Source organism: Symphalangus syndactylus, chromosome 13 (assembly GCF_028878055.3).
Source record: "Symphalangus syndactylus isolate Jambi chromosome 13, NHGRI_mSymSyn1-v2.1_pri, whole genome shotgun sequence".
NCBI lineage: Eukaryota > Metazoa > Chordata > Mammalia > Primates > Hylobatidae > Symphalangus > Symphalangus syndactylus.
The window spans coordinates 27,268,951-27,383,091 of record NC_072435.2 but is presented as its reverse complement, the minus strand read 5'-3'; the positions used below and the strand labels follow the sequence as shown (position 1 = coordinate 27,383,091).

The following is a 114,141-nucleotide window of genomic DNA, read 5'->3' as shown; positions in this document are numbered from 1 at the left end:
CTCCAGCCTGGGCAACAGAGCCAGACTCCTCTCTAATAGTAATAGTAATAATAATAATAAAAGATCTGCAAAGGAACCCAGATCCCGCACTACCTCCCTTACAACTCACCAAAGGAATCTTTTCTCTCTCTCTCTCTCTCTCTCTCTCTTCCTCTCATTTCTCCCTCTCTGTTTGCCCTTCTCTTTCCAGATCTCTCTCTGGGTCTCTTTCTCTTCATCTGTCCTCCTCCCTCCCTCCTTTCCTTCCTCAATCTCTCTTGCTCTCCCTATGTCCTTCTTCTATCACTTTCTCTACGATCAGTGTTTCAATCTCTCTCTGTTTCTCTCTCTCTCTTTGAATGTCGCCAAAGCTAGCTCTTCCTCTCTTTCTGAATATTTCTCTACCCTCCCCACCCCCAGTCTCTTTAAGCTTGAGTAAGGTGGTATGAGCCTACAGTCCCAGCTGCTCCAGAGGCTGGGGTGGGAGGATCTCTTGAGCCCAGGAGTTTGAGTCCAGCCTGGGCAACACAGCAAGATTCTGTCTCAAAAAAAAAAAATCTGAGTCTGTTTGTCTCTCTTTCCCCAAGTTGCTCTCTTTAAGTCTCTCTGAGTCCATCTGCCTTAAATCTATTCCAGTATATCTCTCTGTTCCTCTCTTTCTTCCTTTTCCTCCCTTCCTCTCTCCCTCCTTCCTCTCCCCTCCAAATCTGTGTCTCTCTCCATCTCTCTCTGAGTCTGTCTTTACATGTCTTTGAGTCTCTCTTCCTTTCCTTTTCTTTCTTTTTTCTTTTCTTTTTTTTTTGAGATGGAGTCTTTCTCTGTTACCTAGGCTGGAGTGCAATGGTGCAATCTCAGCCCACTGCAACCTCTGTCTCTCAGCTTCAAGTGATTCTCTGGCCTCAGCCTCCTGAGCAGCTGGGATTACAGGCATCCACCAACATGCTCGGCTAATTTTTGTATTTTTAGTAGAGACACGGTTTCACCATGTTGGCCAGGCCTGTCTTGAACTCCTGACCTCAAGTGATCAGTCCGCCTAGGCCTCCCAAAGTGCTAGGATTACAGGCGTGAGTCACCGCACCTGGCCGAGTCTTTCTTTCTTTAAAGTTCTCAGAGTCTCCCTCCTTGCCCCTTTCCTACCCCTTCACCTCACATCCTTATGGCTTTGGCCCTATGTACCTATGTTTGCTTTCGCTGGCACAATCTAGTGTTGTGGTTACCGGCACGGGCTCAGGGCTCCTATGCCCTTGACTCAAATTCCAGTTCTGCAAATTACCAGCTGCAGAAATTGAGCCAAATTCACCAAACCTCCCTGCTCGCCAGCCTCCTGGCTGGCTGAGGGCCTCCCTCCTGAGGTTTCTGTCGGGACCAGGAGAAATAAGCATGCAATGAATGCAGTGAGGTGTCTGGCACTGGACGAATGGTAGATGTGGTCATCATCATCATTACTATTACTAATAAAAGGTAACCCACAGCCAGCCTCTCTGTAGCCAACAATTAGATGCTTATCTGGTGTGTGGAATGCATGGGGGGAGGGCCCTCCCACCAATAAAATTGGGGCCACTCCCTGACCTCGGTTTCTCGCCAGGATCAACCACCCCAAACGCGAGGACCGGGTGGAGGATGTGCCAGCTTTCTGAGCCACACCCACTGACACTTTTCGCCCTCAGTCAAAGCCTATCTGAGATCCTCAGCCAATTCTGTGCATTTCATGTTTTTTTCTTTTTTAGAAAGTGATTTATCTATTTCCCTTTTTATTTTAGAGACAGGTGTTATTATGTTGCCCAGGTCGGTCTTGAACTCCTGGGCTCAAACGATCCTGCTGCCGTGGCTTCCCAAAATGCTGGGATTACAGGTGTGAGCCACAATTCTGTGCATTTCAGAGAGATATGTATTCAAGTGAGAATCAGCCACTGCTGGGTTACATTAAGTGTCTGGTTTAACAAGGCAGGGATAAAAAACAGCATCAGAAGGTGGCCACAGTGAGCAGGAACCACAATACACACACACACACACACACACACACACACACACACACACACACTCTAGTCTCACAGGGGGCTCGGCCCAGGTCAACATCCATGCAAGCTATGGCTTGACAATTTGACAAGCTACTTTTTACTCTGTTTATAGCTTAGGTGAAGAGGTTGAGTATTAAATGCATTATTATCATCACTGGTTCACACAGATTCCTTTCTCCATTTTCTTTTCTTTTTTTTTTTTTTTTTTTTTTTTTTTTGAGATAGAGTTTTGCTCTTGGTACCCAGGCTGGAGTGCGGTCTTGGCTTACCATGACCTCCACCTCATGGGTTCAAGCGATTCTCCTACCTCAGCCTCCCGAGTAGCTGAGATTACAGGCATGCGCCGCCACCGCGCCTGGCTAATTTTTTGTATTTTTAATAGAGGTGGGGTTTCTCCATATTGATCAGGCTGGTCTTGAACTTCTGACCTCAGGTGATCTGCCCACCTCAGCCTCCCAAAATGCTGGGATTACAGGCATGAGCCACCATGCCCGGCCCCTTTCTTCGTTTTCTCTCTCTCTTTCCCTGCCTTCTTTTCCTCCCTCCCACTCTCCCTCAGTCTTACAAAATGTGCAGTGTGGTTCTTATGTATGTGTGACTTTAATTTACGTAATTGGCATTGGATGATATTCTTACACTATCCTAAGCCACTTTGCAAATAGCACTGTGTTTTTAAGGCCCATCCGTGTTGTTACGTGTTCATACATGTGTTCGTTGCATCTGACTGTTACATAGGAACTTCATGGTGGGACGTCCACCACATTTACACAGTTCCCCTACTGATGGGCACTTGGTGGCTTCCAGTTTCTGGCTACTGCAAAGAACACTGCAAAGCACAAGCTTGTACGTGTCCCCTTGTGGGTGTGTAAGAATTTCTTTGGGATGTATAGCCAGGAGAGAAATCGCCGCGTCATTGGGTGTGTGTATACTTGTTTGATGAAATAGCATCAACTCCATCTTCATAATTGGAGACACCACACTCAACCCAGTTGTACTTGAACATTCGAATGTCTACACATCCCTGACAGCCCTTGACCTGGTCTGCCCTTCTCAAAATGAGAAGACTACTTGATGTAAAGTCACATCTCAAGTTTCAGTATCTAAAAAGTTTGAACATCTCTCTCTCTCTTCTTATTGAGACTGGGTCTCACTCTGCGATCACAGCTCACGGCAGCCTCTCAGGCTCAAGTGATCCTCCCACCTCAGCCTCGAGAGTAGCTGGGACCACAGGCTGATACCACCATGCCTGGCTAATATATTTTTTTTTTTTTTTTTTGAGACAAAGTCTCACTCTGTTGCCCAGGCTGGAGTGCAGTGGCGCGATCTCGGCTCACTGCAAGCTCCACCTCCTGGGTTCTCGCCATTCTCCTGCCTCAGCCTCCTGAGTAGCTGGGACTACAGGCGCCCGCCACCACGCCTGCATGCCTGGCTCATTTTTAATATTTTTTTGTAGAGGCCGTGTTTCGCCATGTTGCCCAGGGTGTTGTTGAACTCCTGAGCTCAAGTGATCCGCCTGCCTCGGCCTCCCTAAGTGCCAGGATTACAGGCATGAGCCACCGCGCCCAGCGTTGAACATCTCTATGTGCATGTTAGCTTTTGGAATTCTGCTTCTGCAAATCACCTCTTTGTAGCTTTTATCCATTTACCTATAACGATATCCATCTTTTTTCTCATTAATTCACAGGTGCTTCTTGCATATTATAGGTTCTAGTTCTTTGTCCATTTTAGATGTCACAAATAACTTCTCCCATTCTGATAAATGCCTACTAATGGTGCTTACCTTCTCTTAAACCAAAGTGTTTAATTTTTAAGTAATCAAACTACTCAATGTTTTGTCATATGATGTGTGTTTTTTTAGGTCTTAAGAAGTCATCCCCTATCACAGAGATTCAAAAATAGGCTGGGTGTGGTGGCTCATGCCTGTATTCCCAGCACTTTGGGATGCCAAGGTAGGCGGATCACTTAAGGTCAGTAGTTCGAGACCAGCCTGGCCAACATGGCAAAACCCCCATCTCTACCCAAAAATAGAAAAAGCAGCTGGACGTGCTGGCATGTGCCTGTAGTTACAGCTACTTGGGAGGCTGAGGCATGAGAATTGCTTGAGCCTGGGAGGCAGAGGTTGCAGTGAACCCAGATCGTGCCACTGCACTCCAGCTTGGACGACAGAGTGAGACTCTGTCTTCAAAAAAAAAAAAAAAAAAATAAATAAATAAATAAATAAATAAATAAAATAAATATATGTTCACCATGATTTTTTCTATTAATTTTATAATATTATCTTTCACACAGTGGTCTTTAATACGGCTGGAATCCAATTCATGTGTAGTATTAGAAATCTAGGTTTCTTTTTCTCTGCACAGCAGACCAGTTTTTCTAATGCCACTTACTAAATATACCATCATTCTCCCATTAATTTGTGTTGATATTTTATCTTACATTAACTCCCTAATATATGATATGATGATACATCAATTTCCTATGATTCTCTTTCTAGGACCTCTCTCCTGCCTCTCTGGTCTACTGGTCTGTTCTTGCACTGATCCCACCCTTTTTTAAAAACATTAATTTTGTTTTGTAGCATGTCTTAATATCTAGTAGGGCAAGGAGCTTATTTCTTGCACCACCACAGCCCTATTTTTCTCACCACTTACATCACCGTGCAGGAAATACACTGATCTCCTCCACCCTTAATGGGAACAATTGACGGACATCTGTCCCCTCCTGGTTCTGGATCCAGCCTCCATGTTAAAAAGACATCTTCATCCAGGAAAAGAAAGTCAAGGCTGCCCAGGAAAATCTGCACGATGTCTTAGCTCATCTTTCAGTTTCTAGAAGCATCATTTCCCATGCCATCCTCTCTATATCGGCATATAGAAAACCAATTGCGGTAGCCCAGACACCCAAGATTGTATTCTGCCTGTTCCAAGCCCAGATGTAGGACGTCCATGCATGGAGTTCTTAAGGAAATTATCAGATATGTGAGCTACTTTTTGTAGTCCCATCTTTATCCTGTGGCTGTTATTCTCATCGTGCAAGGTGGCTGGTCCGCCTCCAGGCACCCATATTCCAGGTGAGAAGAGGTGGAAGGTCCAAAGGTCCAAACATTACTTTCTCTCTCCTATTTATTTATTTATTTATTTATATTTTTTATTTTTTTAAGACGGAGTCTCGCTCTGTTGCCCAGGCTGGAGTGCAGTGGCGCGATCACGGCTCACTGCAACCTCCGCCTTCCGGGTTCAAGCAACTCTCCTGTCTCAGCCTCCCGAGTAGCTGGGATTACAGGTGCCTGCCACTGTGCCCAGCTAATTTTTGTATTTTTAGTAGAGATGGGGTTTCATCATGTTGGCCAGGCTGGTCTTGAACTCCTGACCTCGTGATCCACCCGCCTCGGCCTCCCAAAGTGCTGGGATTATAGGTGTGAGCCACCGCGCCCGGCCTACTCTCTCTCTCTTTTATCAGCAAAACAAAAACTTCCCCAGAAACTCCAGCTTTGTCTTCTTGCTTATAACCTGATGACATGGCCACCTGGATGTATCCAGGTCATGTGCCTATCTGAGCAATACTCGGGCTCGCCAGTAATGCAGTGGGAAGAATGATAAGTACATCTCAGTTGCACCCAGCTTGCCTTGTGCCAAGTCAGACAAGTCACAAAACACCAACCTCTGCCTCTTAGTCCACACACGTCTCCCCTCTGTTCGCCCGTTTGCCCTTGAGCCTGAACTTGATGGGAAAATGCATCCAGGCTCTGCCATTAGCAGCAATCAGCGTGGGGATAGCGCTTGCATCTTTGGTGGGCAGAGAACCAAGCACACTGCTTCTCCTAAACTCTTGGTTTATTTTTCTTGAGACAGGGTCTGGCTATGTTGCCCAGGCTGGTCTCAAACTCCTGGGCTCAAGCAATCCTCCTGCCTCAGCCTCTGAAGGAGTTGGGATTACAGGTGTGAGCCACCATGCCCGGCCTCTCTTCTTTTCATCACGGTTGTAGCAATTGTTCCACAAGCGTATTACCTTTACAACTGTTAAAGAAACTAGAAACTACCCAAATGTCTCCTCATAGTAAAAAAATGGATCAATAAATCGGAGTACATTTACACAATGGTATACTGCTCAACGATGAGAATAAAACATTTACAGCCATACAGAAAAACCTGGGTGAACCACACAATATATAATACTGAGAAAAAAAAAGCCCAACACAAAATAATATAAGTCACTCTTCTTTTTTTTTTTTTTGGACGAAGTCTCACTCTGTCGCCAGGCTGGAGAGCAGTGGCGTGATCTCAGCTCACTGCAACCTCTGCCTCCCAGGTTCAAGCGATTCTCCTGCCTCAGCCTCCCAAGTAGCTGGGATTACAGGTGCACACCACCACGCCTGGCTAATTTTTTTATTTTTAGTAGAGATGGGGTTTCACCATGCTGGCCAGGATGGTCTCAATCTCTTGACCTCGTGATCCACTCACCTCGGCTTCCCAAATGATTTTTTATTTATATAAACTTATTATACTTCTATATGTCTATGTAAATAAATTTATATTTATATGTTGTTCATAAATAGGCAAAATTGATTTATGGTGATAGAAGTCACAAAAGTTGCCACACTTGGGGAAAAGTCATGAAAGTCGCTACCCTTGCAGGCGAGGGAGTTAGGTAGTAGTGGAAGCGGCCACACTTGGCAGGGGAGGTAGTGACTGTAAGCAGGACCCCGCTGGTTTTTCTGAGGAGCTGCTTATGTTTCGTGGCTCCGTCTGAATGCTGGTTACAAGGGTGTGTTCTGTTTTGTGAAAATTCACTGGCATTTATGATACTTCTGTGCATGTTTCTTTCTTTTTTTTCTTTTCTTTTTTTTTTCTTGAGACAGTCTCATTCTGTCGTCCAGGCTGGAGTGCAATGGCACAATCTTGGCTCACTGCAACCTCCACCTCCTGGGTTCAAGTGATTCTCTTGCCTCAGCCTCCCGAGTAGCTGGGATTACAGGCGCGCACCACCGAACCCGGCTAATTTTTGTATTTTTAGTAGAGACAGGGTTTCGTCACATTGGCCATGCTGGTTTCGAACTCCTGACCTCAGGTAATCCGCCCGCCTCGGCCTCCCAAAGTGCTGGGATTACAGGCGTGAGCCACCATGCCCAGCCCTGTGCATGTTTCTTTATACTCATTATCTTTCAATAAAAGTTAATTTAAAATATTGCTGCAAGGGCACCCATGGGGCAGACATCATTGGTTGTTCCTCCTCTTCTTTGATGTCAGAATCTTGATTTCTCTCAAGGAGCAGCTCAAAGGAGTGCTTTAGGGGAGGGCCTCCACTCCACCGTGAAAGAGTAATCCTGTTTGGTTCAAATCAACCATGTTAACCTCTCCATCCCACTCCCCGCCCCACCCCACCAGTCTGTGACTGGTTTAGGAAAGGACATGTGACCCAATTCTGGCCAGTAAGAATAAGATAAAATTCTGCTGGGGTGGTTTCTGGAAAAGCATCATCCTTCTCAAAGACAGACCTACTACGGGTGTTGATCTTAAGGAGGATGACCCCCCCGCACCGAGGAGAACCAAGAGAAACAGAGAGAAACACAGCCTGACGCCCTGTGTCTGGAGCCGCCCTTACCTGGATTTCTTGATATGTGAAATTAAAACTCATTTACTATTGAAGACAGCATGAATCTTCTCTTACTTGTGCCTCAAAGCAGCTTAACCGGAAACATCATTTTGGAAAACGCGCTCAAGACTGCCCCTTAGCTAGGATTCTGCTCCTATCTAGATTTTGTTAAGATTAAAAAAAAAAATTGAGGCCAGGTGGCTCACGCCTGTAATCCCAGCACTTTGGGAGGCTGAGGTAGGCGGATCACCTGAGGTCAGGAGTTCGAGACCAGCGTGGCCAACATAGTGAAACCCTGTCTCTACTAAAAATACAAAAATTAGCCAGGCATGGTGGCTCACGCCTATAGTCCCAGCTACTCAGGAGGCTGAGGCATGGGAATTGCTTGAACTGGGGAGGTGGAAGTTGCAGTGAGCCAAGACTATGCCACTGCACTCCAGCCTGGGTGACAGAGTAAGACTCTGTCTAAAGAAAAAACAAAAACAAGCAAACATTGAATTTCAACTGTCACCCAGTACTATCTACCCCTATTTTCACACCACACCACACACCCTGGCACCCCAGCCTTTCTGGAATGTCCCCTAAAAAGTTGTGAGGAATTGTAAATGGCTAGGCACAAAGGGGAAGATAATGGTGACAATTATTGTATCATTTTGATGTATGTGTCCTTCTCTGACAACATTGACTGTTCATCAGGCAGACACTTCTTATCTCTTCTTCCTTGCTGGTAAGGGCTGCACCCGTGACAGAGAAATGTCAGAAACTCACTTTCTCAGCTTCTCTTAAAGCTAGAGTGTCAGCATTGGGACCTTCTCCAATGAGTGGTCATTGAGACCCAAGAACAGATCCAGGGGTGTGAGGGGACTCTGGAAAAGACTTTCTTTCCTAATGAAGACAGCTCTGCCAACAGAGTCTCTCCTTCCTGCCTTTTGTCTTGGTGCATGAGGATGTGATGTCTGGAGCTGTGGCAGCCATTTTACAGCCATGAGATTACAAGCCTAAAGGAGAAAGCTGACATATCTTCTTCTTCCTGCTAGAACCATAAGTTTAAGGAAGGCAGGAGTTTGGTGTCTGTTTTATTAATCAGTCTATCCCAAGTGTCTATAATATTACCTGGCTCTCATAGGTGCTCATGAGTTGAATAAATGGATGAATGCAGAGGGCAGTAGAGAAGAAAGATGGGTCCCTAATGACATAATGTAGGAATCACCAAACCACAGTACTTCCCTATTTTGGGGCTTCTTATTTTGTAAAATAATACACATCCTTATTGCTTAATCCACTTTGAGTTGGGCATTTTGTTACTGATAAAATTTTCTAGTGTAATTCCTTTTCTAGAGTGTTCAATTTCCAAAGTATTTCCTGGAGTGACTTTCTATAACCACCCAAGTATCTTGAGGAATCTTAGAGCTGGATTGGCATGTGGAGATCATTACGTTTCAATCCTCCCATTTTACAGGTAGAGAAACTGAGGTTCAGAAAAAGTACAAATGACCTTTACACAGGTCACTCAGAAAGTGCTGAAGACTAAAATGTCCATCCGTTGATGTGTTGTCCATTTCAGTGACCACCATGCCCCCAACCTTCTTAGGGACCCTGCCCTGCCCACTGCTATGGATGAAGGGGTGGCTGGGGGATCCATGTTGCACTCTGTGGGCCCACCTTTCAGACTGGAGACAGAGTCTGCATCTGACCCTAGGACAGCTAACCAGATTTTTCCTCTAGGGTCTATGAACTAAGAAAACCCAATAACTGGAGCCAGTTATGGGGGAGACAGGAGACGCTTCGATAGGCAACAGGCAGTCAATGTAATGAGAAAACAGAGGTGGGATGAGAAGAAAGAGACTGTGAAAGACACATAACTAGGGGAGAAGGGCTAGAGATCCCACAGGCAGCTGCTTCTGCCCTGACATTTTCCAATTTAAATTAATGGATATTCTTTTGATAACTGATATGGCCTGGCCCTGTGTCCCCACCCAAATCTCATCTTGGATTTTAATTTGAATCATAATCCCCACGTGTTGGGGGCGGGATCTCATGGGAGGTGATCAGATCATGGGGGCAGTCCCCCCATGCTCTTCTCGTGATAGTAGTGAGTTCTCACAAGATCCGCTGGTTTTATAATTTTCCCCCCTCAGTTTGCCCCTCTCCTTTCTGCCCCCCTGTGAAGAACATGTTTGCTTCCCCTTCTACCATGATCGTAAGTTTTCTGAGGCCTCCCCAGCCATGCTGAACTATGAGTCAATCAAACCTCTTTCCTTTATAAATTACCCAGTCTTGGGTAGTATCTTTGCAGCAACTTGAGAATGGACTAATACAATAACCCACCTCCCGTTTCTACCCTGGCCAACAAGCAGCTCCAGTTTGTTCTCCACAAAGAGCCAGAATGATCTCCTTTGTGCATGGACCAGATCTGGCTGAAAAACCTCCAAGGACTTCCCAAATTCTCAGAGAAAACAAACAAGTGTCCAGCTCTATGGGTCTTCTTTCAGCTCCTGGAGAACGTCCAGCATGCTCCCATCTCAGCACTTGGCACTTGACCCCCTCTCTGTCTGGAACATCAGTGCCCCAGATGTTCATGGGGCTGGCCACATTTTTTTTTTTTTTTTGGAGATGGAGTCTCCTTCCATCACCCAGGCTGGAGTGCAGTGGCACGATCTCGGCTCACTGCAACTTCCACCTCCCAGGTTCCAGTGATTCTCCTGCCTCAGCCTCCCGAGTAGTTGGGATTACAGGTGTGCAACTCCACGCCCAGCTAATTTTTGTATTTTTAGTAGAGATAGGGTTTCACCATGTTGGCCAGGCTGGTCTCAAACTCCTGACCTCAAGTAACCACCTACCTCAGGCTCCCAAAGTGCTGGGGTTAGAGGCGTGAGCCACTGCGCCCTGCTCAGGGCTGGTCACTCTTTATCCTCTCAGTCTCAAATGGTACCTCCTCGGCGAGGCCCTGCGTGTTTGTTACAGTGGCTCCTGTAACAAATCACTGAGAGTCTAGTTGCTTAAAACAACACAGATTTATTCTCTTGTAGTTTGGGAGGTCAGAAGTCCTAAAGATCTCACCGGGCAGAAATCAAGGTGGTCGGCAGGGCTGGTTCCCTCTGGAGGCTCTAGGGGAGGGTCCATTCCCATGTCCTCCCGGCTTCCAGAGGTTGCCCATATTCCTCGGCTCATGCCCCTTCCTTCATCTTCATTATTATTGTTATTATTGTTAGAGATGGGGTCTTGTGCTGTTGCCCAGGCTAGAGTGTAGTGGTGCAATCATGGCTCACTGCAGCCCTGAACTCCTGGGCTCTAGTGATCCTCCCACCTCAGTCTCCCGAGTAGCTGGGACTACAGGCACACACCACTACACCTGGCAAATTAAAAAAAAAATTATTTTTTTTTTTTTAAAGATGGGATCTCCCTATGTTGCCCAGGCTGGCCTTGAACTCCTGGCCTCAAGCCATGCCCCTGCCTTGGCATCCCAAAGTGCTGGGATTACAGGCGTGAGCCACCGCACTCATCTTCCTCTGTCTTCAAAGTCAGCAGCATAGCATCTTCCAGTCTCCCATTCTGATCTTTCTGCCTCCCTCTTATAAGGACCCTTCTGATCATATTGGGTCCACCCAGATAACCCAGGATCATCTCCCCATCTCAAGACCCTTTATCACATCAGCAAAGCCCTCTTGCTATAGAAGGTAACATATTCACAGGCTCCAGAAATTAAGATGGCATTTCGAGGTGGGAGGGAGGCATTATGCTGCCTCCCATGCCCTCCTTGATCATCCAATGTAGAGACCCCCCCACCCACGACATTTCTTCTCTTGCCTCGTGCCCTGCTCTCATTGTGTTCATGTCACTTACATAATTACTATGGCACATACATGTTTATCTCTCTCTCTCTCTCTTTTTTCTGAGCTGGCGTGTTACTGTGTCGCCAGGCTGGAGTGCAGTGGCATGATCTCCGCTCACTGTAATCTCCACCTCCCAGGTTCAAGCAATTCTCCTGCCTCAGTCTCCTGAGTAGCTGGGATTACAGGTGCACGCCACCATGTCCCGCTAATTTTTGTATTTTTAGTAGAGAGGGGGGTTTCACCATGTTGGCCAGGATGGCCTCGATCTCCTGAACTTGTGATTCGCCCACTTCGGCCTCCCAATTCTCTCTCTCTTTATTGTCTGTCTTCCACTCCTGGAATGTGAGCTTTACAAGGCAGGAACTTTTTGGTCTGTTTGGCCCAATGCCTTATCCCCAGCACCTGGAACCATTCCTGGTACAAAATAGCCATTTAGGGCCAGGTGTGGTGGCTCATGCCTGTAATCCCAGCACTTTGGGAGGCCGAGGCGGGCACATCACTTGAGGTCAGGAGTTTGAGACCAGCCTGGCCAACATGGTGAAACCCTGTTTCTACTAAAAATACGAAAACTAGCTGGGCGTGGTGGTGGACGCCTGTAATCCCAAATACTTGGGAGGCTGAGGCAGGAGAATCACTTGAACCTGGGAGGTGGAGGTTGCAGTGAGCTGAGATTGTGCCACTGCACTCCAGCGTGGTTAACAGAGTGAGACTCCATCGCAAATAATAATAATAATAACAATAAATAAATAAAAATAAAAAATAGCCACCTGGCCAATATTTATGAAGAAGGTGAAAAGTAGTCCGACTGGACCTCTGTTTCTAACAACCCAAGTGACTTCATAGACAAAACACATGAGCCTGGAGACGGAGATGCGACTTGTTCACAGCCACCCTGCATAGGGAGGAGACACAGGAAGATTCCACTTCTCAGTTTATTTCTGGGACTGAATTTGGGTCAGAGCTGCAGAGAAGGGATGGGCGCTGAGCTTGAGGATGAAAGTGCCCCAGGGAGATTGAGATGCAACCCCCGCCCTGGACAGTTTTGGAAATTGTTCCCAGGGTTCAACTAGAGAGATAGGGTCAGCCCATTGTGGGGGAAGTGGACCCTGAGTCCAGGAGACATGGGGTCAGGGGCTGGAGAGATGAACATTCTCAACATCTCTGGGAAGGAATGAGGGTCTGAAAGGAGTGTCAGGGCTGTCCTTGCAGCAGGTGGGGATGCCGGTGTGCTGAGTCCTGAGGTGACTCAGGAGTTGGCCTGGATGGTTTCCTGGATCCACTTGGTGAACTTGCAGAGGTTGGTGTACACACCCGGTCTGTTGGGCTGGGCACAAGGGTAATCTCCCCAGGACACAAGTCCCTGCAGGGAGCCATTGCAGACCACAGGCCCCCCAGAATCACCCTGCGGGAGAGAAAGGGAGGCACGAGAGAGGCAGAGACGCCCAGGATGGAGAAGGAGGTGGAGACAGACACACAGATGGAAATGACAGAGATGAAGAAATGCAGAAAAAGACAGAGATGGAGACGCAGGCAAAAAGAGAGAGAGGGAGAATGTTATTAATATTTCACTCCAAATCCAACTTTTTTTTTGAGATGGAGTCTTACTCTGTCTCCCAGGTTGGAGTGCAGTGGCCTGACCTCAGCTCACTGCAGCCTCCATCTCTCGGGTTCAAGCAATTCTCCTGACTCAGCCTCCCAAGTAGCTGCGACTACAGGTGTCCATCACCACACCCGGCTAATTTTTTGTATTTTACTTTGGTAGAGACGGGGTTTCACCATGTTGGCCAGGCTGGTCTCAAACTCCTGGCCTCAAGTGATTCGCCCACCTCAGCCTCCAAAGTGTTGGGATTACAGGCGTGAGCTACCACGCCCGGCCTCCAAGTTCAACTTTTAGACCCCATTTGCCACTCTCCACTCCATCTTCCTCTTCCAGATTCCTGTGCTCCACACAACATTTCAGGGGGTCTGTGACCCTTCCTCTCCACATCTCGAATCTTTGTCTCTACTTTCTGTTCCAGCCTGTCTCCCTCATCGTGTATTTCTCCGCCTCCCTTTCTCTCTCACTCTCCCCTCCAGCCTGTGCAGGCCTTATTTCTCTTACTGGACACACACCTTCCTTCCTCATTCTCCACCAACCCATCCTTATACCTCCCTTCTGCAAAAATACAGTTCTCAGCCCCTGGATGAGGGCTTCTTGATCTGGGCTTTGTGGGCATCTGAAGCTGGATAATGGTATGTTGTGGAGGCCTGCCCTATGCATCATAGCACGTTGAGCAGCACCCTTGGCCTCTACCCACTAGATGCCAGTAATGCCCCTTCACACAGTTGTGACAACCAAAAATGTCTCCTGGTATTGCCAATGTCTCCTAGGGGCAGAATCATTCCTAGTAGAAATCCATTTGCTTGGACTAATTTGTTTTTCCTGTCCTCAATTCCCCAAACCTCCCTATAATTACCCTCCTATAATAATACTCACTGCTCTTCAACAGTCTTTTTTTTCCCTCTTTTCCTTCCTTCCTTCCTTCCTTCTTCCTTCCTCTCTCTCTCTTTTCCTTTTTTCTTTCTTTCTTCTTTCTTTCTTTCTTCTTTCTCTTTCCTTTCTCTCTCCTTCCTTCCTTCCTTTCTTCCTTCCTTCCTTCCTTCCTTCTTCCCTTCCTCCCTTCCTCTCTTCCTCTCTTTCTTTCTTTTTCTTTCTGACACAAAGGTCTTGCTTTGTCACCCAGGCTGCTGTCTGGAGTGCAGTGGTGCAGTTACGGCTTACTGCAGCCTCAAACGTTTGGGCTCAAGCAATTCTCCCACCTCAGCCTCCCACGTAGCTGGAGCTACAGGTACAAGCCACCACACCCGGCTAATTTTTTTTTAAATTTACTACATATTTATCTATCTCTTTATTGCCTGTCTTCCACTTGGGGAACATGAGGTCCATGCGGCAGGAAGTTTTTGGTCTGTTTTGCCTGATGCCATAACCGCAGCACCTGGAACCATTCCTGGTAGATAGCCACTCAGCTAATATTTATGAAGAAAATGAAAAGTAGCTCGAGTGGACCTCTGTTTGAGGCAGAGAGAAATATCTATCTCCCAGCTGGGCACGGTGGCTCACACCTGTAATCCCAGCAATTTAGGAGGCCAAGGCAGGCAGATCACTTGAGGTCAGGAGTTCAAGACCAGCCTGGCCAACATGGTGAAACCCTGTCTCTCCAGAAAAAAAAAAAACAAAACAAAACAAAAACGGGCATGGTGGTGGGTGCCTGTTATCCCAGCTACTTGGGAGGCTGAGGTGGAAGAAATGCTTGAACCCAGGAGGCACACGCTGCAGTGAGCTGAGATGGTGCCACTGCACTCCAGCCTGGGTGACAGAGTGAGATGCCATCTCAAGAAAAAAAAAAAAAAAAGAAAAGAAAAGAAATAAATATGTATATATACTACAATAATGATGTAAGTGGTATGAATAAAATCTACTAAAATAAAAACAATTAGTATTTTTTTTTTGTTTTAGTTTTAGTTGCCCAGGCTGGTCTTGAACTCCTGAGCTCAAGTGATCTTCCCACTTCAGTCTCCCAGAGAGCTGGGATTACAGGCATGTGCCATTGCACCCGGCTTCATTTCTTACTTATATGCATGCAAAATATGAATTACAGAGTCCTGGTATCAATTATTAGGAAAGCCAAGACTTGCCTTTTTCCCAGTAGCAGACACTGTTTCAAGGCAAAGAAGCTTAGCTGCCTGGACCTCTAAATTTCAACTTTCTTGTGGTTTAATTTCTCTCATTATTTTTTAAATTTAACATCTCTGCAGAGTTTCTTTTGAGAGGCTGTTAGTTAACTGCTCTGAGCCTTGGCTCCTTGTCTGTAAAATATGGCCAATAATAACAGGTAAATGAGTTAATGAGTTGAGGCATGCAAATCACTTAAAACGGTGTCCAGCAATTAGCCAGATGCTATTATTTTTATACTATTAGTATTGTTGTAGTTGTTATTATTTCTTGCTTGTAGCTTTTAGTGGCCACACCCAGACCACACACCGGTATGAAAAAACAAACAAACAAAAAAACACCTTGAGGTCTGGAAAAACAAGATACTAACTTTGCCTACAGAAAGGCTAAATGGTTTTAAATGCCACCATTCGAATGAGATGTGCTTTCTTTTTTTTTTTCGAGACGGAGTCTCACTCTGTCGCCCAGGCTGGAGTGCAGTGGCGCGATCTCGGCTCACTGCAAGCTCCGCTTCCCGGGTTCACGCCATTCTCCTGCCTCAGCCTCTCCAGCAGCTGGGACTACAGGCGCCCGCCACCATGCCCGGCTAATTTTTTGTATTTTTAGTAGAGATGGGGTTTCGTCGTGTTAGCCAGGATGGTCTCGATCTCCTGACCTAGCGATCCACCCGCCTCGGCCTCCCAAAGTGCTGGGATTACAGGCGTGAGCCACCGCGCCCGGCATTTCTTACTTGTTTTAATGTGGCTACTAGAAAATTGGAAATGACATAAGCAGCTCAGCATCATTCCTACGAAACACCATTACTCTCGGGTACGAGCTCTGTGAGAACAGGGGTCCTGACAGTCTTGGCGAGTGCTGGATCCTCAGAAGTTGGCAATGCTCCATGTTATCGAGTTGGCACTCAGTGTGTATCTGCTGAATAAAGAGAGAGGTGTCCTCACCTGGCAGGAGTCTCTACCTGCTTTGTCACCGGCACAGAACATGGTGTCATCTATCTGTCTCGGGTAGGCATCCTCGCACCTTTTCTGACTTAGCACGCTGATATTCAAGCACTGGAGGACCTTAGGGAAGTGCACTGTCAAACAGGAACACAATGAGAGGTGGAGAAAGATGGAAGGCGGCAGAGACGGGTCGGTATCAAGAAGAACCTGGACACTCACCTTGGGGGCTCTTGGTTGTCCCCCAGCCAGATACCAAGCACTTTGTCCCAGCAGAGGGACAATGAGAGGAGACGTTGATGGGTCTGACATCTTTAGTGGAACGAATTCTTCTGTTCAGTTTGATGAGCATGAGGTCGTTAGAGTGGCCAGGGTGGGAGTAGCCGGGGTGGGGGATGGATTTGATTCCCTGGAACATCTGCTGCCCAGATTCATAAACTGGTGACAGGGAGTAGTGGCCGAGACGGACTCTGAAAACTCTGAGGAAGATGAGGCAGGTCACCACCAACCCTGATCTCTATCTCCACGTCCAACACCAATCCCAACCCCACACCCAGCCCCAGCCCCACCCCCATCCCCACCCCCAGTCCCCAAACCATCCTCAGCTCCGTCTTGGTCTCCAATCCCATGCCTGTCCCCATCCCAATCACAATTCCAAACCCATCCCATTCCCAACCCTAATTCTTTCCCTACCCAGAAGCCATCACCATATGCATTATCGAGCCCAAATCCAACCATCTCCAACCCCACCCGAAACTCCAATCCCCATCCTTAATTCTATATCTGTTCCCAATCCCGACCCTATCTCCATGCCATCTTCATTTCCACCCCAGCCCGATTTTCACCCACCCCCAATTCTAAAGCCAATCCCAATTCCACCTCCATCCCAAACCATTCAACAAATATACGCTCCTAACCCCAAATCCAACCCATCCTTAGCTCCTTCCCATTCCCTACCACAACACTCTCCCCTCTCCAATCTCATCCTCCCAACTCGCTCCCCCGCAAAACTCCATCCTTAGTCCTATCCCCAACTCGACCTCCTCCTGTTCCCACATCCCCAACCCGCCCCCGCCAGCCCTCACCTCCATGCCCCCCAACCCCACTTCCCCGTCCCCACCAGCCCTCACCTCCATGCCCCCCACCCCCACTTCCCCGTCCTCACCAACCCTCCTCTTGGAACTCTCACTCACTTCTTCCTGCAGTGGGCGGCCGTGAGCAGCCACTGTGGATGCACCAGCACCGCCCCGCAGTAGAGCTGGTTGGGTCTTAGCAACAGCGCAGCCTGCCACGGCTGGGTGTGCTTATCGCAGTCGGACCCATTGATGATGCGGCTGCTGCTGTCATCTGACCCGGCGTCTTCTCCGGCTCCGGCTCCCAGGTCCTGGTTGCTCCCAAAGGGAACGGTGTTAGAGGGGTGGTCACAGGAAGCATCACTGTTGGCGAGAACGTGCTCTGGGAACGGAAAATGGGTTGGGCGGGACTCAGAGGCGGGGCTTGGGCTGCGGGTGGGTCTCAGACTCTAGAGGCCAGACCAGCTAGAGGGTGGGTGTCTGACCTGCTGAGGGGGCGGGGCCTGGAGAATAAGAGTGGCACCGCTCAAGACCAGGCTTAAGCTCAAGGACAGAACCCAGGCTCATGTAGGGTTACTGGACTCTAACTGGACCTCACAGATTCCTGGAATTGGCTAGAACTAAATGGGAGGGTAAAATTGGGTACAGGATTCTTGGACAAGCTCAGGGGTACAGCCAAAGCTGTGGGGACTGGAGCCTGGGGATGGGAGGGAGACCAGGGCTTTAGGGATGGAACCGGTCTCAAGAAGTGGGGTCAGGCCTCAGTGAGTGGGGTCAGGGCTGGAGGCAGGAAGGGGTTTGGAACTGACTTGGTTAGGGCCAAGGCCAGGGTTACGTGTTAGAGTCTTCTATAAAGAGCTCTGACTTTGGGCTGGGCACAGTGGCTCATGCCTGTCAACCCCAGCACTCTGGGAGGCCGAGGTGGGCGGATCACCTGAGGTTGGGAGTCGAGACCAGCCTGGCCAACAAGGTGAAACCCCGTCTCTACTAAAAACACAAAAATTAGCCAGGCGTGATGGCGCGCGCCTGTAATCCCAGCTACTCAGGAGGTGGAGGCATGAGAATCACTTAAACCCAGGAGGCAGAGGTTGCAGTGAGCTGAGATCACGCCACTGCACTCCAGCCTGGGAGACAGAGCAAGACTGTCTCCAAAAAAAAAAAAAAAAAAAAAAACTCTGACTTTGAAGGGAGTTCTAGAAGGTACCCACAGAACAGGGGGGCGGAGCCTGGCCCAAAGGGGTGTGGCCTGAGGCGGGGTCGACTAGAGTCTGGCCTAGGGGCGTGGTTGAGGAAAGGAGGTGGGGTCAGAGCTCATGGGCGGAGCTAGGGTTCTGAAGGCAGGACCAGGAAAGAAGGGCTCAGCTTAGGGGGCCACGTGGAGGGGAAGAGCAGGCCTAGGTTTCTGAATTCTCAGATGAAAACATGCCTTCTCAATCCTGTCAATCCCCTCCTCTCACACACAGACCGACAGACTACATACATGCCCCACTCCATCATCAGTCCTTCCGTGTCCATTCACTGATTCTTACCCTTTTTTTTTTTTCTAGAGGAAGTTTCGCTCTTGTTGCCCAGGCTGGAGTGCAATGGCGTGATCTCGGCTCACCGCAACCTCCACCTCCCGGGTTCGAGAGATTTTCCTGCCCTGGTCTCCCGAGTAGCTGGGATTACACGCACATGCCACCACACCGGCTAATTTTTTGTATTTTTAATAGAGACAGGGTTTCTCCATGTTGGTCAGGCTGGCCTCGATCTACCGACCTCAGGTGACCCGCCCGCCTCGGCCTCCCAAAGGGCTGGGATTACAGGCGTGAGCCACTGCGCCCGGCCTGGTTCTTACCCTCGCTGATGGCCCTGGCACCACCATCATTCAAGAACTCACCCCAAGAACTACGCACACAACAGCAGTAACAGCCAAGCATGCACACAGTTCTGTAGACAGGCACGCATTGCCTCCACAGGTGCAGCCAACAGTACAGCTCTGTCTCCGGGTACACATGCTCACTAGGTACACACGCTCCTGGGCAGCCTTGCGGGATCGCACACCCTCATCCACGGTGTCTCAGTGCCATGCACAGATGCTGTGTGTGCACAGATGTTCAGACTGCCACATACTCTTCTGCACACAGGCACACACTGCAAGTCAGTCACCTAGCACCCATCTCCCAGAGACAGCCACCCCTGCACCTTCTATCCCTCCAGGCAGAGACAGAAACTCCAGACACACAGCTGCAGCATCACACATACAGTAGCATTTACACGGCCTCACACAGACACACACAGTCACATACAGTCACCCCTACATAGAGCTTCAGGTAGTCGCACGGTCACAAATATAGGCATCCATAATGTCACACTCAGCCACAATCACATAATCATCTGCAAGCACACAGTCACACCTTTCCACAGTGATGACCACTTTTACTGCACACAATCCCGGGATCTCAGGGACAGGAACTGCAGATACCTGCAGTCATATACAATGCCAAGTCACCACACACAGCCAAACACTCCCAGTGCTACATGCATTCACCCACATAGCTGTGGAGCCACACACAATCTTAAATGCACACACAATCACAAAACCACACATACAGCCTCAAAGGGTCAGTGCCACCTGCTGCACAGTCACTTGATATGGGAAAAGGCATCCCCCTCCCCGACACACACCGTGGCAGTCACAGGGCCACATACAATCTCACAACCACAAATACAGACATAGACTCACATTCACCCGGTCCGGGAGTCATGCCCAGGCTCACACAGTTCCCCAGGGGACAGGCACTCTAGTGCTGCAGAGACAGTCCTCCCAATCCCACACCCCTCCCACCCCGGAGTTCTGGTTACCTGTGACCCCCAGAAGCAAGGCTGTGATCAGAGCACAGAGCACCCACATCCAGGGGGGTCTTGCTGTAGCCATGGCTGCTGCACCTGGATGGGGGATGTCAGAGGGTTGGGAGGCCCAGGCGATCCGGGGAGCCCTTAACCCACTTCCCCTTCCTCCCCTACCTTATTTCCCCAGGTAGAGAGGAACCACAAGGACGGGCCACCATCAGCACTGCGCTGATACCCAGGCACTATGGAATTCAGAAGATAGGAGTCTAGCAGCCTCCAGACAGGGCAAGGAGGGGACAGAGAAAGATGTGGGTGCAGGACCCACAGACGCCTCTCCTTCCCTGCCTGCTGAGCCACCCTCCCCAGGTCTCACCTGCCCTGTCCCCCAGGTAGGGGGTGGGGGATTTGCTCCCAGCTCAGCCGCGGACTTCTCAGGCCTGTGTCTTCCTGGCCACCGCCTCCTCCTGGGCTCTGGGCACCGGGCCTGAGTTATAACCACCCACTGCTCCCTGGGGCGCATTCCCAGGCAATGAGGCGCCTATCGGGCCTTAGCAATAGCTCCTCCTGCTCCCCCCATCTCCACCCCCAGAGCACCCCCCACCCAGTCCCGAATGTCACTCCCTACCTCCCTGGCCTGGAGAATGGGGAGGGGTCTCCGGAAGCCAGGCCAGCCCCTTCCTTGCCTCCCCCAGCCTGAAGGATCTGGCTTCTCACCAACTCTGGGTCACTATTCTTGGTACCTGGATTGCTTGCTTTCTTCTCTGCATTTTGCTCATTCCACCACTGTCTGTTCCCCCTTGATACTCCTCTTTCCATCTTTGTCTCTGGTTTTTTTCAGAGTCTTCTTCCATCTCTCTGTGGTTCTCCTTCAGCTATCTTTCTGAGTCTCTCTCAATATCTCGTGTCTCTCTGTATCCACCCCTCTGTCTTTCTCTGCCTCCCTCTTGCCTCTCTGTCTCTCTCTGTGTCTTTTTCTCTCTGTGTCTTCTCTCTCTCTCTCTCTCTCTCTCTCTCTCTCTCTCTCCTCCTGTCTGTCTTAGGAGCCTTGTTTTTTTCTCCTTGGGCCACAAGTGTTTCTGTCTCCCTGTTCCTCTCTGTCTTTCTATGCCTCTGTGATTCTTTCTTTTTTAAAGGTTCTGAATGATTTGTCAAATATACCTTAAAGTTCTCAGCCCATTTATTTTCCTTTATTTCACTTCTGCTCTATTTGTTGACAGCATTTTTTTTAGGTATAACTAAGGTACAACAAACTGCTTGTTTGTTTGTTTATTTATTTATTTGAGACAGATTCTTGCTCTGTTGCCCAGGCTGGAGGGCAGTGATGTGATCTCGGCCCACTGCAACCTCCACCTCCAGGGTTCAAGTGACTGTCGTGCCTCAGCCTCCAGAGTAGCTAGGATTACAGGTGTGCCCCACAACGCCCGGCTGATTTTTTTTTTTTTTTTTTTTTGGAAGAGACAGGGTTTCACCATGTTGGCCAGGCTGGTCTCGAACTCCTGGCCTCAAGTGATTCACCTGCCTCTGCCTCCCAAGGTGCTGGAATTATAAGCATGAGCCTCCATGCCTGGCCCAAACTGCATATTTAAAGGGTAGAGTCTGATGACTTTAGGTACTTGTCACATCATCACCATAATCAAGAGGATGATCATAGACACCACCCTGAAAACTGTGCTTCTGCCCCTTTGCAGGTACTTGGGACTGTCTGTTAATCTCTCTTTCTTTACACCTCTGTGTCTCCCTTTGTGTCTTTCTCATCTTCTCTTTTCTCTCTGACTCTGTGTGTCCCTGTGTCCCAGGCTCTCTGTGTGTTCTCTCTGTGTTATTATTATTCTCTTTCTCTCTCTTCCCCACCCCTTCCTCCTTCCCTGTCTTTCTGCCTCCCTCTCCCTGCGTTTTGGGCAGGGGAGACTCAAGCCGCTTTGGAGGAGGAGACCTCAACTCCTTCTCTTCCCTTCACTCTGGGCCCAGGCCATGGAGCACAAAGAGGCAGGGACCCAGTCTGGGAATCCACAGGTGCCGTGGCCCGGCTGGTGTGGCCAGGCATGGGTGAGAGAGTCGGGCAGGGCTACTTGTTGACGGGAAAATAGATCAAGGGGCCGGGAAAGGGGCAGACGGCTTGGGAAATGGGCATTGGGTGGGGAACCCGAAAGGTGGCTTCTCCCTCCCCACTCCTGAGCAATCTGAGGCCACCTCTCCTGACCTCGTCTCTACGCCAGCTTTTCTTTCCATCTGCTGCCAGCTCCTTGCATCTGTCTTCGTGTCTCCTTGTCTCTGTCCTCACTAGGAAGTAAGAGCTAATGAAACATTCATCTGTGATGTGCCAGACACAGGTGTCCGTGAACAATCAGACTCAGGTGTCCATGAACAAAATGACAAAGACGCCTGAAGATGCTGCCTTCTTCGAACCCTTGTTCCTTGAGGGCAAAAAAACAACTGAGCTGTGTTGCTCACATCTATAATTCTTTTAAGGGGAAATTGTAGAGTGCTCAAGACTGGTTTTACTGCACAGGAAAAAAACCAAAAACCCAAAATAACAAAAACCTATTCTGAGGTTTATTTTGATTATGAGAATTAATATTTCATTCATTAAAGTGACAAAACCGTGGCCGGGCGCAGTGCCTCACCCCTGTAATCCCAGCACTTTGGGAGGCCAAGCTGGGCAGATCACCTGAGGTCAGAAGTTCGAGACCAGCCTGGCCAACATGGTGAAACCCTGTCTCTACTAAAAATACAAAAATTGGCCAGGCATGGTGGCGGATGCCTGTAATCCCAGCTACTCAGGAGGCTGAGGCAGGAGAATCACTTGAACTTGGGAGATGGAGGTTGGAGTGAGCTGAGATCACGCCACTGCACTCCAGCCTGGGTGACAAGAGCGAAACTCCATCTCAAAATAAATAAATAAATAAATAAATAAATAAATAAATAAATAAAGTGACAAAACCAGCGACCTACTTCTTCCTTAGTCTTTTAAGTTGTTTGCAACCCATTTTGGTCTAGATAAATCTTTTTTTTCTTTGTTTCTTTTTCACACCAGTTGCTTTTATTTTTATTTATTTTTATTTTTTTTGAGATGGAGTCTCACTCTGTCACCCAGGCTGGAGTGCAGTGGTGCAATCTCGGCTCACGGCAACCTCCGCCTCCTGGGTTCAAACGATTCTCCTGTCTCAGCCTCCCTCCCGCATAGCTGGGACTACAGGAAGCACACCGGCTAATTATATTTTCGTATTTTTAGTAGAGACAGGGTTTCACCGTGTTAGCCAGGATGGTCTCCATCTCCTGACCTGGTGATCCGCTTGCCTCAGCCTCCCAAAGCGCTAGGATTACAGGTGTGAGCCACCGCGCCCGGCCTATGGGGTCCTCATAATAATGCTTGGTCCTATTCACAAACTAAGTTAATTAAACACCTTCAGACATTTTAAACTACATTTCTAAAACCAACACATTCAATCTCTTCTGGAAGTCCCTTGATTTTTAGGCACCACTTCCAAAGCATTGAAGTGAGTTTGTACATCTGAGTGTATTACACTCATAAATATGACCCATGTTGCATTCTTTCAGATATCCCAATGCTGGATGTTAACTTGGCGTTAACTCCATCTTAAAAAATCACAGCTCAATTATTACACATTTAAAGCTGAAGTCACAAGGCCTTCCCTATAACAGGTGAAATTCTCTTAGACACACAAGCTCCTAAAATACCAAAAGTATAGAGATTCTGCTTCAAAAAAATAAAATTCATAAGAAGGGTTGGATGTCTAAACATTTTAATGCTCAATTCCAAAACATCTCAGAATTATAAGAAGACTTCAGTACAGAAGAGTGGTTAGGAGCCCAAACTGTGGCACCAGCCCCTAGCATTTAAATTCTGGGGCAGCCAATTACTAGCTGTGAGACTTTGATCACACCATGGACCCCCTCTGTGCCTTGGTTTCCGTGTCTGTAAAATGGGAACAATAATGGTATCCACCTCACAGGCTGGCCATGAGGATCAAATAAGTTAATATATGTAAGGCACTTAGAATAGTACCTGGCAAGTGCTAATAAGTATATTTTAAATTATTATTATTATTGTTGCCATGACTATCATTATTCTTATTATCCATTCAGAAAGTCAATTTCTTTCTGAATGGCTCACGCCTGCCATCCCAACATTTTGGGAGTCTGAGATACATGGATCACTTGAGGTCGGGAGTTTGAGACCAGCCTGGTCAACATGGTGAAACCCTGTCTCTACTAAAAAAAAAAAAAAAAAAAAAAATTAACTGCGTGTGCTGGTACACAGCTGTAATCCCAGCTACTCGGGAGGCTGAGGCAAGAGAATTGCTTGAGCCTGGGAGGCAGAGGTCGCAGTGAGCCAAGATCGTGCCATTGCACTCCACCCTGGGCGACAGAGTGAGACTCTGAGACTCCGTCTCAAAAAGAAAAAAAGAAAGCCAATTTTCTCTCGATTAACTGCAGCTGATTTTGGTCTGGACCGTCACTGGTTGGGTTCCTCTTGGTGACCCTGGTGAATTTCACGGCTTTTCTGGAGAAGGTTGCTCAACGGGTGCCCAGGTCATTCACATGACCTCATAATTCCATCAACTCACAAAGTCAGCCACTTCCTTCCATCACGTCCCCATGATAGAATGTTGCATTTCTTTGATTCTTAAGACAAAGATCATAGGGTCTTTCTAAAGCCCAGATCTGACCACATCCTTCCTTTTCTCCAGGCCCTCGGGATCAGGTACAAGTTCTGCCTGGCGTTCAGTGGCATCATCTTCCGCTGACCTACATTTCCAGCCACGTCATTCATTTCTCCCAGCTCAAACCCCAGCCTCCACCATCCAGGACGATTCACAGGTGTCCTCACACCCCCAGGATTTTCTACATGTTGTTCCTTCTGTGAGAATGCCACCCACCCGAACTTCTCCAAAGGGTGAACTCATATCCAGCCTTCCTTTCCAACCCTCCCAGGCCCAGCCCCACCTCAACCCTCATCTTGTCTCTCTGCACCATCACCTCAACCTCCTCCCCAGCCCCAGCCTCCAGTGTCTCCCCTCTGGTTCATCCTGCACATGGCCCTAGGGCTGCCCCAGCTCACAGACTTTCCATGGCTCCCCACTGCCCTCAGGAGAAGGTTCCAGCCTCTCACGCTGGCATCTGAGATCCTTGGGGATCTGATCCCTGCCCTCCTCTCCCATCACCGTTACCCATGCATGGTGGTCTTCCTACCCTCCCACCTTCCTGGTTTTGCTGTGACAAAAGTTTAGGCTGGGTGCGGTGGCTCACACCTGTAATCCCAGCACTTTGGGAGGCCTAGGTGGGTGGATCATGAGGTCAGGAGTTCGAGACCAGCCTGGCCAACATGGTGACACCCCGTCTCTACTAAAAATACAAAAATTAGCTGGGCGTGGTGGCACATGCCTGTAATCCCAGCTACTCAGGAGGCTGAGGGAGGAGGATCGCTTGAACCCGGGAGGTGGGGGTTGCAGTGAACTGAGATGATGCCACTGCACTCCAGCCTGGGTGACAGAGCAAGACTTCATCTTGGGGAGGGAAAAAAAAAATGTAGGGGCAAGAGCCATCTTTGAGGTCTAGCACAAGGTGGAGGCATCAAGAGTGCCTTCCTGGAGGGGAAGAAAAATCAAATTGGGCTGTGAAGGAGAACTGAGAATATCTAGATTTCAGAAAGGTGGAAGTCAAATCAAAGCAAAAAGCCCCACTCATAATAAAATTCATTCTTTATTGAGTGCATGGTGGGCCAGGCGCTATTCTGTGTATGTCATAGGCGTGAAACCCTAAATCTTTCCAACAGCCACTGCCTTATGGAGACTGTATCATCCTTATCTTCATTTTACAGGTGAGAAATCTACAGTGAAGAAAGGTACATCCCAAGGGGACACCGATAGTAAGCGGTGGAGCTGGGATTCCAGACACGCGGCTGGGCCTCTGCAGGAAGAAATCAAACGTGTGGAAGGGTCCGGGAGAGGAGAGGCCTAGAAGGGATTTTCCTGTATTCTCTTAGTGGTGGGGGTAAGACCAAGGACCCGAGTCCTCTCATCACATCCTCCCCAGTGATGCAAGGATGGAGCTGGGGTAAAACCAGGGAGAATCAGGTCTAGCACAAGGTGGAGGCATCAAGAGTGCCTTCCTGGAGGGGAAGAAAAATCAAATTGGGCTGTGAAGGAGAACTGAGAATATCTAGATTTCAGATATTCAGGGCCCTCACGTCGCTGCGTTTATTAAGCATCAGGGTCAGAGCTGGGCAGGAAGGGAGGGGAGGCAAGGTCTAGGTGAGAGACGTTCTGGAACCAGCCAGTGGGGTGGTAGGTCGGGAGGTGGATGTCACATGTCAGGGTCACTTGGCCTGAATGGTTTTTTGGATCCAGTTCGTGTATCTGCAGACGTTGGTATAGACTCCTGGCTTCTCCTTTGATCCACAGGGGATGTTACCCCATGACACGAGGCCTCGGAGGTGGTCTCCACATACCAGCGGACCCCCAGAATCACCCTGCAGGAAAGAGGGAGAAAGTCAGATACAGACATACCAGCGGACCCCCAGAATCACCCTGCAGGAAAGAGGGAGAAAGTCAGATACAGACATACCAGCGGACCCCCAGAATCACCCTGCAGGAAAGAAGGAGAAAGTCAGATACAGATAGAAACCCAGAGACTGTGTGTGTGTGTGTGTGTGTGTGTGTGAGAGAGAGAGGGGGGTAGAAAGGGACAGAGATACTTACTGAAAGATGGAGAGAAAGACTCAGGGACAGAGAGACAGAGAGAGACAGTAAGACACACAAAGGCACAGAGAGAGAATGTTAGAGAGAGAATAAAGAGACTCAAAGACACAGAGATAGGAATGCCCAGATGCAGAGGAACATAGAGAGCAAGAAAGAGAAACAATTTAAGAATGGAGACTGGAGGTGTGGAGAGAGGCAGAGGTGTAGAGACAGACGGAGAGAGAGAGAAAAGAAGAAGAAGATGAAGACGAAGACGAATGATGAGTAGGAGGAAGGGGACGAGAGGGAGGAGGGGAAGGAGAGGGAGGAGGGGAGGGAGAGGGGGTCAGGGAGAGGGAGGAGGAGGAAGAGGAGGAGGAAAAGAGGCAGCGGAAGATGAAGAGGAAGAGGAAGAGGAAGAAGGAGGAAGAGGAGGAAAAGAAGATGAATAAGAGGAGGAGAAGAAGAGGAGGAAGAGGAAGAGGAGGAGGAAGAGGAAGAGGAGGAGGAAAACGAGAAGGAGGAGGAGGAAGAGGAGAAGGAGGAAGAGGAGGAGGGGGAGGAGGAAGAGGGAGAGGACGAGGGGAGGAGGAGGAGGAGGGGAGGAGGAGGGGGAGGGGGGGGAGGAGGGGGAGGAGGAGGGGGAGGAGGAGAGGAGGAGGAGGAGGGAGGGGGAGGAGGAGGAGGGAGAGGGAGAGGGAGGGGGAGGGGGAGGGGGAGGGGGAGGAGACGATAAGACCCAGGTGGGAGAGGTAGGGAGGGCCCAGGGAGAGATATACCTGGCCCTATTCTGTCCAGGGACACCTCTCCACCTTGTGTCTTGAAGACAGTCTTGCCCGCCTGCCCTTTCTTTGCGTCCAACTTGCTATGTATCGCTTTCCCTGTCTCTGTCTCTGTGTCTGCCTCTATCTCCCTCTTGGTTGGTCTCTGCACATCCCTCAATGTATTAGTCATTCTGGCATAAAGAGGAGAGCCTGGATGGATGACAGTGGAGGAAACCCAAGTTAAAGTATTCGGGAGGGAGTCCCCTTTCCCCTCCTCCAGAGCCTGGTCGTTTCTGAGCAGGACTCGTGGGGGCTCTGTTTGAGGAAGGACAGTCCCCTCACACCATCTGCCTCCTTACTGCCTCTCTTTGGGTCTTTTTGTTTTTAGACAGAGGCTGGCTCTGTCCCCAGGCTGGAGTGCAGTGGCACGATCTCAGCTCACTGCAGCCTCTGCCTCCTGGGTTTAAGCAATTCTCCAGCCTCAGCCTCCCGAGTAGCTGGGACTACAGGTGTGTCCCACCACACTTGGATAATTTTTGTATTTTTTTTTTTTTTTTTTTTTTTTGAGATGGAGTCTTGCTCTGTTGCCAGGCTGGAGTGCAGTGGCACGATCTTGGCTCACTGCAACAACCTCTGCCTCCAGGCTCAAGTGATTCTCTTGCCACAGCCTCCTGAGTAGCTGGGATACAGGCGCCTGCCACTATACCCAGCTAATTTTTTTATTTTTAGTAGAAACGAGGTTTCACCATATTGGCCAGGATGGTCTCAATCTCTTGACCTGGTGATTCACCCACCTTGGCCTCCCAACGTACTGGGATTACAGGCATGAGCCACTATGCCCGGCCTAATTTTTGTATTTTTAGTAGAGACAGGGTTTCACCACGTTGGTCAGGCTGGTCTCAAACTCCTGATCCCAGGTGATCCCTCCCGCCTCGGCCTCCCAAAGTGCTGGGATTACAGGCGTGAGCCACCGCGCCTGGTCTTTCTGGTTCTTGATCCCGACGCCTCCATCCTTGTCTCTGTACTTCTTGTCTCTGCCAACTGTGTCTTTATATCTCTGCATGTCCCTGACTGTGTCTCTGTGTGTTGAACTAAGTCTCTCCTCCTTTTCAGGGCTTGGGTTCTCCCTCAGCCTGTCTCTATCTGTCTCTGTAAAGCTCTCTTTTGGCCTGTGTGTCTCTCTCTTCCTGTGTCTGGCCATGTTTTTGTGCCTTCGTCCTGTCTCTGGCTGTGTAACTGGCAGGTCCGGGTCGCCTCACCTGGCAGGAATCCTTCCCGTACTTCTCATCCCCGGCACACAACATGTTCTGGGTGATCTGGCCGGGGTAGGCATGCTCACAGTCCTCACGGGGCACCAGGTGGATGTATGCACACTGGATGGTGTCAGGGAAATCACCTGTTAGGGGAGAGATGGGCCAGACTCAGCCCGGGCCTTGCACTCCCGACATTCTCCCCAGCCATCCCCCAACCCCTATAAGTCCTCCATCCCCTATAGGTCCCTCTTTTCTATTGGTTCCCCTCTTCCTGTTTGTCCCTCATTCTTACAACCCTGCCTCCTAATTGGTCCCTCTTTCTATCATTCTTCCCTCCCATTGGCTGTCTTCCTCATTAATAGTCTCTTCTCCAGGAGTCCTTATTTCCTGTTGGTTTTCCTCTTCTCTTAGGTCCCTCCTCCACTTTTCTGTCTTCCACTGGTCCCACCTTCTTCAGTAGTTTCATCGGACCTGGAGGTCTCTTCCTCTATTAGGCCCTCCTCTACTGTACCCCTCCTGATCAGTAGTCCATTCTTCATTGGACACTTCTTGCCCATTGATTCATCTTGATTGGTCACTCTATGACCATTGGTCTTTTCCTAACTGGCCATGCCCTCTCCCACTGGTTCTTCCTTTCTATTGGTTCTTCATCCAATGGTCTATCTCCATCATTGGTCCTTTTCTAACTGTCCCCACCCTCCCTCATGGATCCTCCCTTTCTATTGGCCCTTCATTCAATGGTCTACCTTCCTCATTGGTCCTTTCCAGACTGGCCCTACTCTCCCTCATTGGCTCTCTCTTCCTATTGGTCTGCCTCCCTCGTTGGTCCTTTTCTAACTGGCCTCACCATCCCCTATTGGCTCTCCCTTCCTATAGCCCTTCATCCAATGGTCCACCTCCCTCACTGGTCCTTTTCTAACTTGCCCCATCCTCCCCCATTGGCTCTGCCTTCCCATTGGCCCTTCATCCAATGGTTCACCTTTCTTATTGGCCCTTCACACACAGGCCCACCTTCATGATTCCTGCTGATCTATTGGACCTGTTTTTTCCTCTAGTGACTCCTCTGGACCATTGATCCTTTCCCCTTAGTCCCTCTTCCATCAGCTCTACCCCCATTCACTGTCTTAATTCACATCCTTCAGTTGGCTTTTGTGCTTTATTGGTTTCTCTTCTTCCATCAGTTCCTTCTCCATTATTCCTTCCTGCTCTTCAATGAATCCTGAGCAGTCCCCTTTGACCTTTGACCTCCTTCCTGATTAGCATCTCCCCACTGACCTTCCCTCTTTATTGAACCTTCATCTTATGTTCCATCTCTCCCATGCTCTTCACCCATTGGTCTACATGTTCCATTGGCTGTTCACTCACTGGCCCAGCTCCCAAATTCACTCTCTCTCCCCCTTGACCTTTCTCCCATTGAAACCCTGTCCCATTGGTCCTCACCATTAGCCCATTTTCCCATGGCCCGTCACCAATTGTCCCACCTCCCATCCTTTGGCCCACTTCCCCCAGTAGCCAGTAGCCTGCTCCCCACCAGCCTCTCACTACTGACCATCTGCTGTCTTGCCCCAGCCCAGGATGTGGCAGCTGGTGGTGTTGGCTGAGCAGTCCCTCTCCAGGGGAAGGGGCTGGATGAGTTCAGAGAGTTTGGCTGGGCGTGCCAGGCGCAACAGCATGATGTCTTGGTCATGGGTGGCGGCATCATAGCCAGGGTGGATCACAGCCCGGACAACAGAACTCTGCTCCTGGGAACTCTCCCTTTGCCGAAGGTTATGCTTCCCCAGGAAGACCTGAAGATTCCTGGGAAGGAAGAGGGCTGGGTCTCACCTAGAGCCCTTGGGCTACAGTTGAGGCTTCAGAGAGAGCTGGGAAGTCATGAATCAGCTGGCCTGCTCCTCCCACAGTCTTCTGCAGCTGGGTAAATGGCAATTCCATCCTTTCAGAATAATCTTGGGGGCTATTCTTCACTCTCTTTATTTCATGCCCTACATCCAAGCTGTCCAGAAATCCTTTTGCCTCTCTGAAGCATATCCAGAATCTGGCCACATCTCACTTTTCCCACAGCTACCATCTTGGTTTGAGCTGCCTTTTCAGTTCCTACCTGAACTAGAGCAGTAGCCTCCTCACTGGGCTCCCTGCTCTGTCTCTGGTGCCCCCACAGTCCATCCTCCACAAAGCAACCAAAGATATTTTAACAATGTAAGTTGGTCCTGTGCCTCCTCTGCTCAGCCCCTCCTATGACTCCCATCTCACTCAGAATCAAAGCCAAAGTTCTCAACCTGGCACACCAGGTCTTGCAGGCACTGACCATCATCTCTCAGACATCTTCTCCTCCCACTTTCCCCTTCTGTCCCTCTGCTCCAGCCAAACACTGGCTTCCCTGTCTTGCCTTGAACACAATAGTGGTCTTCCCACCCCAGGGCCTTTGCACTGTTGTTCCCTCTGCCAGCAAGTCTGTCCTGCAAGTATCTGCATAGCTCACTCCCTCACTTCCTTTAAATGTTGGTGCCTCTCAGGGAAGCCTTCCCTAGTTGCCCAATTAAAATACAAATACCTGTTAGTAGGCAATTCCTGTCTCCCTCCGCTGCTTTCTGTTCCACCAGAGAACCTATCACAATCATCTGCCATGCTGTATATTTATTGTTAAATATTTACTCATTGTATTGTTTCTCCTCCTTGCAGAGCGATGCTGTCCACTAAATACTACGATGCTATGATCTCTATCTGCACTGTCCAGAGGTGGCTGGGGGCACCACAAGCTGCAGGTGGCTGCTGAGTACTTGAAATGTGGCTTGTGGATTTTCTATTTCATTAACTTCAATATAATTTGCTATATGTGGCTGATGGCTACCATATTAGACAGTGCAGCTCTAGGATGTCAAGATGGGGATTTTTGTTCTATTCAGATATAGTATCTCCAGTACCTTGATCAGCACCTGGCACATAATAGGTGTTTGATACACATTCTTGAAACAAACAGAGAGTCACTCCCTTGCTCAAACATCACCCATGGCTCCCCATTGTCCTAATAATAAAACCTGGGCTCCTCCACTTGGCACTGGAGCCCCTGTGCGATCTGGCTGTAGTCACTTTCCAACTTTATCTCCCAGCACCTTCTGCCCCGCAGCGAATGGGAAACTTTCTTTTCTGAGAATACTCAAGACGGTTCTCACCTCAGGGGTGTTATCACCGCCTTTCCTCTGTCCTGAACACTCTTTTCCCATCTTCATGCCTCCACTTGGATTTTATTTCATTAGAAAGTCCTCCCTGACCCTCCTCCATCTAAAGTAGGTACCCCTATTCTTTTCCTTCATAATTTGTAATTATATGGGGTTTTCAAGGGTTGGCTTCTTTTGTTTGTTTTTTTGAGACAGGGTCTCGCTCTGTCACCCAGGCTGGATCTGCAGTGGCGTTCTGTAGATCACAGCTCACTGCAGCTTTGAACTCCTGGGCTCGAGTGATCCACCCGCCTTGGCCTCCCAAAGTGCTGGGATTACAGGCATGAGCCACCACGGCCAGCCCAATTTGCTTCTTCTTTCTTTCCTTTTTTTTTTAGACAGAGTCTTGCTCTGTGGTTCAGGCTGGAGTGCAGTGGCGCGATCTCGGCTCACTGCAACCTCCGCCTCCCAGGTTCAAGCGATTCTCCTGCCTTAGCCTCCCAAGTGGCTGGAATTACAGGAGCCCACCACCACGCCTGGCTAATTTTTTGCATTTTCAGTAGAGACAGGGTTTTGCCATGTTGGCCATGTTGGCCAAGCTGGTCTCGAACTCCCACCTAGGCCTCCCAAAGTGCTGGGATTACAGGCGCGAGCCACCGCGCCTGGCCCCCACTTTGCTTCTTAGATAACTGCTTGTCTGCACCTTTCTGTCCTTGTGCTCCCGAGGGCAGGGATGACGTGTGTGTCTCATCCATTGCTGAATCTCCACTGCCCAACTCGAATGTGGCACTGAGCAGGTGCTCTTAGTCAATGTGCATCAAAGGAATGAATGATGGTGGTGAGAGTCATCCCAGGTCTCCTTGGGGTCAGGGGAACCACCCCAGGGATTGTCACTTGCTATTTCGCTGCACCTCAGTTTCCTCATTTGCAAAATGGTGCCAAGAGTCCCTTGTGGTGGGCATTCCGGGAAAGATGTATAAATGGTTTCACTCAGCACCTGATTGGTAGTTAGCATTAAACAAGTGGCAGCTGTTGTGAATCTAACTAGTAAGGATCAGCGCCCAGGGTTTTCGTCCTGGGCCCTCCAGCTCCTCCAACTATGCCAGCTTTTTGGATGATCTCATCTAGTCCCATGGCTTTAAATATACCTGTTTGCTGATGATGCCTTCATTTTAACCTCCAGCCCTGACCTCTCCTCTAAGCTCCAGAGGCCTCCCTGGCCTCCCTGCTGGGACACCTCCCAGGCATCTCAAACTCACTGTGGCTAAAGCAAAATGTCAGATGCTCCCCTGCCCACACCCAGCCTGTTTCTCTTTCCCTTTCCCACAACTCAGAGAAAGACGTGGCAAAACACCCAGTTGTTCAGGACAAATACCCGGAAGCCAGCCCTGCTTCTTCCCTCTCCCTCCTGTTCCTCGTTGCCAAATTCTGCTGGCTCAGTCTCAGAATTCCACATCCCAAGATATTCAACATCCCTCCATCCCCACTGCGACCTCCTGGGTTCAAGCCACCCTCCTATGTCGCCGGATGAAAGCAACAGCCCCCACATGGGCCTCCCTCCCTCTCCTCTTGCCCAGTCCACGTTCTACATGGTTGCCAGGGTGCTTGTAAAAATGTAAATCAGGCTGGGTGTGGTGGTGGCTCATGCCTGTAATCCCAGCTCTTTGGGAGGCCGAGGCGGGTGGATCACCTGAGGTCAGGAGTTCGAGACCAGCCTGGCCAACATGGTGAAACCCCATTTCTACCAAAAATACAAAAATTAGCCCGGCAAGGTGGTGCACACCTGTAATCTCAGCTACTTGGGGTGCTGAGGCAGGAGAATCACTGGAACCCAGGAGGTGGAGGTTGCAGTGAGCTGAGATCATGCCACTGCACTCTAGCCTGGGTGACAGAGTGAGACTCTGTCTCAAAAAACAAACGACAAAAACAAAACTGCCCAGTGGCTTCCTACTGCGCTGAGAATTAAATCCAAATGCCCATCACGCCCTGCAGGTCCCCAAATGATCCAATTCCCCCATTAGAAAGTAAGTTCAGGAAAACAGCAATTTTGCTTGTTTTTTTTTTCTTTTCCGCTGCTATGCCCGCAGGGCCTGGCACACATTAAGTATTCAATTAAGCAATGGCCGAATGCACCTGGCTATCAGATGGCCACATGCTGGGATGGGGGGATGCCTGTGTCACCTCCTGCCTGACATCTACAAGACACCCTCGGGGTTCAGTCGCATCTGCTGTTCATTTATGGTGTAGACTCACGGTTTTTTGCAGTGGGCAGCTGTGAGGACCCACAGTGGGTGGATAAGGACCCCGCCACAGAGCAAGTGGCCCGAGGTGTAGAGGGCAGCTTGGTAGGGGTGAGATGTCTTGTCGCAGGGTCCGCCATGCACCAACTTATTCTGCTCCTCTGCCCAGGCTGAGGAAGAGAGGATCTGAGTCAGAGAGGAGTTCTGGAGAAACCAAGCGTATCCCCCTCAACATGAACTCCAATCAAGATTGGTCAGGTGCAGTGGCTTATGCCTGTAATCCCAGCTGAGGCAGGAGGATCGCTTGAGCCCAGGAGTTTGAGACCAGCCTGGGTAACACAGTGAGACCTCGTCTCCACATACACACACACACACACACACACACACACACACACACACACACACACTAGGAGGGTATGGTGGCATACGCCTGTAGTCCCAGCTACTTGGGAGGCTGAGGTAGGACGGTCGCTTGAGACCCAAGAGTTCAAGTCTGCAGTGAATTGTGGATCATGACACTACATTCCAGCCTGGGAGACAGAGTGAGACCCTGTCTCAAAAAAAAAAAAGCTTCTCTGTATTTCCACTCCCAAACTTACCCCATTCCCATTACAAACCCAACTGTATCCTCTATCCCCGGGCTCTCTCCAGCTTTCCAACCTACCTGCTACCTCTTCTCCGTTTAGATCCCCATCCCTTAAGCCAACCCCACCCCAAACCCTCATATCTTCAAACCCACCTCCCACCACCCTCCCCATCTGTATTCCCCACCCTTAGCCTAATCCCCAACGTCTTCCTCATTTCAAAGCTCCTCCACCCCAACCCTGTGCGTATCCCCATCCCCAATACCAGCCTCTTCTCCATCAACAAGCCCAACCCTGTCTGCAAGCCTCCCGCATCCAAATACCCTTTCCCCACCTGCAGCAATCAGACTCAGCACCACCATCAGCTTCTTCATGGCCGCTCCTGAGAGGGGAAGCCACATGGTCCATTAGTCACTGCCTCGACCCTCCCCCCATCCCTCTGTCTGCTCCCTCTGCTTCCTCTCCTTCCTTCCTGGCCTGCTATGTTCTCCTGCCTTGACCTCCGTCCTTCCCATCTAGCCTCCTGATTTATTCTTCCCCAGCCCACGTCTTCCATCAGAGGAGCCCATGAAAACAGTGCCAAAGAGAATTCAGAACTACGTCCACTTGTCCAGTAACCCGTGGTGAGATTCTGATTAAATCTTTCTACTTTCTTGGGCACTGATTTGCTTTCCTGTCGACAGGAGAGTGTTACCCTAGGGGGCCCTAGCGTTCTTCCTCTGTATGGGAGTTTTCCTCTGAGCCTGGCTCTGTGCGCAATGGCCACCCACCCCGCCCACCCGGCAGGTTCTGTGATGCCTGTGATCTTACCTGCTGCAGGCCTCCGGGCCTCCGGGGATTCTTGAGTCAGGGGAAGGAACAGCTTCGAGACAAGGAGGCAGAAAGAGTTAGAAATGTGGGGAGCTGGGAGGAGAGAAGACACTCAGATGCAGCGGCAGAGCCAAGTGGAGGACGCAGGGGCCGCAGAGCCCAGAGCTGCAGGGACTGCCAGACACACACCCCCGGCTCCCAGGCCTCCCTGGAAGAGGCTGGTTCTGTCCCCAGATGCTTCTGGAACGTCCTTTTAACCCCTGTCTCTCAGGTCCCTGAGCCAGGAGACTGGCTACACCCTTTTCCTCCTTACCAAGGCCTCCCACACACATTCCTCCCGCCCCCACGCTCTGCTCCTGCTGACCCCTGACCAGGCCTCCAGGGAGGGGAGCACTGGTCCCTGAGTGCAGTGAGGGCCTGGACTCCTGGGTCTGAGGGAGGAGGGGCTGGGGGCCTGGACTCCTGAGTCTGAGGGAGGAGGTGGGAACTTGGACTCCTGGGTCTGAGGGAGGAGAGGCTGGGGGCCTGGACTCCTGAGTCTGAGGGAGGAGGGGCTGGGGGCCTGGACTCCTGAGTCTGAGGGAGGAGGTGGGAACTTGGACTCCTGGGTCTGAGGGAGGAGGGGCTGGGGGCCTGGACTCCTGGGCCTGAGGGGTTTGAGGGAGAAGGGGCTGGGGGCCTGGAATCCTGGGTTTAAGGGGCTGAGGCCTGGACTCCTGGGTCTGAGGGAGGAGGGGCTGGGGCCTGAATCTGAGGCAGAGGAAGTTCTAGTCGGCTCAGTCCTTAGACCTCCAGGTCTTGGAGAAAGAAAGTGTCTGAAGACAAATTCCGGCCTCTGGGGCAGGCAGATGGTGCCCCAGGCCTCCCTGCACCCCCAGCACTCTCTGTGCCACCCAGGGACCTGCAGGCCCTCACTCTGGGCTCCAGAGCCCTCGGGCACTGGGAACCAGCCTGCCCAGGTTCAGCGCGGTTGGGGTGACTCACACACCTGCCCGTAGGTCCCTCTGTGTGCTGCCTGCCGACCTCCGTGTCCCCAGGAGAGAGCGAGCCAGCCAGCTGGGGAGACAGCGTGTGTCACCACACTGGCCCCCGCCCCTGCCCCGGGCTGGGGAGCAGGCCCAGGCGCTATGGGGAAAGGGCCCAGGAACAATCGGGCTTTGTCCGCCCCCAGCACCCCAGTGCCATGCTCCCAGCAGCTCCGCGCCTCAACCTCTCTTCCGGCGGGCAGGCGGGAGGGCGGTCACATCAATGGCTTCCTTTTGTCCCTGTCTGACGGTCCTCCTTTGCAGTCTCTGACTGCCCACCCGGACCTGACTGGAGATTTCCACATCCTCCTGGTCCTTCTCCTCCAAGTCTGCCCACCCCTGAGGTCTCTTGCTCCATCTGTCTCCCTGGCCATGGAGGGGAGGGGACTTCCATCTCTCTCTCTGTCCCATCTCAGTCTCTGTATTTGTGTCTCTCTACCTTTTTCTCCACTTTATTTTGTCCCTGTCTCTCTCTCTTTTTTTCTCTCTCCCCCTTCCTCTCTCCTTCCTTCCTTCCTTTCGTCCTTCCTTCCTTCCTTCCTTCCATCCTTCTCTCTCTCTCTCTTTCTTTCTTTCTTTTTCTTTCTTTCTTTCTTTGATGGCGTCTTGCTCTGTCACCCGGGCTGGAGTGCAGTGGTGTGATCTCAGCTCACCGCAACCTCCGCCTCCTGAGTTCAAGCAGTTCTGCTTCAGCCTCCCAAGTAGCTGGGATTACAGGCACCCACCACCACGCCTGGCTAAATGTTTTTTCTATTTTTAGTACAGAAGAGGTTTCACCATGTTGGCCAGGCTGGTCTCAAACTCCTGACCTCAGGTGATCCACCCACCTTGGCCTCCCAAAGTGCCAGATTACAGGTGTGAGCCACTGTGCCCGGCCTCTCTCCCTTTCTTTCCCCTTGATTCTCTGACTCTCCGTGCTTATCTTCTCCTGGGTCTCTTCTTAGATTTCCCGGGGGGAAGCACTGTGCGTGCCCAGAAGGGAGTCAGGTTCCCCAGGAAGTAGCGGGGATGATTCCCAAGCGATGAGGAAGCTAGCAGGATGCAAGAGGATTTGAGGACTTATTGATGAGATGCGGATGCACAGCGAGAGGCATGGAGTTAAGCAGAAATCGGAGAGCGCTTGGGAACGCCGTGGAGCTGTGATGAGATGGTGGTGCCAGGCAGTAGCAGAGGGATCCGGGAAGACTTAGGGAGGTGCCTTTGAACTTGGGTCTAGAAAGCTGAGCCAGGCGTAGGTCAGGAGGAAAGGCTATGAAAATGCCTGGCCTGGGTGCACATGGGAAACCGCAGGCAGTGGTTGGGGTGGTTGGTATGGGCTGGAGGGTGAGGGTGTGTGTGTGGCAGAGTGGAGGGAAACGAGGAGGGGGAAGTCACTGTGTAATAAGGACAATGATAGGAATGAAGTCTGGCTCAGCATCTGTTTGGGCTGGGCACTGCAGGTAACTTAAAAACAATTCTTTTTTCTTTTGAGACAAGGTCTTGTTCTGTCGCCCAGGCTGGAGTGCAGTGGCACGATCCTGGCTCGTAGTAGCCTCAACCCTCCTGGGCTCAAGCGACCCTCCCGCCTCAGTCTTCCCAGGAGCTGGGACCACAGGCACGAGCCATTGTTCCCAGCCAACCCTTTTCTTTCTCTAGCATTGAATCTAATTGTCATCTTGCATTGTCCATCCCCCATCACTCCAGGGATGAAGACTACTTTGGTGTTCAGTGTACTCTCTGGGTGCTCCCTCTCACACTTGATCCCCACTGACCTCAGCATCTTCTTCTCAGGACGTGCCATCCTCACAGACAGCAAGTCTGATGTTGCACAGCCCAGTGACCAGGCCCTATCCCTCTGCCTCCTCTCTCTGGTAGGTCCCTTCCTCTCTGTCCCCACACCCCCAACCCCAACGCAGAGCTGCACCTTTCCCACTTGGACCAGGATCCCTGTGTTCTCTGTATCCCTTGCCCCAGAGAGACCTTCCTGTGCCTGGTGCTGACCTTGCCCCTCCTCTCACAGACCTGCCCTGGGTCCCCATCTCCCTTGGGACCAAGTCCCAGCCCCCCCAGCCTGGCATTTGAGGACCTTTAGCATCCAGAGAAGTCCTGGCCAATGAAATGTGATGCCAAGCATGCATGCACATTTACGTTTTCCAATCACCACAATTTTTTTTTTTAAGTCAGAAGACTTTTTAAGTGTCCTTACCACAAATAAGGGTGTAAAATAATGCATATGTTAAATAGCTTGGTTTAGCCATTCCACAATGTATACATACATATATCAAACATGATGTTATACACTAGAAATATATACAATTTTTACTTGTCACTTAAAAAATAAATTTAAGGCCAGGCATAGTGGCTCATGTCTGTAATCCCAGCACTTTGAGAGGCCAAGGTGGGTAGAGAGCTTGAATCCGGGAGTTCATGACCAGCCTGGGCAACATAGTGAGAAACTATCTCTGCAAAAAGTGAAAAAATTAGCCAGACGTGGTGGTGCACACTTGTAGTCCCAGCTACTCAGGAGGCTGAGGCGGGAGAATTGCCGAGCCTGGGAGGTCGAGCCTGCAGTGAGCTGTGACTGTGCCACTGCGCCCCAGCCTGACATGGCTGGACAAGGTGGCTCATGCCTATAATCCAAGCACTTTGGGAGGCAGAGTTGGGAAGATCACTTGAGCCTAGGAGTTCAAGACCAGCCTGGGCAATATAGTGAGACCCTATCTCTAAAAAAAAAAAAAAAAAAAGAAAGAAAAAAATTACCTAGGTGTGGTGGCACACATCTGTGGTCCCAGCTATGCAGGAGGCTAAGGTGGGATAGTTGCTTGAGCCTGGAGGCCCAGGTTGCAGTAAGCCATAATCATTCCACTGGACTCCAGTGTGACAGCACCAGACCCTGTCAAAAATTTTTTTAAAAAGAGTCCTGAGTGGTGAGTGGCCCTCACACTGCATGACACAGCTATGCCTACGTCTCCGTGTGGCTCCAGCTTTCTAGAACACATCAAGCTTCCCTGACCCATGCCATGCCCTCTGGCCTCTGGCCCTTCACTGAATGCTATTCCCTCTTCTTGAGACGGAGTCTCACTCTGTGGCCCAGGCTGGAGTGAAGTGGCGCGATCTCTACTCACTGCAACCTTCGCCTCCTGGGTTCAAGCAATTCTCCAGCCTCAGCCTCCCCAGTAGCTGGGATTACAGGCACACACCACCATGCCTATATTTTTAGTAGAGATGGGGTTTCACCATGTTGGCCAGGCCGGTCATGAACTCCTGACCTCAGGTGATCTGCCCGCCTCGGCCTCCCAAAGTGCTGGGATTACAGGCGTGAGCTACCGTGCCCGGCCAATTCTCTCTTCTTAGCATGTTTTCTCCACCTTTTCCTGGCAATAACCTGTCCTTCAAGTCTTTGCTTGGACATTACATCCTCCAGGAAACCTTCCCTGAACACCACCCAGCCTCCACCTGCTGTAGTTGGATTACTCATTCTGTCACGTAGGTTCCCACAGCAGGTGTCTCCCTCAACCCACCCTGGACGGGGGCCACCTGGATTGACATTCGTCGTCTCTTCCACTGGACCGTGAGCTCCTTGAGGGGAGGTACGGGACTGACTCATCCCTGTGTCCTGAACAACCACACAGGACCTGGCCCAGAAGAAGCCTTAAGCAAGACTGACCAAATGACTAAATGACTTTATCACACCCACTCCCATTTTACAGATTAGAAAACTGAGGCTCAGAATGGGAAGTTCATTGCTCAACATCAAACATCCAGGAAATGGTGGAGCCTGAATGGGAACTCAGCTTCCAACACGGCAGTGGATGTGGCCCATCCCTTGGTGGCCTGGCTGGGTCTATCTTATGACAGTACAAGGTGAGTGAACTTGGAGGAAATGTTGAGAGCTGGGTGGGGAAAGAAGGGAGGTGTTAGGCTGCGGGGAGTGGAGGGACTTTGAAGAGAAAGAAATTTCTAACCCTACCTCTTCTCTGGTGACCTTCATGGTTTGCCATCTCTGCATACTTTGAATGCTTATTTACTGGATATTTTGCTCCAGATTGACTTGCTCTGCAAAGCTCTTCAATAAATAAATTCTTCTGTCTGGGTGCAGCAGTTCACACCTGTAATCCCAGCACTTTGGAGGTCTGAGGTGGGAGGATTACTTGAGCTCAGGAATTAGAGACCAGCCTGGACAACATAGTGAGACCCCGTCTCTACTAAAAAAAAAAAAAAAAAAAAAAATCAGCATTCATGGTCCCAGCTACTCGAAAGGCTGAGGCAAAAGGATTGTTTGAGCCCAGGAGATTGAGGCTGCAGTGAGCTATGATCATGCCACCACGCTGTAGCCTGGATGATAGAGCAAGACCCTATGTCAAAAAAAGAAAAAAAATTTATAAGGAAACTTCATGAGACTGTAAGCAGAAAAAAGTGCCAGAAGTCATAAACGATAAAAACCAATGCCTGGGCCAGGCACGGTGGCTCATGCCTGTAATCCCAACACTTTGGGAGGTCAAGGCGGGCGGATTGCCTGAGGTCAGGAGTTTGAGGCCAGCCTGGCCAACGTGGTGAAACTTGGTCTCTACTGAAAATACAAAAATTAGCCGGGCATGGTGGCAGGCACCTGTAATCCCGGCTACTCGGGAGGCTGAGGCAGGAGAATCACTTGAACATGGGAGGCAGAGGTTGCAGTGAGCTAAGATCGCGCCATTGCACTCCAGCCTGGGTGACAAGAGCAAGACTTTGTCTCAAAAAAAAGAAAAAAGAAAAAAAGAAAAAACTAAATTAAAACCAATGCCCGCTGAAGGAAGGCTTACCCTGTGCCACAAAATGTTTGAGCACTTTCTGCATATTAACTTATTGAATCTCTGTAATAACCCTAGAAAGTAGGTGCTTTTTCTCCCATTTCAAGGATGAAGGAACAGGGACGGGGGAAGTAATCAGCTTAAAGGAAAATAGCTGTAGGAACTAGAACTGGGATTTGAACCCAAGAAGCCAAGATCCAGAGCTAGTCCCTTAACTACCACACTATACTGCTTACCCAAAGAAAGATGAATTACTTAAAAAAAAAAAAAATCAACATTAGTACCATCTCAATCATTGCAAACCAATCTACCTGTAGCTTGCATGTAGGAGAGCAGAGGGCCAGGGCCAGGGATCTCCAGGCTGACTTAGTGCAAATGCAATGTTCCGTTACTTTTTAGAATTCTAGATTGAATGTTGGAGTGGCTTGCAGAAGAGAAGGAAAATGTTGCTAAAACATCAGGGGAATGACTGGTCGGAAATGTTTGACATTCTTTAAACTTGACAGGCCCAGAAACAGAAGGGGCTGGGGACCTGGACTCCTGGGTCTGAGGGAGGAGGGGTTGGGGGGAGTCTGGACTCCTGGGTCTGAGGGAGGAGGGGTTGGGGGGAGTCTGGACTCCTGGGTCTGAGGGAGGAGGGGTTGGGGGGAGTCTGGACTCCTGGGTCTGAGGGAGGATGGGTTGGGGGGAGTCTGGACTCCTGGGTCTGAGGGAGGATGGGTTGGGGGGAGTCTGGACTCCTGGGTCTGAGGGAGGAGGAGCTGGACGGAGTCTGGACTCCTGGGTCTGAGGGAGGAGGGGCTGGGGGTGGGCTGGTCTCCTGGGTCTGAGGGAGGAGGGGCTGGGGGGAGTCTGGACTCCTGGGTCTGAGGGAGGAGGGGCTGGGGAGAGTCTGAACTCCTGGGTCTGAGGGAGGAGGGGCTTGGGGGTCTGGACTCCTGGGTCTGAAGGGTGGAGTCTGAACTCCTGGGTCTGAAGGAGGAGGGGCTCTGTGGGGGGGCCTGTACTACTGGGTCTGAGGGAGGAGGGGCTGGGAGGGGTCTGGACTCCTGGGTCTGAGGGAGGAGAGGCTGGGGGGAATCTGGACTCCTGGGTCTGAGGGAGGAGGGGCTGGGGACTTGGACTCCTGGGTCTGAGGGAGGAGGGGCTGGGGACCTGGACTCCTGGGTCTGAGGGAGGAGGAGCTGGGGGGAGTCTGAACTCCTGGGTCTGAGGGAGGAGGGGCTGGGGGGGATCTGGACTCCTGGGTCTGAGGGAGGAGGGGCTGGGGACCTGGACTCCTGGGTCTGAGGGAGGAGGGGCTGGGGACCTGGACTCCTGGGTCTGAGGGAGGAGGAGCTGGGGAGAGTCTGGACTCCTGGGTCTGAGGGAGGAGGGGCTGGGGGGAGTCTGGACTCCTGGGTCTGAGGGAGGAGGGGCTGAGGGGTGGAGTCTGAACTCCTGGGTCTGAGGGAGGAGGGGCTGAGGGGTGGAGTCTGGACTCCTGGGTCTGAGGGAGGAGGAGCTGGACAGAGTCTGGACTCCTGGGTCTGAGGGAGGAGGGGCTGGGGAGAGTCTGAACTCCTGGGTCTGAGGGAGGAGGGGCTGGGGGGTCTGGACTCCTGAGTCTGAGGGAGGAGGGGCTGAGGGGTGGAGTCTGAACTCCTGGGTCTGAGGGAGGAGGGGCTGAGGGGTGGAGTCTGAACTCCTGGGTCTGAGGGAGGAGGGGCTCTGTGGGGGGGCCTGTACTCCTGGGTCTGAGGGAGGAGGGGCTCTGTGGGGGGGCCTGTACTCCTGGGTCTGAGGGAGGAGGGGCTGGGGCCTGGACTCCTGGGTCTGAGGGAGGAGGGGCTGGGGAGAGTCTGAACTCCTGGATCTGAGGGAGGAGGGGCTGGGGGGTCTGGACTCCTGGGTCTGAGGGAGGAGGGGCTGAGGGGTGGAGTCTGAACTCCTGGGTCTGAGGGAGGAGGGGCTGGGGGGTCTGGACTCCTGGGTCTGAGGGAGGAGGGGCTGGGGGCCTGGGCTCCTGTGTTTTCTGTGTTAGCCTCCTATATGGGAGAATCAGAATTAGCGGCTGCAGAATTTCTGCAATATGACAGGGCTGGGGCACCTGGGTTAGGAGAGACTCAGAGGGAGATGAGATAAGGAGGGGAAGGATCTGGAGGATGTGGTGGGGAGGGAATTCTGGGAGAAAAACAGGAAGAACAGGCAGGAGGGCGTGTCCTGGGCTGGAGTGGCTCCTCGGTCAGCAGCGTCTGAGGTGTGACCACACAGAGGATCTTTGATGTTAGATGGCTGGGGGTGTGGCCAGGCTCTGAGTCACAGAGGACTCCTCCCTCATCCTACCCCCTTCCCGAGGTTCCTTTCCCTCCCTTCTTGGGGAGCAGGTGCCACCATCTTCCTCCAGCACTGTTTGCTCACTTCTGGCAGACCCCTGTGGGACCCCTGTGTCCTGTCTACCGTCATCCCAATCCCTCTGAAAACCGCCAGCCTCCCTCCTCACTTGTCACTCGTGAGATGCTCAGAAACACTTTCACACCCCTTCCCACGCTGATGAAGTCCTGTTCTCTCCTCCCTCCTCCCCTAATCTCTCTCCTTCTTCCTAATCTTAGGAAGAACCTAAGATTACAGTTACTAGGTCAAAGGCGGTGAATAAGGGTCTCGGTGTACGTTGACCAATGGTCTTCCATAAAGATTGTACGAACGTCCAGTTCCAGTGTTTCAGAGTGCTGGTCTCACTGACTCTTCTCCAGCACTGAGGGTTTTGTGTTTCTTTATTTGTTTTGGTTTTAGGTCTTTACCAATTTGCTTGGTTTATAAACAGGGCATGAGGTTTAAATATATCTTTGAGGAAAGGTAAAGTCAAATATGACTTTATAGGGCATCAGTGTCCTTACTCCTATGCATTTTCTGTTTGAAGTACACAGTTAATTAACTCTTGGTGCGGTGTTAGCGATGCTTTTTCATGGTGTCATTTATCCACTTGGTGAACTTGCAGACTTGAGTGTAGACTCCTGGGTCATTGGGTTGGCCGCAAGGGAAAGTTCCCCAGGACACTAGACCTTGCAGCGTACCTCTGCACACCAACGGTCCCCCTGAGTCACCCTAGAGGGAATAGAGCCGGAGATTAACTTTGGCTTCAGATCAAAGTCCAACTCATTCTCACACATTCCTCGGTTATCGGTCTTTGTCTTGCAGATTATGGACTTCCACCACAGCCAATGAGAAGAGACTCATTGTCTCTGAGGACCAATGGGAGAGCTAGTGCTAGGGACACACTAGGTCCTTTGAAGACACTGGTTTGACCCTTGGCCAATAAGACCAATTGCAGAGAAGGGGTGGGGCTTCCAGGATCAGACCACTCTTTATTTTCCAATGTCAAGGACCCTGCTCCAAGCTAGTGGGAGAAGGAACATCACCTCCAAGGGGTGGATGCATGCCCTGTGGCACAGGAAATGGGGACACGATGGTCTTGGAGACCAGGGTCAAGACCAGTTACATAATTTACAGGGCTTGGTGCAAAACGAAAATGCAGGGCTCTTTGTTCAAAAATTATTAAGAATTTCAAGACAACAACAGGAATGCATTAGACTAAGTTTGAGACCCTTCTGAGCGTGGGGCTCTGTGTCAGTGCAGAGCTTGCACATTCACGAAACTGGCCCTCACCAGGGAAGAAGGGGAACATCCTATTCTCTAGGACAGTCATCTCTCTCCCATCTCCTCTATCCCTAACACTCACCATCCCACATCCCCTGAGAGCTGAAGGTGCAGATGTGAGCAAGGAGGATGGGTGTGGAGAGACAGAGAGAGTTGGAGGTGGAGAAGAAAGAGGGAAAGGAGAGAGAGACAAAGAGAGATAAGGAAGAGGGAAAGGGTATGGGGAGAGAAAGAGACAGAGATATGGAGGTGGAAAAGAAGGAGGGGGAAGAGAGAGAGACAAAGAGATGAGGGAGAGGGGGAGGGTGTGGAAAGAGAAGAGACAGAGAGATGGGGGTGGAGAAGAAAGAGGCAGAAGAGAGAGACAAAGAGAAAGGGAGAGGGGGAAGGTGTGGGGAGAGAGATGGGGCGGGGGTGGGGAGAGGAGAGAGAGACTGGAAAAGAGGAGGAGAATAAAGAGACAGAAAAAAAGACAGAGATGGGGGAGCAGGTGGGAAGAGGAGAGAGACAGAAGAAAGAGAAAGAGAGAGAGACAGAGTAGAAAGGAGGGGGCAAGGAGAGAAGAGGGAGAGAGATGAAGAGAGACAGAGAAGTGGGGGAGAGAAAGAGGAGAGGGCCAGAGAGGAGACAGAGAGAGGAAAAAAGAGACAGCAGCGGGCAGGGAGAGGAGAGAAAGGGAGGGGAGGAGAGAGAGAGAAGCAAGAGAAAGAGGGAGAAGACAGAGAGCAGAGAGGAGGGCGTGGAGAGAGAGCAAGGGAGAGAGAACAAGCTAGCTCAACACAGAGAAAAAACAAAGAGGAAAAGAATGAAATGAAATTGTGCCACAAAGAGAGATGTGGGAAGACTGTTCAGAAACGGAGGGGATGACAAAAGGCCAGGAAGAGGGAACAGAGAGGAGGTGGAGGGAAAGAGTGTTTTCCCCGGGACCAGAGCCAGGGTCAGGTGAGTGAGTCATCAGCTTCAGGCACAAAATCTCAGTAACTGCAATACATAATACTTCAATGCAGTACTTAGCGAAATCAAATGTAATGCATAAAACTGCGTGATGGGCATGGTATCCACATTTTAAATGAAGACAGTGCCAGTACAGCGCTGTGCTGAGCCACGCTGGTGCCTACAGCAAGGGAAAATTCGGTAAGATCCACCTGCTCTTTATTTAAAATGGCGACATTTTGTCCATTGTGGACTTCTGCATGAATTTTTATTTTTAAATATTGCATTATGATTTATCTCAATCATGAGGTTTTCGGTGCCCCCTTAAGGTTTGGGCCTGGGGCCAACACCTCAGTCTCCTTCCCTGGTCCCACCCCCACTTTCTCACCCCTGTTAAACTCTCTGTCCTATCCCCAGGGCCACATCGGCCCCTAAGTAAACTCCCGCCCCTGATCTAGGTAGAAAATGAGGTGAAAAAAGCTGAGGAGGCCAGGCCTGGGGGGAGGGCAAGGCCGGGCTTGGTGCCCAGTCACTGGGGTCAAGCTCTGTCCCTGGGGCATGCAGACAGGGTACCCAGGACTGGGGAGGAATTGGGGGGGAGGGTCTCACATTGCAGGCGTTTTTCTTGGAGTTGGGGATGCCAGCGCACAGCATGGAATTTTCCAGTAAGTCCTTATAAACCTTCGTGCAGTCCTGGGGGGAGATGAGCTTGACATCCACGCACATGAGGTCAGAGGGAAAGGTCACTGCAGGGAGGAGCAGGGAGAGCTGTTAGTCAGAGAGGATGAGGGCGAGGACCAGAAGGGCTGTTGTTCAGTCTCCTGGGTCTGAAGGAGGCGGGGCTGGGGGCCTGGACTCCTGGGTCTGAGGGAGGAGGGCTGGGGGCCTGGACTCCTGGGTCACTGAGGCCACCTACCATCTGGGCTCGTGGTAGTGCCCCAGCCGGAGACAGTACAGGTGGTTCCAGGGGGTTCGCAGCGGGAGGGCAGCCTGACTTTCTTCACCGTGGATGACAGCCTGGCCCGGCTATTGAGCTTCACGAGCATGAGGTCATTAACGTGAGTCTGTGTGGAGTAGCCAGGGTGGCGGAATGACTTCGAGGCCTTGATCCTCTGAGCTTTCCTGTCGCCCAGCGTATCACTGCCCAGGTGCACGGTGTACTCACTGGGAGGAAAGAGTGACATTCACAGATTCAGAAGAGACACTGTGACAGAGAGGGTGTGCAAAGACCTGGGGAACGGGGTGGGGACAGAGACCCAGAGGGAGGGGACAGAGACCCAGAGAGACGAGGGGGGACAGAGACCCAGAGAGAGGAGGGGGGACAGAGACCCAGAGAGAGGGGAACAGAGACCCAGAGAGAGAAGGGGACAGAGATCCAGAGAGAGGGGGACAGAGATCCAGAGAGAGAGGGACAGAGACCCAGAGAGAGGGAGACAGAGAGCCAGGGAGAGAAGGGGACAGAGCCCCAGGGAGAGGGGGACAGAGACCCAGAGAGAGAGGGACAGAGACACAGAGAGGGGAACAAAGATCCAGAGAGAAAGGGGGACAGAGACCCAGACAGAAGGAGACAGAGAGCCAGGGAGAGAGGGGGACAGAGCCCCAGAGAGAGGAGGATAGAGCCGTAGGCACAGAAAGACTGCCCCTCCACCCCCATAGTGAGTTGGAGACGCTGGCACACCTCCAGCAGAGCCTTGGGCAGCACCTACTTCATCTTGCAGTGGGCGGCAGTGAGCACCCAGCGCTCACTGACCAGGACGCCTCCGCAGTGGAGCTGATTGCCACTGAGCAGGGCCACCTGCCATGGGTGGGAGCCTCTTGCACATGGGGCGCCATCAATAATCTTGTCACCCTGGGCTGGATGGAGACATGGAGGAGCATGTGGATAGCTAGCATCAGGGGAAGGCTGAGGCTGCACCTCAGGGATTCCCGGAGTCAGAGATGGAGAGAGACAGACGAAAATGCATGGAGAAATACGGAGAAAGCAAGAGACAGGGATAGAGACAGAGGGAGCCCACTCAGAAACCCAGGAGGCGCATCTCATCGGGGGAACCACAGAGAGACACTGAGCACAGGAGGCAGGGCCTGGAGGGGACAGAGACCCCCCGAGTCAGCAGAAGCAGGAAGAGTGGGGGCTTCAGCCGACAGTCTGGTCCTCCCAGGATGGAAGCTGTTTGAGGAGGGAGGGGTTCTGACTCAGGGACTCCTTGGAGAGGGTCAGTGGGGGCCCCGAAGTGAGGTCAGGCTTCCCAGTCCAGCTTTCACCTTCTTCTCCAGCAGTTTCCAGGGCTAAGGATAGCAGTAGGATCTGCAGGGGCAGGAGAAGGGATCTTGCCATGGTGCCCTGCTGAGCCGCTCAGGGGCTGCCAGGCGAGGAAGGGCCTCTCCTGCTGGAGCTGAGAAGGAGAAAGCATTCAGGCCCAGCCCCTCCTCCCTCAGACCCAGGGGTCCAGACCCTAGCAGCTTCTTCCCTCAGACCCAAGAGTCCAGACCCTAGCACCTTCCTCCCTCAGATCCAGGGGTCCAGACCCTAGCACCTTCCTCCCTCAGACCCAGGGGTCCAGACCCTAGCACCTTCCTCCCTCAGACCCAGGAGTCCAGACCCTCATCGCCCTCCTCCCTCAGACCCAGAAATCCCTCTTTCTCTGGCCTCTCCTTCCTCACACTCAGAAGTCCAGACCCCTAACCTCCTCCTCCCTCATACCCAGGAGTCCAGACCCTAGCACCATCCTCTGTTAGACCCAGAGGTCCAGACCCTCATCGCCCTCCTCCCTCAGACCTAGGAATCCAGGCCCCAGCCACTCCTCCCTCAGACCCAGGAGTCCAGGCCCCCAGCCCCTCCTCCCTCAGACCCAGGAGTCCAGGCCCCCAGCCCCTCCTCCCTCAGACCCAAAATTCCTGTTCTTCAGACCCCTAGAGACCCAGGAATCTAGGCTCCGATCTTGCCCCTCCCTGTGGAACCCAAACTTCTGACTCTCTAGTTCCTTTTTCCCTAAAAGGCCCCAAATTGCAGACTTCCAGGCCCTCACTGCTCAGGACCGGGAGTCCAGGCTGCAGCCCCTACCTCTCGGGAGCAGAGTCAGGCTTGGAGCCAGCATCACCCCCTCCCCTACAGGTGCACCCTTGATGAAGCCTCTTCTCACCTCCAGAGGATCTGATGTGATCCACGTTCGGACTGGGGCTGGCACACAGCTGGGATCCAAGATCTCCAGCCCTCTGCTGGGCCGTCCTCTTATACCACCCCCCACCCCATGCCCGGCCCCAGCGCCCTGGGGTGCAGGCGGAGCCGACTCTGGGACACCCCCGCCTGCATTTGCGGTTCTGGTTATCTGGAACCCCTGACGCAGCGAGAGCAATTGGCACCACTGCACTCTCTCTCCACCCTCCCTCCGAAGGACGGGCGGTGCCCAGCTCCCGCGCCCCCGCAGGTTCTGGTCCCACAGTCCCTCCTGGCTGCTCTCGGGGGAGGGACCCGGTGCGCTGGGTCTGAGGGGCAGGAGCGGGATTCAAGGAGGCGCTGAGCTCAGAGAATAGGCTCTGGCTGGGGTCCTTCTCTGGGGCCGTTTTTTCTTTCTTTCTTTCTTCCCTTCCTTCTTCCCTCCCTCCCTCCGTCCCTCCGTCCCTCCCTCCCTCCTTCCCTCACTCCCTTCCTTCCTTCCTTCCTTCCTGCCTTCCTTCCTTCCTTTCTTTTTTTTTTGGACGGAGTCTCTCTATTGCCAGGCTGGAGTGCTGTGGCGCGATCTCGGCTCACTGCAAGCTCCGCCTCCCGGGTTCAAGCGGTTCTCCTGCCTCAGCCTCCCGAGTACCTGGGATTACAGGCACGCACCACCACTCCCAGCTAATTTTTGTATTTTTAGTAGAGACGGGGTTTCACTATGTTGGCCAGGATGGTCTCGATCTCCTGACCTCATGATCTGCCCGCCTTGGTCCCCCAAAGTGCTGGGATTACAGGGGTGAGCCACTGCGCCCGGCTTATGGGGCCATTTTCTTGCCCTCACCCCCTCTCAGGGGTGGCCTAGACCCTGCATCCTAATTCTGGCCCGCCTGTGAGAACTTGTCCAATCTGATCCCAGTCATGCCTGTAAGCCTGAACGCATTCCCAACTCTAATAGGTGTAAGTTAAAAACAACGCTTTCCCTAACCCCACCCCACTAATATTTGCCATACTTAGGATCTATGTTCTTATGGTCATTTTAATCATGTTATACATAGATTTCTTTGTATATTATGTATTTATAACAAAAATGTCTGTACTTAACATTATCTAATAGAACTTTTTTTAGGGCTTCATTTATTAATTTATGAGGAAACATTTATTTTTCTTTTAACTTTTCAGTTTGGGGGTACACGTGCAGTATATTCAGGTTTGTTGCGTAGGTGAACGTGCGCCATGGGGGTTTGTCACACAGATTATTTAATCACCCAGGTATTAAGCCTAGTACCCATTAGTTATTTTTTTCTGATCCTCTCCTTCCTCCCACTCTCCACCCTCTCATAGGCCCCAATGTGTGTACCCAAAGGAATATAAATCATTCTGTTTAAAGACACGTGGACATGTATGTTCATTGTAGCACTATTGACAATAGCAAACACATGGAATCAACCTAAATGTCCATCAGTGATAGAGTGGATTAAGAAAATGTGGTACATATACACCATGGAATACTACGTAGCCATGAAAAAGAATAAGATCTTACAAGCTAAAGCAGGAACAGAAAACCAGATATGGCATGTTCCTGCTTACAAGTGGGAGCTAAATGATGAGACTGCATGGACACGTAGAGGAGAAGAAACTTTCTTTTTTTTGTTTTTTTTAGATGGAGTCTGGCTCTGTCACCCAGGCTGGAGTGCAATGGCACGATCTAGGCTCACCGCAACCTCTGCCCCCCGTGTTCAAGTGATTCTCCTGCCTCAGCATCCTGAGTAGCTGGATTACAGGCGTGCACCACCATGCCCAACTAATTTTTGTATTTTTAGTAGAGATGGGGTTTCACCATGTTGGTCAAGCTGCTCTCCAACTGCTGACCTCAGGTGATCCACCAGCCTCGGCCTCCCAAAGTACTGCGATTACAGGCCTGAGCCACCGCCCCCAGCCGTGGATTTTTGCTAAATGAGTAGATTATAGCTGCTCTTGCCACAGGGGAGGAAAATGGGTAACTATGTGAGATGATGGATATGTTAATTTGTTCAGCTATAGTAATCATTGTCCTATGTATATACATCGCATATGATCATATTGTACACTTTAAATATATACAATAACATTTATTTTTTAAAAAGAGGAAAACTTTTCCCTCTTAGTACATTTAGATTACTTTTCCTTCCTTCATAATGGTTGTGTAATATTCCATACTATACTTGTATCATGATACATGTCATCTGCCTCAAGTTGAAATACACTCGGATAGTTTTAATAATAATGCCGAGATGAACTTCTTTGTACATTCATCTTTGTTCATTGTATTCATTCAAACAGCATCCATTGAGCATCTACTCTGTGCCAGAAACTATTCAGGCTCTTGGAGACACAGCAGTGATAAAACAGAGAAAAATTCCCATCTTCGTAGAGGCTTTTGTTTTGTACTGTCAGGTCAGTACCAAAATAAGCATATAAAATGTAGACTTTGTTAGGTGGTTGTAAGTGCTATGAGGGAAAATCCAAGCAAGGAAGAGGGTTGGGGAGTTACTGATTCCCTCTATCCTCAAGGATCCCTGAGGTTATAATATCAGGAAGGTTGGCTGGAAAGACCCCACATGAAGGTGATATTTGAGCAAAATCTTGAAGGAGATGGTGGAGGGATCCAGTTGGCTGCTTGAAGGTAGTGAGTTCCAGGCAAAGCAAACAGGCAGGTATGTTAGCCAAGAACCGTATCTGAAGTGCCTTAGCAGACAAACCACTGCAACCAGAACAGAGTGACCAAAGGAAATGGGGGCAGGTGATGAGGCCAGAAATATAACAGGACTCTGATGACACGGGTCTGAAAGGTCTTTGGCTTTTATTTTGAGTAAGACAGGAGCCATTGTTGGACACACTCCTAAAGTTGGAATTGACCTCAGCCTCTAGATTAGATCCCTAAAATGGGATTTATTCCTCCACCCTGGACCTAAACCTTATCTCAATCCTGACCCCTAACTCAATTCTTTTTTTTTTTTTTTTTTGAGATGGAAGTTTGGTCTTATTGCCCAGGCTGGAGTGCAATGGTGCGATCCAGGCTTACTGCAATCTCTGCCTTCCAGGTTCAAGCAATTCTCCTGGCTCAGCCTCCTGAGTAGCTGGGATTATAGGCATGCACCACCACATTCGGCTAATTTTTTTTTTTTTTTTTGGTAGAGATGGGGTTTCTCCATGTTGGTCAGGCTGATCCCGAACTCCCGACCTCAGGTGATCTGCCCACCTCGGCCTCCCAAAGTGCTGGGATTACATGTGTGAGCCACCACGCCTGGCACCCCAACTCAATTCTACATTTGACCCATAATAGTAGACATTATTGTTGTGTACCCAAGCATTCACTCCTTCTGCCTTTCTATCAGAGGCTCCATTTTGTCTGGATAATCTTTATCCTCATCAGGACTATAAGCCTCAATGAACCAAGCATCAAAGCCATATTTTGTTTGCTTAATTAGTTTGAAAATGGACATGTGCTACTCTTCTGGCCAATGAGGAGGAGGGGAAGACCACTGAGGCACTTCTAGGAAAGACTTTCTCATTTTCAAAAAGAGGCACTGAAAGGGGTCTTTTTTCTTCTGCTAGATGGTGTCTTTCCTGGATGCAAATTCTGGAACTGTGGCAGCACTCCAGGGACCACAGAGGGAAGTGACCAGAGGACTAAGTCGAAATACTGCATGTAGCTCACCAGAGAGGTGAGGATCAGCTGGGTCTTTGAAGAAGTCACTGAGCTGTTGAATTAACCAACAATGTTGCCTCTTCATGTCATGACTTTTTCAGATTTCCTTTCTTGGTTAGAGTTGCTTGGTCCTGGTAGCCAAAATCATCTTTATAAGACCTCAATGTTCAATCAGAATCTTGACTCAGATCCCAAATCTGATCCCAAGCCACAAATCCAAATCCAATTCTAACTTGATTCCATATCTTGAAGCCACGTAAATCAACAAAGTCAACCATGCCTCCAGTCTTAGCTCTCTTCCCAGCCCTCATCCCCTATCCCATTTCAGCCCCTATCCCATTTTGGCCATCGTTAATGTGAAGATGACCAATTTAATTTTTAGAATAGTCTTTAAAAAAAAAATTAGTAATTTGGATCCTATAGCTGACTACCTCTCATCTAAATTTAATTTTTTCTTAGTTTTTCTTCTATACTATGCATTTCTTGTTTTTTAAGGAAAAGTTGGTGATTGTTTATGCAATATTTTAACACCAATCCTTTATATATTTAACAAATATGTATTGGGTGGTAGCTATCTACCAGTGAGGACACAATGGTGTGCAAACCTAGATAGTGTGTCTTCCCTTAAGGAGCTGATAGTCTCATATAAAAGAAAGTCAGTCAAATAATTCATAAACAAGTTTAAAATTACAGCTACAAGGCATGCTCTGAAAGAAAGGTGCAAGGTGTTATGAAGGCACTTCCAGAGGGTTTTGACCCAGGAATTGACTATGAGCTGAGATTTGAAAGAATTTTAAACTAGAAGAACTCTTCTACTAACTAGAAGTAGACTGAAAGAAATTTTCTAGTAACTAGGAATAGTAAACTAGAAGAAAATTTCTTCTGGTAACTAGAAGAAAATGGGAGGAGAATGGGGAGTGTGTTGTGTAGAGAAACAGCATGTGCAAAGGCCCAAGGCATTATGGCTGCAGCTCAGAGGCCAGAGGTTAACTGGGACCAGATAATGACGAGCTCTGTATGTCATTGTGAGTCTTGCTATATCCTGTGGATAATGAAGAACTATTTGAACCTTAGTCAGAGAAATAACATAACAAGATTCGTATTTTCAAAACATCAACCTAGCTACCGTATGAAGGCTGGATTTGGGTGGGATGTGAAGATACTGGGCAACCATGGGGGAAGTCATTCTTGTTGTCTAGATGAGGGAAGATGGTGACTGGGATACAGGTGGTTGAAAGGTGGAGACGATGTTAAGTACATGGATTCAAAATGCACTTAGAAGAGAGAATCAACAAGCCTTGGTGATGGATTGAATGAAGGTTCTGTTGAGGTAGTGGGAGATGTTAAGATTTCAAAGTCTCTTGCTCGATGGTCAGTGATGCCATTCATTGAGAAGACATGGTAGATATGGTCAAATGGTTCTGATATGACAAGAAAAGACCTCAGACCCTGACTTCAAGCAGAACCCTAAATCTAACCTTTACTTTGACACAACTCCCAACATGTATTTTGACATAAGCCCCAGCCTTTTTGTTTGTTTGTTTCAATAGCTTTTGGGGTACAAGTGGCTTTTGGTTCCATGGATGTATCCTATAGCGGTGAAGTCTGAGATTTTAGTGCACACATCACCCAAGTAGTGTACATTGTACCCAATATTTATAGTGTTTTATCCCTTATCCTCTTCATACCCTCCCCCTTCTGAGTCTCCAGTGTCCATTATACCACTCGGTATGCCTTTGTGTACCCACTGCTTAGCTCCCACTTACACGTGAGAACGTAAGGCATTTGGTTTTCCATTCATGAGTTACTTCGCTTAGAATAATGGCCTCCAACTCCATCCAAGTTGCTTCAAAAGACATTATTTGATTCTTTCTATGGTTGAGTAGTATTCCGTGGTGCATACACATCACATTTTCTTTATCCATTCATCAGTTGATGGGCACTTACTTTGGTTCCATATCTTTGCAATTGTGAATTGTACTGCGATAAACATATGTGTATATGTGTCTTTTTGATATAGTGACTTCTTTTCCTTTGGGTAGGTACCCAGTAGTGGGATTGCTGGATTGAATTGTAGATCTACTTTTAGTTGTTTGAGAAATCGCCATACTGTTTTCCATAGAGGTTGTACTACTTTACATTCCCACCAGCAGTGTATAAGTGTTCCCTTTTCATCACATCCATGCCAACATCTGTTGTTTTTTTGACCCTTTAGTAAGCCCCAGTCTTAACCCCAAACCTTAATCTGTACCCAATCCTGAACCTCAAATTCTGCTTTATCTTTGATCAGCCCCAGTTTGTATCACAACCAACAACCTAAATCTTGACTGAGTTCTTGACTCCAAATATCAACTCAGGCTAGGATCCAGACCTCAATCGACCTTAACCCTCCTGACCCTTGACCTGAACCCTGAACCTTTAGCCATAAGCCAAACTCAACCTTGACCTGAGCAGTGAATGTCACCATAGCCTGAGTATCAAGCCTGCCCCGGGATAATTCAGACATTAGTCTCCATTCTCATCATATTCTAGGAAGCCCACATTCATATCCTCCCCCATGAACCCATTCCCTCACATCCAACACCAATTCTAACACTCTCACCCCAGTCCCACCCCTATTCTCGTCCTCAACCCAATTGCTACCTAAAATCCCATTCTCATTTCCATCCCCAATTCTTTTCCCAGTTCCATTTTTATTTCTCCAGCTCCCCACACAACTTTGACTCTTCATTTTGCAAAAACTCTAAAATAAAGTCTGCCGACTAATATCTTGCTAACATTGATGCTATACTACCTCAACTCAAGCTGAGTCCCAAAATCTTCTGAGGCATTTACTCTCATCAAATCCAAAATCAGATCCCAGAACCTGGACATCTAGCCCTGCCCATTGCACAGCAGGACTCTGGTCATGAAAGGTGTCAACATTCCTGACCTGGGCTCCCAAATCAAGGAGAAGCAGACTCCAGCCCAGTTGACCTCACAGCTCCATGACTCAGCAATCTGTATCTTTCCTTCCTGGCTTCTCAAAGAGAGAAATGGTAACAAGACTTCCAGTGTATTATCTACTGCCTGCATCTTCATCCTTAGATTCTCTCCTCCCTCAGTCCTCTGCCTCCTTAGCATCTGTTAGAAAGAGGAAGGAGCCAGGCTACTCTAGAGCCCTGTTATCCACTCCTAAGTCACCAAAACGTCTATCCTCTGCTTTTCATCATCTATCACTCTGTAAATTATATTCCTAATTATTTAACCTGATTTTGTTGCCAAACACTGGTCATCACAAGCAGAGGAAATGTGTGTGGGGTTCTTTTTTTTTTTTTTTTCCAGCACCCCGCCCAGACCGGAGTACCAGACTGGTACTTAAATAAATACTAGTCTGCAAACTTCTGGCATCCACAGGTCCACAGGCCTTAGATTCAATCCTGCCTTGATCCCTGATCTGTTCCACCATGCGGTGTGACAGAAAGAACTAGAAAGAACTTAGACCTTCAACCCAGCTTTGAATCCTGGTTGACTTCGGGTAAGTGACTTCATTTTTCTGAGTCAGACTTTGCCCCTCCCCAACGTGGAAGAGAGTAAAACCTATTTATCGAGGCCAATGGGAGGATTAAATAAAATTATGAATGGGAAATTGATGGGCACATAACAGGCACTGAATTAACATGAGTTCCCTCAGCCTATCACCCATGGAATGAAGAAGCAGCTCCCATTTTTTTTTCCCTACATTTAGTGTGGTGTGTCAGGTGCTTCGCAGACCTCGTCTGTATTCCTCACATCGGTCCAGGTGAGGATTGTCATCCCCATTTTACTTTTATTTTTCGCCCCCTGCCCCATCATCCCCATTTTATAGATGAGAAAACGGAGGTTTAAAAAAGGCTAGATCACTTGAGCAAAGTCACAGAGCTGAGGAGTCAGAAGTGTCAGAATTCAGCCGGGCGTGGTGGCTAAAGCCTGTAATCCCAACACTTTGGGAGGCCGAGATGGGTGGATCACTTGAGGTGAGGAGTTCGAGACCAGCCTGGCCAACATGGTGAAACCCCATCTCTACTAAAAATACAAAAAATTAGCCGGATGTGGTGGCACGTGCCAGCTACTTGGGAGAATCGCTTGAGCCAGGAAGCAGAGGTTGCAGTGAGCCGAGGTTGCACCACTGCACTCCAGCCTGGGTGACAGGGCAAGACTCCATCTCAGGAAAAAAAAAAAAAAGCCAGAATTTGAACATTGGGATTCAAAGGCCTATGGTATCACTACTGCACAAATCCATACTCTGAGAAGGAAATTTCCTTGTTACATCCACATGAACCCTCTGAGTCTCATTTGGTTCAAAACAGACTTGGATCGCCCTTGGCCTATTAATGATGCATACCCCCATGTCAGAGAAAGGCCCATATCCAGGCCCCCTGTGCGCTTTGCATTTAGTCCCGGCACCTGTTGCTAAGTCTCATCCAGACACCCAGCCCCATACCTCCGTCGTCCTCAGACCCATGTCCTGAACCTTTGTTAAATGACTCATCTTCCAACTTATGATCACACCTGAGAACTGGCATCTGACAATCTTGCCAGCTGTGCCCTTCCCTGAGGGATTCTGAACACTGTGACCCTCGTACCTCCTGACTCAGCCCATGGGTTCTGATGACCCATTGTTTCATACTTCCTGGATTCTCTTCCTCCTTCTTTCTTTCTTTTTTTTTTTTTTTGGAGACAGAGTCTCACTCTGTCACCCAGGCTGGAGTGCAATGGTGTGACCTCGGCTCACTGCAACCTCCGCCTCCCGGCAGAACCCCATTTGTTTTGGGAGAGATGCTGCCTTATTTCTTATAGTTCCGGTGAAACTGTCAATTATAGTTCTCCAACTCCACCCACCCACTGAGGTGGAGAAATGACCCAGGCCAAGTCAACAAGATCAGTGTTTTCTCTCTGGCAACAATGATAGATTCAAGGGGTGGGCCCAGTTCAAACTGGACCGATTAGAGTTCCCCCCTGGGATTAATATCAAGATGCCAAGAGAAAGGAGATTTTTGTTTCTGTTAGTAGCTGCTGTGTTCCCTCCATGCCCCTCCTTAGTACCTAAGATTGAGTAAATCAATCCCCAAGTCTTTTCAGGCTTATATTCCATTGGAGAGACATTAAAGTATCTCCTGGATCAGCCTGGCAACATGGTAGAGTCCTGGCTCTACTGAAAAAAAAAAAAAAAAATAGCTGGATGTGGTGGCACATGCCTGTGGTCCCAGCTACTCTGGAGGCTGAGGTGGGAGGATGGCTGAAACCCAGGAGGTAGAAACTGCCTTAAGCATTGTTTGTGCAATGCTCACTGTACTCTAAGCTGGGCGACAGAGTAGGACCTTGTCTCAGAAAAGAAAAAAATCTCCTTGGCTTTGGATGATACTACGAAAGTATCAACTGTGTCAGGTGTGATAACGTAAGTTGGTTATGTTTAAAACGAGTCTCTTTTGGAACGAGGATTGGCAAATGTTTAAAATAAAGGGCCAGAGAGTAAATATTTTAGCTTATGTGGACCAAGAGAGAAAAATGGAAGATATTATGTAGATATTTAATAGCAGGAAAGAAAATAAAATTTCGCAATTTTTAATTGATGAAATTCAAAATGTAGTAATGATAATTTAGTACAAATTTTTTGTTACTATTCCTTATCAAGCTCACGCCTGTAATCCCAGCACTTTCAGAGGCGGAGGCGGGCAGATCACCTGAGGTCGGGAGTTCAAGACCAGCCTGACCAACATAGAGAAACCTTGTCTCTACTGAAAATACAAAAAAATTTTAGCCGGGCGTGATGGTGCATGCTTGTAATCGCAGCTACTCAGGAGGTTGAGGCAGAGAATTGCTTGAGCCCGGGAGGCGGAGGTTGTGGTGGGCCAAGATCACGCCACTGCACTCCAGCCTGGGCGACAAGAGCGAAACTCCATCTCAAAAAAAAAAAAGAAAAAAGAAAAGTATTTTTAGCTCAGGAGATTTGGTCCAACAGCTGTAATTTGCCATCCCCTGTTTTAAAAATGCATAATAAAATATTTAAGAATGAGATGATGTGATGACTGAGATTTGCTTCAAAATATTCCAGCATTAGGGAAGTGTGTGGTGGCAGTATAGGTGAAACAATAATTGGTTTTGCATTAACTTTTTTTTTTTTTTTTTTTGAGACAGGGTCTTACTCTGTTACTGAGGCTGGAGTGCAGTGGCACAATCATAGCTTATTGCAGTTTCAACCTCTCAGGCTCAAGTGATCCTCCCACCTCAGCCTCCTGAGTAGCTGGGACCACAGACGCATGCCACCATGACCGGCTAATTTTTTAATCTTTTGTAGAGATTAGAGTCTCCCTATGTTGCCCAGAGTGGTCTTGAATGCCTGGGCTCAAGCAATCCTCATGCCTCGGCCTTTCAAAGTGTTGGGGTTACAGGCGTGAGCCACTGCACTGGACCTTGCATTCACTATCAAAGTTGGATGGTGGTATATGAAGACACATTATGTTATTCTATTTTGCATGTATTTGAAATTTTCCATAACAAAAATTATATAATAATTCTTTAGAGTTGAGATGTCCCCCCAGAAATGCATCCCTGGCATCGGAAGTTTAATGCCATGCTTGAAAGACTTCCTCAGGATTTCTGGTATGGGGGAACTGTCATAAAGCATCAGGGAGATTGATGAATGCAAGGTATCTCACACACGCACGCCCCTTGTGAAGAATTGCCTTCCCATAGCACTAAGTGGCCATGTTTCATAGCACATAACTCCAAGTAGCCACTGATTGGCTAAGATTTGGTCACCTGACTGGGATGCAATCAAATGATTGGCCATTCAGTGACCAATGATGTGGCTGAAGAAGAAAAGGAGCTAGACGAATCAGATTCTCTTTCATGAGACTATTTTCTGAGAGTTCCTAGTGAAGGACGAGGCGGGGTTTAACTCTGGACTAGATTGAAGACAGCTGGAACAGGGAAAAGGCACAAAAAGCACGTCTCCATAAGATGTGCACACCAGCAGCATGACAGTTTACCACTGCCATGACAGCACCCAGAATTTACCAGCCTTTTTCTAGAAATTTCTGAATAACCCACCCCTTAATTTGCATGTAATTGAAAATGGGACTAAATATGACTACAGAACTGGCCCTGAGCTGCTACTTTGTGCTCAATGCCTATGGGGTAGCCCTGCTCTTCAAGGAGCAGTGCCTCTGCTACTGTGCAGTACTGTTTCAAGAAAAGTCACTAACACCACTGGGTTGCCCTTGAATTATTTCCTGGACAAAGCCAGGAAACCTCCCTGGCTAAGCTCCAGTTTTGGGCTCACCTGGCCTGCACCACCAGGAGAGTGACTATAACCTTGTAATAACTACCCCCTCCACACTCGTCTTTCCCTAAAACATGTTAAGCCTTTGCTTTAATGAAAACTTTCCCAAATGCCCTTTGCTTCACACTTCAATCTGGACACACCACTCATTTCCTTCTACCACAGCAGACACCACCAGATGGCTCTAGGCTGTGAGAAAGAGTTCTATCTGGACTTTTGGGAGCTCTCAAGGTTTTTGACCCGAGTGGTGGTTTCATGGTTGTTCATTTGTGAATATTTAAGCTGTTCATATATTTTCTGCACTCTTTTCCATGCATATCTCCCAATTTTTTTCCCTTTTCTTCTTTTGTCATTTTCTTTAAAATAAAAATAGAGGTGAGGTCTTACATTGTTGCCCAGGCTGGTCTTGAACTCCTGGGCTCAAGTGATCCTCCCACCTCAGCCTGTGAAAGTGCTGGGATTACAAGCATGAGCCACCATACCTGGCACAATTATTATTATTATTAATTAATTAATTATTTAGAGACCGAGTGTCGCTCTTGTTGCCCAGGCTGGAGTACAATGGCGTGATCCCCGGCTTACTGCAACTGCCGCCTCCTGGGTTCAAGCGATTCTTCTGCCTCAGCCTCCTGAGTAGCTGGGTTTACAGATGCCCGCCACCACACCCCACTAATTTTTGTATTTTTAGTAGAGACGGGGTTTTGCCATGTTGGCCAGGCTGGTCTCGAACTCCTAACCTCAAGTGATCCATCCACTTCGGCCTCCCAAAGTGCTGAAATTACAGGCTTGAGCCACCGCGCCTGGCCAATTATTTTTTTAAAGGGGGAAAATTTTACCTCCAAAGCTTGTGAACACTTTGCTCAGGAAAACTAAACACAAACTCTTTCAAAACTGTCTTTCACATGCCAGCCCACCGAATGTTTGAAAACCTTTGTATGTGCTTTCTCCCTGAAATAAAGCTCTTACCCAAGTTCTTCTGCAAAACGAGAGATCACTTTAGGCAGTGGTGATGGCCAAAGTGACCATGAGAACTTGGTCTCTGCAGATCCCCACCTAGCCTGCCAGCAGGAACAATCCCAGATCCCCATCCAGCCCTCCCCGCAGGGCCAAAACACAGACAGGCAAGGAACCAGAGAGTTTTGAGTTTATTAAGGGAGATCTGGTGCTTATCCTAGAATCAGCCCTTGCTGCCTATGATCTTCTTGATCCAGTCGAGGTAGCGGCAGATGTTGGTATAGACACCAGGTCTGTCGGACCTCCCACAGGGGTCTGAGCCCCAGGATGTGATGCCCTGGAGTGCACCATTACACACCAGGGGGCCTCCAGAATCGCCCTAGACAGGGAGAATGAGAACAGCCTTGCATCTGAGATGTCCACAACGTCCCTTTTCCTGCTGTCCCAGCGTTTTACTAGTTCTTTAGCATGATTGGTCCCCTGTAGCCAATGGGGGTAAAAGCATTGTCCCCTGAGACCAGTCAGGACAGGGCTTGGGGCTTCCTTGTAGTGACAGACATGGTGTCTAAGGGTAGTGGTCAAAACACTGACAGAAGAGGGGAAAGAATGAAATCCCAGCCAGGCTTGGTGGCTCACGCCTGCAATCCCAGCACTTTGGGAGGCCGAGGCGGGCAGATCACTTGAAGTCAGGCATTCCAGACCAGCCTGGTCAACATGGTGAAACCCTGTCTCTACTGAAAATACAAAAACTAGCTGGGTGTGGTGGTGCACGCCTGTAATCACAGCTACTCGGGAGGCTGAGGTGGGAGAATTGCTTGAACCCGGGAGGCAGAGGCTGCAGTGAGCCAAGATTGTGCCACTGCACTCCAGCTTGGGGGACACAGCGAGACCTTGTCTAAAAAAAAAAAACAACAATGAGTTCCCAAGGGTCCAATCCAGGGAGAAGACAGTAGGTATTACTTGGAGAGGACTGAGCTGAAGTTTCCTCCATTCCTGGCCAATAGTGAAGGCATCATTGATTGCAGTTGCCAAACACAGGAGAAAGGATCAAGATTCTTGTGGACACACACACACACACACACACACACACACACACACACACACACCCATATCCCCAAGGGACCATGGCTGAAATATTTGTGGAAGAGACCACTGTCTCTATGGAACAATCCAGAGAGACTGGCTTTCATGGCAGTATCGCTGAAGGAAATGACTCCATTCTCGGCCAATGGGGAAGAAAGCATCGTCTTTAGGGACCGGTCGTTGGCAAAGGCGGTGGGGCTTCCAGGAAGGGGACAAAGCCAGGGGGAAGTGCTAGGAACAACGAAGCTGCAGTTAGAAGAGAGAGTTATGTCTACAACAAACGCCAAGAGAAAGAGACGGGAGCTCATTGAGGAGGCACTGAAGTCAATGGCACCATTTACTCCAGCCAACTGGGAAGACACCATTGTCTCCCAAGGAACCAATCACAGGAGAAGGGAACCAGCCTGGGGATTCTAGCCCGGTCTCAAAGAAAAGTGGCTGACCACCTGGCCAGTGGTAAAGTCAGCACAAATTCCATGATGTAATGCTGGGAACCAGAGAGCAGGGAACTCGTCTAACCTCTAGCCTCAGACTCTCTCCTTCCTGGACATCTACCCCACCCTCTATAGGCCCCAACTCTGCATCCCATCCTGTAGTTAAGGGTTCGAGAGAAAACAGCAGCAACAATTCAATGCTCCTAATCCCTATGCGGTGTGACTTTCAGAGAGAGTTTGGCCCTCTCCGAACCTGGCTCCCACTCCGTAGAGATAGGGGCGACCGCTCCGGGTGCTAAGTCTTTGGGGTCACTCCCCTTACCACCCCCACCCCCATCCAAGCCTTGAACCTCTAGAGGGCAATGAGGGATGTGTGAGGAGAAGGATTTCAGAAATTGCTCACCTGGCACGTGTCAGCCCCTTTGCTGCTGCCTGCACAGACCATGCCATCAGTGATCTGCCCTGGGTAGGCATCCTCACACTTCTTCTGGGGAAAGATATTTACTTCTGCACAGTTGAGAGTGTCAGGAAAATTCTCTGAGGGGGAAGAGGTTGTAAGTTTCCCTGAGAGAGCAGCCCTTTGCCTCTATCCCTGTCTGGATCTAACCCCCTTTCTTTCCAGGATATAATGAGGGAGTTTTCCAGCTGCATGGGGGAGTTTTCTAACACTGTGCACAGGGGACATCACTTCTCACCACATTAAACGAAGCTGTACTTGCTGCTATTGGGCTTTCTCCATCTAGAGAGGGGCCCTTGGATCTCATGTGTTTTTTCTTGCCCTGAGCCATTTTCAAATCAAGGGGCGGGGGGTTACTTGGAGGTGCCCCTTTATGATACCTCTGACCCTCTCTTTCCAGTCTGCCCTCAGACAGCCAGGTTCTCAATCTGTGCTAAATCCTGCTCCTTCCAAGTGTCACCTCCTCCTGGAAACCTCGCTGACCACTCAAATTAAAAAATACCATCCCTCCATTACTCCCTATCCTTCTACGTGCCACAATATTTCCTTACAACACTTAACTCTACCTAGTATTTTATTTTATGTGTATTTGTTTATTGTCTATTTCTCTCACCTAGCTTGCAACTCCATAACAACAAGGGCTTTGTACAATTTGCTCATGGCTGTATATCCAGCGCCTGCAACAGCACCTTGGGCATACTAGGTGCTCAGTAAATAAGAATTGAATTAATGATTGAAGGTGGAATTGATCTTTTTTATTAATCTCTTTTGAGGAATAGACTTCTTCAAAGCCTCTTTGAGGGGGAAAACTTCCATCTGGCATCTCTACGTGCCAAAAGCAAGATGCTTATAATCTCATTTAATCCTCACAACAGCGCTTTGAAGGAGACAGGCATTCATTCATTATTTATTCATCCAGCCATCCATTCAACAAATATTTATTGAGCATCTACCATGTAGCAGGCACCATTCTGAGCACTAGGAGAACACAATGAAGAAAACTGATGTAACCTGAATCCTCACATAGCTAAAAAATCTATTGGTTAACGATTCCCATTTTGCAAATGAGGAAAGTGAGGCTCAGAGATGGAAAGGAATTTGCCCAGGGAGAAGGGGCAGAGCCATAGTTTGAACTGATCTACTTGATTTGTGAGCATGTGTGTTTCACAGCAGCAAACTGTCTCATCCAAAGCATTCAGAGCAGGAGTGAGGCAGGCAGGGACCTGAATGCTGACTTTGCCACTTCCTGGAGAAGGTCCTTGACTGTCTGAGCTGAGTCCCAATGTTTTCACTGTGAAGGAAGGCGAGGGGGTGTCTGGATTCCAGAGTCCCAAAGAGACAACTTCGTTGGAGGTCCAGATTTTGGGGTCCAGAGTCAAGAGGGAGCTAGGACTGCTGGGTTCTGGGAGAAGAAGGGCCTAGACTCCCGGGTCTGAGGGAAGAGGGGACCAGGACCCAGGTTGCCTGGGTTCAAGAAGGAGAAAAAGGCCGGGGGCGGTGGCTCACGCTTGTAATCCCAGCACTTTGGTAGGCCGAGGTGGGCAGATCACTTGAGGTCAGGAGTTCGAGACCAGCCTGGCCAACATGGCGAAACCCTGTCTCTACAACAAATACAAAAATTAGCTGTGTGGTGGCGGGTGCCTGTAATCCTAGCTACTCGGGAGGCTGAGGCACGAGAATCGCTTGAACCCAGGAGGCAGAGATTGTAAAGAGCTGAGATCATGCCACTGCACTCCAGCCTGGGTGATTGAGTGAAACTGTGTCCCCCTGCAAAAAAAAAAAAAAAAAAAGAAAAGGGAGGGAGGTGGGGGAGAAGGTGCTTAGGAGGCTGTTTTCCTGGGCCTCTGAGAAGTCCAAATATCCCAAGTGTGTTAAGATTATATAAAATGCTATACAACGAAAGGTCTCATAGGACAGTGCTCTCCGCCACACAGGAGGGGCTTTTCTGGCCCTGCTTAACAATCTGCTAGTTGGTTCTCTTTCTCTCACCACTCTTGTTAGTAGTCTGGTCTTCGAGGCTTCTCATATGACTCCCGCTTGTGTATCTCAACATCATGATCACTTTCCCTTCTTTGTCTCCCTCTGGGGGACCAAGCTTTGCCAATAGCTTGGGTTCCACTGGGCCAACCAGCTCCTCCTCTCCCTCCCATTAGTGGACAAGCCCACTACCTCGGGGACTGGTGACAGTGCCCCAGCCTGAGATGGTGCACTTCTGGCCAGGCTGGATGCAGTGATCTGCCAGGCTGATGGGCTTCACTTTGGGCCCCAGGGATGCCTGATCACGCAGTTGAAGAAGCATCAGATCATGGTTATGGTCCTCCACATCGCTGCTGTTGTAGCAGGGGTGTGGGATGGACTGAACCACAGGTATTTCTTGCTCTGGGCCATCTTTATTCTGCAGGCTGTGGTCTCCCAGGCGTACTGTGTATTTCCTGTAATGGCGGGGATAGTTTGGGACCCAGGCAGGGGTATTGCCCCAGCCCCCTCCTCCTTCAGACCCAGGAGTCCAGTCCTCAGCTCTCTCCTTCCTGAGTGGAAACCCCGGCCCCCTCTTTCCTTAAGCCCCAGCCGACCTCTGCCCCCATCATCCACTCACGGTTTTTTACAGTGGGCAGCTGTAAGGACCCAGTTGCCACCTACAAGGACACCGCCACAGAGTAGTTGCTGGCCCTGGAACAAGGCCGCCTGCCAAGGCTGCGAATGGGGTTGGCACTCATGACCTCCCAGCACCTTGTCCTCCTGTGCCCTGGAGTGTCCTGCAGCAGGAGGGACAGGGTCGGATCGCCACCCTCTGGGGCAGTGCGAGGGCTGGGAAGGCCACTGTGGGTTCAAATGGACACACGGCAAGTTCTCCGCATACAACTTAGTGAGGAGGTCCAGGCATCCACACACTGCCACACGGGGACGCTCATTTCAGTCCATGTGTCATCATACGAGAGTCACACACCCAAAAATGCCCCCGCACGCTTCCACATGAGTCTACAGGCCCCGTGTACTCCCAGGTGAATCTCTGCCCCCAAGCAAGCAGCCCCCCACAGGCTGTAGCTATTCAGACAATTACAGCATCACGGAAACTACTCCTACCTGCCGCTACCTGTTTCTTGCCTCTATCCACCCTGAGGAAAGCCCACAGAGGCCCCTGCACCATATCACACTCTTCACATCCGTGCACACGCACCCACGTAACCACCGCGGCATTCCCACAGACTCCCCAGCGCCACTGCTGCCTTCAGACCCCTCCCCTCCGGAGGCCTCCGCAACCCTCCTCACCTGCCCAGGCTTCCCCCAGCAAGAGCAGGAACATCCACGTCTCGGCTGCACGAGGTCGGGGGCATCCCATGGTGAGGTCTGGGAAATGGAGAGGGCGGGGCCGGTAAACAGGAAGGAGGAGCCTGAACTCCCAGTTCTGGATTTTGGCACCGGAGAAGGAGCCGAGAGTATCTGGGGCTGTTCTAGGCTTCTCTGGAGGAAGCGGGAGGCTGGGGGACTGGATTCCTACATTCCAAGGGAGGAGGGAGTCCTGGATGTCTGGGTCTGAGGGGACAGGGAGCTGGGAGCTGGGACTCCTAAATTTGGGAGAGGAGGAAGCCGGGGTCCAGACTGCTGGATCTGGAGAGAGAAGGGCATCTGAGGCTGGGGTCCTGGAATCTGGAGAAGGAGGGTCCAGGGCCTGATGTCTGTGTCTGAGTACCTCTGCACCTCACCTTCCAGAATCCAGGGGCGGGGCCACCTACTGATTCGGACCCAGTGGAGGAGGCCCCCAGTACTTCAGTTCTCTCTGCCTGGGACACGATTCTGGAGCCTTCTTTTAACTGGGAATCTCCACCTCCTGCTCCTCCTTCTTCTCCTCCTGCACTAGAGCCTGGGGAGCTTCTGGGAACTGGAACACTGGGTGTGAGTGAGAAGGGGCGGAGGGGACTGAACATGAAATCTTGAGGGAGGAGGGGCTGGAATCTCAGACTCCTGAGGCTAGGGAGAGGAGGGACTCGGTGCTGAGACTCTAGGATCCGAAACGTAAAGGGCTGGGGGCCAAGATTTTAGTTCTGAGAGGGGAGGAGGCTGGGGGCCTGGATTCCTGGGTCTGAGGGAGGAGAGGCTGGGGGCCTGGGATTTAGGTCTGACCGAGGAGGGGCTGGGGGCCCAGACTCCTGGGTCTGAGGGAGGAGGGGCTGGGGGCCTGGATTCCTGGGTCTGAGGGAGGAGGGGGCTGCTAGGGGCTGAGATTCCTGGGTCTGAGGGAGGAGGAGGCTGCTAGGGGCCAGGACTCCTGGGTCTGAGGGAGGAGGGGCTGGGAGCCTGGATTCCTGGGTGTGAGGGAGGAGAGAGCTGGGGGCTAAATTCTAAGTACTTTTAAAAGGAGAATCTTGGAACCTGATCTTTTGTGGGAGGAGGGGGCTGCTGCCAGTAACCCGGAACCGAAGAAACGCAGGTCTTCTAGGGTCAGAAACCAGAGGGTGGATCAGGCCCCGCCCGCTGTCCCCTGATAGGTCCGGGATCTGGGAGGGCAGGTTTGGGAGGCACTGTGACCTGGTTTCCCCTTCCCCTGGAGGCGGCAAGACCAACCCAAGCAGAACCCAGGAGTCTTGCTGCAATAGGGCTGATGGACAGACTTTAGGCAGGACTTACTAGGGGTTTAAGGGGGAGTTGCAAGAAGGTACCGGTTGCCTCACTTGCCCTTCACCGCCCACCCGTTTGCCCTCCACTCATCTCACAGCTCAGGCAGAAAGAAGGTGCGGTTTCCCGCGTTTACTGAAAAATCATCCATTGGCTCTAAAGGTATCCAGACCCTCCCTCAATTTCCCCCCAGGTCCCCGCCAGGATTCAAACCCAGCACACGCCCAGGACGGGGCCACAAGGGGCTGAGCTCGACACTGCCCAAGCTCCACGTGGGCGGAGCTACTGCGCTCCTGACATCACGAGGGGCGGGATCTCTGCTGAAGGAGGCGGGGCCACAAGGGGTGGAGTCCCGAGGGGAAGACCCATTGGGCAAAGTTCCGAGGGGCGGAGCTATTTTGTGTCCGTGGTTCCTTGGGGCGGAGCCACAGGCTGTGCTGTTCCAAGAGGTAGGTGATGGCTGTCGGTGACGTCATAGAGATGGGCTCTGAAGGGCGTGTCCCTGCTCCATTCCCAGGGGGCGCGACTGTGTCTTGCTCGACCTCGTGAGGGGGCGGAGCCTCGGGGCGGAGTCTCAGTGTCCAGAGGGGAGTCTCAGGGCAGCTGGCGGTCAAGGGCGGGAACCATTGAGGCTGGAACCCTGCGAGAACCCCCTACCCCGTGCCCTTCGGCCTCTCTTGGTCTTCCCAAGGTGCCCCCGTGGCGCGCAGGCTCAGTTCTCCATGATTTCTTGGATCCAGTCAAGGTAGTGGCATACGCTGGTGTAGACTGCGGGGCGCCGGGGTCTGGAGCAGGGCTCAGCACCCCCAGACACCACGCCTGCCAAGGTTCCGTTGCAAACCAGGGGACCCCCAGAGTCACCCTGTACGCGAGAGAAGGGCAGAGGAACTGTTAGGCCACTCTGTTCATGACAATTAGACGGGCCACTTCCTCCTTCCCAGAAAGGCCCCAGCCCCTTCCTCCTCCAACATCCGAGAGTCCCCTATCTCCAGCCTCTCCTCCCTCAGACCCAGGAGTAAAAGCTCAGAGCCCCCACCTCCCCGCAGGACCTAACCTCCTCCTCCCCCAGGACTCAGACTCTGGACGCCCAGCCCACTCCTCCTGTAGATCCAGAAGTCTGGACCTCCAGACCTTTTCTCTTTTACACTAAGGAGTCCAGGCCCTGGTCCCGTCCTCTCCCAGGAATCAGGTATCCCAGTCTCCTCATTTTGACCCAGGAAGGCTGGGGGCCGACCCTTCTGCTCCCATAAATCCTGGAAAACTTGGTAGGACAGCCTCATTTTCCCCAGAGTAAGGTCTCACCTGGCAGGAGCCTCGACCCCCCTCCCACAGGCCCGCACAGAGCATGCTGTCCGAGATGTGGCCAGGGTACGCCCAGTGGCAGAGTTTGTTCTCCAGGATGCTGATGTTGGCACACTGCAGTGTGACTGGAAACAGCGCTGTCAGGGAAGAGAGCTGTCAAGGATCTGCAACTGTCTCCAACACACTCAGCACCCCACCGCCCTGAGTCCTCCCTACAGCTTTTCCAAAGGACTCATGCAGCCACATTTAGGACTCTCAAAGATAGGGACAAGAGACGGTGACACAGAGACAGTCATAGCACGCAAGAGAAACAAATGGAGACAAGGAGGAAGAGGGCCAAGAAGAGAGGGAGGCTGGCCGGGCACCGTGGCTCACGCCTGTAATCCCAGCATTTTGGAGGCCGAGGCCGGCAGATCGCTTGAGGTCAGGAGTTTGAGACCAGCCCAGCCAACATGGTGAAACCCCGTCTCTGCTAAATATACAAAAATTAGCCAGGCATGGTGGCAGGCGCCTGTAATCCCAGCTACTCGGGAGGCTGAGGCACGAGAATCACTTGAACCTGGGAAGTGGAGGTTGCAGTGAGCTGAGACTGGTCACTGCACTCCAGCCTGGGAGACAGAGTGAGACTCCATCTCAAAAAAAAAAAAAAAAAAGAAGAAGAAGAAGAAAGGAAGAGAAACAGAAAGATGCATACAGAGAGCCAAGAGATAAGAGGAGATGCATATATAACTCCCCAGCACTTTGGGAGGCCGAGGCAGGCGGATCACAAGGTCAAGAGATTGAGACCATCCTGGCCAACATGGTGAAACTCCGTCTCTACTGAAAATACAAAAAATTAGCTGGGCGTGCTGTTGCGCACCTGTAGTCCCAGCTACTCGGGAGGCTGAGGCAGGAGGATCGCTTAAAACCCAGGAGGTGGAGGTTGCAGTGAGCCGAGATCACACCACTGCACTCCAGCCTGGGCAACAAGAGCGAGACTCCGTCTCTAAAAAAAAAAAAAGAAATAGAGAAAGACCCAGACCTCAAGGGGTGGAATGAAGGCAGTGAGATAAAGGGAAAGAGATTCACAGGAAGATGGTCACTGATGGAGACAGAGACATAGATAGAGATACCAGATAGAGTGCAGTCAGTATAGATGTGGATATGGATATATAATACATATGCACATCTATATAAGACATGGGTGCAGGCTCCGATGCATCAAGGGACATGATAAACAGAATTGGTAAACGGAAGTTGGGGACGGGGGCTGTGCAGGGAGACAGGAGGCATTTGGGTCCATTGGAGTGGATCAGAGAACTTGGCTGAAGGGGGCAGCCTCCATGGACTCAGCCCAATGCTTGCTATTTTGGGAATGTGAGTTCTTCAAACTTTTTCAAGTGAATCCAGAAACCTGGCTTTTGTATAAAACTTTCCGAGTTTTAGATATTGGCAGCAACAAATTCAGACTGTTTTTCCAATCCACTGGCCCAATGTGGCTAATAGGTCAGTGATCCCTGACTCTGAGAGACATGGCCTTATTCCCATTCTAAGATGAACGCATTTCACATTTAAACATCTCTGGGCCAGGTACAGTGGCTCACACTTGTAATCTCAGCACTTTGGGAGGCCAGGAGTTTGAGACCAGCCTGGACAACATAGCAAGACCTCATCTTTGCTAAAAATAATAAAAATTTTTAGCATAAGGCTTAAGTTAAAGGAGGTCCCATCATGGAGCAATGCATGATGGGAAATTCCCACACAGCATCTCTTACCAGAATCAGTGCTTTATTCATGGAGGGAAGAAAATTGGAACAGTATGGATGGTCACTTTTCAGAGGCAATGGAGAGAGGATTCCTGCATCAGGTGGATTCCAGGATACTATTAGAATGCCCAGAATCTAAGATTCTAGAATTCTCAGATTCTGACACACTATTATCCATGATTCTAGAATCTAGAGGCTCAAGGTTTAGAGTTTTATGAATCCAAGATTCTAACATTCCAGATTCCCCTGGATCAAAAAACTCCAGGATTCTAACATTATCTGAATTAAATCTAAGATTTGACTAGATTTTAAAAAGACTAGAATTTTGGCTGGGTGCAGTGGCTCATGCGTGTTATCCCAGCACTTTGGGAGTCCGAGGCGGGCAGATCACAAGGTCAGGAATTCGAGACCAGCCTGGCCAGTATGGTGAAACCCCTGTCTCTACTAAAAATACAAAAAAAAAGATAATAATAATAATAAATAATAAAAAAAAAATGACCCGGGTGTGGGATGTGGCAGTGCATGTCTGTAATCCCAGCTACTTGGGAGGTTGAGGCGAGAGGATCGCTTGAGCCCAGTTCAAAGCTGCAGTGAGCCGTGATCACACCGCTGCACTCCAGCCTGAGCAACAAAGTGAGACCCTGCCTCAAAAACAAACAAGCAAACACTCTGAAATTAGAATGTGTCTTCCAGAAAATGGTGTTATATAATCAATGGGATCTAATGGGATCTTTCCTCCTCCTCCTCCTCCTCCTCCTTTTTTTCTTCTTCTCCTCCTCCTTCTTCTTCCCCTTCTTCTCAGTTCATGCAATAATGGCACATCTTAAAAATGCTAGCATCTTATATCTGATTAAATATATCGATTGGCAGATAGATTGACAGAGAGAGAGAAAAGGAGAAGACAGAGATGAAAAGGCAGAGACAGAGGGGTGAGGGAGCCAGATCCCGGGCATGAAGTTTCAGAGAGAGTTCTGGGCCAGGTCATACCCTTGGGGCTGGACACGGCCCCCCAGCCTGAGATGAGACACTGCATGCCTGGGGAGACACAGGTCTGGCTGAGGTTGAGGGGCTGCACAGCAGGACTCAGACGTGCCTGCCTGGGCAGGCGGATCAGCATGATGTCGTCATTGTGGTCATTGGCGCTGAGGTCCTTGTTGAAGCCAGGGTGGGGGAAGAAGTCTGTAACCCGGAACAGCTGCTCCGGACCCTCCCATTTCCAGAGGTGGTGCTCTCCAAGGCGGACCCACAGATACCTGCTGGGACAGGCCTCAGAGGTCAAGCCGGGGGGAAGGTAAAGGTCCTTTCAGCCCCAGCCCTCTTTTCCTGTCCGTCGGAGTGCTGTGTGACCCTCCACAAGCCACACACCCTCTCTGCACCCTCATCGTCTATGTCTGGCCCAGGGTACTGTGATTTTAAGCCAGGCACACAGCTCCTCTGGATCCCTGGTCCCCACTCTGATGTTTTGTGTGTTTCCATCTTTGTAGCTCTCCCCACAAAGCACCTGCTCCTAGTCCCAGGCTGAGTGAGCCACCTTCCTCCCTACTCACCTGGAGCCTTGGTGGTGACTTGGGTCCCTAGGAACGGTGTGGGCACGGGGGGACCCCACCTACTGCATAACAACAGCCCCACCCCTGCCCCCACAGGTCTGGTGGCTTCTGTGGGAGCGGCTCTGTATGTCTGAGTGGTGTGTATACGTGTGCATGTGTGTGAAAGGGGATGGGATATGGAAAATCCCCAAACTGGGGGTCATCTCTGGCCTCAGCTTTTCCTGTCTATCATATCCTTCACCCTTCAATGCATGTCTTCCTGGTGTCTAACCTCAAGCCCTCACCACAGTCTCGGTGCACTTGTTCCACTTCTGGTCCATGCCCTAGACAGCTGGGATCCTTTTGGGGTTGACAAGTCCATTCCCCAGCCTCTGACCTCTGACATTAGGCAGCAGGCTAATGACTGCGAATTCAGGGTTGGGGAACCAGAAACATCTGCGTCCGTCTCTCTCTGTCGTTCTTGCTGTCTGGCTCTGGATCTGGAAAAGTAGCCCTCACCCCTACATCCCCTCATCCCCCTACCCTTCCCCTGCCTCTGACTCTCTTCCACCTTCATGTCTCTGCATTTCTCCTGCTTCACTTTCGGCTGAAATCTGAACATCGTTCTCCCAGTCTGATGTATAGGCTTAAGTTAAAGGAGGTCCCATCATGGAGCAATGCATGATGGGAAATTCCCACACAGCATCTCTTACCAGAATCAGTGCTTTATTCAAGGAGGGAAGAAAATTGGAACAGTATGGATGGTGACTTTTCAGAGGCAATGGAGAGAGGATTCCTGCATCAGGTGGATTCCAGGATACTATTGGAATGCCCAGAATCTAAGATTCTAGAATTCCCAGATTCTGACACACTATTATCCATGATTCTAGAATCTAGAGGCTCAAGGTTTAGAGTTGTATGAATCCAAGATTCTAACATTCCAGATTCCCCTGGATCAAAAAACTCCAGGATTCTAACATTATCTGAATTAAATCTAAGATTTGAACCTAGAATTTTAATGTTCTGGGACAAAAAGACTAGAATTTTGGCCAGGAGCAGTGGCTCATGCCTGTAATCCCAGCACTTTGGGAGGCCGAGGCAGGCAGATCACAAGGTCAGGAGTTCGAGACCAGCCTGGCCAATATGGTGAAACCCCCGTCTCTACTAAAAATACAAAAAAAAAAAAAATAGCCTGGCCTGGTGGTGCATACCTGTAATCCCAGCTACTCAGGAGGCTGAGGCAGGAGAATTGCTTGAACCCGGGAGGCGGAGGTTGCAGTGAGCTGAGATTGCGCCACTGCACTCCAGCCTGGGCGACAGAGGGAGACTCTGTCTCAAAAAAAAAAAAAAAAAGATAGAATGTCATCATTCTGTAAATCTATAACCTTAGAAATTTAAGAGTCTGGGATTCAAATAGTTTAAGACTACAGAATTATCTGAATCTCAATATTCTAGGATACTGTGAATCAAAGATTCTAGTACTGCGAGTTTCAATATTCAATGAATCTAGAAAGCTCTGAATTTAAGATTCTAGGGTCACACTAGCCATTATGGCTATTGAACACTTGAAATGTGACTAGTCCATTTTGTAACAGGCTATATGCATAAAATACAGAACAGATTTCAAAGGCTTAGTACCAAAACAAAAGTAAACTGTACCATTCATACTTGTTTAAAAATTGATTACATGTCAAAATAAGTTTTTGGGTATGTCAAGTTAAATCTATTAGAATTAATCTTACTCATTCCTTATTTTTTAAATGCGTCCACCAGAAATTTAAACTTACACACGTGGCTGGCATCATAATTCCTCTGGGCGGTGCTGACCCAGACTGCTAAGATTCTAATAGTCTGCGAATCTATGATTTTAGAATTTTCTGAGGCTATTGCAGAATTTCATAAATTCAAGATTTTAGGATTCTACGATTCTGGATTTCTCTGGGTCAGTCTCAGATTCAAAGAACCTAAATTTCGAATCTTAGACTCCTTAAATGAGGTATTGTCGGTCTCTAGAATTTTAGGATTTGGGAGGCTACCCTTCCTAATTCTAAGAGTTGAACTTGTGGTATCAGAAGTGGAGGCTCCGCACTTCTGGCCTATAGCACCCCTCACCTTCTCCTGACCCCCAGCCTCCGCCCCTCCCCAGCGTGGCCAGCCCAGGTCACTCACGGCTTGCGGCAGTGGGCAGCTGTGAGCAGCCAGCGGTCACTGATGAGGGTCGCCCCACAGAAGAGCCGAGTAAGGTGGAAGAGGCCGGCCTGCCAAGGCTGGGAGTTGGGGCGACATTCCTCGGCCCCAATGGCACGGGTGTCTGCCCAGCCATGCCCTGGGGTGGGGACGAGGGACAAAGGGGTCAGCGAAGAGCAGGTTGGGAGGGCAGGGAGAGGATGCTGAGAAGCCTAGAGGGCAGGAGGCAGAAGCCTGGGATGGGAGGGAAGAGCAAGATGACCTTAGTACAGCCGTGAAGGGGCAGCCAGCCCGGGAGCCTCACCTGCCAGCAGAGAGAGCAGAGCACAGAGGAGTCCCAGCTTCATGACCCCTGGGCACCTGGATCCTGGAACGTGCACCCGGCGTCCAGTGCTTCTTTATGGTAAGCCATGCCATCTCCTTCCTCCTCCATGGGGCCGCCCCTGTGATTAATCAGGGTTGGGAAATGTCCCTGGGGGAGGGGGAAGCCCTGGGGCTGTGACAGGGGCCTTGGGAGAGGAGGTACGTGCAGGGAGACCCCCCTTTTGGGATGAACTGGCAGCTTGCTGGGCCAGAGCTTGACTGAATGGAGGAGGAGTGCTGGGGGTGTGGAGAGGTTGTGGGCACCTCCTCTGGGGTCTTCAGAGTAGGAGCCCTCATTCCTCATCACCTTAGGCTACAAGGTACAGAATCTTTTGTGTCCTGGAAAAGGAGGAAGATCCTTGAGGCCTAAGGTCCTGGGGTGCAGCAGGTTTATTTTGGATAAAGCAGTGGTGTGCAGAGACCAACCTCCCAGGGCAGGCTGGAGGGATGTGCAGGGGGACCGCCCAGAAAGGAGGCTAGGGGTGGGACACAGAGTCAGGACTCAGACACAAGAGCAAAAGATACAAAGAGAGGGAGGTACAGGCACAGAAGGACCTAAGATGAAAGGAAGAGCGGGAGGAGGAGAGAGAACATGAGAAAGATTGAGGGAAATCCAGGTGAAGCAAGGCAGAGACCACAGGCAGCTGCACAGGTTTACACACCTCGCAGAACCTTCCCTGCCTTGGGGATTTGGGCCTCTTCCCACAAGGACAAGGCCCTCTCCTAGAATGTTGGGAAATCTGGTTCCGTCTGGATTAACCCACTCTTGTCATAACTTGCCCCCTTCCCCACAGCTCCACCACCCAAGGACCCAGGTGCCCAACCTTCCAGGTAGCAAGTGCCCTGTGCTCTCTCTTAATACATCCTGATCTTTGCCAAATCCTGAGAACGTTTGCTATACATTTTTTTCATCCATCTCCCTGCCCCCCACCCCATTGTCCTTTCCATCACCCCATCCTCCCTGCCTCTCTCCTCATCTTTCCTTCTCACCAGGTGGACAGCTTCTGGAGGGCTGGGCCCAGGTCTGACTCATCTGTGTGTCCCAGCGTCACCCTGTTCCAGGCGTAACAGGGCTTGCAGAAGTCCTCAGGAGATGTTCATTGAATGAGTGAATGTCTTTCTCCATATCCTTCTTTTCCTGGTGAACTCCCACTCATCCTTCAACACCCAACCTCAATGCTCCCTCCTCCAGGAAATCTCTGATTTCCTCAGGCAGAGTCCATCTTTGCCTCCCCTGGGCACTTATAATCCCTTCCACTTCCCGCCCACAGGCCTGGTTATGAAGCTGGGTCTGGGATCCCCCTGAATGTTCTCTCACTATGTCGTCATGGTTTGGGACACGGACTCTGGAACTGAACCATGTGTGTCCAAATCTCAATGATTAGGTGTGATTAGTGATGAGGTGTGTGACTTTGGGCAAGTCACCAGACCTCTCTCAGTTGCTCCATCTGTTTTTTGTTTGTTTGTTTGTTTTCCAAAATGGAGTATTGCTCTGTCACCCAGGCTAGAGTACAGTGGCGTGATCTCAGCTCATTGCAACCTCTGCCTCCTGGGTTCAAGCAATTCTCCTGCCTCGACCTCCCAAGTAGCTGGGACTAAAGGCACGCACCAAGACGCCTGGCTAATTTCTGTACTTTTAGTAGAGACGGGGTTTCACCATGTTGGCCAGTCTGGTCTCGAACTCTTGACTTCGCGATCCGCCTGCCTCGGCCTCCCAAAGTGCTGGGATTACAGGCGTGAGCCACCGTACCTGGCCTGCTCCATCTGTTAAGTAGCAGTAATAACGAGGGTTGTTGGGGGGATTAAGCAAATTTACACAAATGAAGCACGACAGTGTCTGACACATGGTAAATGTTCAATGTCTCTCCATCCCCTGCAGAAACCTGCGGTGCCTTTATCATAGCTCATTTCACCCTTGCCTGCAGCTGTCTCACTGCCTTTCCAGACAGGGAAGTCCTTGAGATCGGGGACTGGGTATCCACTATGTGCTAAGTGCCACCTTAACTGCTATTAACAGCATTTTAGACCAGGAACGGTGGCTCACGCCTGTAATCTCAGCACTTTGGGGGGCCGAGGCGGGTGGATCACCTGAGGTCAGGAGTTCAAGACCAGCCTGGCCAACATGGTGAAACTCCGACTCCATTAAAAACACAAAAATTAGCCAGGCGTGATGGTGGGCGGCCTGTAATCCCAGCTACTCGGGAGGCTGAGGCAGGAGAATTGCTTGAACCTGGGAGGCAGAGGTTACAGTGAGCCTAGATCGTGCCACTGCACTCCAGCATGGGCAACAGAGCGTGAGACTCTCAAAAGAAAAATAATAGTAAAAAAAAAAAAAGGAGCATTTCAATAGCTACCTTTATCGACTGTGTTCTCAGTGCCTGGTGTTAGGTAAACTTTGCATGTATATTATCTCATTTAATTATCCTTCTGTTGTTGTTTTTTGTTTTTTGACACAGGGTCTCTGTTGCCAAGGCTGGAGTGCAGTGGCATGATCATAGTTCACTGCAGCCTCAACCTCCTGGACTCAAGTATTCCTCCTGCCCCAGCCTCCTGAGTAGCTAGGACTACAAGGTGTGCACCACCATGTGGGGCTCATTTTTTTTTTTTTCGTAGAGATGAGGTTTCACTATGTTGCCCAGGCTGATCTTAAACTCCTGAGCTCAAGCATTCCACCCACCTCAGCCTCCTAAAGTTCTGGGATTACAGGTGTGAGCCACTGCGCCTGGCCTATCTCATTTAACTCTCACGAGAGTGTAATTAAGCAGGTGTCTCCATTTCACAGAGTGAAAACTGAGGAAGAGAGAGCATTCAAGTAATTTGCTCAAAGTCATACAGCAAAGTGATTGAAATGCATTTCCTTCTCTACCTGGTGAACTCCTACTTGTCCTTTAAACCCCTGCACGAATGTCCCCTCATTGAGAAGCCTTTCCTGACTCCTTCAGGCACAGCCTGTGGACTTCGTGGGGTGCACCCCATACCCCCTTCTGTTACAGCACTGATCTATTTGTGTTATGTGTTCACACAGCAACGGGGGTGACTTCTGTGTGCCGGGCACAATACAGGTGCTTAGCAAATCACAGTGAACAAATATCTGAATCACTGCCCTCACGGAATTTGTGGGGAAGGGTGACATAGACCATTATCAAGTAAACATAAATGAGATAATTTCAGGTATAATAGGTGCTATTAAAAAAAATAAACAGAGCATCGGGACTGGATAACCAAAAGTGGACTCCTATAGCCTGGGCAATTCAGGAAGGCCTCCCGGAGGAGGTGACTTTTGAGTGGAGACCTGAATGACAGGAATGTAAGCCTGGCCTGTCTCCCCGACCTAACTAGCAGCTCCTTGAGGGTAGTGCCTGGTCTGATTCATCTTTGAGGCCTGGCATAAGATGTGGCTCGATAAACATTGTGGAGTGACTAAAGGGACGAGTGAGTTGCCTTTAAAAATGAATCGAATTTTCAAGTTTCCACTGACCTCGCTTCTGATCTTTGGATGACAAACCCAGCTGATATGCCTGACTGACATTTCCTGGGTGTGCTAATGGGGGCAGAATAGGAAAGAGGCCACGGAAGGGAGCTGTGTACCAGACTCTGTGCTCAGATCTTGTACATCAACCTCCTGTGGGCTTTGCGGGGGGAGGGACCTTGTGATCACCCCTACGTATGTCCCCAGCACCCAGCACTGGGCCTGGCACATAATAGATGCTCCATAAATTGATAACCGAAAGGACAAACAAACAAGCAAACAAAAAAACCCCGTGCTGGGAAATTTCTGTTGTGCCTATATTCAGCTAGCTTATGTTACTGCTTCGAAGTTCAGGATAAGCTGAGACACTCAAACTTCTTTTTTTGAGATGGAGTTTCGCTCTTTCGTCCAGGCTGGAGTGCAATGGTGCAATCTCAGCTCACTGCAACCTCTGCCCCCCGGGTTCAAGTGATTCTTCTGCCTCAGCCTCCCAAGTAGGTGGGATTGTAGGCGCCTGCCACCACGCCTGGCTAGTTTTTGTATTTTCAGTAGAGATGGGATTTCACCATTTTGGCCAGGCTGGTCTCGAACTCCTGACCTCAGATGATCTGCTTTCTTTGGCCTCCCAAAGTGCTAGGATTACAGGCGTGAGCCACCACACCCAGTGGACACTCAAACTTCTATTAGCTTTACCTGGATTCTGTGTATTAACTCCCCTCCCCTCCGCCAATTTCAGGGAGAGTCAAACAATTTCTCCTCCCAAGTTTTCAGGACAAAAATCTCACAGCCAATTAATAACAGACAAACCAAAGATTTTCCCCTAAATGTCAGAGGCAGGTTTCTTGGCACAAACTGGGCAGTTGAGGTGTCAAGAGTTCCCCAATCTTCACTACCCCCTCGGACCTCTGGTCTTAGAGGTTGGGATGGAAGCAAGGTGAGGTCTCTTGAGTTCCAGTGGCCCCATGAAGGCAGAGAAGGTGCTATATGACTCAGGACTAGCCTAGCTCCTGCCAAGACAGGAGGAACTGGTGTTGGGTGGAACCAGAAGTGGGAAACAGTGGGAGATGAGAAGGAAGTGGTTAAAAGGTGGTTCCTGGGACTTGGAACTAGGGTGGGGAAAATGATTCTTCCATCATCGCTAAGGGATGGGGATGGAAGGTCGGGATAGGGGGCTACCCCGTGCACTTCTTCCCTGGACACACGCTCTCACTGGGACGTGGTCAGATCATGACAATCGGTAAACTTTAGTCAGAGCTCACCACCCACTGTGTTAAGCCTTACATGACAATCCCCATGAAGATTTACATACACATGTTATATCATAGTCTCCTCACAACATGTCTAAGAGGTAGGCATGTCATTTTTCCCATTTTGCAGATGAGGAAACCGAGGTTCAGAGAGGGCCCTTGGCTTGCCCAAAGTCACACAGCGGGGAGTGGCAGAGGAAGTCAGGTTGGGTGACCCCAATAACTGCTCTCAGAGACTGGGTGATGACCAGTTTCCTCGCTTCTCTGGAATAAACCTTTGCCACCACTTTCTGCATTTCAGCTTCAGTACAGGCAGAGAATGGGGATGGGCAGGGGAATGAGGTGAGAGGGGAGATGTTTAGAGGTGTGGAGGGTGGCAGAGGTTTGAACAGTGCAGACAAGGGGAGAGTTCAGCCGACTGGGGAGGAAGAGGATGGATGACGGAGCCTCTGGGCATCTGGATCAGTTGGAGCATAACATCTGGATCAGCTGGAGCGTAGCATCTGGATCAGCTGGAGCGTATGACTTTATTGATCCAGGACATGTATTTGCAGATCTGGGTGTAGACAGCTGGATGCTGGGCAGAGCCGCAGGGGTAAACACCCCACGAGAGGATGCCTTGGAGGGTCTCGTCACAGACCAGGGGGCCTCCCGAGTCACTCTGGGGGTGGCAGGAAGGAGAGATCAAATAAATGTGCCAACGTGAGAGCTGTCACTTTGGGATCTGGGGCAGTGGTGGAGAAGGAAGGGGTTGGGTTGGGATAAAGACAAGGATGGGATGGGGTTGGAATTAGGTATGAGGCTGGAGGGTAGGAATGGAGGTGGACTTCAGGTTATGGGGGTTCGGCTGGGGGATGAGAATGAAGACGCAGGGAGACTGGGGTTGGGACTGTAGTTCATGGAAGGTGAGGGGATGAAGATGGGCTTGGAGACAGGAATGCGGTGGGGTTAGGATGGAAATGGAAGGTGAGGGATGAAGATGGGCTTGGAGACAGGAATGGGATGGGGTTAGGATGGAAATGGAAGGTGAGGGATGAAGATGGGCTTGGAGACAGGAATGGGATGGGGTTAGAGTGGAAATGGAAGGTGAGGGATGAAGATGGGCTTGGAGACAGGAATGGGATGGGGTTAGGATGGAAATGGAAGGTGAGGGATGAAGATGGGCTTGGAGACAGGAATGGGATGGGGTTAGAGTGGAAATGGAAGGTGAGGGATGAAGATGGGCTTGGAGACAGGAATGGGGTGGGGTTAGGGTGGAAATGGAAGGTGAGGGTTGAAGATGGGCTTGGAGACAGGAATGGGATGGGGTTAGGGTGGAAATGGAAGGTGAGGGATGAAGATGGGCTTGGAGACAGGAATGGCGTGGGGTTAGGGTGGAAATGGAAGGTGAGGGATGAAGATGGGCTTGGAGACAGGAATGGCGTGGGGTTAGGGTGGAAATGGAAGGTGAGGGATGAAGATGGGCTTGGAGACAGGAATGGGATGGAGTTAGGGTGGAAATGGGATTGAGGATAGGGATGAGGAGGGGGTTAGATCTGGGTAAGAGCTGGGGTCAAGGATGGGTTTGGGAATGGAGTTGGGGAGCGGGAACAGGGTCTGCTCTTTTCCCATAACCTCCCTGTCCTCCCTCCCAGGAGTCAGAGACTCTCCCTGTTCAGATCCTACCTGGCAAGGGTCCTGGCCCCGGTCCAGTCCAGCACATATCATGTTGTTGGTGACCACGCCGGGGTAGAAGACCTCACACTCTTTAGGGCTCAGGATAGCGACATTGGAGCAGGTCAGGCCCTTGTTGTACTTCACTAAAGGGAGAATATGCCAGTAATCTGTGGGCCCAGCCCCCAATCCTTGGGGAGCCAGGAGTCCAGATACAAGACTGTTTCTATCCTAAGCCCTAGCCCCTCCTCCTTCAGACTCAAGAATCCTGGCCCCAGCCCCTCCCCCACTTAGACCCAGGAGTCCAGGCCCCCAGCCTCTCCTCCCCTCAGACTCACAGACCCAGGCATCCAGGACCCCAGCCCCTCCCCCACTTAGACCCAGGAGTCCAGGACCCCAGCCCCTCCTCCCTCAGATCCAGGAGTCCAGTCCCCAGCCCATCCTTCCTCAGACCCAGGGGTTCAGGCCTTCAGTCCCCTCCTCCTGAGGTTCCGGCCTCAGAGCCCCAGCTCTTGCCTCTCCGGGCAGCCGTGGTACCCCAGCCAGCGACCTGGCACTGATCTCCAGGCTGGGCACAGCGGTAGGGAAGCTGCAGGGCCCGGACACGGGGCCCTGGCACTACTGGCCTGGCCAGCTTCAGCAACATGAGGTCGTGCTCATCCGTTCGCCTTGGCAGGATGGGGCCTGAGCCCTGGTGGTACTTGGGATGGACAACAGAGAGAGTGGTCCGGCGGAGCTGTTCGCCCTGAAGAAGCAGCAGGTGGTCATCCCCGACTCGAGCCCACAGTGGCCTGGGGGAAGGAAGAGGCATGTGAAGGCAAACCCTTCGTAGGGACTGGCGTGAGGGCAGATACCAGGGCCCGGAGTAGGAGGGGTCTGAGGGAAGAGGGTCTTGGGGGAGAAGGGGACCTCAGTGGACACGGGGAGGAGGAATCAATTGTTTGAGCTCCAAGGATCTGTAGGAATTGAGGAGGGCTGGGGGCCTGGACACCTAGGTAAGCCTTCCACATTTTCTTTTCGCTTTTTCTTTTCTTTGTTGAAACAGAGTTTCGCTCTTGTCATCCAGCCTAGAAAGCAATGGCACAATCTCGGCTCATTGCAACCTCCACCTCCCAGATTCAAGCGATTCTCCTGCCTCAGCCTCCTGAGTAGCTGGGATTACAGGCACCCGCCACCACACCCAGCTTTTTTTTTTTTTCTTTTTTCTTTTTTTTTGTATTTTTAGTTGAGAAGGGGTTTCACCATGTTGGCCAGGCTGGTCTTGAACTCCTGACCTCAGGTGATCCACCAGCCTCGGCCTCCCAAAGTGCTGGGATTACAGGCGTGAGCCACCGATCCCGGCCCTACTCCACATTTTCTCTGTGGTAATACCCAGCCCTTCCTCCTTCAATGGGAACTCAGGAAGTGAATCTTTTCCTCTAGTTCTAAATTCCTGACCACACGGACCCTGGCTTCTATCCGTTGCAGGCAACCACCTCCTCCTAGAGCTCAAGGAGAATCAGCGGGACAGGAGTGACGGGCCCAGAAATGCGGAGAAGGACCACACCGCCCCCTGGCGGCCACAGCGCAAGGCCCGTCTCTCCTCCTGCTGGAAGGACACCAGGGACCGCACCTCCAGCTGTGGGAGTTCCGAGAGCCCCGGCCCTGCCCGCTCCTCCCTGGAGGCCGCCTCCACAGCCCCCCGTGGCGTCCTCGGGGATGGATCTCCTCCTACTTGTTTCCGCAGTGCGCGGCCGTCAGCACCCAACTCTGATCCACCAGGACACCCGCGCAGTGGAACGAGAGGCCGTTGAAGAGCGAGACCTGCCAGGGCTGCGAGCCGCGCGCGCACGGGGCGCCAGAGGCTTCGGGGTCCAAGCGCGTGTCGTTTTGGGGGAGCAGCACCGCCTCTGCGGCTGGAGAAAGAAAGGGGACGGGATCAAAGCACGGAGGGCAGGGGCTGGGTTTGGGGTCGGAGCTGGGCGGTGGGACTGGACTGCGTTCGGGGACGCAGCCAGAACGCAAGGGTGGTAGGGAAATATTGGGGGTTTCGCGTGCACCGAAGGGAATGGGAGGAGAAGAAGCGCGTGAAAGTGGAAGGAAGCTGGGATAGGGTAGCGTGGAGTAATGAGACAGAATAGGGTGGGTCTGGAGGGCAGGGACTGAACGCAGCGCCCTAGAGAGCTGGCTAGAACGCCGCTGGTCGATAGAGGGGCGGGGATTGAACGCGGCGGGGAGGTAAGGGAGCGAGGATAGAACTCGGGGATCGGGGAGAAGAAGGGGTGGGAATAACAAAACGGGATTGAAAACCGGGAGAGTGGTGGGGCACAGTGGTTTACGCCTGTAATCCCAGCACTTTGGGAAGCCGAGGCGGTTGGACCGCTTGAGCTCGAGAATTCAAGACCAGCCTGGGCAACACAGCGAGACCTAGTCTCTACAAAAAAAAAAAAAAAAAAAAAAAAAAGTAGTCGCGGAGGCATGCGCGTGTAGTCACAGCTACCTGGGAGGCTGAGGTGGGAGGATCGCTTGAGCCCAGAAGGTGGAGGTTGCAATGAGCCGAGATTGGGCCACTGCACTCCAGTCTGGGCAACAGAGTGAGACCCTGTCTCAAAAAAAAAAAAAAAAAGCCGGATGTGGTGGTGCATGCCTGTGGTACCAGCTACTCCGGAGGCTGAGTATCGCTTGAGCCCAGGAGATCGAGGCTGCAGTGAGCTCTGGTTGGACCACTGTACTCCAGCCGTGGAGACAGAGCACAGCCCTGTCTCAAAAAAAAAAAAAAAAAAAAAAAAAAAAAAAAAAAAAAAAAAAAAAAAAAAAAGAAAGGAGAGAGAAAGAAAGAAACAAGAAAGAAGAAAAAATAAGAGAGAAAGTAAAACAAGAAAGAAAGAAAGGAAAGGAAGAAAGGAAGAAGGAAGGAAAAGAAAGAAAGAGAGAGAAAGAAAAAGAAAGAGAAAGAAAGAAGAAAGAAAGAAAGAGAGAGAGAAAGAAAGAAAGAAAAAGAAAGAAAGGGAAAGAGAAAAAAAGTGAGGGGAGAGGGCAAAAAGCGGTAAGGCAAGACTCAGGATAAAACACGGTAGTGTAGCCGGGCGCGGTGGCTCACGCCTGTAATCCCAACACTTTGGGAGGCTGAGGCGGGCGAATCACGAGGTCAGGAGATCGAGACCATCCTGGCTAACACGGTGAAACCCCATCTCTACTAAAAATACAAAAAATTAGCCAGGCGTGGTGGCGGGCGCCTGTAGTCCCAGCTACTCGGGAGGCTGAGGCAGGAGAATGGCGTGAACCCGGGAGGCAGAGGTCGCAGTGAACCGAGATCGCGCCACTGCACTCCAGCCTGGGCGACAGAGCGAGACTCCGTCTCAAAATAAACAAACAACAACAAAAAAACCACGGTAGTGTAAAATGGGGCGGGGCCGGGATGGGGCGGCGTAAGAGGAGGAGAAAGAACGCGGCGAAGAGTCCACGGAAGAGCGAGGATCCGGGTGGCAGAAATCGGACGGGGCCTGAGTGGGGCGGGACACCCAGGGGCCGAGCCACAAGAAGGGCCCGGCTGACTTGGGGGCGGGCCCTGCTCCGGAGCGCTGGGTGGGTGCTGGGGTCTCGGGGGAGGAGAGGTACGCGGGGCTTGGTGACAGGAGCACATTCTCCTCCCGCCCATGCCTCCCACCCGCGCCTCTCGCCGCCCTCTGCCCCCACCTCACCCCAGAGTTGCGCCATCAGCAGCGGCAGCAGCTTCGCCAGAGCCCGGGCGCCAGAGGCGGCGGAGAGGTGGAGGTGCGGGGCTCTCATGACCAGGATCAACTGGGGTGTGTGCGGGGGCGGGTTAAAACAGATGCTCCGTTAGAGACCCCCACCTCGCCGTGCTCATCCGCCCAGCCTGGGCCACCCCAGCCCGCAAGCATCCTTTTGACCTGCAGCCGATAACCCCAGGGGCTGGCAGATTCGGCTGGAACAGCGGTAATGGGCACAATTACCCTAATGACGCCCCTCGCGGCAGCTTCCCGTCCTCCCTGTGCCCGAGGGGAGCGCTCTCCGCGCCCCAGCTACCCCGGCTGCAGCCACCACGCCGCACCCGAGGTTTCCCCCTCCTTCACGCGCGGGGTGGGGATCCGAGGCTCGGAGCCAGTGGGAGCCTCTTTCTCAACCTCACAGCGGGGGACTTCCGCGTCCCGCAGGTGGAGAAATCGAGGCTCCAAGCCGGCTCCTGCCTGTGGCCCGGGGGTCCCCACCCATCCTCTCGCAATCCACCCCAACCCGGGTGGGGTGCAGCTAGCTTCACCTGGGAGTCGCCGATAGGAAGGAGGGAGGGGACCCAGACGTGCCTCTGCCCTGCCTGTGGTCCGCCGCTGGTATCCTCTGCCCGGGGACCCCTGGCCGGACCTTCCCTTTTAACCCCAAGGAGTCCGGAAGCTTCTCCACCCTCCCCTACTCCCACCCCCGGGCTCCCTCCCTTTCCCTCTGTCTAATTGTACCGTGGGTGAGGCTGGCACTCCTGGGTCCCAGATTCCTGCTCTGGGAGGGGCCCTGGAATACAGGCTTCTCCCAGTGCCCAAAACACCCCCTTTTCATCCCCTTTGGAACTGGCTTCCGTGGGGATTCCCCGGGTCCCGTTTCCAAGAAGGCTTCCCAGGTGCGGGGAGAGGCTTCACATCCCCAGGAAGGCTAGGGGTGGCGGGATGAGAGGCCACTGAGAAAGAGGAAATCAATGGGAAGCGCATACCTACAGTGACAATGTGAGAAGCCAGACTGTGGAAGAGGAAGGAGGAAGGCCTAGAGATAAAGCAGGTTGAGTAAGAGGGACAGAGGCTGGCTTGGAAAGGGAGATTGTAACAACCCAAGGCTAAAAGAGCCAGAGAGAGAGAGAGAGAGAGAGAGGGAGGGAGAGAGGGAGGGAGGCGCCGAGGCTAAGACAAACCGAAACAAGGAAAGAGGGAAACCCACGGCCACTCTGTGGCCGTGAGTGAGCTCTGTGTGTGTCCCAGTGACTAGCCCATGTGCGTGCTGGGGGGCTGTGGCTCTGCCTCATACCCATGTGTGGCCATCTCACACCCTCCCTGCCATCTGTGTGCCACCAGGTGACACACAGGCCCCTGAATCACAGGAGATCAAAGCTGCGAGGGGGATCGTCATTACTTCAGCCAACTCCCTCATCTCAGGTGAGGAGTGAGAGGCTCAGAGAGGGCAGAGACTCAAAGGAGGTCACACAGCAAGTCCACTTAACAACCGGAAGGCCCTGGTTCTACTCTGGGCTCCTATTGCTCATGCCAGCCACCTCTCCTGCGAGGTGAGCAGACCGTCCCAAAAGATCCTGAGCTGGCCGGGCGCGGTGGCTCACGCCTGTAATCCCAGCACTTTGGGAAGCCAAGGGGGGCGGATCACGAGGTCAGGAGTTCGAGACCAGCCTGGCCAACATAGTGAAACCCCATCTCTACTAAAAATACACAAAAATTAGCTGGGGATGTTGGCGGGGGCCTGTAGTCCCAGCTACTAGGGAGGCTGAGGCGGAAGAATCGCTTGAACCTGGGAGGCAGAAGTTGCAGTGAGCCGAGATCATGCCACTGCACTCCAGGCTGGGTGACAGAGCAAGACTCTGTCTCAAAGAAAAAAAAAAAAAAGATCTTCAGTTCTGGATTCTGTCCGTGGGACATCCTCTTCAGAGGCCATCTAACTCAGTGCTCCTCAGCTGAACTTTCTGCAGTGATGTTTTATATGCACTAGTTAATCCAGCCACCATTAGCCATGTGTGACTATCCAGCCTTGGAAATATCACAAGTGAGATGGACGAGTTACATTTCTGGCTCTAAGTAATTTTAATTGGAAGAGCCAGGTGAGCAAGTGACTTTGCTTCTCTGTGTCTGTTTCTTCATCTATAAAATACGTAGGAAAACAGTACCAACCTCATAGGGTTTTGTGAGGATTAAGTTGATACATTTAAAAGTGCTTGGAGGCCAGGCACAGCGACTCATGCCTGTAATCCCAGCACTTTTGGAGGATGAGGAGGGCAGATTGCTTGAGCCTAGGAGTTTGAGACTAGCTGGGGCAACATACTGAGACCTCTGTCTCTACGAAAAATACAAAAATTAGCTGGGCTTCGTGGCATGTGCCTGTAGTCCCAGCTACTCTGGAGGCTTAGGCAGGACAATTACTTGACCCCAGGAAATTGGGATTGTCATGAGCTGTGATTGTTACTGCACTCCAGCCTGGGCGACAGAGCAAGACTGTCTCATAAATAGATTAATTAATTTAATTTTATTTAATTAATAAATAAAAGCCGGGCGGGCGTGGTGGCTCACGTCTGTAATCCCAGGAGTTTGGGAGGCCAAGGCGGGCAGATCATCTGAGGTCAGGAGTTCGAGACCAGCCTGGCCAACATGGTGAAGCCCCATCGCTACTAAAAAATACAAAAATTAGCCGGATGTGGTGGTAGGCACCTGTAATCCCAGCTACTCAGGAGGCTGAGGCAGGAAAATTGCTTGAACCCAGGAGGTGGAGGTTGCAGTGAGCATAGATAGCACCACTGTAGTCCAGCCTGGATGACAGAGCGAGACTCTGTCAAAAAATAAAATAAAATAAAAGCCACTGGATCAGGGTCTAGCACACAGTAAGCACTCAGTAGATTCACTCATTTAGCCAATATTTATTGAAACCTTGGTATATGGCCAGGAGCTGTCTTTGGGGCTGGGGATACAACAGAGAACAAATCAGGTGTTATCATTCCCAGAGTCGCAATAGTTCAAGGCAGAATTTGAATCCAGGTCACACTGATTTCAAACCCCAGGTTGATTATTAAGTGACAGCATCTCCTGTAGTCCAGGAGGCCCAAAGAATGTGTGTAGAGGGTCTTGGTTTAGGGTTTCTTATTAACAGAGTAAACAGGAACCAAACACCAAGTGGAAATGGAGGGTGTTGGGCTGTGGTGGGTGGGTCCAGTCTAATTGTTCTTCATCGTCTCCTGGATCCAGTCCACGTATTTGCAGACTTTCGTGTAGACACCAGGCTTTCGGGTGATTGCACACGGATCCTGGCCCCAGGAGATAATGCCTTGAAGAGACTCGTTACAGACCAGAGGGCCCCCGGAGTCACCCTGGGCACGGGGAGAGAGAACATCGGTCAGAGAAAGCGTTGAGCACGGTGTTAGCCAGGGAGGAGGTGGGGACGGTGCTTAGGAGTGGGGCAGAGACTGAGGATGGGTAGGCACCGGGAATGGTGATAGATTTAGCGATAAGGTTGGGATTATGGGTGGGATAAAGGATGGGGTTAGCCTCAAAAACGAGTTTGGGGATGGTTGGAGCTGGAAATGGTGTGGAAACAGGGATGGAGCTGAAGTTTGTGCTGAGGTCGGAAACGGGAACAGGGGAAGAGATGGACTGGGGGTTGCAGGGGGCGGGGGGTTGAGGTTGGGGATGAAATTGTGGATGTCGGTAAAGACGTCACTGAAGCTGGCGATGGGGATGGGACTGTGGTTAGAGACCCAGGTCCTGCCCACTGACCTGGCAGGAGTCCTTGTCCCCTTTCTGCACGCTGGCGCACACCATGGTGTCTGTGATGTTGCCGGGGTAGGCGTTCTCACACTTCTGGTGCTCGATGATGGTGATGTTGGCACATCGCAAGGTGTGAGGCAGGCGTACTGTGGAAACAGCGTGAGGGGCTGTGGGAATGAGCCCCCTGCCACCTCCCCTAATGCAGCGCTTGCTGTGACCCTGCTCCTGGGGGAATCCCTGTCCTTAGATGCAGCCAACTCACCTCTCTTTTTGTAACAATAGCAACGGCAATGCTATCCAGCTTTTTTTTTTTTTTTTTTTTTTTTTTTTTTTGAGACAGAGTCTTGCTCTGTCGCCCAGGCTGGAGTGCAGTGGTGTCATCTTGGCTCACTGCAACCTCCATCTCCCAAGTTTAAGCGATTCTCCTGCCTCAGCCTCTCAAGTAGCTGGGATTACAGGTGCACACAACCACGCCCAGCTAATTTTTGTATTTTTAGTAGAGATGGGATTTCACCATGTTGGCCAGGCTGGTATCAAATTCCTGACATCAGGTGATCTGCCCACCTCGGCCTCCCAAAGTGCTGGGATTACAGGCATGAGCCACCATGCCCGGCCTGCTATCCAATAAATGATTTATGCCAGTTGCTTGATATTCATTATCTCTAATCCAATCCTGACAGTTGGGTATAATTATTCTCATTTTATAGAGAAGGAAATCAAGATTCAGAGAGGTGAAGCTGCTTCCCTAAGGTCCTACAACCGGGAGGTTATGGATATATGATTTTATATCCCGTCCGTCTGACTCCAAGGCCCCAACTTTTGTCCCCACCCTCCCCTGTCCTGACGTTTTCCACATATCCTCTCAACTTATCCCACCATCATCACTGTGAACTGCATCTCTGATCCCCTGAACCCTTCCACTGTCATGACCACCCCCTCCTCACCACCCCCTGCCAGGTTCCCCTCTGGAGCTCCTACACTGGGGGCTGGACGTGCTGCCCCAGCCGGAAATGAGGCAGCTGGTGCCAGCAGTGACACAGCGTGAGGAGAGGGTGAGGGGTCGCACAGCCCAGGTGATGGAGACGGGCGATGCCATCTTCACCAGCATGATGTCATTGCGGTGGTCTTTGTTGGGGAGGCTGTTGTTGAAGCCGGGGTGGGGGAAGGACTCAGTGGCTGTCCGGGTCTGCTCACAGCCCTCCTCCTTCTGGAGGTTGTGCTCTCCCAGGTGAACTATGTAGCGGCTGAGGTGGGAGAGACGGTGGTTGGAGGAGGAAAGGTCAGGGGAGACATGGGTGGGAGAGGTGAGTGACACCTTTGAGGATGAAGAAACATCGCTCTGCTTCCAACCTCTTCCACGTCTCCCACTGAAGCCCCCTTCCCAGCCATAGCCCCATCCCAACCCCATTCATCCCCGCACCTTCAATCCCAACTCGAGCCCATCAACCTTGCTGACACTACCCGTCCCCATCTCTAACCCCCTTTCCCGCACCCCTATCCCTGAGCTTCTCTCCATCCATCTCCCCATTCCCAGCCCCACCCCGGCACCTCCCCAGCCCCCGCACCCACGGCTTGCGGCAGTGGGCTGCTGTCAGGAGCCATTTGGGGGCGATGAGGGTCGCCCCACAGAGCAGCCGCGTCTTCTCGAACAGGGCTGCCTGCCAGGGCTGGGAGTGAGGCTTGCACTCGAACCCCTTGATGATCCTGGTCTCTCCCCCTACGAGCCCTGGAGGGGATGAGAGCAAAAGGAGGGGCTCAGGAAGGAGAGGTGGTAGACCAGGAGGACTCCCAGAAATGGGGGTGGGGAGGAGAGAAAGAGAGTGGGTGGTCTGGGCCCTGGTCTGGTGTCCCTCTGGGTTGCCCTGGATGCTGGGGTCGGGCATTAAAGGACGAAAATACTTCCATAGGGTCAGATGCAGTGGCTCATGCCTGTAATCCCAGCACTTTGGGAGGCTAAGGTGGGAGGATTACTTGAGCCCAGGAGTTCAAGATCAGCCTAGGCAAACATAGTGAGACCCCCCACCCCATCTCTACAAACAAATAACAATTAGCCTGGCTTGGTGGCAGGTGCCTGTGGTCCCAGCTACCAGGGAAGCTGAGATGGCTTAAGGATCACTTAAGCCCGGGAAGTCAATACTGCAGTGAGCCGTGATGGCACCACTGCACTCCAGCCTGGACAACAGAGCGAGACCTTGTCTCTGGAAAAAAAAAAAAAAAAAAAAAAAAAGGAAGTACTTCCATACTGGTTGGTCGGTAGCCCCTGTCCTGTGTGCTTTGAGTGACCGCTCCCCCAACTCCAGCTTCCCCGGCCCCTCCACGGGACCCTTTAGGACCCCCTTGACCTCTCCTCCTTTGGCATTTAAAGGCATTATCTGGAAGGGCATCCAGGCCCTCGTGACGGCTGCTTCAATTCAGGTGCCTTATGGGTTGTTCTATAATTTGGAATCAGCCCTGTCACTGTCCAGACACAGAGGGTTAGGGGCTCCCAGAGATTCAAGAGGGAGACTCCTGCCCTGCCCCGTCCCCTGCGTACCTGTCACCAGAGCAAGCATGATTAACTGCAGAATCCTCATGGCCTGCAGCGGGGAGGAGCGGGCCCCAGATTCCTCTAGGAACAAGGAGGGACATGGGGCTGCATCACTTTACGGGGAAATCGGGGAGCGGGGGGCTGGCTCATGCCCTCTCCTCTCTCCCTCACCTGCTCCCCGCTCCCCACTTGGGAGAAATAAGGTCAGGGAAATCCCCTGTTTCTCACAGCACTCGGATCTCCAGACACTTAAAATGTATCTTAGGTGTCGAGGGTGGCCTTGGAGAAGGCCTGGTCACAGCTAGAAGCTTACGAGATACCGAGAACCATGTGGAAGTTGTTGGGAGGGGCTTTGAGCCGTCAAGCCACAGGCCGGCCCCGTTCAAGTCAGAGGATGTGTTCCTTCTTGCCTTGAGAGCTGGCCAGGCCCCAGCAGCTTGGGGTGGAAGGACAAGGGGAACCAGACCCCATTCCGTAGCCACCCCTTTTTCATTGTCTTCGCAGCAGAGCAATATGGAGCCTTTGAGGTCTGCTGGCGGGGAGTAGGGGGCTCAGCCCCAGACAATGTCTGGGACCCCCATCACCTGGCTTGCTCCACCCCTGTCCGCCAAACCCCTGCCCTTTTGAAGGACAGCCAAGCAAAGCTGGGCGGGGCTGGTTGAGGGGAGGGCCAGTGCCCTCAGCTGCCCTGGCCAGCGGGGGTGGGAGCAGAGGGCCGGCTCAGCAGCTGAAGCCATGGAGATTAGAGGTAACTGAGGCTGGGGACAGCCATCGGAGGTGAGAGGTGCAGAGAGAGGCCAGGAACCCCCACCCAAGCAGAGAAGGACAGAGCAGAGGGAGAAATGGGTGCCCAAGCTCCTCCCCGCTGCAGGGTGTCCTTGGGGAGGGCTGACACCTGGATGGGAGGGGAGGCTTCCCTTTCCTCCTGGACTCACGGGCTCTGGGGCTGGGGCTCTGGGGGCCTAGTGGCGGCGGAGGCGGCAGTGGCGGCGGCTACAGCAGGTAGGCTGGGTTGGAGCGCCAGGTGCCAGGCACCAGGCAGGCGGGCTGGCAGAGGGGCGGCCCCGGGCGGGCCCAGGATGACTGGCCTCCAAGCCCTGCCTTAATGCCCCGGGGAGGGGTGTGTGGGGGGGCCCTCCCCACAGGCCTCCGAGGCACTGGCTGCCTGCCTGTGCCACCTCTCTCCAAGCCCCTCTTCTCCCTGCATCTCGGCCTCCCTCTGTCTCTGTCTGTCTGTCTGTCTGCAGCCTTCCTTTCCCTGCCCTGAGTCTCTGAATCTGTGTCTCGCTCTATGTGTCATTCCCTGTCATTCAGTAATTCTGACTGTGTGTGATTTTTCTCTTTCTGTCCCTAAGTGTCTGTCTGCCTTTCTCTGTCCTCGTCCCTGTCTCCGTCTCCACTCTTCTCTCTCCGTCTGGCTCTGTGTGGTCCTTTGTCTAATTCCTTCTATCTTTGTGTCTCTCAGTCACTCTCTGACTGCATCTCTGGCAATTTGTCTCGAAATCCCTCTCCTTCCATCTAATCTCCGTCTCTCTTTTTCCTTTCGTCCCAGCCACTCCCTCTCCACAGCCCCAGCACAGGTGGGCCCCTGGCCTCCCCTAGGCCGCTCCCTTCTCCTTTGCAAGGAGGGGGATGTGCTGGGGTGTCACACAGGTGGGGCTGCTGCCAGGCACAGGGGCAGGACCAGAGGGTGGGGGAGGCAGGTCAGGGCCTGTGGAAGCCGAGTCCAGGAAACGGAACAGAGCCCTCGGCTGCGCTCCACCCCAGGGCTCCTCTGGGGCCTCACTTCTCTGCTGACCCTTCCCCTGCCCACTTCTCCCTGCCTCCCAGGCAGCCCGAGTTCAGCTGTTCACTTACTGGCTGCTGTGAGACCTCTGCCCGATGACTTCCAGTCCTGCAGCCACCTCAACCTCTGCATCTGCAGAACCCGAGCGCGGATTCCTGCTTCTCCCAGCTTCTTTGTTTTCAGTTAGGTCCCTTCCCTTGGCTTTCCTCCCCTCTCTCCCCTGACCAGATGTGGAGCAAGGCAGGGGAGGGCCTAGGTTCTGACAGCAGCCAGCCCTGGCCTCAAACCTAGGTGCTTCCTCTTCCTACTACTATGACTACCCTTATGACGTGGGGACAAGGGACTCCACCCCTGCGAGGCTCAGTTTCTTCATCTGAGGGATGGGGGTGACAGACCTGCTTGCAGGGGAGGTTGGGATCAGGCTTCCAGGAGGGTCCATTTGGAAAGAGCAGACTGCGGGGGGGCTCAGCAAATGTGCCTCTGCTGGTGTGATCACCCCTCACTCCCTCCCTCCTCCAATTCCCCTTCAGTGCATTTGGGGAGGTGTTGTCTCCTCACCTCCTGAGTCCCAGTGGAGACAGAATCCAAGGGGTGGGCAGGAGGATTAAAGACCTAGGCCGGGCTCTCCTGCTTTCCAAGGCTGCACTCCACCCTTCGTCTTATTAGAACAAAGCCACGTCCCACATTAAAGATACAATGTATGCTTCATTACGAGAAAGTAAACTGCAGTTGGCTAGTGGAAAGAATGTTACGTTTTATGGACATTGGATTAAATGGTCATAAATGTTGACTTTGCAGCTTTCATCTGGTATTTTGGAGCTATCAATTTTCTTTTTCCTTTCTCGGGTCTTTTGTGGACCCTTGAAAAGCTTATAAGCGCTAGGCACTATTTCTATCGTGCCGGATGAAGAAACATGTGTCTTATTCATATTGCTGGATTTTTGTTTTTGAGACAAGGTCTCACTTTATTACCCAGGCTGGAGTGCATGATATCGGCTCTTTACAGCCTCCACCTCCCCGGCTCCGGTGATCCTCCCACCTCAGCTTCCCAAGTAGCTGGGACTACAGGCACGCACCACCACACTCAGCTAATTTTTTGTATTTTTGTAATGACGAGGTTTCACCATGTTGCCAGGCTGATCTCGAAATCTGAGCTCAAGCCACCCTCCCACCTCGGCTTCCCAAAGTGCTGGGATTACAGGCGTGGGCCACTGCACCCGGCCTATATTATTATAAGTAACTTTTTCTAGTCCATTTCTGAAGTAACAACTCAGGGAAGACCCTCATGCTATTTGAGCTCTGGTTTTTTGTTTGTTTGTTTGTTTGTTTGAGATGAAGTCTCTCTCTGTCACCCAGACTGGAGTGCAATGGTTCAATCTCGGCTCGCTGCAGCCTCTGCCTCACAGATTCATGCAATTCTCCTGTCTCAGCCTGCCGAGTAGCTGGGATTACAGGCATGCGCCACCATGCCTGGCTAATTTTTGCGTTTTTAGTTGAGATGGGGTTTCACCATGTTGACCAGGCTGGTCTCGAGCTCCTGACCTCAGCTGATCCACCTGCCTCAGCTTCCAAAGTGCTGGGATTACAGGTGTGTGCCGCCATGCCCCGCTAAATTTTTTTTGTATTTTAGTAGAGACGGGGTTTCACCATGTTAGCCAAGCTGGTCTCGAACTCCTGACCTCAAGTGATCCACCCACCTCAGCCTCCCAAAGTGCTGGGATTACAGGTGTGAGCCACTGCGCCTGGCCTTGTTTGAGCTCTGTTTCTACTCCTATGAGATAGGGAAACTGTTGAGTCCTTCTTCCAGTCTCAACCAGCATGAGGACTTCAAATGGACAGACATGGCCCCTCCTTCATTTATATTTATTCCAGACTATTGCACACTTCTCTCACCCCACTCGTGGGTCTTAGAAGGGCTGGCAGGAGTTAAAGTTCCAAGAAGTTCCCAGGCCAACAAGAGTGGAGCCGGGGGAAGTGATGGAGGAGATATTGGTGCTCTGAGGGCCAGAGTGGTACCCAAGCTAAGGGGTGGAGGTGGAGGAAACAGGTCAGTTGTTCCTCATGATCATCCGGATCCAGTCCACATACTTGCAAATATAGGTGTAGACTCCAGGGATGCCATCTTGTCCACAGGGCCCCACAGACCCCCAGGACACCAGACCTTGAAGGACTCCCCCACACACCAGGGGGCCCCCAGAATCACCCTGGAAGGGAAGAGAAGTAGTGTCTGAACAAGGGAGACATCTTTTTTCTGTTTTCCTCCCCAACCCTCCAACCCAGTCCTGGGCCTTGGGGAGGGCTCCAAGTCTGGTCATCAGACAAAAGAGTATAATCACTTTCCCGGAGGACAATGGCAATGGCTAACCAAAAGAGAAGAGCCACTGTCGCTAGGGGCCAATCCCAGGGAAGAAGGGTGGAACTCCATAAATGACAGAGGTTCTCTCAAGGACAATGGCTGGGGCCCTGACCAATGAGGAGAGAGAACACTATTACCAATGACCTATCCCAGGGGAGGAGGGTGGGACTCCATAAAGGGTAGAGGTTCTCTCAAGGACAATGCCTGGGGTTCTGACCAATGAGGGGAGAGAGTGTCATCAAAAATGACCAATCCCAAGAAGGTGGGCAGGACTCCATCAAAAGCACAGAGTTCTCTCAATGATGATGGCTGGAGCCCTGACCAATGAGGGGAGAGACCGCCATCCTCAAATATCTCTCAGTCTGGGACACCACCAGCTGGAGGATGGTATGGGAAAGACTTAGAGACCCAGAAACAGCTGGTTCACTGTCTGGGCTCCCAGTCCTCTCTGTCTGTTTTGCTGCCTCTCTCTGTAACCCCTGCCCCATCTTTCCTTCTCTGTTCCTTTCCTCCCTCTTCTCTCCCTGCCCCTCCCCCTCCTCCATTCCCCGGTCCTCCCTTTTACTCCCTGTCTCTCTCCCTCTCTTATCCTGGGCCTCTCCTCCATCAGCATCATCATTATTATTATTATTATTTTGTTTTGAGACAGAGTCTGGCTCTGTCGCCCAGGCTGGAGTGCAGTGGCGCTATCTCAGCTCACTGCAACCTCCACCTCTCGGGATCAAGCGATTCTCCTGCCTCAGCCTTCTGAGTAGCTGGGACCACAGGCTTGCACCACCACTCCTGGCTAATTTTGGTATTTTTAGTAGATTCAGGGTCTCACCATGTTGGCCAGGCTTGTCTTGAACTCCTGACCTCAAGTGATCCGCCCGCCTCGGCCTCCCAAAGTGCTGGGATTACAGGTGTGAGCCTCCGTGCCCAGCCTCTCCCTTCCTTTTTGACCCCATCTCTCTCCAGCCTCCCCTTTCCCTGATTCATCCTCCATCAGTTCCCCTCCTTCCAGCCCCTTCCCTTCACTTCCTGTCCTGGTGACCACGCACACTGCCTGCACTGGCTCACCTGGCAGGCATCCTGCCCGGGGACGCCTCCTGCACACACCATGTTGCTCGTGATTCTCCCGGGATACACGTCACGGCAGGTGGCATGGGAGACGATAGAGAGGTTGAGGCACTGGAGCAGATCCGGGAATGGGTCTGGAGAGAGAACATGCGTGCTGCAGGGTCCCCTAAATCTCCCCACTTTGAGGCCACATCCCTCTTCCCTGGATGTGGCCCATCCGAATCAATACCCCTGCCCCTCACCAACCTGTACTACAATCCCGAAACCTCCAAGTTACATATTTATGACTTAATTTCATATGAATCATGACACCAGAGGATTGACGGTCTCTTTGATCTTTGACATTTGACTTTGAGTGGCATAACTCAAGAACTCTCTTGTCTCTCCAGCCTCAGAGACAATGAATCCAGACCTGACCCTCTTCAATGCCAGCTACTGTGATCTTTGACCTTCTATCTTATTACCTTATGATCCCAGCTTGATCTCATATCTTCTGTCTCCTGACCCCATGTCCCTGTATTTACCTTAACCTCCAACCTCAGCTCTGCATCTTCCGAACCTCACTGCTTCCAACGCCAGTGTCCGCTGATCCTAGTTTGTTCAGCCCCAGCCTCCATGACCCCAAATTTCAGGCCCCACACCCCAAACACTATGACCTCCAATCTCAGATATGTGATTTCAGATAGAATCCCAATTTCCATCCTCAGATTCTGACCAGATTGTACAACCTCTGGATCCCATGACCTTAATTCTACAGTGACCTCTAACCCCAGACCCATGACCCACAATGCCCATATCCTATACATACATACATACATATATATATATATATATGCCTTTTGCTCCAGTGTGATGACCCCTGACACACTCTGACCTCTGACCATGTCTCTGACCTCTGATCCCTGACTTCATACCCAGTCCTTTAACCCCTTTGACTTCCAAGACCCCAATCCACCATAATCGCTAACCCCAAACCATGATCCTGATGTCCCATCCCACACCCTGACCCTTTGCCCATCCTTCCTCTGAGGTGTCATGATTCGACCTCTCGGCCTGCATCCCAGACTTGTACCCATCCTGACCCCTGGCCCCGGGCCCCTTACTCCATGGCTGGTTGGTGATGCCCCAGCCTGAGATGTGGCACTCGGTGCCAGCGGTTGCACAGTCACTGGGCAGGGGCAGGGGTTGAACGCTGCTGGTTATGTGGACGGGCAGGCGCAGCCGCAGAAGCCGGAGGTCGTGCTCATGGCTCGTGGAGGCTCCCACATAGCCAGGGTGGGTCGCAGAGAAGCCGCTGCGCCGGATTTGCTCCGTCCAGTCGAGCTGGCTGAGGCTGTGTTCCCCCAGGCGCACCCAGTACCTGCTGCCGGTGGCAATGGCTGAGCGGGTGGCAGGCAGGCAGTCCCCCACCTTGCACCCCTCCACGGACACTCCCAGGCGCTCCTGCCGCTCCCCGTTGCTCTGCCTCTCACTATCTGTCCTCTCACCGGCGCCTCTCATTCTCCAAGTCTCTCACAGGCTCTTATTCCCAACCTCCATCGCCCTCTTTCCATCTTGGGTGTTCACTGTTTCTCCTCCCATGTCCCTGCATCTGTGTCTCTCTCTCTCCATTTTTTTTTTTTTTTTTCAAGACCGAGTCTCACTCTGTCACCCAGGCTGGAGTGCAGTGGCACCATCTTGGCTCACAGCAACCTCCACCTCCCGGGTTCAAGCAATTCCCCTGCCTCAGCCTCCCAAGTAGCTGGGATTACAGGAGCATGCCACCATGCCCAGCTAATTTTTGTATTTTTAGTAGAGATGGGGTTTCACCATGTGGGTCAGGCTGGTCTCAAACTCCTGACCTCAAGTGATCCGCCCGCCTCGGCCTCCCAAAGTGCTGGGATTACAGGTGTGAGCCACCGCACTGGGCCTCTCTTTCTGATTCTCTTGGCTGGTGAAGCCCACAAAGGCAGGGACATCAGTGGGCCTTGTTCACTGCCTTATTCCCACCGCCTGGCACGGAGCATGTGCCATCCACGCTGCTGACTGAATGAATGAGTGGGCTGATGAATGGCCTCTCTGCATCCTGCTGCTGGCCCTCTCTCTCCCTGAGTCTCTGTTTCTTTGCATCTGAGCTCCCCTTCCACAAAAAAAGTTCCAGGCCAGGTACTGTGGCTCACGCCTGTAATCCCAGCACTTTGGGAGGCCAAGGCAGGCAGGTCATTTGAGGCCAGGAGTTCGAGACCAGCCTGGCCAACATGGCAAAACCCTGTCTCTACAAAAAATACAAAAATTAGCCAGGCATGGTGGTGGGTGCCTGTAATCCCAGCTACTCAGGAGGCTGAGGCAGGAGAATCACTTGAACCTGGGAGGCAGAGACAGCAGTGAGCTGTGATCACACCATTGCACAGCAGCCTGGGTGACAGAGCGAGACCCTGTCTCAAAAAAAGAGAAAAAAAGAAAAAAGAAGAGTTTGGGTCAGACCTGGGCCCCGGGCCCAGACTGGGTTAGGGAATGGCTGGGGTGAGTGGCAGATGTCTATAGGAAAGAAGGGGTACATGCAAGAATGGGAGAGGCAGGAGGGCAGGTTCCAGGACCCTCCCCGGCTCTCTACCCAACACACCTCACCCTGCCCAGCACCACCCCAGGCCCACTGCTAAGGAAGTTCCACTCCTGGTCTAACCTCAGACTCTCTTGTTGTAGGACCAACTTCTTCCCAGTGGGCACCACCCTCCCTTGTGATCCTACCCCCAGCGCTTGCCTTCCCATAGTCCTCCCTTCGCCCACCCCAAGAAGGGACTCAGCTTGGGGCTTACCTGCCGCTGCAGTGAGCCGCTGTGAGGACCCACCTGCGGTCAATAAGGACACCCCCGCAGCGCAGGCTGGTGCCCTCAAACAGCCCCACCTGCCACGGCTGTGAGTTACGCCCACACTCGGTGCCATTGAAAATCTTTGGTGTGGCTGCCTGGCTGAGCCCTGGGGCAGACAGGGGCATGGGTCAGAGAGAGGAAGGAAAGATACAGAGATGGAGAGACACACACACAGAGAGAGAAACAGGCAGGAGAGAGAGAGGAGAAAGAGAGAGAAAGAGAGAGAGACCCAGTGATAGAAAAAGACCATGAAACATCAGAGACCCGGGGAGAAAGATGCTTACACATAGGAGGGAAATGGAGAGACAGAGATTCAGAGAGGGACAGAAGGGAAGAGGGATCAAAAGATAGGGGAGACCGAGGTGAGCAGTGCCCTGAGAGCTGCAGGTAAATGGAGGCACAGAGAAAGCCCCTCTCCTCCTCACCACCAGGCTGGGGGCCAGAGCTGAGATGGGGAGGGGGGTGGGGCTTCCTCATGGGGGTGGAGGGATCCAGTCGCAGTCCTGCCCTCTCCCTGCTCTGGGAGAACTCACCAAGAACACACAGGAGCAAAAAGATGCTGGGCCCCATGGTGGGTCACCTCCGAAGTCTGGGGGAAAAGGGGGAATCTCAGAGGTCACCCTTTCCCCTTGCCTCCCACCTCTGCCCTCTCTGCTTCTCTTTGAAGGTCACCAAGGGGATGACCTGCTTGTCCTCTCTCTACCTGCTCCCCTGTGTGTCACTCCCTCATTGGCAGTCACCCACCTCCTTCTCACCTTGTCTCTTTGTCTGCCAGATCCTCTATGTGGCTGTCACTGTTCGGCCCGTCCGCGTCGCTGCTATCTCTCCGTCCACCTACCTGCCTGTCGTCTCATCTGCTGGCCACTCCGCCAGCCAACTCTACCACTCTGCACCTGGCTCCTCAGCCACCTGTCATGTTGCCCAACCGGTCCCTTTCCTTCCATCTGTCGCTCCAGACAGACCACTGACAAAGCTCTTAACTCTCTGTCCTGGCCCATCCAATTTCCGGGTTGAGGCAAGGGGCCTGGGAATACAGGGGTGGGGCGTCCTCTAATTCTGCGGAAACTCTTCTCAGCTAATCACACTTAATTGAGCTTTACAGCTAAATGGAGTGGGGAAGGAGGAAAGGACCCAGGGTGGGAAGACCCAGCCCCACTCCCTCTCTCCTCTGCAAGCCCGTCAGCAGCCCTGGGACTGATGACTCAAGGTGACTAGGGAGCTGGGTTCTAATCCTGACTCCAGTGACAAAGGAGGGTGGAGAGACCTTGGACACCTGGGGCCCATCCCCATGCAGTGCAGGGGAGGGGCAGGGGGAAGGAGAGGCTGTGAAAGCAGGAGAGTGGATGGGAGGGGCAGGAAGCCCAAGCTAGAAAGAGTCCCAGAAAGAGAAGAAGAGATGAAGGAACAGACTTCCAAACAGGTGATCAGGCAGGCGTAGAAGAGAGTTTCTGAACTGAGTTCATATATACACATATGAAGTGGATCAATCTAATTCCATAAAGTTTTTCTTTGCATAAGAACTTCTGTTGCTTAAATAAAACCCACAGAGAAAAAAAAAGACACAGGGAAGGAGAAATGGTAGAAAGAGAGAGAGAGAGAGAGAGAATGAATCATAGGACAAGGGAACTTTGTGCTGTTTTTTGTTTTTCATTTTGAGATGAAGTCTCGTTCTGTTGCCCAGGCTGGAGTGCAGGGGTGTGATCTCCGCTCACTGCAACCTCCACCTCCTGGGTTCAAGCTATTCTTGTGCCTCAGCCTCCTGAGTACCTGGGATTACAGGCATGTGCCGCCATGTCCAGCTAATTTTTGTATTTTTAGTAGAGACGGGGTTTCACCATGTGGGCCAGGCCGGTCTTGAACTTCTGGCCTCAAGCAACCTGCCTGCCTTGGCCTCCCACAGTGCCGGGATTACAGGTGTGAGCCACCATGCCTGGTCTCTGTGCTGGTTTATCTGAGTTTTTGCTTCATCTAGGAGGAATGGAAGGAGAGAAAGAAGGAGAGAGAGACAGGACAGAGAGAGAGAAAATGAGAACAAAGAGGGAATTAGACTCAGAGGAAGGGAACTGAGAAACAAACCAACAGAAAAGCAGTCAGGGCCGGGTGCGGTGGCTCACGCCTGTCATCCCAGCACTGTGGGAGGCCAAGGTGGGCAGGTCACTTGAGGCCAGGAGTTCGAGACCAGCCTGGCCAATATGGTGAAACCCCATCTCTACTAAAAATACAAAAATTAGCTGAGTGTGGTGGTGCACACCTATAATCCCAGCTGCTCGGGAGGCTGAGGCAGGAGAATCCCTTGAACCCGGGAGGCAGAGGTTGCAGTAAGCCAAGGTTACGCCGCTGCACTCCAGCCTGGGTGGCAGAGCGAGACTCCATCTCAAAAAAAAAGAAAGAAAAGAAAAGAAAAAGAAAAGCGGTCAGACAGACCGAGCACACAAACAAACAAACAAAAAACCAGAACGAAACAGAGGAGAGCAAACTCCCACCGTATGACTGTCTTTTAGTCTTTCACTTTCTCTCTGGGTCTCCAGTCTCTGTCCATGTCTTATTTTCAGAATCACAGAACCTTAGCTTTTGATTTGCTCTTAGAAACGACCTAACTGTATTAACACGTCATTGGTCAGTGTGATTGGCGTTGATAACGCTGGTACCCGCAAAGCCTCCTGCTGGCTGGTAAGAGCTTTCCTTCTTTGGGCCGAGAGGACAAAAAAGCACCATGAGTGTCTTTTCTCTGGAAAGGACACACTTCACGCACTCAACAGCACAAAAACGCCAGCCACTTCTTCCTTTTTCTGGTGTCAAGTTTAACAATAGACCTCAACCGAATAAGCAAAGAAACAAAAACAAAAATACTAACAACTACCCAACTCAACCTCTCTCTCTTTTTTTTCTTTTTTTTTTTTTTTTGTAGATTTTTAAGAGAATCAGGTTTACTGACGTGGAATTTATATCCAATAAAACTGAATACAAAACATGAGGCAGGGTCCCTGATTTTAAGGAGCATTCATACAAATTAAAACTTACTATGCATATAGTTAGTAACGATGTATTGTGTACTTGAAAATTACTGACAGAGTAGGGTTTAAGTGTTCTCACTACAAGTAAATATAAGTATGAGGCTGGGCATGGTGGCTCATGGCTATAATCCTAGCACTTTGAGAGGCTGAGATGGGAGGATGGATTGAAGCCAGGAGTTAGAGGCCAGCCTGGGTACATGAGACAGACAGAGACATTGAGAGAGAGAGAGAGAGAGAGAGATGGAAAGATGGAGATAGAACAAAGGACAAGTTGTCACTCTTATTTCTTCACACCACAGTGGCCCACTCCTGTAATTCTGGCACTTTGGGAGGCTGAGGCAGGAGGATCACTTGAGCCCAGGAGTTTGAGGCCAGCCTGGGCAATGTGGTGAGACCTCGTCTCTACAAATAAATTAAAAAATTAGCCAGGCATGGTATGTGCAGAGACGTGCCTGAACTTGATTAATATTTGGAGTATCTGTGAGGTAAGAGATTCCCAGAGTTCTTTACCGCAAAGGGGGCTACCATAAATGAGGAATTATTAGTGCTGCCATTGGGCAGAACCACATGGCCAGATCATTGGCAATGGCTCAAAAATCTTTTGAAATGTGTACACGTGGCCGATTATTGACCTGGGTATCTGGTGCTAAGACGACTGCCTGAAGCTCAGCTAATTTTGCTGACCCGTTCTTGGTCAGGAACAGCCTAAGTAAGGGATGAGAGGCAGCTACTCTCCAGAAAGCTCCATCCTGTGTGATGGTGGCACCATCATCCACAAAGTGTATGAATTCCCCTTGCTATTCACTCAGTTACTCCCACGGGGCTCCCTAGGTAGCTAAGGGGGCCAGAAAAGAGGTGATCTCCTCCAGCACCATGGAATCTGGCAAGAAACTGGGATAGGGAAGCCACCCTCTGCTGCAGGCAGGATATACTGGGAGGCTCAGGCTGGCTGCCTCCTGTGTTAAGAAGGCCTCACAGCCATGCTGAGCATGTGGGGTGCTGCTTCCAGGACCCAAGGCATAACGGGCAGCTGGGTACACAGGGACACAGGCTCAGGCTCTCCTATGTTTCCAGAAAAACCCAATATGGGACCAGCAATTGCCTTTCTGATGACATATAGTGTGGGTCCAAGAGGGGCAGTCTCTTGCATCAGAAACTCATGGAGGCTGGGCACAGTGGCTCCCACCTGTAATCCCAGCACTTTGGGAAGCCGAGGCAGGTGGATCACCTGAGGTCAGGAGTTTGAGACCAGCCTGGCCAATATGGCAAAACCCTGACTCTGCTAAAAGTACAAAAATTAGCTGGGCGTGGTGGTGTGTACCTTAGTAGTGTCCCAGCTACTAAGGAGGCTGAGGCAGAAGAATTGCTTGAACCTGGGGTCAGAGGTTGCAGTGAGCCGAGATCGCACCACTGCACTCCAGAGCGAGACTCTGTCTCAAAAAAAAAAAAAAAAAAAAAAAAAAAACAGAGAAAGAAAAAAGAAACTCATGGAAATCTATGGTTGTTTTGGGTAATCCAGAGACTCCAGGAAGCATGAGAGGGGTTGCCAAAGCCTCTATAGTAAAGGAGTCCATAGGAGGTTGGGGGGTGAAGCCCAAATGGGGGCCCCTGTTGTGATGCAATTTGGGCAGATTCTAGAGCTTTTGGGTGAGGAGGGGCCCGTTCAAACTGGGCTGATTTGAAAATAGCAACATAAATGGGCTTAAGTAAAATTTGTCGGCCAAGCATGGTGGCTCACATCTGTAATCTCAACACTGGGAGGCTGAGGCTGGAGGATCGCTTGAGCCCAGGATATTAAGACCAGCGTAGGCTGGGCATGGTGGCTCACGCCACTGGGAGGCCGAGGCGGGTGGATCATGAGGTCAGGAGGTAGAGACCATCCTGGCTAACACGGTGAAATCTTGCCTCTACTAGAAAAAAAAAAAAAAAAAATTAGCTGGGCGTGGTTGTGGGCGCCTGTAGTCCCATCTACTTGGGAGGCTGAGGCAGGAGAATGATGTGAACCTGGAAGGCAGAGCTTGCAGTGAGCCAAGATCGTGCCACTGCACTCAGCCTGGGCACTCCAGCCTGCACTCCCGTCTCAAAAAAGAAAAGAAAAAGAAAAAAAGACCAGCGTGGGCAACATAGTGAGACCTCATCTCTACAAAAAGTAAAAAAATGTTAGCCTGGTGGAATGGCATACCTGTGGTCCCAGCTACTTGGCAGGCTGAGGTGGGAGGATCGCTTGAGCCCAGGAGGTTGAGGTTGCAGTGAACCATGATCACACCACTGCACTCTAGTCTGGGTCACAGAGCAAGACCCTTTCTATAAAAAAAAAAAAAAAATAACTTTTATTAAAAAATAAAATAAAATAAATTTGTAGATGAGGAATATGTTGCCTCCAGAACTCAACGATGCCTAAAATGTTTTGTGTTTGTTTTAATGCTGTGGGTGCTACGAGACTCAATAGCTGTTTCCTGGCAGTGTCTCAGCTGGAGCGGTCCTCACTTTACCAAATAATTTTTAGAAATTTAACCAAGGTGGGGCCGGGCGTGGTGGCTCACGTCTGTAATCCCAGCACTAGGCCGAGTTGGGCAGATCACTTGAGACCAGGAGTTCGAGACAAGCCTGGTCAACAAGGTGAAACCCCCGTCTCTACTAAAAATACAAAAATTAGCCAGTTGTGGTGGTGGGCACCTGTAATTCCAGCTACTCGAGAGGCTGAGGCAGGAGAATCACTTGAACCTGGGAGGCAGAGGTTGCAGTGAGGCGAGATCAAGCCACTGCACTCCAGCCTGGGCGACAGAGTGAGAGTCCGTCTCGAAAGAAAGAAAGAAAAAGAAAGAAAGAAAGAAAGAAAGAAAGAAAGAAAGAAAGAAAGAAAGAAAGAAAGAAAGAAAGAAAGAAAGGGAGAGAAAGAAAGAAAAGAAATACTGTGTGTGGGGCACTGGCCCATCCCGTTGTGTGAGTTCCTCTAGAGTATTTGTGAATCTAGAATTAGCGTATCCTATGGCTTCCTTTGGACAAGGGTGTTTGTCACCATATGACATCATGGCTGTGCTTTTGGAGAAACGTGGATGGAGCTGGGGTCTTGCCTGTGTTGCATCTCAGAACGTGATATCCCAGAGTCTGGAACTTTGGCGTGCTGAGTGCTTTGAACTGAAGGAGATTGGAAGGCCTCAGGAACAAGTCCTCTCCAACCTCCTCCTGCTTTCCTCTCCCCTCCCCTTACTTCTCCTTTGAAGCAGTCACAGACACTAGAATTCCTTTTCCCCTGAAGACCCTCATGTGACAGGTGTCCTGCCTGTACCCAGAGGAAGGAATGCAAGACAGAGAGGATGAGAACAGGCCCTGGTAGGTTCCCCCCTCAATTTATGACCAAGAGATCATACCTGTTTTATGCTTTTTTTTTTTTTTTTTTTGAGGCAGAGTCTCACTCTGTGGCCCGGGCTGGAGTGCAGTGGCACGATCTCGGCTCACCGCAACCTCCGCTTCCTGGGTTCAAGCAATTCTTCTGCCTCAGCCTACTGAGTAGCTGGAATTACAGGCACCTGCCACCACACCCAGCTAATTTTTGTATTTTTAGTAGAGATAGGGGCTTCACTATATTGGCCAGGCTGGTCTCGAACTCCTGACTTCATGATCCTCCCGCCTCGGCCTCCCAAGATTTTACCTGGTTTTTCACATCACATGTCTACATGCCAATGCCTTCTTCACTGAACCTCAAAATGACACAGTTTCCCTGAGTTTTTGGGCCTTCATTTCTGAAGGCTTTCATGTCACATAAAACTGTTAAATCCACTTGTTATGCTTTTCTCTCATTAACCTGTCTTTTGTTATAGGGGTGCTGGCCATGGACTTTGAAATGGGTAAGAAAAAGGTATTGCGGGCCAAGCACGGTGACTCATGTCTATAATCCCAGCACTTCAGGAGGCCAAGGCAGACAGATCACCTGAGGTCAGGAGTTTGAGACCATCCTGGCTAACATGGTGAAACCCCGTCTCTACTAAAAATACAAAAATTAGCCGGGTGTGGTGGTGGGCACCTGTAATCCCAGCTACTCGGGAGGCTGGGGCAGGGGAATTGCTTGAACCCAGGAGGCGGATGTTGCAGTGAGTAGAGATTGCACCACTGCACTCCAGCCTGGGCGACTGAGCAAGACTCCATCTCAAAAAAATAAAGGTATTGCACCTTTTCACTACTGCACCTGCAGTAGTGGCCAGGCTTCAAGGTTCCCCAGGGGCAGCTGGGTCAGGCATATTGTATGCTTTCCACGGTGAAGGCTAGCTGCAGCTGAGAGGCTGTTGAAATAGCTTTGGAACAGAGCATATTAGCCAAATCCAACGACGGTAACATATTTGACAGTTGCTGATTCTATGGAAAGTAATGCTGGGTATGGGAGCCTTAATGGGTATGTGATACTTTGTTTTGTTTTTGACACAGGGTCTTGCTTTGTTGCTCAGGCTGGAGTGCAGTGGTGCAATTATAGCTCACTGCAGCCTTGATCTGAGCTCAAGCAATCCTCTTGCCTCAGCCTCTCAAGTAGTCAGGACCACAGATGCACACTACCATGCCCAGTTAATTATTTCTATTTTTATTTTTAGTAGAGAGGAAGTCTCATTATGTTGTCCAAGCTGGTCTTGAACTCCTGAGCTCAAGCAAGCCTTGATCCTCCCACCTTGGCCTCCTAGAGTACTAGGATTATAGATGTGAGCCACCTCACTGGGCTGGTACATGATGTTCTGAAATACACATACATTGTGGAATGACTAAGTTGAGCTAATTAACACATGCATCCCTCACATTCTTATTTTATGTGCATGTGGTGAGAACACTTAAAATCTACTCTCTCAGCAATTTTTTTTTTTTTTTGAGACGGAGTCTCACTCTGTCACCCAGGCTGGAGTGCAGTGGCACAATCTCGGCTCACTGCAAGCTCCGCCTCCCGGGTTCACGCCATTCTCCTGCCTCAGCCTCTCCAAGTAGTTGGGACTACAGGCGCCCGCCACCACGCCCGGCTAATTTTTTTTGTATTTTTAGTAGAGATGGGGTTTCACCGTGGTCTCGATCTCCTGACCTCGTGATCCACCCACCTCGGCCTCCCAAAGTGCTGGGATTACAAGCGTGAGCCACCACGCCCGGCCTCTTAGCAATTTTTGAGTCCTCCAGTCCCCGCTTATCCAGGGAAAATATGTTCCAAGATCATGGAGAGTACCTATCGTAAAATTTAATTTATAAATTAGGCTTAGTAAGGGATGAACCACAATAATGAATAATAATACAATAAAACAATTATAACCATGCACTGTAATAAAATTATGTGTTATGTGGTCTCCCTCTCTCAAAATATCTTATTGTACTGTATTGTACCCATCTATTGTGGGACTGCGGTTGACCACAGGTACCTGCACTGCAGAAAGGGAAACCTCAAGTAAGGAGGGACCTGCTGTCTATGGTACATTGTTATTAACTAGAGTTACCATGTTGTATTAATACAGTAAATCTCTTAAACTTATTCCTCCTGCACTACAGGTGCACACCACCATGTCTGGCTAATTTTTCAAATTTTTAGTAGAGATGAGGGTCTCACTATGTTACCCAGACTGGTCTCAAACTCCTGGGCTTAACTGTTCCTCCCACTTTGGCCTCCTAAAGTGCTGGGATGATAGGTGTGAGCCACTGCGCCTGGCCATCAACTTCTTATAAAGTTAGACGTATGCTGGCCCGGCACAGTGGCTCATGCCTGTCATCCCAGCACTTTCGGAGGCCAAGGCAGGTGGATCAGCTGAGGTCAGGAGTTCAAGACCAGCCTGGCCAACGTGGTAAAACCCTGTCTCTACTAAAAATACAAAAAATTATCTGGGCATGGTGGCAGGCACCTGTAATCCCAGCTACTCAGGAGGCTGAGGCAGGAGAATCGCTTGAACCTGGGAGGCAGAGGTTGCAGTGAGCCTAGATCGTGCCACTTCTTTCCAGCCTGGGCAACAGGAGCGAAATTCTGTCTAAAAAAAAAAAAAAAAAACCATATGCTTATCATACAATTCAGCAATTCTGCTTCGAGGTGTCTTCCCAAGAGAAAGGAAAACGTATGTCCACACGATGATTTGTACATGAATATTCATAGCAGCCTTGTTTATAATTGCTGGAAACTGAAAGCAACCCAAATATACAACTGGTGAGTGGATAAACAGGTTGTGGTATTCCATACTATGGAATACTGCTCAGCAATAGAAAGGAATGAACTCAGGGCCAGGCACAGTGGCTCACACCTGCAATCCCAGCACTTTGGGAGGCCGAGGTGGGTGGATCACCTGAGGTCGTGAGTTCGAGACCAGCCTGACCAACATGGAGAAACCCTATCTCTACTAAAAATACAAAATTAGCTGGGCACGGTGGTGCATGCCTGTAGTCCCAGCTACTCGGGAGGCTGAGGCAGGAGAACCGCTTGAACCTGGGAGGTGGAGGTTGTGGTGAGCTGAGATCGTGCCATTGCACCCCAGCCTGGGCAATAAGAGTGAAAGTCCATCTCAGAAAAAAAAAAAAAAAAAAAAAGGAAGAAAGAAAGAAAAGAAAGGAATGAACATAAACTTGGATGGCAGTCTCACGATGTTGTCCAGGCTGCCAAGCAGTTAATCTAAACCTGACTTAACCCCTGGGGTCCTTAAACCCAATAAAGCCACCATTGCCATGGGGGAGGCCCCTAACCATGATAATACTGATTTGAGGCTCTCTGGAGGAAAAAAAAATCGAGCATAAATATAAACAGGGTAGAGGGGACCCAATCTCACTCCAAAATATATCCAGTAAGCATTAAAAAAAAAAAGATTAAAAAATTTCAGCATTGTATGGGTATACCACAACTTGTTTATCCATTCACCGGTTGTTGTATATTTAGGTTGCTTCCAGTTTCTGGCAATGATACATAAGGTTGCTATGAATATTCATGTACAAATCATTGTGTGGACATGTTTTCCTTCCTCTTGGGAAGACACCTCAGAGTGGCATTGCTGGATTGTACGATAAGCATATGTTTAACTTTATAAGAAGTTGATAATACTGATTTGAGGCTCTCTGGAGGAGAAAAATAGAGTATAAATATAAATAAGGTAGAGAGGACCCACTCCCACTCCAAAATATATTCAGTAATTATCAAAAGAAAAAGATAAAAAGATTTCAGCATAGTATGGAATGCCACAACTTGTTTATGCATTCACCGGTTGTATATTTCGGTTGCTTCCACTTTCTGGCAATTACAAATAAGGCTGCTATGAACATTCATGTACAAATCATCATGTGGATATGTTTTTCTTTCTCTTGAGAAGACATCTTGAAGTAGGATTGTTGGATTGTATGGTAAGCATACGTTTAACTTTATAAGAAGTTGCTAGCCAGGTGCAGTGGCTCACACCTATCATCCTGGCACTTCAGGAGGCCAAGGTGGGAGGACCGCTTGAGCCCAGCAGTTTGAGACCACTCTGGGCAACACAGTGAGACCCCATCTCCACAAAACATTTGAAAAATCAGCCTGTCATGGTGGTGTGCACCTGTAGTCCCAGCTACTCAGGAGGTTGAGGTAGGAGGATCACATGAGCCCTGGAGATTGAGCCTGCAGTGAGACGTGACTGAGCCACTGCACTCCAGCTTGGACAACAGAGGGAGATCCTGTATCAAAAAACTCCCCGCAAACGAAAAGCCTGCTGGTCCCAGAGCGCTCCCTGGAACAGAGAGCTACTGCCTGCTTGAGACCAAGCAATAGTCACAGAATGAGATCCTTCCTCTGAGAGCTGATGGTGTCATTAGGATGCATGACTCAGTTCAAGACACGTAGAGAGGTCTGGGCCCAGATGCATGAACCAGGGCCACTGGAAACAGGGTTGCAGCTTCTTACTCCAGTTCGTAAACACCAGCTCTTGAAACTTCTGACTTAGGCCGGTTAAATCTGTAACAGAGGGTTCAGTAGGTCTCAGCAAATGCAGCATCCAGCTCAAAGAGCATGCCCCCCAGCCGGTGGCAGTGCAGTGAGCAGAAGGCAAGAGGAGAAAGACCCTGGTGCTGGTGCTGGTGGTGGTCATCACCTAGAACCCTGCTCACAGCACCGACTCTGCAGTCACCCCACAGAGGCAGAACAGGACCCTTTGGTGAGTGTGTGGCATCATCGGTCTTGACATCCGAACCAAATTTCGGATGGGGAGATCCATCCCATTTTTTGCAGATGGCCACAGCATCAACCTTCAAGGCCCAACTCCAAAGTCCCCTCCTCCAGAAAGCCTGACCTGGGTTTCTTTCCTCCTCATTGTTCCTACGAACTGTCTGCTTCTCTCTTTTTATCACTTAACTTGTGTTTGCTCATGGAAAAGCCAGATTGTACAATATTTTAAAGAGGTTTATTCTGAGCCAGTAGGAGTGCTCATGACCTGAGGACCACAATCTCAAGAAGTCCTGAGCAAGTGCACACTGAGTAGTTGGATTACAGTTTGGTTTTATGCATTTTAGGGAGGCAGGAGTTACTGGCAAAGTCACAGATCAATACATGGAAGGCATACATTGGTTTGGCCTGAAAAGGCAGGAGATCTTGAAACATGGGCTTACAGGTTATAGGTGAGTTCAGAGATTCTTTTTTTTTCCTTTCTTTTCTTTTCTTTTTTTTTTTTTTTTTAAGATGGAGTTTCACCGTATTGCCCAAGCTGGAGTGCAGCGGTGTGATCTCGGCTCACTGCAAACCCCGCCTCCCGGGTTCAAGCGATTCTCCTGCCTCAACCTCCCAAGTAGCTGGGACTCCAGGCCCCTGCCACCACGCCCAGCTAATTTTTGTATTTTTGGTAGAGACGGGGTTTTACCATGTTGGCCAGGATGGTCTCTAATTCCTGACCTTGTGATCCGCCTGCCTTGGCCTCTCAGAGTGCTGAGATTACAGGCAACTTAATTTGCAATTGGTTAAGGGAGTAAAGCTGTGTCTAAAAATTCAGCGTCAGCAGAAAGGAGTGTTTTTGATTAACATAAGGAAATCTGTTAACTAAACCACCAGGTCAGAGCGACCTGCACGGTGCATGACTTACCCTTGCCTGGCATGGCCTCAGGTCCCGTGTATAACCTGGTATCTTGCTGTCACAAAGAGTTTGTCTCCTCAGCCGTAATCTCTATTTTAACATTAATGCTGGTCAGTTGTGCCTAAACTCCAAAAGATAGAGGGTACAATGAGGCGTGTCTGACCTCCCTTCCCATCATGGCAGGGAATTAAGTTTTAAAGTTTTTTCTGGGGTCCCTGTGGCCAAAAGGGGGTCCTTTCAGTTGGTGAGGGGCTTAGAATTTTTATTTATTTATTTATTTATTATTTATTTATTTATTTATTGAGACAAGGTCTTGCTCTGTCTTCCAGGCTGGAGTGCCGTGGCGTGAACACAGCTCACTGCAGCCTCAACCTCCGAGGCTCAAGCGACACTCCTGCCTCAGCCTCCCGAGTCGCTGGAACTACAAGCACTCGCCATCACGCCCAGAAAATTTTTTTATTTTTTGTAGAGACAGGGTCTTGCTATGTTGTCCAGGCTGGTCTCAAACACCTGGGCTCAAGCGACCCACTCACCTCCGCCTCCCAAAGTGCTGTGATTACAGGTGTGAGCAACGGTGCCTGGCCCATTATCTCATTTAATTGTCTTCACAACCCTGCTAAATAATTTTCATGCTCTCTGCTCCAGAATGAGGAAACCAAAGCCTCTCAGATCACAAGGGACCGCCCTCAAGATCCTCTAACCAGCCAGGGAAGAGCTGCAACTTGAGCTCAGGCTGCACGATTCTCCTCCACCAGAGGGGAAAGACTGAGCTTAACTCAGTGGCTTCCAACCTGCTCCAGCATGAGGCCTCCATTTTCCCTTTGTAATGATCACCTAGAGTGGTCTCACACTCCTGAGCTCAAGTGATTTTCCTCGCCTCAGACTCCCAAACAAAGTGCTGGGATTACAGGGGTGAGACACCATGTCTGGCCTAGGTTTTTATTTTTAGTTTACAGGTGTTAACGCAAACTAAATATGGCCTGAGAAGAACTCCGTACTTCTATATTTGAGTCCTTGTGGATGAACTGTAACCTAGCTTAATAGGCAGGCAGAATCGAAAACCTAACTCAGTAGTATGCACCTGTTACATCGGCTAAGTCTTGGCCAATCCCAGCAGCCATACTTCAACCATTCATACACTGCTGAGTGTTCAAACTGTGTTCAAATAAGACATATGCCGAGCTGTAACCAATCCAGCCATTCTGTACCTCACTACCAATTTCCGTACATGATTTCTCTCTCTCTCTTTTTTTGTCTATAAATCTTCTTCCACCACGTGGCTGCGCTGGAGTCTCTCTGAATCTGCTGTGATTCTGGAGACTGCTCAATTCGGGAGTTGTTCATTGCTCAATTAAACTCCTTTAAATTTAATTCGACAGAAGTTTTTCTTTTATCAAAGGCTTATATTCCCCACTGCCCTCAATAGCCTGGAAAGACCCAGCTACAAAGCCTCACCCCAGGGCACTGGCTGAGCTTGGCCTGACTCTCCAGGCTAAAAAGGTGAAGTCCGTGGGGCCATCGAAGATGCGGTTCCATTAACCAGGATAGGGTTAAATCACCAGCAATTTTCCTTAGTGTAGGTCCATTCTTCTGTAAGATGGAGAGGATGACATTCCACCCAGCTGAGGCCTTGGGAGAATGGAATAAAAGGACTTCCAGTGCTGTGCCAACCTGGACAAATGCCAGAAAGCCTGGTTCGCCTTTTGACAAAATCCCCCTTGATTCCCCATGGTGCTTTTCTCCCCCTTTCTTTCTTTCCTTCTTTCTTTCTTTCTTTCCTTCCTTCCTTCCTTCCTTCCTTCCTTCTTTCTTTCTTTCTTTTTCTTTCTTTCTTTCTTTCTTTCTTTCTTTCTTTCTTTCTTTCTTTCTTTCTCTTTCTTTCTTTCTTTCTTTCTCTTTCTTTCTTTCTTTCTCTTTCTTTTCTTTCTCTTTCTTTCTTTCTCTCTCTCTCTCTCTTTCCCTTTCTCTCTTGCTTTCTTGCTTTTTTTGAGACACAGTCTCACTCTGTAGCCTAATCTGGAGTGCAGTGGCTCAATCTTGGCTCACTGCAAGCTTCGCTTCTGGGGCTCAAGCGAATCTCCTGTCTCAGCCTTCCAAGTAGCTGGGACTAGAGGCATGTGCCACCACACTTGGTTAATTTTTTTGTATTTTTAGTAGAGACGGGGTTTCACCATGTTGCCCTGCGTGGTCTCGAACTCCTGAGCTCAGGGAGTCCACCCGCCTTGGCCTCCCAAAGTGCTGGGATTACAGGCGTGAGCCACGGCACCCGGCTTCTCCCCCTTTTTCAAGCCTTCTCCATCTCCTGGCTCCACCAGTTCTCTCCGAATTCTTTCCAGTGCAGGCTTCCATTGTTATTAAAATTGCCCTGGGCAAAAACAGGAAGAGGAGGGCAGGTGGCTGAGAAATCCCAGAAGAGGGAGGAGGGAGGCAACGCTGAGCAGCTCACCACCTGGCCGGCCTTCCTGAGTCGAGGTGTTGTTGACAGAATCTCCAGCCCAGCTATGTCATTATTTTCTGTTCCATAGGAAGGATTTGGGTGGCTGCCTCCTACTCTCCAAAATCCACAGCTGTCACTCAAGGCAGCTCTCCTGGCACTGGGACCTTGGAGACAGCCTCGTAGTTACACTAATAATAACAGTAACAACAATAATGAAAATAATGACAGCTACCACTTATTGAGTTCTCACTCTGTGCAAGGCGTTCTTCTGAGCTTTTCACAGGAGCTCAATTAATCCTCCCAAATGCATTCTACAGTCAGTGCTGTTCTTTTTTATTTTAAAAAGTTTATGAATACATTTGGGTAGTCCCTAATCCCCCAGTGGAAAGAGTTGAATTCGTTGGTGGCACATTTTCACTAGTGATTTGGAGAGGATCCCTCTTTTGTTTTCCTTATGTATTTTGTTCCCTTTTATTTCCCTTCCCTTCTGCTATTGTCTTTATCATTGTGTACATTTTGCCATTATCTTTGTTAATGTGTATCCTTTGCTATTGTTTTTATTATTGTGTATCGTTTGCTATTATCCTCATTATTGTGTGTC

At 50.7% G+C, this 114,141-nt stretch overlaps 8 protein-coding genes and 1 long non-coding RNA gene across 16 annotated transcripts; 1 reads left to right on the top strand and 8 right to left on the bottom strand.

Annotated features, from left to right (window-relative positions):
• Positions 1-12,340: 12,340 nt before the first annotated feature.
• On the bottom strand, positions 12,341-20,073 carry KLK5 (kallikrein related peptidase 5). The gene is made up of 5 exons (XM_055238073.1): positions 19,990-20,073; positions 17,266-17,527; positions 16,295-16,551; positions 16,076-16,209; positions 12,341-12,824 (listed from the first exon to the last, which is right to left on the bottom strand). The coding sequence occupies exons 1-5, from the start codon at positions 20,060-20,062 to the stop codon at positions 12,669-12,671; spliced, it is 882 nt and encodes a 293-aa protein (XP_055094048.1). The 5' UTR covers positions 20,063-20,073; the 3' UTR covers positions 12,341-12,668.
• Positions 17,595-31,767, top strand: LOC129460358 (uncharacterized). Its single transcript, XR_010115049.1, has 5 exons — positions 17,595-17,712; positions 20,165-20,343; positions 24,690-24,819; positions 26,403-26,490; positions 31,375-31,767. It is a non-coding gene; the product is annotated as an uncharacterized lncRNA (long non-coding RNA).
• KLK6 (kallikrein related peptidase 6) lies at positions 26,175-36,583 on the bottom strand. The gene is made up of 7 exons (XM_055238074.2): positions 36,473-36,583; positions 35,485-35,577; positions 35,009-35,056; positions 34,104-34,260; positions 30,245-30,492; positions 28,702-28,838; positions 26,175-26,470 (listed from the first exon to the last, which is right to left on the bottom strand). The coding sequence occupies exons 3-7, from the start codon at positions 35,046-35,048 to the stop codon at positions 26,318-26,320; spliced, it is 735 nt and encodes a 244-aa protein (XP_055094049.1). The 5' UTR covers positions 35,049-35,056; positions 35,485-35,577; positions 36,473-36,583; the 3' UTR covers positions 26,175-26,317.
• A 7,430-nt stretch (positions 36,584-44,013) lies between these two features.
• On the bottom strand, positions 44,014-48,222 carry KLK7 (kallikrein related peptidase 7). Its single transcript, XM_055236767.2, has 5 exons — positions 48,110-48,222; positions 47,554-47,701; positions 46,764-47,011; positions 46,457-46,593; positions 44,014-44,362 (listed from the first exon to the last, which is right to left on the bottom strand). Exons 1-5 carry the CDS (start codon positions 48,180-48,182, stop codon positions 44,207-44,209), a joined length of 762 nt encoding a protein of 253 aa, XP_055092742.1. The 5' UTR covers positions 48,183-48,222; the 3' UTR covers positions 44,014-44,206.
• A 12,896-nt stretch (positions 48,223-61,118) lies between these two features.
• On the bottom strand, positions 61,119-66,727 carry KLK8 (kallikrein related peptidase 8). 4 transcript variants are annotated; one of them, XM_055236762.2, is made up of 6 exons: positions 66,625-66,727; positions 66,191-66,268; positions 65,517-65,811; positions 65,090-65,352; positions 62,867-63,000; positions 61,119-61,325 (listed from the first exon to the last, which is right to left on the bottom strand). In XM_055236762.2, the coding sequence occupies exons 2-6, from the start codon at positions 66,258-66,260 to the stop codon at positions 61,170-61,172; spliced, it is 918 nt and encodes a 305-aa protein (XP_055092737.1). In that variant the 5' UTR covers positions 66,261-66,268; positions 66,625-66,727; the 3' UTR covers positions 61,119-61,169. The 4 variants fall into 4 exon arrangements, with proteins under 4 accessions (XP_055092737.1, XP_055092739.1, XP_055092740.1 ...); XM_055236764.2 differs by having other exon boundaries at positions 65,517-65,676; XM_055236765.2 differs by lacking the exons at positions 65,090-65,352; positions 65,517-65,811.
• A 919-nt stretch (positions 66,728-67,646) lies between these two features.
• Positions 67,647-74,686, bottom strand: KLK9 (kallikrein related peptidase 9). Its single transcript, XM_055238191.1, has 5 exons — positions 74,599-74,686; positions 74,277-74,433; positions 71,569-71,834; positions 68,837-68,973; positions 67,647-68,396 (listed from the first exon to the last, which is right to left on the bottom strand). The coding sequence occupies exons 1-5, from the start codon at positions 74,639-74,641 to the stop codon at positions 68,247-68,249; spliced, it is 753 nt and encodes a 250-aa protein (XP_055094166.1). The 5' UTR covers positions 74,642-74,686; the 3' UTR covers positions 67,647-68,246.
• A 3,128-nt stretch (positions 74,687-77,814) lies between these two features.
• Positions 77,815-85,755, bottom strand: KLK10 (kallikrein related peptidase 10). 2 transcript variants are annotated; one of them, XM_055237615.1, is made up of 6 exons: positions 85,726-85,755; positions 84,707-84,806; positions 82,741-82,921; positions 81,543-81,817; positions 81,039-81,172; positions 77,815-80,034 (listed from the first exon to the last, which is right to left on the bottom strand). In XM_055237615.1, the coding sequence occupies exons 2-6, from the start codon at positions 84,792-84,794 to the stop codon at positions 79,882-79,884; spliced, it is 831 nt and encodes a 276-aa protein (XP_055093590.1). In that variant the 5' UTR covers positions 84,795-84,806; positions 85,726-85,755; the 3' UTR covers positions 77,815-79,881. The 2 variants fall into 2 exon arrangements, with proteins under 2 accessions (XP_055093590.1, XP_055093591.1); XM_055237616.1 differs by lacking the exon at positions 85,726-85,755 and adding an exon at positions 85,478-85,519.
• A 1,872-nt stretch (positions 85,756-87,627) lies between these two features.
• LOC129459989 (kallikrein-11) lies at positions 87,628-93,114 on the bottom strand. 2 transcript variants are annotated; one of them, XM_055237467.2, is made up of 6 exons: positions 92,871-93,114; positions 91,020-91,094; positions 90,056-90,212; positions 89,465-89,730; positions 88,496-88,632; positions 87,628-88,089 (listed from the first exon to the last, which is right to left on the bottom strand). In XM_055237467.2, the coding sequence occupies exons 1-6, from the start codon at positions 92,929-92,931 to the stop codon at positions 87,937-87,939; spliced, it is 849 nt and encodes a 282-aa protein (XP_055093442.1). In that variant the 5' UTR covers positions 92,932-93,114; the 3' UTR covers positions 87,628-87,936. The 2 variants fall into 2 exon arrangements, with proteins under 2 accessions (XP_055093442.1, XP_055093443.1); XM_055237468.2 differs by lacking the exon at positions 91,020-91,094 and having other exon boundaries at positions 92,871-93,113.
• A 1,531-nt stretch (positions 93,115-94,645) lies between these two features.
• KLK12 (kallikrein related peptidase 12) lies at positions 94,646-99,654 on the bottom strand. Of its 3 annotated transcripts, XM_055237642.1 has the most exons (6): positions 99,597-99,654; positions 99,010-99,169; positions 97,318-97,577; positions 96,215-96,348; positions 94,888-95,003; positions 94,707-94,764 (listed from the first exon to the last, which is right to left on the bottom strand). In XM_055237642.1, exons 1-6 carry the CDS (start codon positions 99,631-99,633, stop codon positions 94,707-94,709), a joined length of 765 nt encoding a protein of 254 aa, XP_055093617.1. In that variant the 5' UTR covers positions 99,634-99,654. The 3 variants fall into 3 exon arrangements, with proteins under 3 accessions (XP_055093615.1, XP_055093618.1, XP_055093617.1); XM_055237640.1 differs by having other exon boundaries at positions 94,646-95,003; positions 99,597-99,652; XM_055237643.1 differs by lacking the exon at positions 97,318-97,577 and having other exon boundaries at positions 94,646-95,003; positions 99,597-99,652.
• Between the last annotated feature and the right edge of the window lie 14,487 nt (positions 99,655-114,141).

Excerpts from the sequence above, each read along its gene's own strand:
- KLK5 (XM_055238073.1), bottom strand. The coding sequence starts at position 20,062 with ATGGCTACAGCAAGACCCCCCTGGATGTGGGTGCTCTGTGCTCTGATC. Across the intron at positions 16,210-16,294 it reads GACAACCAAGAGCCCCCAAG|TGCACTTCCCTAAGGTCCTC; the intron begins GTGAGTGTCCAG and ends CCTGTTTGACAG. Across the intron at positions 12,825-16,075 it reads CAGGTAGAGACTCCTGCCAG|GGTGATTCTGGGGGGCCTGT; the intron begins GTGAGGACACCT and ends TCTCTCCCGCAG.
- KLK6 (XM_055238074.2), bottom strand. The coding sequence starts at position 35,048 with ATGAAGAAGCTGATGGTGGTGCTGAGTCTGATTGCTGCAG. Across the intron at positions 34,261-35,008 it reads GCTGAGTCTGATTGCTGCAG|CCTGGGCAGAGGAGCAGAAT; the intron begins GTGGGGAAAGGG and ends TCTCTTCCTCAG. Across the intron at positions 30,493-34,103 it reads GCTGCCCACTGCAAAAAACC|GAATCTTCAGGTCTTCCTGG; the intron begins GTGAGTCTACAC and ends CTTCCTTCCCAG.
- KLK7 (XM_055236767.2), bottom strand. The coding sequence starts at position 48,182 with ATGGCAAGATCCCTTCTCCTGCCCCTGCAGATCCTACTGCTATCCTTA. Across the intron at positions 47,012-47,553 it reads GCCGCCCACTGCAAGATGAA|TGAGTACACCGTGCACCTGG; the intron begins GTAGGTGCTGCC and ends CTTTCCTCCCAG. Across the intron at positions 46,594-46,763 it reads CACTACCACGAGCCCAGATG|TGACCTTTCCCTCTGACCTC; the intron begins GTAGGTGGCCTC and ends TCCTCCCTGCAG.
- KLK8 (XM_055236762.2), bottom strand. The coding sequence starts at position 66,260 with ATGGGATGCCCCCGACCTCGTGCAGCCGAGACGTGGATGTTCCTGCTC. Across the intron at positions 65,812-66,190 it reads GCTGGGGGAAGCCTGGGCAG|TGTGTGGATGCCTGGACCTC; the intron begins GTGAGGAGGGTT and ends CCCGTGTGGCAG. Across the intron at positions 63,001-65,089 it reads CACTGTCACCAGTCCCCGAG|AGAATTTTCCTGACACTCTC; the intron begins GTAGTGGGCTTG and ends CTTCCCCCTCAG.
- KLK9 (XM_055238191.1), bottom strand. The coding sequence starts at position 74,641 with ATGAAGCTGGGACTCCTCTGTGCTCTGCTCTCTCTGCTGGCAG. Across the intron at positions 71,835-74,276 it reads GCTGCCCACTGCCGCAAGCC|GTATCTGTGGGTCCGCCTTG; the intron begins GTGAGTGACCTG and ends CTGTCCCAGCAG. Across the intron at positions 68,397-68,836 it reads GGGGTCGAGGCTCCTGCCAG|GGTGACTCTGGGGGTCCCCT; the intron begins GTGAGACCTTAC and ends TCTCGCGTACAG.
- KLK10 (XM_055237615.1), bottom strand. The coding sequence starts at position 84,794 with ATGAGAGCCCCGCACCTCCACCTCTCCGCCGCCTCTGGCGCCCGGGCT. Across the intron at positions 81,818-82,740 it reads GCCGCGCACTGCGGAAACAA|GCCACTGTGGGCTCGAGTCG; the intron begins GTAGGAGGAGAT and ends TCCTTCCCCCAG. Across the intron at positions 80,035-81,038 it reads GGGGCCAGGACCCTTGCCAG|AGTGACTCGGGAGGCCCCCT; the intron begins GTAGGATCTGAA and ends TGCCACCCCCAG.
- LOC129459989 (XM_055237467.2), bottom strand. The coding sequence starts at position 92,931 with ATGCAGAGGTTGAGGTGGCTGCAGGACTGGAAGTCATCGGGCAGAGGT. Across the intron at positions 91,095-92,870 it reads CAGAGGTCTCACAGCAGCCA|AGGAATCTGGGGCCCGCTCC; the intron begins GTAAGTGAACAG and ends CCTTGTTCCTAG. Across the intron at positions 90,213-91,019 it reads CATGCTTGCTCTGGTGACAG|GGCTCGTAGGGGGAGAGACC; the intron begins GTACGCAGGGGA and ends CATCCCCTCCAG.
- KLK12 (XM_055237642.1), bottom strand. The coding sequence starts at position 99,633 with ATGGGGCCCAGCATCTTTTTGCTCCTGTGTGTTCTTG. Across the intron at positions 99,170-99,596 it reads TTTGCTCCTGTGTGTTCTTG|GGCTCAGCCAGGCAGCCACA; the intron begins GTGAGTTCTCCC and ends TGTCTGCCCCAG. Across the intron at positions 95,004-96,214 it reads CCGGGCAGGATGCCTGCCAG|GGTGATTCTGGGGGCCCCCT; the intron begins GTGAGCCAGTGC and ends CTTCCCTTCCAG.